Genomic DNA, 144,179 nt, shown 5'->3' with positions numbered 1-144,179 from the left:
GATTTAGAAAATTAACTTACCTTAAGAGACCACATACACAGCCTTACGTACAAATGAATACAGCAAATGTACTCGTTTACTTACGTACCTGATGTAGGCCTCCTCTTAAATATTTGCTTCTCGAAGATGGCTGTCTTCTGGGTTATAGTCTGGTGGAAGTTTACCAACATTTCATACGTCTCTGAAACCCAGAAGACAGCCATCCTCAAATCCTCCTTGCTTCTGAATCTCTTGCTTTCGCCCGCATTTAACTTCGACCACCCAAAAGAACTTTGGCCTTGCCCGTTTTGAAGTGACGTATTCACAGACCAAATGCAAATTGGCGAACCCGTTAAATCCAGGTTAGTTACACGACCATTTTTCACGAGATCCCGGCGTAAGGCGGTCTCCATGGTTACTATTTCCCTCCCGCGTCGCGTTTGCGCGAAGTTAAGGCCATCTCTCCCATTATTTCAAAAGAAAATTAAAAACAAAATTCAATTTTAATTTATTTTTGGTCAGTGAAGTTAAAAATTATCGTCTGAAACATTTAAAACTGACTTCGCCCACTCGCGCTCTCAGGCTACACGAATTTTAAATGTTTTGTTTAACTTTTAATTACAAATATAAAAATGAGGCTTACTGTTCCACTTTTTCGGGGGGGGGGGGGGGGGGGGGGCGCCGTTTAACGCTGATTGGATTGATTTGCAGGCAGATCCAGTCCCTGGTGCCTCCGCGAAGACAAACTTCTGTTTGTTCTGAAGTCGACGCTAGGGCGCAGGAATTTCTCCTCCTGAAGAGAGTTCAAACTTAGCAGAAACATTTTTGTAAACTTTCCCAAAGCTGATTTGCTGCTAGCTGAAAGTTGATTGGACCTTAAAATACTTGGGCTTACTATAGACGCGTGTAAACTGTTCATAGTCGTCCCCCCCCCCCCCCCCAATTCAATGTGTCGATGATTTATCTTCAGTTTGAGTTTTAATTTCTGTACAGTACTGTAGGATTTCAGGTTTTCACAGTGGCGAGTCTAAAGATGGACGTCTTCTGGGTTGCGCCGTGTAGTCTTGTAGAAGTTTGCCGATGTTTCGGAGGTCCTTGCTCCCTCCATCATCAGGGCGTCAGTGTTACTACCTTCTCAAAAATCCCCAAAACCCAGTCCGTACAAATGTTAAGGACGAGGAATATTGGCAACCTCGAGCCAAGGGTCTCAAACTTTTTATACGTGATTTTGTAATAGGCCGCGAAAGGAAAATGTTAAAAGCTGTAGGTAAAGCCTTTCATGTTCCAGAGTTGTGGCTCGAAGGTGTATTGTTCCGTTATGCAGACGTGATTAAGAATGTCAAATTTACTTTTTGTATTAATAATTGAAATGTTATAAAGTTTAACAATGGTGTTAAATCAGAAGTGTCTGAATGCTAACAAACGCCTATGCAATAAACGATGTTGTATTCAGCAATACATCTGTTATTTGTTTTCGTGTGATTATCGGCTTTATTATTCAAGTTATAAAAACACATTTTCACTCACTGTCCACAACAATGTTAGTGTTTTCTGTGCCTTCGGCAAAGACATTGGTAACCAATATGGTCTGCTGAAATGAAGAGGTTTTCGGATAAAATAATTAAAATGATTTGTTTCTGTTAAGATATTTATTTATTGGATCATGATGATGATAATAATTTAATTCAATTCATTCATATAAAAAGTAATTAATTTATTTCAATAATAATATAAGTAAAACAAAAAATGAAACTAAATATATAAATGTAACATATTCAATTCAATTCATTTATTAATAATAATTCAATTCAATTCATTCATATCAAAAGTAATTAATTTATTTCAATAATAATAAAAGTAAAACAAAAAATAAACTAAATACATAAATGTAACATATTAATAATAATAACAATTCGATTAATTTATTGAAACATATTTCACAAATAAATGGGTTATATACAATACCTAAGTAATATAATTCAATTTAGTAATTCTAAATAAAATAAATAATACCGAGTAACAACAATAATAGTTCAATTAAACAATAATAACAATAACAACGACAATAATCTCAAATATTAAACAGCCATCGCAAGGTTAATGTCGTAGCAAAATTCCCACTACCTTCGTGGATGATTCCGTAGACTCCACTACTTTTGTCATTAGGTTGTCAGTGTCCTCCAGCGTAACCATCGAGGCAGTCAACTAACATCGCCAAACGCTGATGTGCCGGTGGTCTCCTGGGCCAGGGATTAGTTCAGATGCGTACAGAAGGCAGACGAATCTCACGTGTCCCAGTGGTTGTAAACTGTAAAGTTAAGAAGCAGGGAAACCCGAGAGTAAAAGTAGCATTGAAAAGCATTTATGAGAAAAATACTTTTAACAAAATTACGGAGTATCTCAAAAAGATGTAAACACACATCAGCTGATTTAGTCCACGTGTTCAAAATGTTGAGCGGAGAGCAGCTGACTGATAAGGTTAATTAACACTCGTTCCATCTTTTAGGAACAGCTGTCAAGATAGCTCGAAGCTTTGATTTAGTGGGCGTAAGCCATGTCTATTTAACCAGCACTGAGCAGACACATTGTTTAACACGACGCGTCTAAAACTGACAACAATGGGAAATGTAAACACAAGCCACTTTTTTTATAATACCGAGCTGTTTCTTCTTTGTGAGATACTCATTGTCAACACAGCATATTTCACTTTCCAGCAAGATTTGATTTGAGCGTTCTAATTAATTTTACTTTAAAAACTGAATATCTCGGAACAGTTAACATCTACACGAACACAAAACTAAGCCGTTTGTTCTTTCCTAGCAAAGACAAGTGAAACAAAGCCTGCAGTTGATTTGTGCATGAATTGTCAAGAATCCATCGTTGCCATAATTGATTTCGAATCCCTTTCTTACCTGCACTCCAAAACTTACGTTTGTTATATTTCTGCGCTGTTTATGAAGTTGGTTAAATCGGTAAGGATGTCGAGTGGGAAACAAAGCTGTCGTAATTTTTTAAAAAATTGCTATTCAACATTTTCTTTTAACGGGTCATTTTAAACAGAATTTTACGAAATATAAGCCAAGCAAATTAAGTAATTTGTAATGGACGATGACCAGAGCTTCGTTCTAATTTAACCCTCGTTTTAAGGGACTTCCAATATTATCTGTAAATAACAAGTCTCACTCGATTGCCTGAAGGGAATTTTAGTTTCGTGGTTTTCCTCAGTCCGCCTTGGCAAATGCTAAGATGGTATCTTAAATTAAGCCACGACCACTTCCTTCGGTTGATTTGTAGGCAGTCTGTATTCTTAAGGTCCCGGAGCCAAAGTTACGAAGCTTTATTCCCACACCATGTGGCTGTTTAGATATTGTTCTTAAGATTTTATCTCGAGGTCGGAGTCTAAGTCGGTATATTTTTATCGACTCCGACTACAATAATAATAAAAAATAACTATTTCGTGGAACCAACAAGTCAAAACAGATAGAATCATTCCGAATAACAAACCAGATATTATATTCAGAAACAAAAATGGAACTTGTCACTTAATTGATATAACAATACCAACTGACAGGAACGTAATTAAGAGGAAAGCGGAGATCATATTGAAAGCCAGCGAATGTGGAATTTGAAAACCAAAAACAATTCCGATAATTATAGGAGCAATTGGAACTGTCTCCAAGACACTCATAAAATATTTGGCCAACATCCCGGGCGAACACGACATCAGGTAACTTCAGAAAACTCTCATTTTAGGATCTTCATACATATTTCGAAAGACGCTGTCGTAAAATATATATTCATCTCTCAGAATAAAACTATATAATACATGTAACATATTTTAAGAACAAAATGTATTTCGGAAATAGCTGCTGCACTATGTACCTCGGGGGCAAGGTTTGTCTCGGATACATAGAAGAAAATACCCTATAAAGTGGTGAATAGATGGAATAATAAGAATAAGAATTATGCGTGATGAGTACATTTAAAACGAGAGTGTCTGGGGACTGGGGCGAAGAGTCAAAAGGCATGAATCGGACAGTAATCGATTAGGGTGGTATGAGAAACGACGAAGCTGAACACTAGGGTTCCATAACTAGGAGGACATTTTAACAGCATCACCCTGTATCAGGGAGCTCAAGTAAATTAGGGAAACTAAATTCTCGCACGACCTGACTTCTGGACCAGAATTTATCACCGGTGATTTAGATATTTAGCTACCGTTTCCTTGTCTCGGGGGAACCTAACCTGCTAATCTCTGTACCTCACTGACTCTGCAGCGCCGTAAGTCCAGTCACAGAAACTAATGGGATCCATTTCTTGAATTTCAGAGCCGCGAAGGATGGAATCCTGGACATATTGAAGGAGGCGACACGCAGTGACTGCAACAGCAAGGATGAAGACGGCATGACCCCCACTCTGTGGGCAGCCTTCGAGGGCAACCTGGAAGCGCTGCGACTCTTGGTCGGACGGGGGTACGTGCGTGTTTGACCACTGAAACTGTTCGCAGCGCCAGAACTTCTGTGACATTTTTGGTGTTGTCTCTTCAGAGTTGGTTAGAATGAAACGTGTTTGTGTTTAATAGCAATTCTGTTTTGTGTTCTCCCCAGTCATAATATCTGCAAATCGCACTGAATGTACTAAAATTTGCACGACACTTTTATAAAGTAAATTAAATGTGAGAAGCGAGATTCCTCCCAAACGTACCAACTAAAATTCCACTTATATATGCAAAAAACTAAATATATTTTTGTCTTGTAGGCCTATTTGTGCGTGTGAATAGATGGAATAATAAGAATAAGAATTATGCGTGATGAGTACATTTAAAACGAGAGTGTCTGGGGACTGGGGCGAAGAGTCAAAAGGCATGAATCGGACAGTAATCGATTAGGGTGGTATGAGAAACGACGAAGCTGAACACTAGGGTTCCATAACTAGGAGGACATTTTAACAGCATCACCCTGTATCAGGGAGCTCAAGTAAATTAGGGAAACTAAATTCTCGCACGACCTGACTTCTGGACCAGAATTTATCACCGGTGATTTAGATATTTAGCTACCGTTTCCTTGTCTCGGGGGAACCTAACCTGCTAATCTCTGTACCTCACTGACTCTGCAGCGCCGTAAGTCCAGTCACAGAAACTAATGGGATCCATTTCTTGAATTTCAGAGCCGCGAAGGATGGAATCCTGGACATATTGAAGGAGGCGACACGCAGTGACTGCAACAGCAAGGATGAAGACGGCATGACCCCCACTCTGTGGGCAGCCTTCGAGGGCAACCTGGAAGCGCTGCGACTCTTGGTCGGACGGGGGTACGTGCGTGTTTGACCACTGAAACTGTTCGCAGCGCCAGAACTTCTGTGACATTTTTGGTGTTGTCTCTTCAGAGTTGGTTAGAATGAAACGTGTTTGTGTTTAATAGCAATTCTGTTTTGTGTTCTCCCCAGTCATAATATCTGCAAATCGCACTGAATGTACTAAAATTTGCACGACACTTTTATAAAGTAAATTAAATGTGAGAAGCGAGATTCCTCCCAAACGTACCAACTAAAATTCCACTTATATATGCAAAAAACTAAATATATTTTTGTCTTGTAGGCCTATTTGTGCGTGTGTAAGAATATTTGGTGTTGCGGAGAATGGCTGAACCAAAGATGAGTGAATTGGTTAGGAATCCGGGAAAAAATGCATAATAAATATCTCGATAATTTTTAATTTTCACCGAGTGTTATTAGGGTGAGTAGATAAACGATGAATATATAGGTCTACTTCGCGCAGTCATTTTGCACTTATTCTTAATACCACTGCGTTATTTCTCGAATCCGCCTCGTGAGTCATATTCTAAAATACTTTAGCAGTAACATCAATAAAACATTACATTTCAGTTCGCAACTTCCAGCAGAACAGGAAGCGAGGGTTTCACGGTTGGTTGTCCGTCACAACATCCCTACGCCACGTCCGGTTCCTGAGCTAGTCAGCTTGGGGTGAACGTTCCGTGCATCCACGCGTTCAGACCTTCGAGGGGCAAACCTAATTTGAACTTGCTGAACTTTCCTCCAGGAAGAAACAACGCATCTGATTTGTAAAGGCGACAAGTAGGAAAATCAAATTAAGCCCTTAAATCCACCCCGTGGGATAAAATATGCCCTCGTGGTATGCGAGTTACACAGTCTTCGTTTTCCAGCTGGTCTATTATTCAGTCTACCGTTACAGGAAACTTCTGCTGTCGTGCTGTCCGTCTGTTCTGTTCAAATTTCCGTCACTGGATCAAATCCAAAGCCATTTTGTTTCGGTCCACGTTCTCACATCTCATTTATTTGAGATCCATCTCATATTCCGCCTGGATATTTATTTCCTTCCAGATTTCTGGCCAGAAATTATGCATTTCAAATTTTGACATGCGTGCTACATGCTTTGTAAATTTTATCTTTATTCTTAGACTACGTAATTGCTTTAACGGGTATTGAAATTTCGTAATTTCCGATTGTGCTCTGTCCCCGTTGGTTCCTTCTTGTAACAGCGAATAATTCGGAAATGTGAAACAAGATAATTCTTCATTAAACCTGTTTAATTATAATCGCTCTCACAGAAATTCGTCGTAAAAGAAACAAATGCCACAGGCCTGCCATTTGACCTCAAAGAGAGTAGTGAAATTTTTGTTAAGTCAGATTTTATTTCATTTATTCGTAGTAGCCATCATCAAATTGCTTGATTGAAGGTCACGCCAAAATCTTACACCGTTGAAACACGAACAGCGGAGCTCGGAACTCGCAGCGTAGCAAACCTATAAACGTTGTACTGGTGACTTAGGGCCGCGTAGTAAGGGAGAGAAGACTGCGTGGCCTTGAAGATGTGCAGCTACTTAAGAAAACTTATAACTGAATCGGTCGTAATATAAACCACATGAGTCCACAGCCTCCCTTCCCAATTTCGAGAAAATTAAGGAAAATCTTGCTATAAAGACACTATTTATTTTACGTTTTATTTATTTTTCTGGGAGAATAGTTGGCACGCATCTAATTTTTTGGCAAAGTTCCTTCAGAATTATGTGCGTAATTGCAAAATTAAAGTCCAAAAGATAATTTTAGCTTATAACTGTAAGTACAAAAGATGTTAGAGTTATAAGCTAAAATTATCTTTTGGACTTTAATTTTGCAATTACGCACATAATTCTGAAGGAACTTTACCTGACTCATAGGTTTTGTGTCACTCTTCACTTTTTATTGACTCATCTAAGTCGCTCTGAATAAAATTGATTTATTTGTGGTGAGTCAGCGTTTCAGGCCGAATGATTTCCTGATACAAGTGACCTGTTACCAAACCCCATTTTCCTCGCATCTCACCAATGTTACTCGATACTTCCTGCATAATTTCTTTACATTAAAAACACAGCAGATATAAGGTAAAGTTCACCTTGCTTTGTAATTTTCTCAATTTTATCCTTGTTTAGTCCTCCCTCTTGGATCGAAATTTTCTCTCGTCAATTTTTAGTTAAAGACCCTGAACGCGTCTCTTCAGTCAACATACGATACCAGTTCTCACACCCATACAAAACAACAGGTAAAATTAAAGATTCTTAAAGGTTCTTAGACAAGGAACACTAATAGTCTGAACTAAACTGCAGCAAACATTTCACAACTTTGATTTACCTTTAATTTCTCCTCGATTGCAATTATTCTGATGATGAAGGCAATAATATCCTCCGAAACGTCGGTCAGTATCTATCAGACTACGTGGTGCGACATCCCAGAAGACAGCCAGATTCGAATCTACTTTCAATTTCTTTCCGACTCTAATTGTGATATTTTATCGTCACTCCCCAATGCTTGAATCTTTCGAGAGGATATTTTTATGTTAAAATTTTGTACTCCGTTCTGGTAACGACACGTGGACATATTCAATCTTTAATTTCCCCTGTGTCTAATTTTTAAAAAAACGTCCTCACACAGGGGAAAATAATTTTCGAGGATATCAGAAATATATTCCAATTAGACGTGTGGAAAGTGGAGTTCAGAAGACACGTGAACAGATCTTTGATGGCTAAAGAATGAAACATTTAACATGAAGAAGGTCTTACCGTCGTGTGCAGTGGAACTAGAGGACTTGGCCGTCCCTCGAGGTCGCCAGTACCACTGCACTGTCCAAGCGTTGTAAGGTAGACGACCAAGCAGGTCCTGTGACCCAGGTATGGTCAAATGACATTACTTTGCAGAGGTCGGCTCTTTACATAACATCAGATGACGTCATTAGTTTGGAAACGTAGCTTTTCACGTTCTGACAATCTGTGAAGTTTCACTGTTGTGAAATATTGGTGTGTTTTCAGCCCTTCGCGATGAGACCCCGAAGACGTTATCGACAAAGGAAATGTTGGCAGGATGAACAGTATTTGCTTGCACAAAGAATATAAACAAAATAACACTGATCTCCTTATTGATATGCAGAATATCGTAAACTCCAAGGAACAAATTATTAAATTTAGGTTCAGGAAACTAAAAGTATGTGGCTCTCCCATCTTTTGTATTACAGTAAACTTCCTATTATCTAGATTAATTGAAAAAAAAATCCCGCATAATCGAAACCCGGAATAATATTAAAAAAAATACCGTCTTCTCTTTTTAGCCAGAAATTTTTGTTTCCATGGTGTTGCTGTCTGTAAAAGCAGTTCATCACGATAAATTGATAGATCCAGAATGGAAGATACAAGAGTGGAGGATGAAATTGCAGTGGCGGATTGTTATTAAGGGAGACTTGAAGTTAAGAACATGCCTGCTGTTGAAATCGTGGACGGACATGACAATGATACCAACCTAGAAGACATAAACTGAAACACAGCGGAAATAGATAACAAATTTGCTGAAATTATTACATGCACAGACCATCATGATGATGTCTGTGGGTGTGAAAAACATAAGACTGCAGAAAACTTTAAGATTGTTTCCAAGAGAAGGTGAAATTCAGAACAATCATACCCGGATTTCAAGAATCAGCAGCAGCTAGACGTGTGTACTGTCGATGTAAATATTTTAATTTTAGTGATGAAGCTAGAGGTGGTTGTAATATCTACATCGAGTGAAAATAAAAGCATTTAAAATATTTTAATTTTGTTTTCAATATACGACGACGACATAGGCAATTCCACACCAAAACTGTGCATAAAACCTTCTTTACGTGGAGTGCGGCCGTTGCTATTACAAGGTCTACAAGTAAGTAAAAAATGTAAAAATTTTCAGTGTTAAATTCGTGCACTCGATAACAACGATCACACATTCACCTCAGATGGAATATATATATATATATATATATATATGGAACTACTGCGCACCACCTTCTGCGCATATGCCCCACTAACCTAACCTAACCTAACCCAACTTGAACGAGACCAGACATCGGTGGTCAATGGCGTCCTGCGCACGAATTGTTAAATTAAACACCCTAACCGCAGCTACGCAACTGAGTGTCGGAGCCATCTACCGGCTGCGCCCGGTGACCTCTGCGACCGATTTGTTCGGGCCGTTACGAGTGGGTAGGGGTGGTGTTCGATATATCTTGGTCAATTTAGATGTGTTTTCAAAATTTGTAAAATTGTATCCATTGCGTGCGGCTACCACGATGGCCTGTTTAAACAAAGTCACAGGGCATTATGTAACTCAAGTGATTCAGCCTAAGTGCATATTGAGTGATAATGGAACCCAATTTTTCAAGAACGACTTGGCGCAAGAAATTGGCAGAGCTAGGCATTGATGTCAAATTTTCCCCCGTACGGCACCCGCAGGCTAATCCTAGCGAGCGCTGTATGAAGGAAATAGGGAAGTTCTGTAGAATCTACTGTCATCAGAACCATAAAAGATGGCCGGAGCTTCTGGCTAAGATCGAGGAAGTGCTAAATGGCTCGGTATCAGACTCGACTGGTTACAGCCCTGTGGAACTGATGTACGATGAGCCGAGACCGGACTTGTTCAAGAAATTCATAACAAAGGACCAAATGCCGCCAACGGAGAGCCACCAGGAGAAAGCTTTGAAGGCTTACATAAAGATGAAGGAGAAAGCTACCAAAAGAAACAGAAGACGAAAAGTGGGCAAGACACAGAGGAACCCACAGGTCGGAGACCTTGTGCTTGTAAAACGCCAGACCGTTTCAGATACAGCTGCTGGGATAACTGGGAAATTCATGAGACCTTACCAGGGGCCCGTAAAGATTTCAAAGGTGATACCTCCAGCGATGTATGAGATTTCAGAAATGAACGGAAAGGTGCGGGGAGTTTTTAACAAGAATGCTCTTAAGCCTTACCTGCAGGCGGAGTGAATTGGTTAAGAGGGGTCAAGGAAGGAAGGAAGAATCTTATCAAATTACACCGTAATTTGTTGCAAAATTAAAGATGACATACATTGTTGTAAGAGAAACCATAAACGGGGGCTATGCTTACGAATGACAATTGAAGACGGTGACGAACTTAAGGTGATAGTACTCTTTCAGTTGAGTTATGTTTTTTTGGCAAAGTAAATAGTCGCCATCTCGCGGAACCATTTCCGCTATCCAGATTAATATGCGGTAAACTCTTTGTAAAACAAGGTCATATAGCATAGTACGTAAGTTGTAGAGATTGTGCGAATGGTTTTATCAATGGATGAGTCTGCACGAATTCGATGTTGTAATTGCCGAGGGTCTAGCATAAGACAGATAAGCAAGTTGAATGTTGAAGGAGGTCCGTCAAGTAGATAAACCCATATGAAGGACTGTTAGAAGGCGTTTTGTGAAGTGTGAGGGTGAGCCAATCCTACGAAAAGTGATAATGAGTGCACCCAGACAGAGAGATGAATAAGTGATCCTTATTATTTGACAAAGACAATATCTGAAATGAGTGCTCGTGTGCAAGGTGAACTTGGTGAACATAATAAAAGACCCCAAACATGGAGAGGTCGATTGAAGGTGACCATATTGGTGGTTGTCATAATATATCATGCGTATTCTTAGATGTTGTATACCTATAGTTAGTTTAACTACATCCCGACGCCAAACTTCTAGAATAACTATGGATGGTATGTACATTTAAAAGTGTATCAGAATTACGTCCATTATGTTTTTCTTTTAGTATCTATATTAGTGTTTAGCTATTTTGTGTTCAATGTACTCTGTGTCATTTATGTCAGGTCTGAGCTGCATAAATGTGGCATCAGGTGGCAGTGAACAGCTGATCGTACGGAGTGTTGTCTGTCTTCCGGTAGGAGGAGGATGGGAGTTGTATGATGTTATATGATGTAATGAAGTAACAGACTGTCACGGGCAGTTGAGATGAGGCTGGCTGTTTCTAAGTCGAAAGCGCACCTCATCTCAAGGGGGAGTGTTGTGCCAGTCCAGGTCCGTGGTTCAATTCCCGAACGGACTGAAATTTGAGATGAGGGGTAAACCAGGCTTTGGCATATTAATCTGGTTTATATGAACGAAGGAGGTGTGATTAGATGATACTTGGTACACCTCACTTCATCAAAATTTGAGTGATTTTATTAATTTTGGCATTGTCTAATGTATCACATTGGGAAAGAGAGTGAGAACGCAGAAATAATTCACTACGTAAGCATTTCGCAACAGGGAGATGAGGAGAAACAACTCCAATGATTCTCTATCTCAGTACTAGACGGTACGTTCTTCATCGTGCTACAGCTGCTTTTGACTCCCTAAACAGTCGCCGGTAACAAATGGACAGTACCTGAAAGGGTACCACAGCCCTTCTGCAGTGCTTTCGAGTTTCGTAATATCAAGGTCTCCATTTAAAGAGCGAAACAGGTTAGGCATGATGAAAATATATGGAAAGAGTTTTCACGCACATTTTCCCTTTACAGAGGAACATAAAATGCTAATGTGCATGTATATTTCAACCCATGGCCACAAATTGTCCTCGGCAAATTAAATACATGCAATTTACGTGTGTGAATATTAGCCATACGCAGTCTTCTGGTATACTATAGTACACATTCAAATGAGATTGCACAAAACTGGAGAAACACTTGTGACACCGCGATCGTTAGATTGACAAACGTGAACACACATTCCTTAACAGATAAAAGAAACAATGGCGATATATTATCTGAAGATCGCAAATTTTATACATAGCATAAAAGAAGGCTGAATGCGAAAGGAGTACTTCAATATGCAATCCATACATTAGAGTGAAACTGTTCATGTTTATTTCAAAAACAGTTCGGCCTAAAACATTAGGCTGTCAACACTAGTTCCTACTGTACGACCAGCAGTAACTACCTAGATGGCTTACGGAACCCGAAGGTTCATCACCGAATTAACCAAAGCCCTCCACCGGATCCTGTCCTGGGCCAACAAAATCCAGTCTCCTTCAACTCCTATTTCCCATAGATCCCGCCTGAGATTATCCTCCCATCTACGTCTAGGTCTCCCCAGAGGTCTCTTCCCCTCAGGCTTCTCAACCAATACCAGGTGCACACCTCTTGTCCCATCCATGCGCGCTACATGCATCGCCCATCTCATTCTTCTCGACTTAATCACCCTGACAATACTGGGGGAGGAGTACAGATTTTTAAGCTCGTCATTATGCAGTTTTCTCCACGCCCCATCGTCTTCTCTCCTAGACCCAAATATTCTCAACACCCTGTTCTTAAACACCTGCAATCTGTGTTCCTCCATCTGAGTGCATCCCATAAATTATTATATTTCATCTCTTCACCACTTTATGGGGTATGTACTCCCATGCACCCGAGACAGACCTTGTCCCTAAGGTACATAGGGCAGCAGCTATTTCCGGGATCCATATTGTTTTTAGCAAGTGCCAGCTAGTACAATACATGTGACACCAAACTACTTCCTTCATTTCTTCTCTTGTCCAAGCCACTCTTGTTTTTCTTGATTGATTTCCTTGTGAGTCTTGGGCTTGTTGGCTGTGCGTGTCCATGGTTGGCCTGCGTTGAGTTGCCTCGTTGACGTAACCAACCTCAGCCCTTGGAGTACCTAGGCGACCTGTACTCCAGATCTTTGCCTTTCCATTCTTCGGTAGTAGCTGCACGGTTGTTCACACTTTGAACTAAAGGATTATTTATCGAGGTTTACTCGTCTAGATCCGCCGTGTTCTGTTATACGACAGGGTCACCTCTAGTCGGATGTGGCTCTTCACCACGCACGGACGGTCTTGAGCAAGGAGAGGCTTTTGGATGCCTAGCATCTGTATTGCGCTTCACTTACTCCTGGCTGGGTGAGGACCAGTGTCCAGCATAGTCAGACTATGATGGTGAAAGGTACTACCTCTCCCCATTACCTTAACCCCTTATTATCATTACCATCTGTGAGAGTAGCAACGCAGTCTCGGGTATAATCCTTGATATCGCTCGACGCTGGGACCGTGGGTTCGAATTCCACTCTAGGCATGGATGTTAATGCGCGTTCTGCGTAGGTAGACGCCTTACTACGGACTCCTTACTCGTTCAAGAGCCCTACCATATATCTAATTAGATCTCCCTTGTGTGTGGAGGTCAAGGTCCTTGAAGGACTGTAGAGCCATGATAAGAGGAAAGCCAGGCACCATAAATCGTGTTTACAACCAGATTAAATAATGAAGTTCTATTTCATCATTGATAATGACCATACAGGCCAAAGCATGTCTGGTTTTTAATGTTTTAATAATTAATAATAACCAGTCTGTGGTAAAGGATGTTGGTTCTTATTCTTTGTTTACAGCTTTTGTCACAGTGCAGGGTAATTCATTTATGTGTTGCAATTATTCAAATCAAAAATATGTTAACACCAACAGAGAGTGATAATTAGTGCTTGTCGAGTAGTAAACAGAATCTGTGTTAATGAATTTTCCTTCGATCATGAAATATTGTTGTCACAGAACCTAAATAAAGAATTCTAATTTTTATGAAAGGAGAGTTTACAAATATGACAGCCCATTATTAAACAGATACCAAGATACGTCATATCGGAGATTCTGTCACAGGATTTGGGGGAGTGCCTCTGGTCCGTAAGAAGTTTGGCGCTAATAAATTCAAGTTATTCGCATTGAAGAAATTACAGAATCGATGTGATACGTTTGATATAGAGCGTTTGGTGTCTAAGAAAGTATCAGGATATCCATTTTTGGTCAGCCTTCATCGCTCTTTCAAGACGGAATCTCATGGGTACCTGGTGATAAATAAGTACATAAAACACTATACGTATGAATGGAAGAGGACCCTAACTCCATGTGCAAGGCCCTTCCTGACTGGGGAAGAGTCTGTTGCATGTTGGTAATCTATCTGTCAGTTTACAGTCTTCTGCAGTGCTTTACTTTGCAGCAACATTGTTGTAAAATTGAATGCATACAACACTAGTATTCAGTGACCGTTAATAGCATTAGCAAGGTCATGTTATTGTTGCAGATTACATGAAAGGCGGAGACCTGTCAAAACTCATAAAAAATCGAAATACCCTTACAGAGGATGAAGGTCGATTTTACCTTGCGCAAATTCTAAAAGATGGCTGCATAGTGACTCGGGGAAGACGCAATAGTTAAGGCAGTTCGTGGGGGATAACTAGAAAATGGAAGAGATGTCTGCGGTGTCTTCTGCGTGCACTCATCTTAATCTTTGTCGAATTCTGTCCTGTAACACAGATTGAGATCACAGCGATAAAGGAAATTACAGTACGTGATTGATGGGGTGACCTCTTAGCTCGCACGACTCTTGCTTGTGAACAGGCAACCAATTTCACTAAGGACGTATTGAAAATGTTAGTTTTAAAGTAATATAACAAACGTTTTGAAGCTGCGAAAAAATTGCTCAAGGCAATGGCATCGCTTGACCATGGGAGCCAACTATTGGGGTAATAAAGTCTAGAGAAGTTAATAATAAAAAGGAACCCCACCCTCTTCTCAAAAGTAAGAGACCTAAATGCCCACTGGCAATAAACGATTTAATCAAAAATAAAATGGAGGACAGTGTCACAAATTTCTTAATAATTCTTATATAAGATAAGTACTTGGTTTATTCTGAAATGTTTTTAACAGCACAAAACTATCTCGTCTACCACGCAATGCTTTTGCAAGCTATTCATAGCTGTTCTTTCCTATTGTTGACGTCAATATATATTAATACAACAATGCCGACGAAAACTATGACGCAATAAAGGAATTGTAGGGCATCCGACTTTGGTTTAGTTTTCTTAATTAATTTTGTAAATTTAATATTTACTCTTCATTAGGTTATGAGCCTTTTATATCATTTTATTAACATTTTTTATTTCACAATCATTCCTAAAGGATTTTAGCATATGTTTAGACCGGAAATGGACATCCGCTTCTAAGCATTCTCCATTTTACAAACACCAACATCACGTCCACCCCCGGACCTTGGAAGTTAAGCAGTGGACGGTTACAGAATGGAGTGCATTTCAGTTTATTGAGACAATTATTAATAAAAATAAAACGAATTCCTTGCAGCTCGCTCAAAAGCTCTGACAAAGTTCATGGATCAAGAAATCTAAATCGATAGAATTATCTTTCGTAACAGAGGCCCCATTTATTAAGCATTTGATGCCGAAGCTCAGACGTACCGCACAGAAAACACACTTCACCATTAATGCATTTAAAGGATATTATTACGCGTTACCCTGAGAATCAAACGAATCCGACAAATGCATGATGAAAAGCTACTGACTTTTAAAGCAGGCAAGTGGTATATATACTTACCACCAGGTTTTCAAGGGTCTAAACAGTTTCATCAAGAATTTCGGCTACTAATATGTCTTGTTGCTTTAGAAATTCGAATCCCACAATGTTTAACGGAATTATTTTATTATAAATGATGACGTAAACAAACAGAAGTCAATGGAATAAAAAATTGAATTTGTGTTAGAAAGAAGACGAGCCTAATTCTCTTCCAAGAGTTCACAAATGTAAATGAAAACCTGTAAATGTTATAAGCAATTATAATAAATAGGATGCACTTACCTCACTCTTTCTTCAATAGGAATTTCTTAGTAATTCACAGAAGATAAGTAAGTACTTTGGTTATGGTGAAAGACTTTTAATTTGACGTGAATAAATCAGGGGTTGACAATCAAGGTCGAGAAATACCGCCCCACGTTACAATATAATACATATTTAACTGTTAAACTAAGAACAATTTAACTTTTCACTAAAAACACTATTTAAATAAAACAATTTTACTAGGAACAATTTAACAAAACGTTCAGTGGAACCACGGTTCCGGAGAATTTGACGTAAATACGTTTATACGGAAAGAAAGTTTATATATTGGCTTTATTCTAAATATTTACTTTATACATGCTTTACAATTGAGATAAGTTTGTTTAAGACATTGCTTATTTAACTTGAATTAGTTACGCTTAAGATGGGTCTGTGATAGCTGAATGTAATGTAAGGTAAGGTAATGTAATGTTTTATAGGTAACAACAATGCCAAGTAAACAGATGACGTTTCCTAGGTAACAAAAATGCTTGAATGCTTAACATGAATTAGTTACGCTTAAGATGGGTCTGTGGTAATGTAAAGTAATGTATTTTAATGTAATGAAATGTAATGTAACGTTTCCTAGGTAACAACAATGCTAAGTAAACAGATGACGTTTCCTACGTAATAACCCAACAGGGGTAATCAGCGTCACCTGAACATGGCGACCTGCGCACGAATTCTTGAAATAGAACATGGATGGTCCGAAATTGCTGAAATTTTGTATGGACGCCGTGCCACAGGTACGTAATAAAAATTCATACCCTTTCGTGTCAAAAGACTTGTAATAAATTCACACGAAGACATCAAAGTCGCGAGGTGGAAGAAACTCGAAATCGGCCACGATCACCAATATCCGACTTTATCAACAAGGAATTATGCACAAAGACGTTCCTTTATATTTTCTAACTGGTGCCTATACGTGCACAGATACGTCATAAGACTAAGAAATGCATAAAATGTGTGCAGAAAGATTTTTATATCTAAGCGTGCTGTAGCTTCATACGTTAAGGATTAGCGCACAGAAATCACCATACGTAAATAAAGGTGTTACAATCGAATCCAAACACATTCAAGTGCCGGATATTAAGAAAAACAATTAAATATACAATATGAATTGCAAAGATCAAAATCGTTTTCGAAAATTACGTGGATATACACCATCACAATACCAAATATTCAAATCATTACATCAAAATGGAGTACCACAACTAAAAATAAAATGTCTTGGAAATAAAAAGTGTTACAGATGTTCAGTGTAGAATTCGTCTCTTTCACCCTTCAGCAATTATAATACCAGGATAGTTTGAAAGATGGGACTGTTAATGTCATTGATACTTTTGTGAATGGGGACACTATACCTCTGAGTAACTGCAGCTGCTATTAGGCGCGGAAGAAAGCAAACAAGTCAGTGTACTTACCGTGAACACATGTTCTAAACCTCACCACTAGGAGATGAGTTGTCAGTTTTACTCTCCGGCTCTTTCTCCTCTGAGGAAAAAATCCTCATTACACCATGAATGGAAAGCTAGATAAGATGACGAAAAATTAATGCCCTGGCTGGCAAGCCCACAGCTAGTCACTTTGCAGACAGAGCTATCCCACTTACTGAATACTTATTTTAAGTCTGAAAATATTATGAATGTTGATAAACAATTTACTGAATTTAGGAATAACATACAGAAGTGAATTTGAAAAAAAAATCTATATTCCTCAACTGAATGTGTCCGTGTGTGCTCGCATATGTGCAAGCACACACTTTGTTCTTATGGCAACAAAGGTTTAATCCTGTAATGATTTATTTTAAATAATAAAATTACATTATTAAACATTTTAAATATTATATTTGTTACAACTGTCCTGAAATAAAGTTCTGGTACTAATTATTTAACATTGTTATTTGCTGACTACTTCTGCAATTCAAGCCTATTTCTGTCAGATGCACTCGTTGATTTTGTCATCCAAGACATAAAAGTACCTAATGCAGCAACATTTCAAGTTCAAGGTTGTCACTGTCTCTTGCAACAAATATTGACCGCTATAAATAAAAGAATACAATTTTAATGAAAACTAGCTAACATTTATGGAAGATCAACCTAAAATTTAATTTTGCTTCTGTAGCTTAATAATAATAAGCTTAATCCCTATAAACACAGATCTACAGAATACAAAATATTAAAAAAAATTGACCTAAATGTTTTTTGTCAAAATGAAAAGTGCATGAATATACAATATAAGATTTATATATTCAGATAAGCATGAAGGTGGAACTGTAGAAGGCAAATATGCTTATAAAAATAATACAAATAAATTTTTATGACACCGGAATTACAAAGGCTTAAAATTACAGTGTTTATTTCCTTACACAACAGCAACCAAGAGATCTTTTAAAATATTGTTAAATTGGTTTCTTTGCTGTAGGAACTGAATTCACCTTCCAGACATTGTGGTCTTAGTATTTAATAATTCAGAAGATGGACAATGTGCAAAAGGGCAATTCTGCACATTACAATGCACCATCACCAGAATACTTCAGACTCTGATTAGATTTCGTGTTTTGTATTCAGAGTCCTGTAAAGCAGTGTGAATTCACAAGAAAAATGGTTCTTGTAGAGTTACATTAAATAATATGAAATTTAATACAGATGAAAGGAAACAATGTCCCAATTGAAAGTTAAACACACACGCCTGCCATCCTGGAAAGACGCTACAAAATGGATGCACTCATAATGTACTGGAAGATTACAGTATGTACAAAAAAGTAAAAGTAAAGCTGTCCCACTATACGCCATGTAGGCGCTTGGGGTGAGTGGAGGTATAGCTCCTCTCTTCCTTGACCTCGGCACTAGATGGGGGTAAGTGGTCAGCATCACGCCCCGACCGGCTTTACCCCCGGGAAAGGACCCCTGTACCCATTGTTCGTAGAGGAGGCTGGGTGGGCCCCAGAGCCGGTCTGGACGCAGAGGCTAGAGGAAAAATCCTCTGTCCCCGTCGGGGAACGAACCCCGGTCGTCCAGCCCGTAGCTAGTCACTATACTGACTGAGCTATCCCGGCTCATACAGTGTGTACAAAGTAACTTTAATATGGTGTATAGTTAATTATTTTGAATAACTACACTTGTAATTACAGATTGATGTGTTTAATTAGATGACTGTGAGTTAATGTTTTCATTTTCACTTATATTACTGCGAGTCCACAACTTATAGTATTCAATTTCTCATTCTAAACTTAATTTTAATTTTTGTAATACATAATTCTAGACAATGGGAAGTAACAAAAACTCTGCTTCAGAATAAGAAATGTATTCATGATGGACTTACGACAGTCTGGATTACTGAAACATGATGATTTAATGATACACATGATGATGATGAAGATATATTGTATGTGACAAAGTTTGTTCCTTTATACATAACAGCATCATAATAGAGTGCAAAACATGGATATTTGAGACTTTTCTGGTTCAAAACTCACACTTTTATTAATTCATTTACAAAAATGGAACAATATCCAATATCAGCAATGATACTTACACTTCCATATGCATACTAACTAGCATAAGCTCTAAATTTAGAAGTATATAAACACAAATTATTTTCCTTAAAAGAGAATAGTCCAGTTGGTCAGGTCATAACCTCACCTGAAACTTTCATCATTTACAGACCCCACCCCATCTAGTAATAACTGCACACAAAATATGAGCTGCCAAAACACTGTACAAGGATGCACAAAATGTGTCCAAAATTGGAATGTGCAGTTCAAATTTATACCAGCATACACACAGCATGTCTAGCAGCACTGTGTCAATTCCAATGAAGTCTGTGGACCAGGCTCTAGTAAGACTGTGAAAGACTTCAGAAACGTCTGATATACACACAGGCTCATATATATCAGATATCAAACAGAACTCACAAAATGCATTTTATAAAACTATCTACAAATCTATGCACTGCAACTGTCACAGAAGTGTGAAACATCAATACCAAGCTTGTCTCGTTATGTTGATCTCCATCTTATGCTTCTTAGTTCCTATATAGTATTAATTTTATACATTTATTTATTTATTGCATGAGTGATTTATTAAGTCTTTCAGAGGCTTATCAGTGCCCTTGGACTTGACTAACTGGACCATTCCCTTGTAAGACATTTAGAAGCGCAAGCGACTTGCTTTGATCTCTGGAGTATCAGAGTGCACACCCTAACCCTAATACCGTTTCAAGATTAAACTTCCTAATTCTGGGCATAACTGCACTGACTAATGTTTGTTTGTCATTAGTCTTTCGATTGGTTTGATGCAGTCCTCCATTTTCGCCTATCTTGCGCCAAACATGTTAAGTACATGGGTGTTAAAGATGATGTAAATGTTGTTTTAAATTTTAACATCACAATAATTATAATTGAAAGAGACATTTAATATTAGCTGAAAACATGTGAAATGTACTCAGTCTTATAATACGTAAAACCAAATATAAGGTATTCATATCCGACCATATCATCCGCATTAATGCAAATTAACATCAACATTAATGAAAGTATTTCAACAGTAAATTAAAGCACATTGTAGGCCTGTAACATACATTATAAATTTACGCAGTACGTAAAACGAACGTCACTCCTTTTTCATATTTAGTGTTTCCATTGCTTGCCTCATCACAAGTATTAATTTACATATTCTAACAAATAAGACTTGACCTCCATGCTTTCTTCATTTGTCAGTAACAGGGTCTTCACCTGGAGCATTATTATTTTTGTAATTTGAATATTGCACTTCCTCTAAAGCAGGGTCACCAAGGGCTATGCAGTGCAGCGTGTTTAATATTTTCATTATTTATTTCTGCATTTACATCATTCTTACTTAAGGGTTCTTCAGAACGCTCAGCCCCTACCTAGAGGGCACGAGAATACCATCTATTTAATTAATTTGGTTAATACCTTCCTGTCCTGGTGGTTTCCAGGTTTTATTTATTTATTTATTTAGTGTTCTGTCTGACGACAGGTCCATATGAACAGGATCCTTCCATCCTTTTCTCGGACTGGGACCTGTTCATATACGTTCTTGGCAGATGATCCAGAAGTGGTTTGCCATTGCCTTCTTCTGTGTGTGAATGGAGTAATTGTTGGGATGCCACGGAGAAACCGGGGAAGCCCCCGGAGGAAAACTCCATGTTGCCTAGACCACGGCCTTGCCCAACACAAGTTATAAATTCGGACACCGCCGGGAATCGAATCCGAGACCCCAGGATTACAAGGTCAGCGTTCTAACCGCTAGACCACCGTGGCATCTTTCCAGGTACCTTTGTAAATAATCTTAAGGCAAAACCAGGTACTCATAACCATTAAGTTATTCATTTAGGTAAACTGAACTAATGGATTGCCATTAACACTAGTTTCATTACATATAGTTTATTTACCCTTAACTTGTGATACAAAAATAATAATTCTCTGTTAATTTGGTGCTAAGTTTCACAAAAGTGCCATTTTTTTAAATACAGACAGAAGTATGTTGGCTGAATTTAATCGCTGACTCTGTTCTCTTTGTGTGTTCTAGCATACATACTGTGACAATGGAAGACTTAGATGCCTTTATCAACAGCATCCTGGATGACGAAGGTAAGACCTCTTTCCTCCCAAGAAAGTAAAGTTTCTGATGTGTTTCCTCTGCTGTCATTTTCAGATTTTAACTTTGCTGTCTTATAAACAGCAATTATTGAAAATGCTTTATTATTTGGGCTCATTTTTAGGACATTTACAATCCATTTTCATTATCCTCCTGTGCATGCTTGAGACTTCCACGAGGTCACTTTCCTTAAGGTTTTCCAACTAAAATTGCATGTATTTGTGCATTTCTCATCTCTACCATTGTCAGTACTATCAATTTTGAGACAGGATGAGGCAAAATACATTCAAAAAAATCTTGTTGGCCTAATTTAGACACAGGTATTACTACAGTAGGATAGTGTCTGAATTGTCATATCATCAATGCGTGCATCTACAGACCACCAGTGCCAGTCCTTGCCAGAGCTACGAGGCCAAATGAATGTGGCTCTTCTAGTCTATGAAACAATGCTACAAAGCACATGGGAGAAATATCAATATCGCTAGCATTGTGGTGCATAAACTAAAGACATAGAAGAACCTTGTAGTGTTTCTCATCTGGTTGTTGTAACTGATCTGTGGAATTAAATACAGTCAATTCTAATAATCTTAAACACCGAGTAAAAACATTGTGTGATCATTACAGTGACAGTACGTGAGGCAAGGCAGCCCAGGTCCGGTCAGTAACCCAGATCAGTCAGAAGGAAATGAAGCCGTAGTGCCTGAAGAAAATCACATTTCGGATATTTACTTTGATGAACTAGGTAGCGAATTGGACAACGTTACTGTGTATGTGATAAACGAGACCAATCTGAAAGGATACCCAAGAGTGATTTTAAGAGCTGAAAATAAGAGAGATAACCACGATATTAGATAGTGGAGCTGAGATTTCTGTTATTTCAGAAGAGATTTATAACAGTTTGATAGCGGGAGGCACACTGTTGCTTAGTTTACCTGCTATACAAGGAGTATTGATCCCTGCATGGGGTGCGAAGACAAAGAGAATTAGGAAGCAAGCATTAATACCATTTGATATTGGTGAAACTTACTATGAAAAGGTTTTTATGGTTGCTCCAAACCTAATGGCTGAAGAAATATTAGGCGCGAACTTCTTATCAGATTATGGAGTGATGATGGATTTCAAAGAAAGGAGCTTTACTACCAGGCAGCAAGGACAGGTTAGCAGGCATTGCTTCTCATTTGAAGGAATGGCTAAGGAAGAAGACAGGGGCGCACTGGCGACAAACTCTGGACTTACAGTCAAAGACTACACCAATTCTAAAGCAATACACCAAGACAGATCCATGACCTAAGAACACTACCAGGCCAACGACCCTGAGATATCGAATATAATGCAGGCTGTAAGTGGGTTTTACTATATGGATTCCACTTTCCTCTCAGAAAGTTTCAAGATCATACATTCAGACCAATTTACAGGGCAGCAGATGGACCAAGATAAGAGATGAGCAAGACACGCAGGACAGGCGCGGAAAATCACGCGCCCCACAAACGCCTTCCTGGTTTTTGCTAATGACTGGCGAAAGAAACTGGCTGCCCTTTATCCTGGGGAACCAAATACGCAAATTAGTGTGAGATATGTTTCTATACAAAATGTACTTCAGGACAATTACTCGTGAATGACAAATTGTCTGTAAGTCTTCAGTGATCTGCAGGGTCAAGTACATTGGAGACAGCTATTTTTTTTTAATACTGTTGACCATATTCTGATTCTTATGGGTTTTACTACAGTAAAACCCCTCTAGTTGGACACCCCTATATCCTGGACACTTTTAATTGGAACCGGCGAATATCCTATAATTTTACATGTCCACAACACCCTATAACTTGGACACCCCTTTATCCTGGAACTTGAACACCCCTTTTGTTGTAAGTTGGACAGGTTCATGCACTTAGCTTCAATGCTTTTATGGGAAACAATTGCAGTTAGTATTTTGTTATTTTGAATTTCTGACTGATGAATGCCTTCTACCTGAGGATTAGCTTATGGTTGAGGGTGTGAGACTTTGAACACATCATTGGAATGCAGTGAAAGTGTATAGTTATTCTTTTGTTGAACCCTTCACTGGACTACAGTAGGTATTGCTGGTACAGTTTTAACTTTGTCAGTACTGTGCTTGCAACTGAGTTAGCTTGCAACAGTGTTAACAGAATTGGATTTTTCTTTTTGCGATGGGGAAACCAAAATTGGTGGAATTAACTCTGGAAAAGAAGAAAGAAGTTTTGGATCTTCTGAAGATAGCAGAAAGTTGCAGGAAGCTGGCAGAGAAATACGGCATCTCAAAATCTACTGTTTCCAACATCAACAGCAACAGAGCCGCAATTACCGATGCGTGGGAAAAGAATTGTAATGCAGACAGAAAAAGACTACGAAAAACACCTCATGATGAACTAAATGACAAAGTGTTAAGAGTTTTTCCGGTGTTGTCGTGCAAAGAACATTCCCATTAGTGGCACACTTTTACAGGTGAAGGCTAGAGAACTTGCAACTAGACTCCACATCGAAGATTTCTCGGCGAGCAATGGCTGGTTGGATCGTTTCCGTAAACGAAATAACATAAGTCTGCACGTCCTTTCTGGCGAATCAGCTTCTGCTTCTCTTCAAGCTGCTGAAGATTGGAAACGCAAACTTCCAAGCCTTTTGTTGGGATACGCAGAAGAGGACATTTTCAACGCGGATGAAAGTGGATTATTCTACCGTCAACTTCTAACGCGATCCTTAATAGAAATGAGAGACACATGTAAAGGAGGGAAGAAATCTAAGGAACAGATTACTGTTTTGCTATGTTGCAATTCGCGAGGAGAGAAATTAAAGCCATTAGTTATTGGAAATGCTGCACGTCCTAGAGCTTTCAAAACGAACAATGTGAAATTGGACGACCTTCCCGTAATTTGGTGTTACAACAAGAAGGCTTGGATGACATCTAAAAAAATTTCTGAAGGGTTGAACGACATCAACCTTAAAATCAAGCGGGCTAATCGGAAGATATTATTGTTTGTCGACAACGCTATAAGCCACATCAGTTCAAATCTCTCAAACGTCAGTATACAATTTCTGCCGCCAAATCTGACCAGCGAAGTGCAGCCACTAGATAAGGGCATTATTCAATCTGTGAAACTGCTCTACAGGAAGCAACTAATGCATTCACTAATCAATGCTGCAGATAAGTGCAAAGACGTGACCGAATTTTCACGAAGCGTTACAGTCTTAGATGCAATTCGGTGGATTCCTGGTGCCTGGGCAGAAGTTTCTCCTCAAACCATTGCAAAGTGTTTCCGACATGCAGGATTTATGGCAGATTTCATTGAGGATGAAGGGGAAGGGATGGAAGAAGACAGTTTTCATGAAGAAATAAACTGTCTTCCTGAGGAGTATCGCAACCAAATTCCTGATGTCCAAGCAAGCTCTTTCAACGTTCGACAACATTCTAGAGGTTCACGACGATGTTGCTGGAACAATCGATAATGTGCTAGACAAAGTGATGACTTCAAGTGACGATGTGTGCAAAGAATCTTCAGAGGAAGAAGAGTTATCTATGTACGAAGAACCACCTACACTTCAGAGGGCTTTGCAATGCATGGAAGAATTAGAACGGTATGCTTTCGCTCATAATCAACCAGCAATGGTTGAAACTTTATTCGGATTGCGGCGAAAATTAGAAAGATAGGCAAATTCAAAGATAAAAGCAAAAAAGCAGTGTCTTGTGACAGACTTTTTTTACAAGAATTAAGCGATATCATATGTTGAGCTAATGCCGTAAGTACAATTAAAAAAATACATTCTGAACATTTAAAATTTCACTGAGGCTGGGGTGTAATGCAACCATGAGAGTGGGTTTCAAAAGATTATTATTATTGTCATTAATTCCTAATTCAAGCAAACCTACAGTAGCTAGATTATGTAAGTAAATAGATTACACTGTCAGTAAACGTAAAGTATTGGTGCCCTTCCCTTTGAGCTGATCCATGCAAGTTTAATTTAGTGAAAACAAAAGTTGTAAAAATTTAATTTACCCTTTTGATTTTTCTTATCAATAATTTCCTTTTTGGGAAGGGCTCCATAATACTTTACAATTACCACATTGTCATTACAACACAGTATGAAAGGATATTTTCCCCTTTCCCTCTATCCTGAACACCTCTGTAAGTTGGACAAATTTTCGTGGAACCGCAAGTGTCCAAGTTAGAGAGGTTTTACTGTATATGGATTCCACTTTTCTTTCATCAAACTACATAAGGTCATAGCAAAATCGTACTACTCTGCAACACGAACAGCAGAGCAAATGCGAGTGACGACAGCTCAGAATACACAGCGTAGCAAAACTAGTACCACTGTACTATTGATTAATAGCCATGCAGTTAGAAGTGTTTAAATCCTTCCGTGTCCTTGAGCGTTGATATATGAATAATCTAAATTATTATAGTTTTATTAGGCCGATAAATATTTAACAATTAAATATTCCTCTTGTCTTCCTTTATCATAAAGCTATGTTTTTTTTAATACTGTTGACCATATTCTGATTCTTGTGGGTTTTACTATATGCATTCCACTTTCCTCTCAGAAAGTTTCAAGATCATACATTCAGACCAATTTACAGGGCAGCAGACGGACCAAGATAAGAGATGAGCAAGACACGCAGGAGAGGCGCGGAAAATCACGCGCCCCACAAACGCCTTCCTGGTTTTTGCTAATGATTGGCGAAAGAAAACCAAATTAGTGTGAGTAAGTTTCTATATGCAGGACTAGCATCTGGGATGGCGGAGGAGGAACAAAGCTGATTAGCTTGTCAACGGCGGCGCCCATAGGTTCAGTTAGGTGACCTACTGCGAAAGGGGAAGAAGAACTCTTTAGCCGAGGTGAAGGCAACTTCCTAGGAGTAGGGCACCCCAAAATCAAGGCCCCCACCCATCCCGGTTGGTGGTTGAGCGTAGGACTAACAATTTTACCTTGGAAAAAAGAATTGTTCAGAAACGCAATAAGCAGCCTCGGAAAGCGGATAGTTCTTCCCCATCACGACCTGGCAATCACAATTGGAAAAGGAAGCAAAGGCAAAAATGTGACCTAAGTATTGCAACTTGCAATGTGATAACAATGCTTCACCCAGGGAAAATGGATGAAGTAGCTCAAGAAATAAAAAAAATTAATATAGACCTAGTGGCTTTATAAGAAATCCGATGGAAAGGGCAAGGCAGGATCGATACGAAAGATTTTGCTGTACTTTTTAGTGGTCCCTCAGAGAGGACAGGACAATTCAGAACCGATTTTATTATAAATAAGAAAATTAGAAAGAGCTTCTTCTAATTTATACCTATAAGTGATAGAATATGCAAGATTAGACTAAATGGATGTTTTAGAAATATTACTATGATATCTGCACATGCCCCAACCGAGGAGAAATATGAAGAAAAGGAGCAGTTTTATGATTTATTAACAGAAGTTAGTAATGAGACAACTAAATACGATACGCTTATAGTGATGGGCGATTTTAACCCCAAGATAGGGAAAGAAAATTTTATGAGATACGTAGCAGGAAAATTCACACTTCATGATGAAACCAGTGAAAATGGAAAATATCTTGGACTGTCAATGCTGTCTTCTGCCGTAGTTGCAGAAACTGATTGCCTAAATTTGTAAAGTGTAAGTAAAAGAAGTTCTATCGTGTTCAAACCTAGATAGCAAACAGCATTCACACACCAAGTGACGGCTTGCACGGACAACGTCTGATGCTCAGTCTGACCACCAAGGCAGGGGACGGGTAAGAAGAGCAACAGGACGTAACAGAAATGACCCCTGTGAATAGGTCTCCCAGAACAAGGTCCATAGCAGTCAGAAAACGGTAACCTCATTAGACACACTGTGATTTCTTTTCAGGTGACGCAGCAGCAACAACAACCAGACAATAAATCGATGAGCCCTGCAGAGAAGGAATATCGGCGCCTTCTATCAGAGAGTCTGTTTGGTGTGGACGTGGGTAACAAACCACAATGAAACAGAAAACTTACATCACTCTTTCCTGTTGCTCTTGAATGATAGAATCCTCGTTTTATTAACGTCCCCAAGTAGAGTTGATGTTTTAAGAAACATCAACTCTACCCTTGCCTTCCTCCGTATATTCCCTGGGAAGCGGAGTCACGTGCTTGTCGACCCAAACCCACGCCCATATCAAATTATCCAAAAATTTTCTTCCGCACTTACTAAAAGAGTCAAAGCTGCAACCATGTGAGCGCTTGGCACGTCTCTGGATTTGACCCAGGACAACAAAACAAACATCAGAGCGAGAGTGCGAAGGGACGGTTGCAGTGTATTTGGCGCGACAACGTGGGGCTGACGAAGGAAGAAAGACATGACAACTTGGGACATCGAAGACGAAACGCCACGACGAAGAAACGTGTGGGAGCAGACAACACGACAACGCAGGGCTTCGGAGAGTGAAGATCGGTGCAGGAAATCAGCGAAGGTCGACCACACACGAGAGGAACATTGGACGAGGCTTCAGTTGCAGACGTCGAGACGTGTGGAGCGCCACATCGGCCGACTACCTGGACGTCCGAACCGAGGGCTGCGACGAGGTTTGAGACCTACCATCTCTAGGTACTACTGCAGGTCAGTGACAAATATCTCAACAATGGCAAGTCGAGCACTTCGTAGCAAGAAACAACTAGACTGTGGGGGCTTGAGCGAAAGTGAAATTCAGGAACTCTCTGCCGCCCAACCATTATTTTCCGATAGCTCAACTGAAGATAGTTCAGGGGAGGAAATGAATATAGTTAGAGACGAAAGTTCAGAATTGCAACAAGTCGGTGAAGCTTCCGTAGAAAAGACGACGACGACGACGACACCGACACCGGGTGTTAGTACAGTCAGTGCTAAACCTAGTGGGGACCAAATAGCTAGAAAGCATCACCCGGCCGACTTGTCCGTTATTTGGCAGACCACCCAAGAAGATAGGGCAGAGAGGAAACGAGAAAAACAGGAAAGTGATAGAATCAGGTTAGAAGATGAGAACAATAGAAAGCAGGAAAGGAGGGAAATTGGAGAGACACTAGATAAATTACAAAATGACATTGCGCAAATTTCAGAAAAGTTATCCGAACAGTTTCTTGAAAGGATGGACAAGAAGTGTGGAAATCTATATGAATCCATAACAACCCTTCGGCAAGGTACCCAGCAACAAATTGATGGTGTGAATGAGAGGATTGACAATGTAACTGAGAATATGAATGAGAAAATTGTCCAGGTAATCGAAATTGTAAATGATAAGATTGACCTTTTGAATGAGTGTGTGGATGAGAAATTAGCAGTACACTTTTCGGAGGCTAAAAAGGACTAGGAAAGGTGACGTGTCATTAACATTGTTATTCCTTCTTCCCCCTCCTCCTCCTCCCAAGCAGTACCGGTTATCAATATCGACAAGTGAGTGATCCTTTACAGTGGACGACAGACCAACGCAATATGGCAGCACGAAAAGAAGAAACAAACAAGAAATCGCCAGGTTATAAAAAATATAAAGAAGAGGCCCGCAAGAAAAAGTTGCGACGCATCACCAGGGCGCAGACCAAGCAGAGCCCGTATCCTACCTGCCCATGAACATCAATGGGGAGGCATAACAGGCAGAGAACATGTCGCTTCGTCATTACACTTGCCTGACATCTGTTGCTTGCACGTGGAAAACAAACGAGTGAGGAATGTCAGAGGTGAAAAATGACTGCTGTAAACTCTGGATTATCGGGGTGAGTAGGAAAGTAAGTCTGCCCCTGTTTGTAAGAACGCATCGCAGTTCAATTTATTTAGCAGATTCCACTATTTAAGTCCCTAAAACTCTACCCTAAGTTTTAAACATTAACTGCGTTCTTTTAAAAAGAAACTGGCAATTGAAAGGAAAGACATGTTACAAGTAGTTTATATTTATATGGACATTAAATATACACAGGTCGCCATTTTTCTTGACCTACGAGAATTACATCATTTCCTACTTCAGCACTGAAATCACCTGTAATAAACATTTATTGCTGTTAAAGATTTCTGTTGGAGTTACATCAAAACCCTCTGTCACATTTTCATCACATCCCATTTGGGAAGAGTGCATCTGCATAATATTCATCACGTTCACTGCAATCAAGGCTGAGACTTTATCATTCTGGATATAAATGCGCATCTGATTCTTTATTGTCAGGGTCTTCTGACGTCGTACTATTATATCGAATGTCGTATCAATAATTTAAGTTGCAAGAATTTTGTTTAATTCGTTGCAGCCCACTAATCCACCAATTTATGTTGAACCATCATGCTCAGGAGTTATTAAAAGCTCACTGAGCTTAATTTGTGACATCGGCAGAGGGGCCGACGACACAAATGTTCCTGTGCCATCATTTGATGAAGACTTTAGTTTGGCAGAATTTGGCCCTTATTGCCGTGAAGGATTTTTGGGCGACACTGAGGAAGCTGAAATTCAACAGTTTATCGACGATGGTGCTCAGATGAATCTCTGGCCAAACACGAGCTGACCGCCATAGAAGGCAGACAAGATGCGAGAAGGTCGACTCGGATGGTACGGTCACACGCTCCGAGCCGAAGACAGAACAATCGCGAAGTGAAAGGAAAACGGCCGAAAGGGAGACCGAGGCAGCGATGGATGTACTTGAAACCCATGTTGTATTAATGGGAATGCAACCTTTTATTTTGTTTAGTATATTATTAAAGTAGTTAATGGAAATATTGTGACTTAAATATGGGACTATGAGTGAGGAGGTATTAGGTCCCTACAGGGAAACACCTGACTATTCTAACCCCTAGGTCATAACAGCAGATAAGGATCAATCCAACCGGGACGACTGGATTAAATATGCTGTATTCGCATGCAACACCACGCCACATAGCGCAACAAACTACACGCCGTTCGAATTCATGTTCGGGCGAGCTGACAATTTACCGGGTTATCTACAGAAACCCAAACTGCATTTGTCTGAAAAAATTTAATACAGACACCTCTCCCATATATTAATATCCACAGAGTGTGGTCTGTGTATCTTGTCTGTGGGCTTTATGGTCAGTATGCTAATTATGTTGCGGTACTGGGATTTTCTTGAGGATAATATTTTTCATGTGACTACAGAACTTTGTTTAGTTCCAGCTGTGAGACATCAATTTCCGTGCCGATAAGCCCAAAACAACTTCCATATCAAGTTGTATGAGTCTGCCAGGTTAGATTATACAATTACAAAAAAGTTACAACACAGTACATTTAGCATGTGGCTCCTTCATCTCGTGTTTCTTAAGACAAGAAATATTTTCCCATCTAAATACCCTTGCATCATATTCTCCATTTCCTGTAAGCAAAATGGGGTTATTGATGTAACTGCCTTATTTCCACGAAACACACAACGAACACATTGCCTTCGCAAGCTACACTTCTAAATTTACCACTTAGAAAAACAAAATCATAAAAGATGGAAGTGTTAGTTGAGGGAACGACAGAAGAAAACTATTAAATGGTGTTCAACTCCATGTACCACTGCATCTCAGCACGTGAAATTCAGTATGGTAATAAGTCGTGGCACAAGGCCTTAATTAACACTTTGAGTGCTGATACTTATATAGAAGCAGTTTTGGGACCTATCGTAATATTAATCTGAAACACCACCGTGTCCTTTTCAATTTACTACTAAAACTGCCATTGCCCATCAAAAGCGCATGATTTATCTTTATACATGCTGTATGTTCACATGCATTGGGCAAGGACGGTCAAAGCAGGAAGCTAAACAAGCTGCTGCAAAATCAATTGTGGATAAACTCTTTGTTGCTTAAGAAGAAAATTTAATAAATTAATTCAATTAAAAGTGGTCGTCTGACAAGATCCCACTCAACCCCATTGTGGTATTGAAGGAGATGTGCAAGTAAATACAGGCCTGCTCCTACTTTTAGAGTGGGACCTACCCAAGAACGTTCGTACACGTTTTCCTCAGTTCTCATTAAACAAGATAAAGAAGTCGTCTTCAAACGTCAAGAAACTGGCGAGTTTGAGTCATGTGACCCACATGTGGTCACAGAAATAAATGGCTATATTTTATTCCTTCTAAGGATCGCATCACTATCCTGTGACCTGATAAGGAACCAATAGATGCCATATTACAAGGCACGGGAAAACCAACAATTAGAGCGTCGTGATCACAAAAAAGTAAAACTCAAAGTCACAAACCAATCATGGCATCCAAGCAGAATCTCATTTCCGAAATGGACGCAGCTGAAGAAGCTAAACTTCAACAGTTAATTGACGATGAGGTTAGTGTCAAGTGTCCTTTTTATTACAACAATTATTTGGGCCCAACATAGATTTCTGAAAGTACGAGGTGCGTCCCAAAAGTAAGTTTCCCACTCGTCCCACAGCTAGCAAACCTTATATTGAGCGAAGCGACTGTGCGTACATGATAGAGCAATGACGTAGCATGGCGCATGCACTAACGGTACTTCCCGCGTTCTCACAGTAGCATCGTTGCAGCTGTTGAAGATGGAGGTTCTTATTCCAGCTCCCGCCGACTGTGAAGTGCGGTCAGTGATAAAGTTTTTGAATGCACAGAGCATAGCGCCGATCGAAATTCATCGTCAGCTGTGCCGGGTCTATGGGCCTAACGTCATGAGCAAGCAGATGGTGCGTCGCTGGTGCAGACAATTTTCAGCAGGTCGACAAAGTGTGCATGATGAGAAGCGCAGTGGGAGGCCATCCATCATTACAGACGACCTTGTGGAGCTTGTGCGGGAACGCATTATGGATAATCGTCGCTTCACAATTACGGAACTCAGCAGTCATTTCCCGCAGATTTCCCGCTCCTTGTTGCACAAAATTGTCACGGAGCACCTGCTGTTCAAGAAATTGTGCGCCAGGTGGGTGCCGAAGCAACTGACACCAGAACACAAAACAAAGCGCATGGAGTCAGCATTGACATTTCTGCAGCGGTACCATGATGGCGGCGACGAGTTTCTGGACCGGATCATCACAGGTGATGAAACGTGGATTGCACACATTACCCCAGAAACCAAGCAGCAGTCAATGCATTGGCGTCACAGTGGATCTCCCTGTAAGACGAAATTCAAACAGACGTTGTCGGCGCGGAAAGTGATGTTCACGGTGTTCTGGGACAGACGGGGCGTTCTCCACGTCGACTTCCTGACCAGAGGTGAGACGGTGAATGCTGAGCGTTACTGCGAAACACTGCAGAAATTGCGACGGCCCATTCAGAACAAGCGGCGCGGGATGCTTAGTGCCGGTATTGTCTTCCTGCACGATAACGCTAGGCTGCACACGGCTCGACGGACAGCAAGTCTCCTGCAGGAGTTCAGCTGGGAGGTGTTTAATCATCCACCCTACAGCCCGGACCTCGCTCCCAGTGATTTCCATCTTTTCCTACACCTCAAGAAATTCCTGTCCGGTCAGCGTCAGCGTTTTGAGAATGACAGAGAGGCGGAGATGGTTGTCACACAGTGGTTCCAATCCCAGGCGGCAGACTTCTACGACACAGGTATTCAAAAGTTGGTCCCACGGTATGACAAATGTCTCAATTCCGGTGGCAAATATGTTGAAAAATAGCTGGACACTTGCTGTATCTGTTGCAATAAATATTTCCATGAAATTGTTTTTTGTTTCTGTAAACGGCCCCAGGGAAACTTACTTTAAGGACGAGCCTCGTACTAATCGATGTAAATGGCGTAGTAAAATGTTCTTAAGAGAAAAATCAAAATGGCAATTTAACAAAAATGCCTGACAAACGGCAGCATAGTGTGGACAGCTAGGGGCATGCCTTTGACGCATTCAACAAAGGCATGCCCTAAACGAAAGCGCACGAGTCACACAAATTATAATGTATCTATTGAGATCCTGATGTTCAGTGAACAAATAATTTGTTCAATTTGTAGTATTTTACATTTATATTTCTATTTATTTATTTCCTATGTCAATTCCATACTCATTTTCATGATAATAATTAAACATTAATTCCACAGAAAATAAACGTCTGACTACAAACAACTCATCATGAAAATAGAAAATCTACAAACAAGCCACAAATCAATATAATACATTGCATAAAAATATCTAATAATTTTAAAATATTATAAAATTGATATAAACCTGAAGATGAGGTCTTATCCATCGAAACATGCCGTTTAATAAATAAAAAAGCGCTAAATATGTAATATCGTATTTACGATAAAAAGCACCAAAATATAATATTTTATACTACATAATGTTTTAATATTATATAATTTTAACAACATCATTTAATTACAACGTTTGTGTATAGACTGTGAAAATAAATATATAAATAATTTGTTGTTATTGTAAATTGTCAAGTAACCTATATAAACGTTCAATATCCATACTTATGTGTTGTTTTATACAGGACTGCTTGTGATATGTACATAGGTTTTATTAGCCATATATTTGGCTTCAATGTTATTTATTTATTAAGTGGTTTAAATTATTACAACAGTATTTTTTTTATTTATGGCATTCAGTTTTCACCCACCTGTTCACAGTGGTCACTTTTATGACTGTATTAATACAATCTTATTCGTGGAAAATTGTATTAGTAATATTCGTAATTTATATGGTGACCTTCAGAGACTGTAAAATCATTACATCTCTGTTAGGAAAGGCAGTTTCCACTTTCCTGGAGGACAATAATCAGAGAAGTTTGTTATTCATTTTGGTAATTCAAATTAATTGTATATGCATTTGTTGTGCTATCACTGCACATGTTGCAAATGAATATAAAATGAGAATTTAACTAACAACAAAACATAATCTGTCTGTATAACGACAGCCATCATCTGAAGACAAGTGTAAAGCCAACCCCTGAAATGTGTATACCACATACATATCGACAATGGACAATGACAATATTGGTATAATCAAAATGGCAATTTAACTATACAGTTAAGAAATATCTGAACATTCGAGCACATGATGATTTTGTACATGTATTTTTAATTATGTGTAACTGTTAATAGGAATGGCTTTAAAATGGTCCTCTTGAGCTTCATTTCAATATGTACTTTCACTCTCAATGTCCCTGTTGAAAACAAAAACTACAAATTGAAGAACTGAGATTTTCAATTGTTTGGTGGCAATCTCAAAGGATGCAAGGAACATTTATCCAGCGGAATTATTTGAAATGTAAGATAACTATCCCTGAACAATTAGTAAAGTAAAACGCAGAAGAAAATATAAGGGCAATGCCACCACACATTTTTGAGCAGATTCAAGAACCTGTTTTATTTCAAACATAAATTAGTCAAATTAAACTCAAATATCAAACAAATAATTGAAGAGAGAAGAAAAACACATTTCTAGCAATCAAAAAAGAAGAGGATAAAACAGAATACTGTCGAAAACGAGCAATAGCCAAAAGAGAAGTCCGAAAGATCCACAGAAAGGATTGGGAAAGTTTTGTGTCATATTTAGAATATGACATAACAAGACACAACCCAAAACCTTCAAAATTCTAAAACAACTGGGTAAAGAAACAAAAGAAGCAGTTCGAATTAACTGCATCTCACATCAAACATGGTTAAATTATTTTCAGGAACTATGGACACAAGACACAGATGATCTTCAAATACAATATTCTAATAATAATGAAACAGAGGATATCACAATGGATGAACTATTGTCAGTAATTCAAAATCTGAAAAGCAATAAAGCACCAGGAGAGGATTCTATAAACCAGGAGTTGTTTAAATTCGTTACGCCATTGTTCCTTCAACGATTTCTTAAATTTCTCAACAAAATTTGGAACTGGGAAGAAGCACCTGAAGATGGTCGAAATCCATTGTAATCCCAATTTACAAGAAAGGAAACCATAAAGACCGTGAAAACTACAAATGCATAAGTCTATTAACCCCTCGCTGAGGAAAGTCGTCTTAAGACGTGCTGGCATTTAAATTTAGGTCTTCGGAACCACGTTCAATGACGTGCGGCTGTAAGCCTAATTTCAAATGCCCATAAGTATGGAAATAATAACGACTGATATATGATGTTTGTAGTTGATTTGTCGTGGAAAAAATGCTCTTTCTGTTCATGTTGTGGCAACGTCGCATTTTTGGATCTGTGATGGCAAAGTCCGTGTATGAATGCGTGACCTAAGAGTTTACGGAATCTTCACTGTGGTGATTGTTTGTGAAGGGAAGAAACGTGCCTGTTATCCCAAAAAGGTTTATTTTACAATCTTACCTAATGCTGTGAAGGACAGAGGGGAAAAAAAGTATCTGAAACGGTCAGGGACCCCATAATTTTTCTATAATATATGCCGTTTTCATGTTTCGGTGTGGCAGAATAACAACATTTTAGCACCCCTATATTTACAATGGTATGGAAAGAAGCCTTCCTAGAAAGAGACAGGTTATAACTGTTATGTATGATGCATATATTTGGCCTTCAGTTCGGGGTCAGATGGTGGGGTGAGGCTCCCACATTTCCTTCCGCTTATTCCTGACACAGGCCTCATTGCGTGTTATGCAGGAAACGCCAGAAAAGGATAGAATCTGTTTGTTTGTGTAGTGTTTTGTTTTGGTGAAGTTTCAAGAACCACCATACAAAACTCAACTTCTTCCACTATCTGACGATGTTGCAATCCTGTTGCATTCTCTGCAGCAAAGTGCTGGAACGAAAACGAGGAACAAAGTGGTACATGACATTGTTCAAAAGATTACTGAATGTATCAATACATAACGCAATGGTCATGTATCGGTCTGTTCCAAGTAACAGGAAAATAGACACCCTGAAATTCAGGATTCTTCTCGTCCAAGGTCTCGTAGAGAAACACGGTCCTGCTGTACCACGTCCTGTAACCGGCCGTCCATCACTTGAGCCCCCCACCTAAGAGACTCTCAGAACGACATTTCCCGGAATGTATTCCACCCACTGGAAAGAAGGCTAGACCTCAAAGGAGATGTGTGGTGTGTACGAAACACGGGATGAGGAAAGACTAAAAATATTGGTGTAGTGAATGTGGGGCAGGGTTGTGTATAGATGGATGTTTCAAGAACTATCACATGAAATTGAAATTCTAAACCACCTGCTTCTATTCCTCACACACAGAGTGCTCATCTTATAAGGTAAGATTATAAAACCATCTTTTAAAAGGATTTCAGTGAAATTTCATTATTATGTCTCATATAGTTTAAAAGTTATGATAAAAAAAGTGTTTTACAGCAAAATTTAAATGGACATCGAAAAAAAACCCACTGTACGAGCTCGACTGCGGCATTTAAACCCCCCAGCTGACGGGTTAAATACAGGTTATAAAATATATGCCAATCTTATCAAGAATAAACTTAGTAAACAGTATTCTGACAAAATTTGGGAAGAGCAGAATGGTTTCCGAAAGGGACGATCCTGTTGTGATAGTTATTTCACATTAAAAATTCTAATAGAGAAACAGAGGGAATTTAATATGGAAACCCACATTGCCTTCCTTGATTTCAAAAAGGCATTAGATAAAGTTAATAGATCTCAATTATTATAGATTCTAGCACAAGATAATATCCCACAGCAAATCATTTCTAATAAACAAATCCACCAAAATATCAATCGAAATTGAAGATACTTTAACAAACTGGAGACCAATCAATACTGGCATTCGACAAGGTTGTGGCTTATCACCTCTGCTTATTATAATATATAAGAATGCACTCATCAAGGAATGGAAACAAACACCTCATGGCAGTATACCAATAAATAGAAATCTGCAAATCGATGTTTTACTTTTTGTGGATGATCTGGCATTATTGGCGCCTTCAGAAGATGACTTACAACGCTCAGTTTATAATCTCCATAAAATTAATAGACAATATAATATAGAAATTTCATCTGAAAAAACAAAAATCATGGCATTCTGCGGTAAAGAACCCATCCGAAGCAAAATATGTCTAGACAACAAAATTCTGGAAAGGGTGAATGAATTTAATTATTTGGGATATAATTTAGCCTTTAAAGACGAAAGGGACATTTCACAAAAAATTAATAAATACACAAAAACAATGGGTATTATCAATAATGTCTCAAGCCCTCACATGTTCAGAAACATACCCGCTTATGCCTCTACAACATTCTCGCGAGACCTGTCCTCTCATATGAAAGTGAAGCTTGGACTTTAAAAATTCAGGATATTAGCAGAATAACAGCTTGCGAAATGAGATTCATGACAAGAACTGTGGGTTACTCCAAACTTGACCGCATGAGAAATGAGGACCTTATGACTGAACTTCAGATAGAACCTGTAATGAACTGCATTTGGCAATATCAACAAAATTTGAACAAATCATGTAGATAGAATGACCAACAGTAGATTCCCAAAGGCAATCTTGAAATACCGCCCTGCTGGAAAAAGATTCCTCGGCCGACCTCAGAAGAGATGGATGGAAAATACAAGACCGTAACAGGCCTCGTGGCCGAACACGGGAAAGGATGATGATGATGACAATTATAAACATGGCAATGGTGCGCACCTGTAAAATTATTTGTGAGAAATTGTTTGTGTTCAGAATGCGCACTAAGAAATTTGTTCTTCTCAAAGGGAGGGGGGGAAAAGCCCATATATATTCGTTATAGCTAAGGGACACAGAAACCGACCAGTCGTTAGCATACATGTAATGCTGTTCCGTGGTATTAGAAATTTTTATTCGCATTGTCATTTGCAACACAAAACTGTATGTCTGTTATTCAGAATTCACATGTTTTCCGTTATACTGATGTTACTGAAACCTCAACCCTTCTACACACAACCATTTTCAGATATGTCAACACAGCGTACTTTATTACTTAAGCATCGTATGTCTGTAACTTTTTGGTGTTTATTGTTGGCAAAACTGTAACCTTAGCTTCTGTTTGGTGTTTAATGTTGGTGAACTGTATTCTTGGCCTTCTTCCACTTTGTGCTTTCATCGAGGAAAGGTGGCTGGAAGTTCTGTACGAGTTTGAAGTTTTTTTAATAAAGTAATAGTCCACTGTATTGGGATATATTCCCATTCAAGGAACATTTTGGTCCTCTGGGCCGGACATAACACGTAAGTTTTGGTTTTAACAAGCATATTTCTACAGCTTACAAGTAACAGACATTGGAAGTTGCATTCCAAGCATGATCAAATCCGTTACAGCAGCAACATCACGGGTCCAGGTAATACGTACAAGATGTGGCATTTTGGATATAACAGACATCGAGCGTATCTCACGCAAGAAGCACCAGCATCTAAGGAGGTAAATCATGTCTCAAGATTCTACATTAGCAACATTATTAACCCTTCAGCGTGGAGTGCCGAACATCGCTAGTCATGACGTAATCATCCCATGGTGTGGAGTGCCGAGCACTGCTCGCATAATGCACGCTAAGACTTCTCCTTCTTCGTAGCGACTGACCTTGTATTTTATGTATTCTGGATCCAGTAGCCGTGTAGAGAAAAAAGCTGGCTATCGTTTTATATATAACATGACTCTTGACAGATCGATTTTACCAGTGTTTTTCGACTTTGAAATATAGATCGATTTTTGAACTCAACTGCATTCAGCCTCTGCTTTGTGGCTCTCTCTAGGGAAGATGAATGGAGTAATATAGTTAAGGTTACGACAGCTGTGTAGGACACATTGCAAGCTTTCCAACGGTATATGATGTCAACAACCTTAGTCAATGAATTCTCTGTTCTTACCCTTGGTCTATAGTACATATCTGCCGTCAGTCAGCCGTGATTATGACTTCGAGTAGCAGGCGTTTTTTGTCTCTTCAAGACATTGCTAGAAGTGTAGACGAACCTCTCACTGATTCCGAAAGTAGCGTGTTCGATTCAGATGATGAATCAAGTGTAATCAATGATTTACCTGTGCGTGAATTTCTTACATGTGACGAATCTGAAAATGAATACAATGACGGTGAACAAAGTGGGAGCAGTTTACCGAGTGTGGCACGTCCTACTGCTTTTACATGGGAGAACATGGACAACTATGTAGGGCAAAGAGAACAATTTGTCGGCAATTGTGGGCCTCAAAATGAAGGGAAAAGTGTGATTGAATCTGTGAATGTGTTCAAACTCTTTTTCACTCACGAGCTGATATCTCTAATCGTGCGTGAAACAAATCGCTATGCAGAGCAATGCATAAATTCTAGGAGCCTTCCTATACCATTTCGATCAAGGATGAGAGAATGGAAACCTCTATCTGATGATGAAATGTATGTTGTTTTGGCACTTTTCATGTTGATGGGAATAGTCCAGAAGCCTACACTGAGGTCTTATTTTTCAAAAAATTCCCTTTTGGCAACACCTATCTTTGGCTCTGTTATTTCTATGGACAGATTTGAATCTGTCTGCAAATTTATTCACTTTAGTAACAATGACAGCAAAGACACATACCAGGGCCCTCCAAAGCTTTTCAAAATATATCCTGTTATTTCCTATCTGAACAAAAAATTTCAAAATTTGTACATACCAGGTCAGAATATTTCAATAGATGAGTCACTGACTCTATGGTAAGGAAGACTGTCATTCAAGCAGTACATTCCACTAAAATCGTCAAAATTTGGGATCAAGACGTATGAGCTTTGCGAGTCCAATTCAGGATATTTGTGGTCTTTCATCATTTACACAGGAAAGGACACAGTTTTCACGTCATCATTGATATCAGAGGACATAAACAAAACATCAGCCATTGTGTTATCTCTAGCAGAGCCATTACTGGGTAGGGGACATACATTGTGGATGGACAACTTCTACAATGCACCAGCACTAGCTCGGATACTGAAATCATTGAAGACTGACTGTGTTGGTACTCTCCGAATAAATAGGAAAGATGTTCCTCTAGCTGTCAAAGACAAGAAACTAAAGAAGGGGGAGCTAATAGCTCAACATTCCGGCCCTGTATCTGTCCTAAAGTGGAGCGACAAGAAGAATGTTGCCATGATTTCAACATACCATGGTGATGATACACAAAAAGTGAAGACCAAGGGTGGGCCGAAAAGGGAAAAGCCTGCGTCAGTCCTGGACTATAACAAAAACATGATAGGGGTTGATCTAAAAGATCAGCTCCTACACAATTACCTTTTGGAAAGAAAGAAAATGACCAATTGGTACATCAAAATGTTTATGAGGTTGCTAAATGCCACAATTATAAATTCAATGATAATCTGTAGGGCAAATTCACCGGGAATAAAACTTGACCACTTGAAATACAGAGTGGATCTAGTGCAGGCTCTCCTAGTTGAACATGGTGGTGGGGTAGAAAGGAATGTGCCAGGGAGACACTCCACAGGCAAGAATGTGCCCCGACTAATTGAAAGACATTTTCCGGAGAGAATTCCTCCAACAGAGAAGAAGTCACGGCCTACAAAGTGTTGTGTGGTGTGCTACAAGCAGGGCAAGAGAAAGGAGACAGTGTTTTGGTGTCCTGATTGTGAGGCTGGTCTCTGTGTTGATGGCTGTTTCAAGATATTCCACACAAAACTCAAATTTTATGGTAAATTTTTTACCTTTCTATAAATCATAGTGTAGTGTGAACATTTTGTTCAAAGTTTCACTAAAATTCATCAATTATTAGGGAAGTTGTGCCCATATAAGTAAAATGATGCACTTTCAGCTCAAAATTAAATCCCCAAGCAGAAACTCCTCCCACAGCACAGTATAGACTTTGGATTTAAATGCTCCCACGCTGAAGGGTTAAAGAAACGGGGCTTAGTCAAGGCACAATTTCTTAAGCACATTCAGTGCTGAGATTGGTCCAGCAACTCAAGTTACGGCAGTCAAAGGCTGAGGAGTGTTACACAGAGTATGATGCAATTCAAACAGAAATAGAAATGAATGATGATAGCAAAGTACATGCAAATGACTGGCAACAATTTAAGGATGCATATTTTGAAGCTATGGCGGAAGCACAGTCATTGATTCAAACATACGAGGTCACAGACGTCATTAACAATTCATCGATAAATCAAAATCGGTGTAAGAAATTAAACTGTCAAAGACTGAATTGCCATCCTTCAGTGGGGGCTACAATGAATTTTTGCCATTCAAGGACATATTCACATCTTTAATTCATAATAACAAATCTTTATCAGACATTCAGAAATTTCATTACTTAAAATCAACTCTGAAGGGACAGTCAGAAAGGGTAATTCACTCACTACAAGTAACAACTTTAAATTATCCCATTGCCTGGTAAGTGTTAATTGAGAGGTTTGAAAACAAGAGAGTTAATGCGCAGACTCGTGTCAGAAGTCTTTTTGAGTTAACAAGAGTGGAAACGGAATCTGCTGCTGCCCTTAAGAAACCGCTAGATGACACTTTAAAGCACTCAAGAGCACTCAAGGCACTTGGACAACCTACAGAGCATTGGGATACACTCATTGTGCATTTATTAACATCAAAGTTGGATCAATTTACCTTATGCCATTGGGAAATAACAAGTCAGAAAGATGTGATGCCAACAATAAAGGACATTACAACTTTTCTACAACAGAGGAGTCAAATCCTGGAGGCCGTGGAAGGCAATTATAAACACCAAACAAGGAGTTTCAATGTCAAGGCCACAATGAAATCACCTGTGAAGCAAAATCAGGCAATGTCATGCTTCATCTCACGTCAAAACACATGCAGCATGTGCAATGAAGACCACCAGATAATTAAATGCCTCAAGTTTCTGCAATTGAATCACGAGGAGAGACGTGAGAAGTTAAAGAAATTAAGACTGTTTTTCAACTCTTTAAGGTCAGATCACCTAAGCAAGCAGTGCACATCAGGTCACTGTAAACCCAGAGTCACTATATGGCAGAGTCATTAAGTCGTAGGTTGGGTCTACCTGACAGGAAGACTTCAATACCTGTAATAGGCATCAATGGAACCTCAACATCAGTAAATCGTTGTGTCACGACTAATTTCAAGTCACAATGTACAGACTTTGAGCAATCAGCAGAGTTCTTACTCGTTCCAAGGATCATTGACAGGATGCCTTCCAGTTCAATAAAGTATGCGAGATACAAATACCTTCAGCTATCAAAATGGCTGACCCAAATTGCCACATTCCAAGTAAGGTGGAAGTTCTCCTAAGAGCAGACATATTCTGGGAAATAACTGGTTTGATTGTGCCTCAGCTGACAACTGAAGCGATATTGGGAACAAACTTCTTGAACGAATAAAATGTTGTCGTTGTTTTCCCGTACAGATGTTTCAGGACAAAACGGGGTTCTTTTGAGAGCAGTCACGCTTTCTTCTACAATGTGATCGCAGAGGGAGCATCAGGAGAGAAACAGGCATCAAACTCAGACAGTTTGTCAGGTCACTCATGTGCCATAGATCGGACAGACCAGACCAGAGCAGAGCAGACCAACAAGCTAATGTTTGTAACACTATATTAAATAAACCGGAAAGCCATGACAGTCAAGCAGACCCAGATATTAATGTTGAAATGGACGACATTGTAGGTATTGGTACAGGGGAGGAGTGCCCTGCCCTTGTGAATGAAATTGTTTGTGCATGCAGTATGTTATCAGACTTCCCTACCTTCAATGGCCTCGACTGACTCAGGATAACTTCGGAGAACATGTATTCCTATTCGAAAGTTGTTCTCTTTGAGTCTCTCTATACGCTCCTTGAGTTTGGCCCTAACCTTTTGAATCACCCTGTATATACGTGATTCAAGCTCATGTTTTGTCTTTAGGTAACTCCATTTCTTCTCCCTAAATGTTCTACTGTTTACACATCTTAGATATTGCACACTGTCTCCACTGATTTGCCTTGGGTTTTGCAACCACTGTAATTTAGCCTGCTTCTGTTTCTCTACTATTTTGAGCACTCATCATCAAACTACGGTGTACCCTGCTTTAGTTTGTGATGATCCATCTCCAGCCCTAAGTTCATCTGAGCTTAAAGAATAACTTCTTTGGAGAACAAGCAGTGTACAATGTTAAAGGTTTCAGTAAACACTGGATATGTACATACCTAAGACTCATTTGCAATGCCCTCCCCCTGACCACAGGTCAAGTCCCTAGGTCTTTTGAGGTAGATATACGAAGTTATCACAAAGCAAAAAAATTGTAACACAGCTGTGCTATTTAAGATGACAAAGGACCAGAAAGTAATGGCAAATTGTAGGAAATGCCTGTGACTTAATGGTATTTTCAGCCCTTCAATCCTGCGATTTCCAGTAACAGGATAACAGTAAAATAGGCCATGACTTCTGATTAGAGGTAAATTTAGGGAGATTAGTTGTAAATATTAAGATATGAGACTCGGACAGAAGAAGTTTATACACAGGACAATGAAGCCGGTACATGGGTAAAAGAGGGCACTGCATAAGGGAAGTCTGCACAGATTTGTTGGCCAAACAGAGTAATATGTTAGCTTAGTTCCTATACCGGTACGAACAGAGCTAATACTGTGAAAGCCAAATTGCATTGCCATGGTTTGTAATTTTTGAAATAATTAAATTGAGATGAGATGCAGCACTGACCATAATTCCCACAGTAAGTAATCCTGAAACACTGGAAGAAGTTAAAAGAAACAGTTCAACCTAGAAATCAGAAATACTATAATCATGAGGGGAGTGGGAACTTGGCACACACTTGTGCATAACAATTAGCACAGATCAACAGATAAATGACATAAAGCTATCAGTGCACCTGGCCATATTGGATAGCTCGTTGCCCCTCAGTTATTCTAATCAAGTCCCCAGTGCCAAGTCAAGAAGAAGCTTTAGAATTTTTCAAAACACATTCACCCTGATGATAGCAACACAAGCGTTTGCTAAAACTTTGGAAAACCTTCAACATTCTACACCGCTTATTCCTGTAACCCAAAGTTACACATTGTAAAGTAAAGTTGTACGTTACTCTGATGAAGAATCCATGGACCAGCTGTGAGTTCCTGCAAGCACTTTCAGAAGAGGCCTTGAAGATGATTCTTCTTCACCACTCTGATGTCTTCATCCGTTCAGAAAACTGACCTCTTGTGTTAATTCAGTGGACCTCTGTAGTCTTCTGAACTGATGACATGTCTCCTCTTTCATGAAGCCCCGTCTTCCTGTCAACTTGAGGTGCTGTCATTCCTACCGGATTTTCCACTCCTGCCACTGTGTTGAACGCCACCAGCATCCTCAGGATGATCTTCAGACATTTCAAGGAGTGGACAAAGGCAGTATATGCAGAGGCTGCTAATGACAAATTCAGAATCACATTCTTTGTTAGGGCAACAGACACTATTTATTATTATTTTAACACATAAGAATTTTGTATAAATTAAGCTAGAAGTGTGTGATGCGGTCGTAAATACCTGAAGAACCTATGGCTCTAGTGATGGAAGACAGCACCACATACTTCATTCACAGTTTTATAGATGAGAATACTCAAAACTCGCATTAAGAAATTCAGTGTGGACAAAATATCTGAACGTAAGTCTTTACAGTGGAAAGTAATAGATTTCTCATTATTTTAATAAATAAACTACATTTATGCAAAACTGTACCTTAATTCACAAAACTTGATCTTAATTATGCAACCTGAAACAAGAAATTCTGTGAACACAAACCAATTCTGTGAACACAAACCAATTCTGTAAGTAAAATTTCTAGAGCAAAACCTGAGATGCTGAGAAAACATTGAGTGCCAAAATGACGAAGTAAAATTGATTACCTTTATGGGGGAATTAATGAATTCATGAGTGCAGGTACTCAATTCAGACATCTGTGCCTTTCACGTCATTGTAACATTGTATGGAAGGTTAATATTAAGATCTCATTTCAACTAAATGTGTCTGAATACTACATTGAAGAAACCTCAGTTCAGACAACAGCTATACTCATTCTGATACTTCCTGGATTTCCTCAGTTATTCATTGAAAATATTGGATATTATCTTAAGTGATGCAAAATGTTCTTCCTTGCACTCCATTCACAGTGAATCTTTCATTGATCAGCTTAGTACAGTACGCCATATATTCTGAGTTAGGCTAGAGACCCACTGGCGCGACTAGCCGTGTGCGGTTTATTAACTCGCAACTTTCACAAGGCAAGCATTTATCAGTATCTAAATGGAGGTTGAAGAGATAGCAGCCCTACTGTTCTATCATATCCGTCGTCGGAAAAAGCAAAATCGAAGATACTGGATACACCCCCATGTTCTTGGAACGTTCCACAAAATGTGCATTCCATCTGCTGTACAATGATTTACGCAAACACGACAAGAATTTTTCCTTCATCCTTCATACCGCTGTTCCGCAGTGCTGCTCGTTGTTCAATTTCCATAATGAACAACTCTGTGTCAAAAGATTTCTCGGACATCGCCATATTGAATACACGCAACTCACATACAGCTCCGGCTCCCGCGTGAGACCTGCAGCGTCACTGAGTTCGCTGCGGTTGAAGTTCGTTACTTTTATAGCTGCGCGCGACAGCTCTGCTGCCTGTGTGCCGCGTTCCTAAACTTAACCGTGCAAGACTCGGCAGCCGCGTCAGTGGGTTTCGCATCTAAAAAGCAATACAAATAACAGCCACACGTGACAAAACTCGACACACCGCACGCTTCTAGTCGTGCCAGTAGGTCCCTAGCCTTATTGATAATGTTGAAAATAAGCCATCACACTGAATGGGGCAAACCAAGATATTATGCACACATAACACAAAATAACAATGCTGGGTAAAAACTCAGAGCACTGAGAAATAAATAGCCCACTCTTTCCGGTTATTCCAGCGCATGTCACACGACTGTACGGACATTGTGTTTTGAGTCACTACATTCACCAATCGATACTAAGAAGAGAACAAAAATGTGATTTAAGACTGCTGAAACCATAAGCATTGCGTGTTAGCATAACTGTAAATAGTTATACAAGCAGTTGAAATTAACAGAAAATGGAAAATTTAAAAAAAAGATGGTTTCAACAGAATAAAACTAATGAAAAGCCATAGAAATTTTTAAGAAAACTGGAAATGAAACAAATGAGAGGCCACTAAAACAGCCAAGATGTAAGGACATCTGACACAGTGAGGAAGAGACTGGAATAATGTTTCATATTTCTAAATCTGGGATTACAGACTGCAATGCACTTTTATGCAACAATGCAAAGGCGCATTAGTTTGAAATGATGTACAGAAATTAGAGCAAGCATGTTAAACTCAAAGGCTAACATGGGCCAAATAAACAAGGTTTTAAGTTTATGTGGGCCGCCAAAAAAAAAAAAAAAAAAATATATATATATATATATATATATATATATATATATATATATATATATATATATATATTCAATTTTCATAGGAACGTAGGTTTATTTCGAAAAGTATAGTATAAAAAAAAAGAACAAGAACAACGATAAAATTACTGTTTTCTTCCTGACACTTGGCATCTCTTCTCTGCTACTATCTTTCCTACTTCGGGGGAAATCTTGTTCGCAGTAATTACTTTCAAAACTGACCCAAGGTGAATGTCAGTAATTCTGGATCTGACAGGAGACTTATTTCCTTTCATAATTGTAAATAACTGCTCACACCGATAAGTACTTCCAAACATGGAAATAATTTCATATGCGAATTTTCGTGTATTTTCAAACCTGGCAGGTAAATATTTGTAAAATCCAGGCACGCCAATTTCACTGATTTTTGCCTTCAAATCTGAATCGCAATGGATCTCAATTACCTCCATTTGCATTTGATTAGGTACTGATTCTATATTTATTAAAAAATTCGAAGAAAACAAAGAAAACTTGTCTTCCAAAAATTTAAAATCTGCAAACCTTGTTTCAAATTCAGTTCTAAGGCTTAAAATTTGTTCTGCGTATTTTTGATTTGATGCAGTTTCACTTAAACTTGATTTGTTCATGTTGCATGTCGGAAAGTGCGTTAAATCTTCATTTTTCAACTGCTTTTCCCAAAGAACTAGCTTACATTTGAATGCTTTAACTTGGCCACACATGTTCGTGATGATCTGATCTTTTCCTTGCAGTTTTAAATTTAAATCATGTAAGTGTTTTGTTATATCAACCATGAAGGATAAATCTTGCAACCATACTGTGACAAAAAACAGGCTTGTGTCTTGATTTTTAGTTATTAAGAACTGACATATTTCTTCTTTCAAGTCCCATAATTGTTTAAGAACCTTGGAGCAGGATAGCCAATGTACCTCGGTATAGTAGGACAAACCGGAATATTCGCTGTCTAATTCAGCAGAGAACTGTCGCTGATTTAAGCTTCGAGATCTTATGAAATTGATGATTTTTTTGATAGATGTCAACACATTTTCCATGTTTATTTCCTTCACGCATAATACTTCTTGATGTATAATGCAATGTGTATGATGAATCTTGGATCCGACATAAATTTCACTCTTTTCTCCTCTCTCTCTCTCTCTTTTTTTTTTTTTTCTTTTCAGTAATGCCACGAAACCATTGTTTTTTCCGGTCATCGAAGGAGCTCCATCTGTAGCTACAGAAGTTAATTTTGACAGAGGTAGATTGTATTTTTGCAGAAGTTCAAAAACACAGTTAAATATATCCTGTCCTGTACTAGTGTTATGCATCGGTACTAGTTCCAATAATTCTTCAAAAATGTTGAAATTCGTGTCGCAAGCACAAAGAAACACAGCTAATTGAGCTACGCCCCCAATGTCCGTACTCTCGTCACAGGCAATGGAAAAAACTTCGAAACTAGATGATTTTGCTTTGATCTGAATACTTAAATCGTCGGCCAAATAAGTAACTCTTTCCGCAACTGTATTTCGAGACAAAGAGATTGCTTGAAAAGCCTTCACATTTCCAGGACAAACAATTTCTGCAGCTTTAATTAGACATTCCTTGATGAAATCACCTTCAGTAAAAGGTTTCGAGTGTTTAGCTATCAACTCCGACAAGATGTAGCTTGCATGCACCGCCGCTTCACTTTCTTGTGATACTTTAGTAAACATGAACTGTTGTTTTTTCAGTCCCAACTTGAGCTCATTCAACTTTTCTTGTCTCATTAATCCCTCGTAATTATCATATTTTGATTTATGTTGTTCATAGTGACGATTAATGTTGTATAACTTTGGTACACTAATAGCATTATTACATATCAAGCAGATTATTTTATTTTTTACTTCACAGCAAAAATACTCCAATTCCCACTTTTCTTGGAAATTTCGATGTTCGTCAGCAATTTTTCGTTTATTTTTACTACCACTTGGTTTCGATAGAGACATGCTGAATACAAACGGCTGAAATAAATGAGTAATCGTTAACATAAAATAATTGAACATTTTAATAAAAATTAATATTTTTTCGTGAACATTAACTTACCAGACACTGAATAACTGCACAAATTAATAAGCGTAACGTAAATAAACCTATTTTCCTTGTTCTCCGAAAGCGAAATATTTCCTGTTACGCACACCAAACAAGTCAGTACAAGACTAATGACGTGGCACTGGCACGTGGTAGTAGGTATATAATCGGCTGCTAGTATTAGTGGGGGGAAATGGTGCGCCTGCGCGTAAGGGAAATGGATGCAACACGATTATAGTAATCAGTCTTTGGCGAACGTTGTAGTTCGTTATTAATAATTATGTATAACAGGATATTGTAAAAATTAAGTTACGAAATTTTTATTAAAACGTTTCTTACATACCGTTATATTGGCTGGGCTGCAAAAATATTCGTTGTGGGCCGCATGCGGCCCGCGAGTTTGACATGCTTGAATTAGAGGAACAGAGTTAAATTATGTGAAATTTGAGGTTCTCACAGCATTTTGAACTAAGTACATGTTAGTATCTTGTCAGCAGAATCATCTTAGGGTGGCTAATAAATCCTTTGAAAGTGTGACAAAGTTCAAATACTTGTGAACAACAATAACAAATCAAAATGATGTTAAAGGAAGTTAAGAGGAGACTAAATTCTGGAAATAATTGCTACTTTTCAGTTCAAAGTATTTTGCCTTCCTGTCTGATTTCTAAGAATGTGAAGATTAAAGTATACAAAATAATAATTTTGCCTGTTGTTTTGTATGGCTGCAAAACATGGTCTCTCACTCTCAGGGAGGAGCATAGATTACAGGTGTTTGAGAATAGGGTGTTGAGGAGGATATTTGGGCCTACGAGTGAAGACGATGGGGTCTGGAGAGAACTACGTAATGACAAACTTAAAAATTTATACCCCTCCCCCAGTATTGCGAGAAGAATGAGATGGGCGGGGCATGTAGTGTGCATGGATGGGACAAGAGGTGTGCACCAGGTATTGGTTGGGAAGCCTGAGGGGAAGAGACTGCTGGGGAGACCTAGACACAGAGGGGAGGATAATGTCAGGTGGGATCTAAGGGAGATAGGAGTTGAATGAGACAGGATTTTTTTGGCCCAGGACTAGGTCTGGTGGATGGCTTCGGTTAATTCGGTGATGAAACTTCGGGTTCGGTAAGCCATCTAGTTAGTTAGTTAAGGTAGAACACGAGTCAGGAAACCAGGAACTGGCCCATTATCACAGAATACCACTGTAGTTAACAAAGAACTAGAACATTGGTACACCACTGATGATCACAACACACACTGGGCCAGTGGAACAACTTTATACAAGCAAACACTAAACATAAATTACGATAATAAATGGTCACCCCATAATAATAAATGTTTAACGCTCCATGTAAAGTTGGTCCCAAGTTTTCATTTAGCATTGATAAAGGAAAAAAATCAGAGCTACATCACACATGGCAACAATAGATTTTATACAATCCACAGACCACTCTATATTTTAAATTATTGATTTTAATTTGTAATGTTTTGATTTTAACATTGCAACATTCTGCATTACTGTTATCCTCCTGAAGGGAGGCAAATGCCTCTCTGGAAATGTGTCTGATAGAAACCTGATATTACAGCCCACAAATAACAATCTAGTGTCTGTGTGAACCAAAGATATCTGAGATGAGTGTGTCCCAGAGTCATTTTACCCAACATACATGGACTGCCTTGGGTTTCAACCTGGACTTCCACATTGAGAACTTGGCAACTAACCACATGAGCTGTGGACTTTGTCTATGGTCAGTTGATGAATACAGCCTGCCATGATGGAATTATTCTTTTGGGAATAAATTCAAGGTTGCGAATATGACCTAAGTGTGTCTTTAATCTTAATCTGTAAACGTAATATTTAACATCACATAATTTTGTTCACTAATGTATATTACTGTAACAGGCAGGTGAAATTACACTTGCCAACATATAATCCATTCCATAATACAGTGAAACCTCTATCCATCGTTCCCGGAACTATCGTTTTCCCGGATGCATCGTCCGTTTTGTTCGGTCCCGAATACATCCCATATAAAATAATGTTACATTTTCCCGCTTCTATCGTTCCTCGAACTATCGTTTTATCGCATCGATCGTTCAAAAATCTTAGTCCCGCCCCACAATTTTCCCGCAATGATCGTTTCTGAGAATTTAAAATGCTGGGTTTTGAGATAAATTAATACCGAAAGACGCACAATGTTTTTGGAATACACAGTAGCGATAACCTGTTATGTCGCCCAACCAGCACATTCTTTTGGAATGAGGGTCAGCGGTGCAGGGGTGATAGATGGAGTGAATGGCGGTGCTCATTGTCAGAAATTTTACGATTTTAATTAGGGTGCACTCATATTTCGTTCCAGCGATGCCAGATGGCATGTGCAGTGTGAATTTCTTCACAAATGCTTTTATTACAAGTACAAAGGAAAGGCTGGCGGCACTTTTCATTCTTCTGGTTCATCTTGTTTCCAGGGGTTCAGGGTCTTCTACAGCTACATTTCGTTGAGTTCGGCAGTAATAGTATTTCCATTCTTCCTGTTATTGTCCGCAAAGGGGGTTGGAGTGGTGAGGAAGACGAAGACGACGAATGCGAGCCCGAAGCTTTGCCGAGTTTTGCCGAAGCACACGCTGCATTAGCGAAAGTGAAGTCGTTCTTTTATGCGCTTAATATTAGTGAACGTGACGAGGAAAACATTTTGAACGTGGAAAGTGCTCTGTTTGGTCTAAAACGTAAAGTTTCGACAAACCAGTTGTCCATTAAAGACTTTTTTGGTAAAAAGAAGTAACTTTGAAAGAGAAACATTGTTTTTTTTAAAAATTTTAATGCTTTCCCGCATCTATCGTTTTCCCGCATTCATCGTTTTTATTTCACACCCCCGCCGAAAACGATGCATCGAGGTTTCACTGTAGTAATTTTTGGTAGAGAATAAAACTGGTTAAATATGGTCAAAGCCTGTAGCCATTTATCTCATAAGTAGCTTTCTTGTCTATTTTTCAAACTTAAGTAATAATTATCACTGATTATGTGAGGCAAAAATAAAAAGCTCCATTCCCTAACTTTATAATTTGCACTGCATATATCAGATACAAGCTTAAAAACTAATGGAAGTTGTTATCACTGTGGTTGGGCGCTGCTTGTGGATTTTGTCCGGAGGTGATGAAACAAATAAGAAACTGCAATACATATTACAGAAGTCACATGCAGGCAGGCAAATTAATATGTACCGAAATGTCCTTACTGCAGTGTTTATAAGACAAGACAAATTTTATGTCTCTGAAAACATGATGAAACAATTGTATCTTCACTGTAAAACAAAGACTAAGCTCATGAAAATTAAACAACTCTCTGTGTTGTGTTTGACTCTGAATGTTCAATACAGCCTATCTCAGCGTCCATTATCAGACCTCATTCACCTCAGCATAATCCACATTATCAACATTAATTTATAAGTAAAATTTCAAGTCCTCATGGCAATGAATAAGAAGATGTGTTTCTTGTGGGTTGTAATGCCATCATGTGGTGGAATTTTACCTACATTTCAGAAGTGCTTGCTGCCTCAATCATAATCTCCCTGATGATGGAGGTAGCATTCACCTCTGAAACGTCTGTAATCTTCTACCATATGACAGCATTACAACCCACAAGACAGCTAGATTCTTAAAAGGTATGTTTAAACATTTTCAGCACGTTAAGTGAATCCCATGCCACCATGGCATGGCCTGTTTCCTGTGGAATGAGAGGACATCCAGATATATTGGAGGGCAGGTAGGGTGCTAGAAGCACCTCATTGGAAAAGTTCTAGTATGTTACAGAATGTTAGATATGGCTAATGTCTGGACTAGCTGAGTAAATTCTCGGCTTGTAGAAAACAATGTACTTCAAGATGTTGACAACCCATTATGTTACTGATATCAGACAACAGTTCACAGTCATGACCATTGTTCTGCTAGTACCTGCCATTTATATGCATGAACCAAGTTAATATATAAGGCAGTGTGAATGGTGAATCTTACTTTGTGCACCATACCAGAGTTACAGTGAACAAATATCAGCCAAGGCCTAATCAGAACAGCAACATTTACATTATTATGTAACTTGAAGGCAACATGGCCCTCAGGTAGAGCACCTTTTCTAACAGTAACAGAATGACCAGAAATAAATCTTATTCTCATGCAACAAATATTAAAATGTTGCAGATTCTTGTTCTGACCTTGAAAGTGTCATCAGTCTTGCGAGACTGAGTGCTCGGAGCATCAACACCAAACTAGTCTTCATCATCACCAACAATGTTGTCATCGAGAAGCGGGAAGTACGGCAGAAGTACCGACTTTGCCCTGATATCATCCCATGCGGTGTCCTGCAGTACAAATCACAAGCTTTAATGGTATGGAACAGAGTGCTTAGTGCAGACTGAAGCCTGGCAAACCAGGCAATAGAGCACCTCAGTTTAAAAGACCTTCCAGTCATCAAGAGAGTATGTACAAGGATCATGAAATGAAGTCTTCTGTGTGAATATAAATTTTGGTGCTCTCTGTAAGTGTTTTGCAATGTCACATTTACTGAGAGGGAAGTTTCAAGTTGTGTGGTCATGTACTGACAAGTTTCTTATGAAATTCTGATCTCTCTGCAAGTTTTGCAGTATCTTCCTAAGCCTGTTAATTTAATTCTACTATGTACCTACTGCCAGTGTTTCCAGATCCACTGCACACGAGATGTTTCATTAGGAGGAGCCATTCCCAGAGGTATACAGTGCCTGGGTAAAGCACTCTATGTGGGTCCATTCCATAAGATCGGTATCTGCAAGTTTTACTGTACTTTACTTACACTGTACATATACTCTTGTCTCTATCCTATGATTACAATTAAACTAATATGCTTTGTGTTTATTTTCTATCTATTTGTCACTCAGCATGAAACATATAATGCTTCATAATGTCAAAAAGTGGGATCCTAAACACTCACCCCATCCTACAGATAGCCCAGCCAGCTGTTGGGAATGTAAACCACACTTTTTGTTTACTGAAATTTAAAAAAATCTACAAACACTACAGAATGCCTTAAAACTATGCACTGGGTTTTCTTATTAATACAGTAGGGCCCCAATTACTTGACCTTCGGTTATCTAACATTCTGTTTTAACAAGCATCCTCCCCTCCGAATGCTTCATTTTATCAGCTGTCAACTCATTATGTAGCAGAATGAATCACACTTCCTGACCAAGCCCCTTCTACATTTTGTTAAATCAGTTTCTTCAGAGTGCCTTCATTATTGGTTTTGGAAAGAATATGGCATTATCAGTGCTACCCTCATCTTTTTCTTCAGTCTTCTGGATTATTTTAAAATTTAAATTATCTGATCATCCTTCTGTCCTGCTTAGATTTATATTTTATGATAACAGATGTGTGAAAAAACTTACAGTGTTGAATGGATGCTTCTTTAATTTCTTCGGCACTTGTTCTTCCATCACCTGAATGTATTTTGGTGTCACTCACTATGAGATTTGCCACTCATGGTAGGAAGTGTTCGAGCATAACCACATCTGTTTTCAGAATTAGACTGCAAAAGAAGATTTAATTCATTTCTCTCCCATTGGAAAGATACATCTCAAATTAAACTCCAAAGAGTGTTTCTCATTTTTGTCACTTTCATGATAAATGGCTAATTTAATTTAGGTCTCCAAAGAAGCTAATATTGTTCTTAAGTGTGCTTTGCTTTGGGAACCGTTTCCTTCCCTGTCCCTTAAATTGTTTATTCCCTATATAAACATAATTACTTATTTCCTGTTGGCCATCAGGTAGTTTTCTGCCTGCAATTTGTTTTCTTCTTAAAGTTAACTATCCACATGTAAATGCACCTACTTCACTGGCATTAAAACAGACAACATACATTAAATGGGTCTTTGTTAGGGCCAAACTAATTTGTTTAGAACTTGTTTAAAAAACTTGCTGTTCCCAGGGAACATAAATATCCAATCTGTTTCCAAACACTGAGACTCACTCAAATATCATCTGCTGGTTGCTTTCTCCTTCTGCTTCAAAAGGCTTAGCTCTTGACAGCATTTCGTGCGTCAAAACCGCACAGCTCCACCAATCAGGTGCCTGCAACAATCCAAATTGGGACAACAGCTGCAATCAGCCATTTTAATTTCTTTACACCTTCCCCCACAGACTCTCAAACGGCCTCCAGAAACAGAAAAATTAAGGATATGAACAAACAGAGTTGTTTATTTCTTGCATCCAATTTCAGGTGGAACATTTCTAAGAACATACAGTTGCTTTCTTCATAAATCAAGGTGACATAGTAATTGTAGCCAGACATAAACTATGCTCAGTTTTCTACAGTTTTCCTTGTATATTTCTTATTTGTAAGTTAAAAGTTGCTTTCTTAACTTTACTTTTCATTTAATATTACAAAATCATTCTGTATTTACATTTGACATTGATGCCCTCAGCAAATGAGTCTGCATTATTAACAAATACAATGAAAATTTGATCCTGGGATCTTCAGTGTGGATGGACAGACAACCAACTAACACAAACAAACAAGCCAACTGGTATTTTTTAAAATTTCAGTTGTTGACATGCTTATGATTGATGACTCCGGTATGAACTTATTTCACTGCTGCAAGCTTAATTACATTTCTTATCAAAAGAAGTTGTAGCAAATTTTGTTCTGTGTGAATGTCACACTATATTTAACATTTAAATTTCAGTTTGAGTCTCAGATGATATTATCTTCCTCTATATTTTGAAGAGTAATGGAGCCAACATAAAGAATTACAGCTAATTTTTCTTGCAACAGCAGACGAACAGACGAAGAATTAAGAAGGGTTAATGGGTACTGCTGTGTATCACCAGTGCTTGTGTTTTAAATTCCACTTTCTTACAAATATGCATTAGCCAATCAACCAGATACCAGGCAGACTGCATCAGATTCAGAAACAACTGGTGGTTCAATTAAATTAAACTGTATCATTACTTTTACATCCTCATGGAATGGATATAATTACCATGCTGTGCCCTGTCCCCTCATTGCTTCAGGGGGCAAGAACTGTAGTGTACCACAGCAGGACTACATTAGTTTATCCTGCTGACAAAACAACATTTTACGTAAGTTCCGTGTGACAGGACTTATGAAAGAGATGATACTCACTAGCTGTGGTACTAGAAGCAGAACACTGAGGATTGCTAACACTTAAGATTGCCACTGGAAGCAGCTCAGACCCAGTTCAGTTCATCACAACCCTTTTTCTCTAACATCCAGCTTAATGTGTATTCCTGTCTCCTTCTTGGTCTTAGTGATTATGTCCTTGAAAACATTCATGAAGATGAAGAATGACATCGAGGATCTGTACTGGATCTACGCCCCTGTATTGAATCATGAATCTTTCATAACGATTCGCAAAGGATTAGGGGTAAAATATGAAGGTAATGATTAAGCATTGGTAACACTTTGCTTTTGCTAGACCATTGTTCTGAAAAGGCATTCAAGAACACGGTGAACCATCACAGACAGATCAATACTGTTGGAAAAAACATTTTTGATTGCCTTAGTTCAGGGATAACAAAATCTGTACCTTTTATAATCTTCTTCAACCATTTGTTATGAATTCTTCAAAAAAAGAAAAGATCGACAATAATTCTGTTACAAGAATCTTATGTAACATCAATGAAGACTTGGCTGAATTTATGAATTTTACAGTTAGATATCAGCTGTTCATAACTGTAAAAGTTTGTACACAGTTAAGAATAAGACAAAGAAAGTGATAGTGAACTTGTGTTGAGCTGATATCATCTTGCTTCAGTAACAGTCACTGCTTAATGGCTCAGAAATCAGGTCTGTTTTATAAGCAGAGAAATGCTAATTGTACTTACCACCTGCATGCAGAAGGTTAGTCAAAGTGGGGGCATCACATCACCTTAAGGAAAATTAAATTTTCTTGCTTTATGAACATTGTTTCTCCACCTAGGGAGTACAGGACCTTAACATGGGTGATGGAGTTTGCGTATCCCCATGACCCGGAGAGCTATGCCGGTGGTAGCGTTGCTACTGGTAGGGCCTCCCTTGCCAGACAGGTCAAAGGGTAGGGATCAGACTAAAAAGTACTCCAAGTGATAGGGCAGCGGGGGCTCATAGGTGTGGTGAAACCCCAAAATCAAAACTAGAAGGCTGGCGGCTAATCACCTCAACTCTGAAATAAACTGATTCAGAAACCTAAATGTGATGGCAGGACGGATTCTGTAAGACGACATTGGCAAAAGAAAATGGGCACAATAACCTATTTTGCTACATGGAATGTACGTAGTCTGTACACGCCTGGTGCAGTGAAACAATTAATGAATGAGCTCAACAAATATAAGATAAAAATTGCTGCAATTCAAGAGATTAGATGGAAAGGGGGAGGGATAAATGACCTAGGAGAATACACAATCTGCTGCACTGGAAGCAATAAAATGAACGAATTCGGTACTGGTTTTCTTGTTCGTAAGAGCCTAAAATCTTCAATCTTGTGTTTTGAACCTGTTAATGAAAGGATATGTATGTTACGAATTAAGAGAAGGTTCTGTAACACATCATTAATATGTAGTCATGCACCGACAGAGGAAAAAATGGTGATATCAAGGATGAATTTTATGATAAACTAACCAGAACCTTCCAAAAGTTATGTAAATATGACAGAACGATCATTGTTGAAGATTTTAATGCTAAGTTAGGGAAAGATACATCCCTAAAACCAAATATAGGACAATATAGTTTATATGCAAAAGAAAATGAAAATAGATTAAGTTATTTTGCAATAACTAACAGTTTAGCTATCAGTAGCACGTTATTTCCACATAGAAATATCCATAAAGTAACATGGCAATCCCCTAATGGAGAAACGAAAAATCAAATCGATCATGTCTTGTTTGATGCCAGACATGTAAAGGATATAATTGATGTTAAAGGCTGCAGAGGAGCAGATTGTGATAGTGATCACTTTACGGTTAAAATAAAATTCAGACCCAGAATTACTACAACATGGAGGAGCCCAGGACAGAAAATACAAAAGTCTGATGTTGGAAAACTCAGCACTTTAGGTACATCACTTAGATTTCGAGAGGAGATAAGGAAACAAATTGAAGATGGACCATCAAAATCAGTTAATATAGAGGAGGAATGGGGGCGGATTAAGGGTCGCATACAAACAACAGCTATGGAGGTAATTGGATAAAGAACTATAATAGCACATAAAGATTGGTTTGATCAAGAATGTGAAGAAGCTATAGATGAACGAAATGAAGGTAAAAAGAAAATGTTAAATAGAAAAACAAGAATAGCAACAGAGAAATATAAAAAAGCTTGCAGAGATGCAAATAAAACCTGTAGAAAGAAAGAGAAGGAATATGAAGAGGAGAAATTAGAGGAAATGCAAACTTTTAAAGTGAGAAGTGAAAGTAGACAATTTTATCAAAAGGTTCGTAGATTCAAAGTGGGGTATCAACCATGAACCATGATACGTAAACATAGGGGAGGAAATTTGATAGGTGGAGAAGAGAAAGTGATGAACAGATGGTCTCAGTATTTTAAAGAACTTTTAAATAAACCAAGTTATACTGCTGATGATGAAAATGTTATTGAATTTTATGGCCCAGAAAATAATGTCCAGAAACCGTCGAGAGAACCATGGTTTAGGAGATTATCGAAAGGCTTAAGATGAATAAGGCTCCTGGAAAGGATGGCATAGTGGCCAAACTCTTAAGACATGGAGGCAGGATACTTTGGGACAAAATTTATAAACTAATTGTAATGATATGGGAAAAAGAGGAAATGCCAGTTGATTGGCAAACTGCCATTATCTGCCCTATTTATAAAAAGGGAGATAAACTGCAATGTGAGAACTACAGAGGAATTGCCTTACTAAATGTGACCTACAAAATTAGCCAGATATTTAGGAAGTTACACAGAAGAAATTTCAGGTGATTACCAAAGCTAACTAACCAACTAGATGGCTTACCGAACCCGAAGGTTCATCACTGAATTAACCAAAGCCCTCCACCGGACCCTGTCCTGGGCCAACAGAATCCAGTCTCCTTCGACTCCTATCTCCCATAGATTCCGCCTGAGATTATCCTCCCATCTACGTCTAGGTCTTCCCAGCAGTCTCTTCCCCTCAGGATTCCCAACCAGTACCCAGTGCACACCTCTTGTCCCATCCATGCGCGCTACATGCCCCACCCATCTCATTCTTCTCGACTTAATCACCCTCACAATACTGGGGGAGCAGTACAGATTTTTAAGCTCATCATTATGCAGTTTTCTCCACGCCCCATCATCTTCCCTCTTAGGCCCAAATATCCTCCTCAACACTCTATTCTCAAACACCTGCAATCTGTGTTCCTCCCTCTGAGTGAGAGACCATGTTTCGCACCCATACAAAACAACAGGCAAGATTATTGTTTTGTACACTTTAATTTTCAGGTTCTTAGAAATCAGACGGGAAGACAAAATATTTTGAACTGAGAAGTAGCAAGCATTTCCAGAATTTAATCTCCTCCTAACAGGAAAATCTCTGTTGACTCTGAAGAATACAGAGAATGTAATGAATTTAGGTTCAATAGTTACATAGGATAATGATTGTAGTAAATACATAAGAGCCAGAAGCTTTATCTAAAGTGATAAAAACAAGATATCTATCAAAGTAAACTAAATTGCAGCTTTATAATACAATAATTAAACCAATAGTGATGTATGGTTGTGAAGTATGGGCCATGACTGAGCAAATGTAGCAAAAATTAAAACGATGGGAAAGGAAAATCATGAGGAAGATTTATGACGCTATTAAAGATCAAAATGGATGGAGAATCCGCAGTCATTTGAAAATTGAGAAATTGTACAACAAACCAAATATTGTAACTTTAATAAAAGTCAGAAGACTTGAATGGGCAGGTCACTCAATTAGAATGGAGAACACCAAGACTGAGAAGAAAATTTTTTATGGGAAAACCAGGTGGGAGAAGAGATAGAGGGCGGCCCAGGCTGAGATGGTTGGATTGTGTCGAGAAGGATTTGGAGGAGTTAGGAGTTAGGAGTACGGAGATGGAGGAAGATAGCTGAAGATAGGGCTGAATGGGCTATCACATTGAAGGAGGCATTGGCTAAACTTTAAGAGCTGTATGCCCAAGAAGAATAAGATGAACATTGTTTACAACATCAAAACGCTGAATATTAGAGAGTAATTCATCATGAAGACAACACAATAGAGAATTTTGTAATAATTTCTGCTCTAAAAAGTAAACGTAAATCAGTCCCACTATGCGCCATGATGACCTTGGCACTAGATGGGGTTAAGTGGTCAGCATTTGACAGCACCATTTCTGCTCTACGTTTGATTATTTGACAAAATTTTGCAAAAACACATTTGACGGAATTCCCCCGTCATAAAGAGAAATTCTGCCACGTGCCTGGGGTAACACTACCTTAAACAAAACCCAAGACAAAGCTGACGCTTTTACTTAACAGGTGCATATATTTATTCACCGTATTTTGTATGGTAATTCTAAGTATTTTAATGTGTAAGTACAAAACATAACCACAAAATACACGTGACTAGGAACTTGCATTTATTTCGTACAGAGAAAAAAATATGGCTGCTCTGATAATATGGAGAACTCACAGCATGTTTCCCAGACAAAATCACCTACAGAAACTGTTAATTTATCATAACAGGGGCTGAAAGGAGACTTCATACCGTCACAATGCCTGGTACCTGGCCAATGCAACACCAGAAAATGCACATCAGCCGTGGTTAACATAAAGCATTATTTGTTCCCGCCTGAACCCAGAATGTAACAAGACTGCAGTTTCAGAAGAATAGACATATATATTTGTACTTTCAAATGTTATCAGTTGCATTAAGAATAACGAACGCTCAGTTACACTTACCGTGCAATCTGCTAACTTCAAAACATAATAGATATGCGCCTACAACGAAGTTTTACTTCACAATAAACGAACAACGCCCAACACACCCGCCATAACAGCTCTGGACTGTTTGTTTGCTCTCACCACAGATGTCAGAAGTAACAGAGCGCGCTCAATTCAAATCGTTTGAAAGACAATTACAATGACGCCATTGCCTCAAGCGGCGAGATTCCTACCACTTCCTCTAACACTTCAGAAATCTTCCACGGAGAAACGACGAGGCCCTGTAAGAGGCATGTCCGAATGTACCTTTCATACACAGGCATATTTACAAGAAATCATATAATTCGCACAATAAACACAGTGTTTATTATAATCAAGGAAGCGCCCCCACCTCAAATGGCTTTCTCCTTGGCCAATTGCCAAATTCCTGACCGTAGGACTCAAAAGCAATGTGTTTAAATATTTCCATATATAGGCTAATGTGTATACACTGTTTAATTATATTATAGAAATTTACAAGTTGCTGTAAAGATCGGCCAGTTCACACGCTGCGAAGTCGCAACGGTATCCAGTTCAGGGCCGACTGGATCCCTTGTAGACTCTGGCGCAAACCTGGAGGAATACGTTGACGTAACACGGCTAACACTTTTAGCGTTATTCTCCTTTAACGCCATATTTTCAGCGACCCTTTTGGCCCAATTAGTCTTGGATTAGTATTACTTTTTAAGAAGGATGCGGCTTCAAGGATGGGCAAAAAAAAGCTAAGGTGACGTGTGTAAGAGAAAGGAAACAAACACTGGGCAAAACAACGACGGGGCTGAAAGTACTAAGAGCTACTACAGGGATCATGATACGAAAGGCATTCCCACCCTAAATTTTAACGAGATGTTTACAATAGGAGAAAATACATAATTAAGAGATAGATGTGTGCAGATGACTTCAGAGTTAGCCGCCAGCATCCTTCAGCCGAAGTAACTTCAACGGCAAAAAGTACCGAAGATATTCAGATCGAAACAAGAGGTAAATTTTTGTTACCTACGGATCTCAGAGTCTTGCGTAAGATGTCAAAAACTGGAAGCTCCTAAGATGAAAATCAAAAATCTTCCAGGAGTGGACACTTTAACACACAATGTACTACAAATGAACCAGTACCTACGTAGACACGCTCGATATGAACTGCTAAGTAAGAAGATACAAGTTAGAAGCCAGCTACTGAAACAGGTGGCCAGCACAGATACCAGTACTCAGGAGAACTGGGTGTATAAGAAATATCTGCACCTAATGGACTGTATTGGAAAGAAATTACCTGTATGTAAATTCAGAAAATATGGTAGGAGCACAAAACTTTTGTAAAGAAGGAAAGAGCATCATAACAATGAACTGTAGAATTAAGATTTATTTTGTTGTAAATAACGAAAAAAATGGAGTAAAATTGTAGAAAATTTAATTGTCAAGGAAAGTGAGGACACTTTCCATTTTAAAAATGGGGAAATTGTAGTGAATTAATTTTAGTTAATATATTGTAAATTAGGAATGTAGAGAATTGAATGCAGAAGTAAGCTTTGCATGTAGGAATGTGTTAATTCATTTCCTGGCATAGAGTAAAGCAGCAAGGCTAGTTCACCTTATTCTCAGGGAATAGTAAAAAACATTAAACGGAAATGGAGACGTAGCCATTAGGCAGTCAGCGGAAATATGGAAAAAACGCCAACGGAAAGGTGGTAAACGGAAGTTGAAGAGAGGTCGGAGACAGAAGGGCCGAAACTTCAAAGATAGCAGGAGGTTATGAGAGTCATTATGAGCAAGGTGCAGCTGATCGGGCTACTTGAAACAGGTAAGCGCTGAGGAGATGAACCCAAGTATAGTACGGGTGGATTAATAAATATTCAAAATTACATAACTAGAGTGAATTAAGAAGGTAATGTTTTAAATCAAATGTGAAATTTATGTAGAACTTAGTGTTAGAAATAAATGTGATAGTCTTATGAAACAAGTTGTAGACTCATGGACGTATTCAATTCAATTCAATTAATTTATTTACATGTTTGCCAACAGCAAGAAGCCAATAACAGGCAAACACAGATAATACATACAATAATAATGAAATAATAATGGATAATAGTAAACAAATGGATTAACTAAACTTATACATGTACAGTATTAAATGTAACTGCCAAGTACAGGCAAACCCAAAATAGAAACAATATTAACACAGAGCAAAAAATGAAGAAATATAAATAAAAACAAATAATCCACCTAGGGAACACTAATATAATTGTAAAACTTTAAAGAATATAAAAAAACAGATAACGAAGCTAGTTCATCTACAAGACAACCTATTTAGATCATTTCCCTTGTTGAGAACGTTCACTCAAGGGAGACAATGTTTATGCTAAATACGTCCAAAAATTTACATACGTCATTTGCAGCGATGACGCACCTGGCTGAAGGACTATGTCTTAGCGCACTGCTCACACTAAAAGTAGAAAATTCTCTTATTTGCCTCGCCGGCACACGTAAACCAACAGTGTCCATAATGGAATGGCAATTTATTTTGCCCTTAAATACATTAATAAGAAATAACGCATCGAGATGTCGTCGTCTGGAATAAAGTGTTCTAAAATTTAAAGTAGATATGATCAGTTCATATTTGCGGGGGATATTAAACTGGAAAAATCGGTAATTACACAAACTGGCAAATTTTCTTTGAATATTTTCTAATTTATTAGAATCTGTCTGTGTAAGATTATTCCAAACGACCGAGGCATACTCAAGCTTTGACCTAATTAAAGCATTATATAAAACAACAAGGCTGTCTAAAGAGGAAAAATTATAAGTAATAAAACGAATAAGCCCTAAGGTCCTTAGTGCCTGGGAATGAACACAATTTACATGACAGTGAAAATACAGTTTACTGTCTAACAAAACACCGAGATCATTTACACAATTAGTACGCAAGATTAAAAAGTCACTAACAATGTAATTAAAATGGATACTGTTGGTTTTACGTGTGAACGATATAATTTTGGTTTTATCAATGTTAAGTTCCATATTGTTATCACACCACTCATGTACGGAATGGATATCTGCTTGGAGAGCTCTGCAGTCATCCACAGATTTAATATCACAATAGAGTTTCAAATCATCAGCAAATAAGAGAAATTTTGAATACTTAATTTTGTCGCAAAGGTCGTTAATATAAATATTAAATAAGAGAGGTCCCAAGGTAGAGCCTTGTGGAACTCCAGATAACACCGCGTAGAAAGAAGAAGACTGTCCTAAAATGCGAACAAAGGCAGATCTGGATGATAAATAACTTTGGAACCACTTGACATAAGGAGAAGATAGTCCAAATTTATTTAGCTTTTTCAAAAGAATAGAATGTGGGACTGAATCAAAGGCCTGCCTAAGATCAAAATACACAGAGTCGATCTGTCCCTGTGAACAAACCGACGGCTGAACATCATTTAGGTACGTAACTAAATTAGTTACCGTAGATTTTGATTTACAAAAACCATGCTGACTGGGGTGTAATTTGAATTTGAAATAAAAGGAAAGGTGATCATGAACAATACTTTCAAAAATTATCTATCATATTAACTGAGCATGTTTAAGCTGACACCAGCATCCTTGGGAACTTGCCTCGCTGCATGCCAAGCCACACTACCACATTAGTAACACTAAACCCAAACGAATCTATCCAAAGTAGAACGTTACAATACTAATGTTACAAATAAATGATGCAATAACAGACCTGATGATGGTTATGTAATAGCCGAAATACGTAGCCCCTAAGAAGGCATACATTGAAAGGGTAGCAAAAAGTGCGCTTAATGACGCTGCATCAAATAAAGTGACAGCACGGAAGGATTCTGTCCTACAGAACTCGATCCTCTTTCCCACGTTTTAAACAGCAACCGCAAAACACGCAACGAAGCAACTGAGATGGGCCCTAATTGTCTTCTGCTCAAATATAGCATCTATAATCTCAGAATAAAATAGATTTATATAATAGATGGCCCAAGGCATAAATTTTCTGTTCTTGCGAAGACATTTGAGGAACTGAGGGTACAAACCCGAAAACTGTCCAATGTAAGTCCCACAGAAGATCCCCAGTCCTCTTCCTGACGCGTATCGAATTATCTGACCTATGAAGTGTTTTCGGGCGATGAACATTGTCAAATATTGTTATAACTTGTCGAGGCCGACACTCGGATAGTTTTACATAGGTTTGAAACTGGGGGTTTGTTCGCAAACAGTCTGAGGATAAATATGACGATTTGCCCCTAATCTGGCAGGTGATTATTCTCTGAAGCCAGTGAGAAAATATGCGAAGGTCGGAACAACGGGGAAAGTGGCCGGATATCGATTTCTGGTAGGGGCGGTTCCTTTAGCTCTGAAACTAAACAGAATAGAAGAACGGCGCCAAGGTCAAAGTTGTTTGCCTTGAAGAGGAGATTACAGAACGAAAGGCCACAACACCGACAAACCATCTGTGGTTTGATACCTGACAGGGCTGATCTCTCTAGCTTGGAACACAAGGAAGATGAGTGCAAATGTGAAACTTGAGCATGCGGTTTGGAATGCGGACAGATCCCAACTTGGATTAATTGATGTGTCATCTGTGAGTAGGTATGACCACACCAGACAGGGATTGCACCTGAATTCAAGGGGTATTGCTTGTGCAACTCATTGCCAATGAGATTAGGTACAAACCAAATACTGGTAAGATTCCTGTAATCACTGGTATAAGACCTAAGTCTTTTTTAGGTTAAGGCCAAAATGTATCGCTAAATTCCTGAAATATATCTAAGTCACTGTAGATAAGCCAGTTCTAAATTTAGGTCACAATCAAAATAAAAATTGAAGAATTGATAATTTCTCTTAAAAATGCTCAATCATCACATATTCTTTGTCTAACTGAACATCATTTGAAAGCACCAGATATCTTACAGGTAAATTTAGACAATTACTCACTAGCGAGTAACTTTTGCAGGACAAATTTAGCTGGAGGAGGAGCGAGTATATTTGTTAAAAATAATCTAAAATTTAGCCAGATAGAGCTAGTGCAATTTTGCAAGGAGCAGGACATAGAATGCTGTACTGTACAATTTGATACAATTTTTTCTAAATTATAGTTTTAGCAATATACTGAGCACCAACAGGTGACGGAAATTTTAGTACCGACTCCACAGCCCTGGCTGTGACGAAGGAAATTTTTCAGTGTACCAGTGCCACAGAGCTCAGTTACACCTTCAAAGTAACAGACAACATTTTCAGAAACCTGTTAAGGTATTTTTAAGAACAAAATTGAATGTGCTTCTAATAAGATGTTTTACTTGTCTCATTTGATTTACTGATGCTTCCAGTTCTCACTAATGAAGAGGTTGCAACCATATGTTTATAGTAACTTTCTTGCTTTGTTTTAGGAATAGAACACAATCATGTTTGATGCATACAATTATGAAGTACCTACTATGTGGCTATTTCTAATTGTGTGCATATATTATGCAAAACCCTGATCTAGAAAACATCCTATTGTTATATTTCAGAAGAATTACGTAATTGCTTTCTGTTACAATTACTTTTTCCTACATTCGTATATTTTTATAACAATGCCTCCAGGGGGGTTGGTTGTGTTTTAAAATCTTGTGTAAGAAACTAAACTAACCCCCCCTAAAACACTTGCTTGTCAATGCAAATGGTAATAAAAACTTTCTTAAGAACATCATAACAGGAGATGAGACGTGGGGTTATGGCTATGATGTTGAAACCAAGATGCAATCGTTGCAGTGGGTGGGAAACGGGTCTCATCGACCAGAAAAAGCAGGGATGAGTCGGTCAAATGTCAAGGTGATGTTGGTTGTGTTTTTTGATTGGAAAGGCATTGTCCATCATGAATTTGTACCACATGGTCAGATGGTAAACAAGTTCTATCAGGAAATTTTAGCGTGTTTGAGGGATGCCGTGCGCAGGAAGAGGCATGAATTGTGGGAAAACCAGACTTGGATATTGCACCACGCCAATGCGCCGGCTCACGGGTCGCTCCTCATCCGCAGTTATCTGGTAAAACATCAGACAACAGTTGTGCCCCATCCACCCTATTCTCTGGACTTAGCCCCAGCAGACTTTTTCCTGTTTCCCAAACTTAAAAGCACTTTGAAATGATGTCGTTTCCAAACCACAGACGAGATTCAGGAAAATGCGATAAGAGAATTGCGCGCCATCACTGAAAGTGTGTTCCAGGAAGCATTCCAACAATGGAACAAACGTTGGGAACGGTGTATCGCCAGTAGAGGGGACTACTTTGAAGGGGACAGAGCTTAAAATGTTGTAAAATTAGCAATAAAGTCTTTATAGCAAAATTTTTGGGTTTTTTTAACACACCTCATATACAAATTCAGCCTCTACAGTCCAAAATCACATCTTCATTACAAAATTAATTGGGTATTAATAATGTTACGGAAATAAACACTGTTTACTATGAGAATCATACAAAACATAAATACAGTGTGGGAGTAAAATGCAGTCACTTAATATGGTTTCCACTAGCTGTTAAAGGGTTAATGAGCCCTAAAATTGTCATGTACAATTTTTTTTGTGGTGAAACATTTTTAGATCATTTATAAAATTCTGTTTGAACTTCATGCAAAGTTGGGATTATATTAGATGAACAGAAACCCAAATTGCATTTGTCTGAAAAAATTTAATATCGACCTCTCTCCCATATATTAATATCCATAGAGTATTTCACCAATGAAATGTGGATGATCAGATAGCTGTTTCCTCATATTAACAGTAATATCATTAATAGTTCTGTAGTCACATGAAAAATATTATCCTCAAGAAAATCCCAGTACCGCAACATAATAAGCATACTGACCATAAGGCCCACAGACAAGATACACAGACCACAAAGAACTGTGTTTAGTTCCAGCTGTGAGACCAAACAACTTCCATATCAAGTTGTATGAGTCTGCCAGGTTAGATTATACAATTACAAAAAAGTTACAACACAGTACATTTAGCATGTGGCTCCTTCATCTTGTGTTTCTTAAGACAAGAAATTTTTTCCCATCTAAATCCCCTTGCATCATATTTTCCCTTCCCTGTAAGTAAAATGGGGTTATTGATGTAGCATTCAAGTGTGTCTATTCCTGTCTTTCTTCTTTCAACCAACTGCCTTATTTCCATTAAACATACAACGAACACATTGCCTTTGCAAGTTACACTTCAAAATGTACCAGCACAGCAGTCATGAACACTATGGAAATGCATAAATGAGGATTTAGCCTGTACGAAAATAATATAAATTATACCATCATAGTCTATGCGAAGAATTTTGGGAAATATGAATATAAATTTTTATGCAAATGGGAAAACAATATCATAAAAGATGGAAGTGTTAGTTCAGGGTACAAGAGAAGAATGATAGATGCTCATAGAACTATTAAATGGTGTTCAACTCCATGTACCACTGCATCTCAGCACGTGAAATTCAGTATGGTAATAAGTCGTGGCAGAAGGCCTTAATTAACACTTTGAGTGCTGATACTTACATAGAAGCATACTTATTTGCATGCTACCAGAGCACAGTGGGATAGATTGCGATTCTAGCTGGAAAAAAATCGAAATATGATTTTTTTTAATCTGAATATTGAAAACGAAAATTCTGACAGCAAAAAGTGTGATACATTAGTTTATAATAAACATTAAGTAGTTTTATGTGTAAAAATGGAGAAATATGTCTCTAAATATGGGAAAATAATGCATGCAAGTTAAGTTAGTAGAAACAAATATCACTACACTACAAATATACAAACAGTATAAATGCTAGTCTGCTTTCGAATACACAACATATAAATATTTAACTCAGAGCATTATCATGTTAGTATTCTTCATCGAAAGAGACATCCGAAGCATTCGAAGAGCTGTATCCTTCCTCGTCCTCATGTTGTTGCTTATCAGTATCAATATCCGGTTCCTTCAATAATCTGAATACTTCAAAAGGTAAATGTGGCTTCCTTGCTATCGAGGGCTGTTTAATCTGCAATATTAAAGGATCATAAGAAACTAGTAACATGTGCAGGACATCTACATTTCCTGGCATGATCGCGTCTGTATCTTCGCACATCTTTGTGCGTGGCCTCCTGGGCATCTTCAGATAATCCGATTGGCAGAATGGCAGATTCTATAATTTTTCCACCGTGAATCAGTATCTTGTGGACAATTGCAGGCATGTAGTACCATGGATATAAATTAACATATAAATTTGCTGTTTCTATGGCATATTTATCAAATGCCTCAACATTTACTGTGTATCCACAGGACAAGGCGCATAAAATTATAGAAAATCAGCAAATAATATCTTCATTAATTCCAGTAATATTCGCCGATACTTCAGGATTTTCAAAGAATCATCATTCGAAGTTCCAGAACCTCCCGATCTCGCTTGATCTACTAAAAGACCTAGTTGTGATCTGATTTCGAATGTTTCTTTATCTTTTGCCCTAACTTGGTATTTTTTTATTGGTAGCCTGTATGCAATGTGCAAAAGACATTCAAAAAATCGTATATAGGCGTGGAGAGTTGACAACCCAAACCGGTAGGAGGGGTCCAAACAAACAGTGGAAAGATTTAAATAGTTCATGTCCTTCAGAACAGCTCCACATACATAGCACTTCTGTGATGAATGTTCTGTTAATGAACTGCATACCTTTCAGTCAACCACATAAAATAACATAACATAATAAAATATGCTGCAATTATTTCCTCATACAATTCTCTTAGTTTATACATTGTATATTTCACTTGTTATTACATAACCTCATTCTTGTGAAGTTTCCATTTCTGTAGGTTCCCTATTCTCATACTCCACAGCTGTCCATAACTCCAGCTAACTTCCTTCAAATACCTTCTGTCCTTGCTTTAAACAACATTATTCATACCTGCATAAAAGATGAGTCCAAGAAACATGCCAAAGGCTCTAATGACTGTAATGCCATCCATACTTGATGCTGCTATAACTAAAGTTGCAATTCCTTTGTCTTCACCATAACCCTTTCATTGAAGTGCAAGCAGTGAGGGTATCACCACAGCAGGGGACGATGCCACCAGTACACACCTAGAAACATATTTTATATACATAATTATGGTACAACATTTCATTACACATCCAAGGAGTTAAGATCTAGATTTGTGTTTTCATAATAAACAAATGTATCTGCGCTTTCAGATATGTAACATATGGTTTTCTTTAATAAATATGCAGAAATAGAACAGAATTTATTTACATTCCACAGATCGAGACTTTTTGGGCGACATAAATTCTTCTACTGAGTAGGAGTGAGATAGGAGATACTCTTTTAACACTGGCTTAAACTTTTTTATATGGTGGTTTAAACTCTTTATAGTAGGTGGAAGATTATTGAATAACTTGACTATTATAAATACAAGTAACAATGGTGATGGTTTCTCATCATAATTATTTTGCTGTAATACTTTAGTTCCAAAAACCTGTCAATAGCTGTTATAACTATGTATTTATATTTGTACAATAAACAAGTATTGTATATGTGCTATGACCTCTTCTACATTCTTGTCTTGGGCCTATAAAGGATCTACTTCCTCGATTATTTTATCATCATACCCTATATTTAGATTCGCACAAGTTCTGTTTTTGTTAGTACGAAAATTTCATGAAATTTGTTTTGTCAAAATTTGATGGGTTCTATAGGCTTTAATCCATTTGTTCAATCTAGCAACGACATCATTTATGCAATTCTGAAAATAACTAGAGGAACTGCTTAATAGATCATAATCAGGGGGCTAAAAGAAGACTTTATGCCGTCACACTTCCTGGTATCTGGCCAATGCACCAGAAAATGCCGTGGTTAAAATAACGCATTATTTATTCTCGCCTGAACCCAGTATGTTATAAGACTGCAGATTCAGAAAGATAGATAAGACATATTTGTACTTTCACATGTTATCATTTGTATTAAGTATAAAGAACACCAAGTTACACTTACCGTGCAATCTGTTAACTTTAAAACTTAGAAGAGACATGCACACAAACAACAACAAATTAGGCGGCCATAACAGCTCTAGACTATTTCTATGGCGTCACCAGAGATGTCGGTTCGAACAGAGCGCGCTCAATTCAAATCGTTTGGAAAATAATTAATGTGGCTGCATTATCTCAGGCGGCGCGATTCCCCCCACTTCCTCTAATGCACCTGAAATCTTCTACGGGGAAACTACGAGACCCTGTAACAGGCATGTCCGAATGTACCTTTAATACACAGTGTTTGTTACACTCAAGGAGGTGCCTACACCTCAAATGGCTTTCTCCTTGGCGATAGATTTCCAAAAGTTCTCTTAAATATATGTACTGCAAGTTACAATATTATTGGGCATTGCTTTTATTTTCGTCTTGCACATTAAATGGTGTTTTATTAGTCAGTCCTCAAACATACACAAGAAGATCAACTTAATTATTTAATACACAGAAACATATTTTGGTTATTATTGCCATTTTCAGGCTATACAAAAATATTATTATGAAACATTGTTGCAACTGCATGTGTCATCACTGGCCAATAAAGCCCAGGGCTTCCCCTTAAGAAGCCGGTGACTGACAGCCTGTATTCTGGCACAGTTGCCAGCTATAACACACTATGAACAGCCTACAAGATATGCAGCATATTTTAAAAGCTGGATGCTCTGTAACTAATTAAGTACATCATTTTCAGGTTGATCTTCTGACAGATCGAAAGCATGACCATACTTTGTAACAGGACCTGTACTCACCAAACCATTAACAACATGGATTCATGTGTAAGGACAACAGCTGCAAAGGCAAACAGTGGAAACTGATTGTATCATCCACTATGAACTGTGAAGAGTTGTTTCATAAACATTATTATTAGCATTAACAAGGTCATGTTATTGTTGCAGATTACATGAAATTCGGAGACCTGTCGAAACTCTTAAAAAAGCGAAAGACCCTTACAGAGGATGAAGGTCGATTTTACCTTGTGGAAATTCTTCTGGCCATCGAGAGTCTGCATGAGGTAAGCTCTGTCAGAGTGAACCCCTTGGATAAATTGCATGATAAAGCGGTATAAACCTAGTTATTTTCTTGATTAATTGAATGGCTACAGAATTTGTTAGTTTCTTTCAATACTTTATTTCTTCACTACACATCAGATTACATTTTAATTCCTGCAGGAATTGTCAGAAGTGAAAAAGGGTAATTATATGAGATTATGCAGGAGTGTCATCTGTCAACACAACAGCTTCGCCTCATGTCTTGTAATCTTTTCACCTGTGACTCCATGTTTCAGGTTATAAACCTGTCTTCAGGTCATCATGTACTTTTCCATATTGTTACACTGTTGTTAAGCACTGTGTTTCTAATTGTCTAAAATGGATAACGAGAAGTCTTTTAAAGTATATGTTATGCCTCTTCACTTTGGTTGAATGTAAAAACACGATACAAAATTAGAATTAGTGGCTAAAAATCAGCATTAAATTGGATAAAAGAGTTGTAATAAGTCTCTTCTGGGTGGTGTCCAACTTTAAGTTGTATGAGAGCTTCCATTTCTACATCACACTGGAAATGGCAGGTAACAGGAAGTGAACTTAGATGATTGTGTTCCTTAAATACAATTTTTTATTCTTTATTTTTTGTTTTGTCATAGTTGCCTGCTTAATGGTTAAAATTCTAATTAATGTAATCAATAGCATTCATAGGACAGCTTATAGTTATATGAAACACAAAACCAAATTAGTGGATGTGTATCTCACTGCCACAGTAAGATGGAAAAACAACAAACATGTCTCATCTTTCTTGACCACAGTGCAAGGAATTTATTTTGTTTCTTTCAGGAGGGAATCGCGCATCGTGACATAAAGTTGCTCGATTCTGATGGCCATATTGCACTTGCAGACTATGGGTTATGTAAGCAGTTCCAACCACATGAAGAGGTAAGTTTAATATCCATATTATCTGTTGTTGAATTTATCTGCAGGATCTTGTAGACTGGAAATGTAGGAGCTGTGTGGCCCACTGTCTGTTGTAGTGCACATTATTTCAAGGATGTCAAAGTCCCAGAACCATAAAAATATTAGGAAGATTTTAGGTGCCTGAAATTGGATCACACATGTTGAGACTTTTTGTTTTGTACCAGCATTTAACTGCAAAACTGTATTACCTATAAGTACTTCTTCTTCTTCTTATAGCGTTATAACCCTGTGTGGGTCTTAGCTTGTTCGATGAATTTTTTCCATTCTGTCCTATCATTCACAATTCTTCTCCATCCCCTTACTCCCATCGTCCTCACATCCTCCTCCACGTCGTCTATCCATCGTTTCCGTGGTCTCCCTCTCATCCTTCTTCCCATCGGTCTCCATTCCATCACTCTTCTAGTTACCCTGTTTCCTTTCATTCTTGCAACATGGCCAAGCCAGGCTAACCTTTTGCTTTTGATCAGCCTCACAATATCTGCTCCCTGTATGATACAATCTAGTTCATGATTCATCCTAATTCTCCAGGAGCCATCACTATTCTGTATTGGACCATAAATTTTCCGTAATATTTTACGTTCAAATATTTTAAGTTGTTGCTCATCAAAGCTAGTTAATGTTCAGGCTTCACATCCATATGTGACTACTGGTCATATCAGAATTTTATAGATTCTCAGTTTAAGTTCCCTCCCCAGTATTTTAGACTTCATTAAATTCTGATAGGCATAATAACATCTATTACCATTCACAATACGTGCTTTAATTTCATTAGTTACTGAATTTATAGTATTAATCTGTAATTAAAATTCTGCACATGTTCAAAATTATAATGTCCTATTCTCAATTTATTTGTGACATTTCTTGCTGCTCTTGTAACTTTCATATATTTTGTTTTCGATTCATTTATTTTTAGCCCCCTTAATTCTGTTTCTTCTATCAATTTTAATACTGTTTCTTCCAGTGCAGCTTTATTCCTGCTAATAATAGCTATATCATCTGCATATGCACTCACGTGTATTTATTTGATGCCTATATGTCCTGAGATCTCAAGTTTCCGAATAGATGCTTCCAGCGTCAGGTTAAAGAGCATTGTCGAGAGAGCATCTCCTTGTCTAACTCCCATATTGACATTAAATGGTTTAGTTAGCTCACCATCTACTCTTACTACAGCCTTGGAGTCTTTCAACGTCGCTCTGATGAGCCTGACGTATTTAGATGGGTGACCAGACAAAACCGTACACGAAAATTGCGCACAGAAAGAAGCTCACTGTCATGAATGCTCACACGAAAATTACTCACACGGACAAATGCTCACACGGACAAATGCTCACACTGACAAATGCACACACTGATAAATGCTCACACTGACAAATGCTCACACGTACGAATGCTCATATGGACGAATGCCTATATTCACAATACTATAAGTAATCGGAAGCGTTAACTGGTTACCGTAGTAAACCGACGTTTCGGAATCAAATTCAATAAAATATTCTCGGGCAATCAGCCGCGTTAAGTTTTTACCGTAGTACAGATTCCGTAGTAAACAGACGTTTAGGGAAAATGTTCAATAAAATCTTCTCGGGCAATCAGCCGCGTTAACTTTTTACCGTAGTACAGATTCCGTAGTAAACAGACGTTTCGGGAAAATGTTCAATACAATCTTCTCGGGCAATCAGCCGCGTTAACGTTTTACCGTAGTACACATTCCGTAGTAACCGACGTTTCGGGAAAATGTTCAATACAATCTTCTCGGACAATCAGCTGCGTTAACTGGTTACCGTAAGTAAAGTAAAGTTTGTCCCACTATACACCATGTAGGCGTTTGGGGTGAGTGGAAGTATAGCTCCTCTCTTCCTTGACCTCGGCACTAGATGGGGGTGAGTTGTCAGCATCACGCCCCGGCCGGCTTTACCCCCGGGAAAGGACCCCGGTACCCATTGTAGAGGAGGCTGGGTGGGGTTACCGTAGTAAACCGAAGTTTCGGGAACAAACTGTCCCCATCTTCAGTGTTTGTTCCGGTCCAAATTACATCTTCTGCTGAGGCAATTTCATCATACTATTTCGTTTTCTTATTAGTTTATTAAGCTGGACGTCTTTTAAGGTTTCGTTTCAAAATTTTAACTTCTTGTACTGTTTGGAGTGTGATACTGTGATGGACACTTCCATTTCATGGCATCTACCTAACTGTTTAAGACAAAGAATCAGAAACGTTAACTGGTTACCGTAGTAAACCGACGTTTCGGGAACAAACCCTGAAGATGGGGACAGAGTTTGTTCCTGAAACGTCGGTTTACTACGATAGCAATCAGCTGCGTTAACTGGTTACCATAGTACACCGACGTTTCGGGAACAAATTCAATAAAATATTCTCGGTCAACAACCGCGTTAACCTTTATCTTACTAGCGGTCCTTATCTGGGAAGTAAGTTGTGTAGTCAGCCCTACGAACATTCCCGGTACGGATCTCAAAACTTGCAACATTGTAAGAAGACTTGGCTACGTCTTTTGGCCTATTTTAGGGGCTGCAAATATTGAAACACTTTCTCTAGCATTTTGGCAAGGTCAGCCTGAGCTGTCAACCCATAAACAGCAATAAACATTGTTATTGTCAAGTGGGTTTTGGCTTCGTTTTCAGGCCCCTAATCAAAGCTTCTCACATTCCTCGGCATGATTGGTGAGAATAATGTGTATCCACTGAAGTAGGGGAGACAAATTCTTCTGTGTGGTCATTAGTTCACAACCATGGCTTCTATCATGTCGAATGAGCTTCAAAAGAACAAAGTAAAGTTACTAAGGCCTATTTAGGCAAGATATTAACTGCATTTTTTAAAAAGAACTCTATGTATTCTCTGTTCTATTCGAATAAATATTACTTTTATTTCGTCAATTTATCATGTTTACTTTAGATAATATTACAGTTTTCCGTAGAGCGTGCACAAAAGTTTACAAACCAGCCAAAAACTACCACTTTGCCATTTAAATTCCCATCGTGTAAAGGTTAACTGGTTACCGTAGTAAACCGACGTTTCGGGAAGATATTCAATAAAATTTTCTCGGGCAATCAGTCGCGTTAACTGGTTACCGTATTAAAGCGGTTAACGCGGTTGTTTGCCGGTGATTTTATTGAATATCTCCCCGAAACATCTATTTACTACGGGAACCAGTTATCGCGGCTTATTGTTATCGTAGTAAACCGACGTTTCAGGAACAAACTCTGTCCCCATCTTCAGGGTTTGTTCCCGAAACGTCGGTTTACTACGGTAACCAGTTAACGTTTCTGATTCTTTGTCTTAAACAGTTTGGTAGATGCCATGAAATGGAAGTGTCCATCACAGTATCACACTCCAAACAGTACAAGAAGTTAAAATTTTGAAACGAAACCTTAAAAGACGTCCAGCTTAATAAAATAATAAGAAAACGAAATAGTATGATGAAATTACCTCAGCAGAAGATGTAATTTGGACCGGAACAAACACTGAAGATGGGGACAGTTTGTTCCCGAAACTTCGGTTTACTACGGTAACCCCACCCAGCCTCCTCTACAATGGGTACCGGGGTCCTTTCCCGGGGGTAAAGCCGGCCGGGGCGTGATGCTGACCACTCACCCCCATCTAGTGCCGAGGTCAAGGAAGAGAGGAGCTATACCTCCACTCACCCCAAACGCCTACATGGTGTATAGTGGGACAAACTTTACTTTACTTACGGTAACCAGTTAACGCGGCTGATTGTCCGAGAAGACTGTATTGAACATTTTCCCGAAACGTCGCTTTACTACGGAATGTGTACTACGGTAAAACGTTAACGCGGCTGATTGCCTGAGAAGATTGTATTGAACATTTTCCCGAAACGTCGGTTACTACGGAATGTGTACTACGGTAAAACGTTAACGCGGCTGATTGCCCGAGAAGATTGTATTGAACATTTTCCCCAAAAGGTCTGTTTACTACGGAATCTGTACTACGGTAAAAACTTAACGCGGCTTATTGCCCGAGAAGATTTTATTGAATTTGTTCCCGAAACGTCGGTGTACTACGGTAAAAAATTAACGCGGCTGATTGCCCGAGAATATTTTATTGAATTTGATTCCGAAACGTCGGTTTACTACGGTAACCAGTTAACGCTTCCGATTACTTATAGTATTGTGAATATAGGCATTCGTCCATGTGAGCATTCGTACGTGTGAGCATTTGTCAGTGTGAGCATTTATCAGTGTGTGCATTTGTCAGTGTGAGCATTTGTCCGTGTGAGCATTTGTCCGTGTGAGTAATTTTCGTGTGAGCATTCATGACAGTGAGCTTCTTTCTGTGCGCAATTTTCGTGTACGGTTTTGTCGTGTACGGTTTTGTCTGGTCACCGATGAAATTACCTCAGCAGAAGCTGTAATTTGGACCGGAACAAACACTGAAGATGGGGACAGTTTGTTCCCGAAACTTCGGTTTACTACGGTAACCAGTTAACGCGGCTGATTGTCCGAGAAAATTGTATTGAACATTTTCCCGAAACGTCGCTTTACTACGGAATGTGTACTACGGTAAAACGTTAACGCGGCTGATTGCCCGAGAAGATTGTATTGAACATTTTCCCGAAACGTCGGTTACTACGGAATGTGTACTACGGTAAAAAGTTAACGCGGCTGATTGCCCGAGAAGATTGTATTGAACATTTGCCGAAACGTCTGTTTACTACGGAATCTGTACTACGGTAAAAAGTTAACGCGGCTGATTGCCCGAGAATATTTTATTGAATTTGATTCCGAAACGTCGGTTTACTACGGTAACCAGCTAACGCTTCCGATTACTTATAGTATTGTGAATATAGGCATTCGTCCATGTGAGCATTCGTACGTGTGAGAATTTGTCAGTGTGAGCATTTATCAGTGTGTGCATTTGTCAGTGTGAGCATTTGTCCGTGTGAGCATTTGTCCGTGTGAGTAATTTTCGTGTGAGCATTCATGACAGTGAGCTTCTTTCTGTGCGCAATTTTCGTGTACGGTTTTGTCTTGTACGGTTTTGTCATGGAACCATTTAGATGGTATCCCTAATAGGAGAATATCATTTAACATTTGGTCCCTATTGAGACTATCAAATGCTTGTCTGAAGTCCACATATAAATGATTTAAGTCAATGTTATATTCATAGGCTTTCTCTTGAATCTGTCTCAATACAAATATCTGGTCTATCGTTGATCTATCTGCTCTAAAGCCACACTGATACTCTCCTAACATCTCTTCTACATATACAACCAATCTATTATATAGAGTACTTGACAAGATTTTATATATTACATTCAGAAGTGTAATTCCTCTATAATTGGTACACTCCATTTTATCTCCTTTTTTATGTATAGGTTGTATTACTCCTAGGGTCCATTCCTCTGGAATCTTTTCTTCTTTCCAGATCAACAATATCAGATAATGTATTCTCTCCCATAACTTGACTCCCCCTTTTTTTAGTAGTTCAGCAGTAACCCCATCACTTCCGGGTGCTTTACCATTTTTCAGACATTTGATTACTTTTTGCACTTCTTCAAACGTAGGATCTTCAATGTAATTATCCACAGTATAATATGTTGGCTGCCCTGTCTCAATTATATTTCCGTTCAGGATACCACTAAAATACTCTTTCCATCTATTAACAATATCACGGTTCTCTGTCAATAGATTTCCTTGACTATCTTTACATGCTACAACTTTCGGTCTGTATTCTTGTGTTACTTCTTTAAGCTCCTTATGAAATTTTCTACTTTCATTTCTACGATGGTGTTCTATCATATTGTCGATCTTTCTTCCTAACATTTCTCTTTTGTTCTTTCTACATATTCTGGTGGCCAATATCCGTTTTTCATTATAAAGATTTCTATTAGCTCTCGTATTTCGCTGTAAACATTTCATTCTAGCTTGCTTCTTCTGTTCCACGACCGATCTACATTCATCATCATACCAATCTTCATTTCTTGATCTTCTTGTCTCTCCAACAGTTATATGTGCTGTATTTAAAATGGCATTCTTTATGCAGTTCCATTCATCTTCAATATCAGGCCCTTTTTCTATCTTTTGTAATTCTAAGTTTAAATTACATTGATACTCCTGTACTGTACCCCTATCTTCTAATTTGTCTACATTCCACCTTTTAATTCTTTCCATTTTCCCTTTCATAACCATACATATTTTTTGCTTCATTCTAAACCCAACTAAATAATGGTCCGAGTCAGAATTTGCCCCTCGGAATGTGCGCACATTTTCTACATCTGTCGCCCATCTCCTAGATACCAATATATGATCTATTTGATTAAAATTATTTGTTCCAGGAATTTTCCAAGTACCCTTATGAATATCTTTCCTTGGGAAGTATGTGCTCATGACCCTTAAATTATTTGCAGCTGCAAATTGTGCTACCCTTAGGCCATTATTATTGGTTTCTTCATGTAGACTATTCCTTCCAAATAGTTTGACATAGACTTCTTCTTTCCCAAGCTTTGCATTATAATCACCAAGTACTATTATCATGTCATGTTTCGAAATTTTATCACATACAGACTGCAATTCATCATAGAAACCATCTACTGCCACCTCTTCTGTCCCCTCGGTTGGTGCATAGACATTAACAAGTGTTATATTATGGAGTTTCCCTTTTACTCTAAGTGTACATATTCTTTCACTTACTGGCGTAAAGGCCAGCACAGCCTTACGCATTTGTCTGGTAACAATAAACCCTACTCCACATTCTCCTTGCCTATCGTCTTTCCCAGAATAATATATGGAGAAGTTTGCCTTATTTATTACTCCCTTATTTTTCCATCTAATTTCTTGTATAGTGACAATTTCCATTCTATATTTTATAATTTCATCAGCTATACCATTCATCGCTCCTACTTGTAGCAGAGTGCGCACATTCCATGTTCCAATATGTAGTACCAAATTTTTATCCTTGTTCCTAGCTAATGTTCGTCTTCGTGAGGACAGTCCGGCTTCATTCATCAAATTATTCTCAACTTTATTCTTTTTTACGATGCAAGGTTGTTAGCCTTGCGACCAACCCCCAACCTGGAGGACCAGGGTACCCGTCTTAGTCTGACCTCTCCCCCTCGACCAATCTGGCTAGGGAGGCCCTACCAGTAGCAATGCTACCGCCAGCATAGCTCTTGGGGTCACTGAGGTACTCAAGCCCCACCACCACGACAAGGTGCAGGTACCATTAAGTGGGGACCTATAAGTACTGCCATATGTAATTTTCTCTTTTGGAGTTTCATACGAAGTTACTGTTATTCAGATCAAAACCATTAGCATCGTATGTAGTATACAGAACATTAAGTATGTAAGATAAATAAACTTGTGTCGTACTGTGAGGAAAGACACAAATTACAAGTGTTTGAAAAAAGGATGATACTGGAAACAGACAGAAGAAGTAGGGACCGATCTATGAGTTGTGTAACAAGAAACTTTGTGGTTCATACAGCTCACTGAGTATTGTTACTGTAGTTTAATTAAGGACAGTAAAATGGGCTGGTCATGTCGGGAGAGAATAAATTCTAAAAAAAATTGGTGGGAAAACCTCCGGCAAAGTTTGAATTTGGAACATCAAGAAGAAGAGGGGAAGACAGAATTAAGAGGGATCCTGAAGACGTATGTTGTTAGGGCTGGAGATGAATGCAGTCGGCACAGGACAGTGTCCCATGGTGGTCTTTGGTATTAGTCAAGCTCGAAGTTCTGTTTCTACTACCAGAGACTTAATAACTGAGTTATGACTCAATTTAAAATTTTCTTTCCATCAACAGGACAAACGTACAAACTCATTTTGTGGAACTTCAACATATATGGCACCTGAAGTGATCTGGCCACGGCATATTATGAATGTTCCTACAAATCTCTTGAAATACTATTTGTAAATCAACAGTTACAGACATGGTGACAATATAAAACTTTGAGGTTATGTTTGACAAATTTGACATAGAGTGTGAATATAAAAGTTCTCTGCTCCCTAAAAACTAATAACTTTTTCTGACATATTTACAGTTTCAGGTTTTAATAAAAGCATATGACCTGAGTTGGATTTGATCATGTGACCATCTGTGCATGAGACAAGAGCACCAATTTACGAGTTACATTTCATTATAGGAGATGGTGCACAAGCATAATGATTGCAGCTGAGTATAACTAACAGTTGCACCTGTATTTGGTTGGATTCACTATGTGCACTTAATTCAATAATTAACCCTTTGGGTTTTAAGTTCATCTAATTAATAATAAACAATTCAGTTGCCACTGTAAAGAAAACAACTCATCACTAAAGATTGTTTTTGATTCTGTTTAAGGAAATAATTGCTTTGTAATTTTAGAATTATACAAAACCCAGAAAATATATTCTGTGGGTAAAATTCAGAGTTACAGATGATTAAAGGTAGTGGAACATGCAAATACCACTCAGCCTTAAAAGTGAAATATTAATTTTGGAATGTTGTTATCAGAGCAATTATTGCAAGACTAAATTGTCAATTGACTTAACTGGAATGCTGTCTCAAAATAGTCAGTATAGCATTAGAATTACATTTAATATGTATTTATATTCCTTTTGTATATGGTTAATTGAGACTCATACATGAGAGATCTGTTGATGAAGTTGCATAATTCTAAATGTATTTCTGTTTGCTGAACTGGAGTGCCTCTTCACTGGTTTCTGTGGGTTGTAGCACTAGAAGGTGGTGCATCATTTACAAATGTTGTCTCCCCTAATTTGAACAGCAGCAGGGCTCAGAGGTCTCAACATGGAAGATTTGAAAGATCTCTGATCCCCAGTAAGTACCAAACAGACATCTGTCAAGGCAGTCTTCAAAAAAATATTCTTTAGGTTCTGGTTTTGAATTGATTCCCATTTTTAGAATTATATTAAGAAATGGTTTGATCTCTGTCAGGGTCAGATGTTTCTTAGATTCTTATTTTTAAACGATGATTTCTAATTTTATCTTTCTAAAATAGTTTGGTCCATTAATAATTCATGATTAAAAATACTCTGACAAGAACTCCATAAAGATTATGATGGGGAAGAATGTGACTTGGCCACTGGAGGCTTGAAATTCTTTGCTAATACACATGATTTGAAAAGTTTGGGTAGGAATTGTCATTCATCTTTCGGATACCATCAGCTCTTCCACTCTCATTTTCATGAACGCTGGCTTTATTCACATCACTACTTAAAAAATAAAGCGGTCCCAATACACGCCATGGGGCAAGTGGAACAGAGGGGGTATAACTGCAGCCTTGATACAGCCTTGACATTAACAGAAGATGGGGGTGAGTGGTCAACATCATCACACCCCAGCAGTGCTTTACCCTTAAAGAAGGGACTTACGGTACCCATTGTGCAGGGGTCCTAGAGATGTTCTGCACTCAGAGGCCAAAAGAAAAATCCTTAGCCCCTGCTGGGGATTGAAGCCCAGTCAAAAGTCAGACAGAACCCTGACTGACCTACCCTGCTTCTTCCTCACTGTCATTATCAGTTTTTTATTTATGTTAATTTTATGAAGCAGATTTAGATCAAAACTCTTCACCTCATTAATCATCAGTTCTTACTTTATTTTTTGTTTCTGTTACTATTCTTATAACCTTGTTGAGTTGGCATTAGTTCTTACTTAATTTAGCTTTGCACATAGTAGAGAGATTATTCAGAAGGCTGTGATTCTGATACAGTGATTCTCAACCTTTTGGTTCGTACATGGCATACTCTCTTTTTTTATTGTGGTACAGTACAATCAAAACTGAGAACTAAAATTTACAAATAATATAAAATTATCAAAAACCAAAGAAAATGAATTTTAACTTATTACAAATATACAGAATGAGTCAAAAGTATGTTTACAAACTTTGTGTGCATTTTCCAGGATCAAAAATAAGAAAAAAATTTTGAACATGTGGTTGCAAATGTTTCATTTTCGAAATAACAGTTTCAGTGAATTACTTTATGACAAAGTGAATCCAGCTTGCAGCAAAAATTTTCAATTAACGTTTCGGCAGGAATTTGTTGGTGACATTCTCATTGGTCCACGCACATGCTTCCATCATGTCTAGGAGGACTTTCATATAGGCGATTCATAAGAAGACACTTGCCATGTCTCCTTGAAGATGTACCACTGAATACAAGAAGACAGATGTGGTTTATGGACGACTGAACCCAGAACACTTCTCCAGTCGTGTCAGAGATCATCTCAATGAACAGTACCCTCAGCGATGGATTGGACGCGGTGGCCCAGTAGCATGGCCACTGAGGTCACCGGACCTGACTCCATTGGACTTTTATCTGTGGGGTCACTTGAAGTCCGTCGTTTATGTAACACCCATAAACAATGATGACGACCTATGGGAATGTGTGCAGAATGCATGCCAGATGATATGAGGAAACCCTGGTGTGGACGAACGAATTGGTCAGTCTTGTGTACGTCGTGCTCGTGCATGTGTGGAGATTGGAGGAACAACCTTTGAGCATCTGTTATAAAGAAAAATCCCTGTCCTTATACTTGGCAATAAAGGCATACATTGAAAATTATTTTTGGCTATTATTTTTAAAAACTTGCATTTGCGAACACATGTTCATAGGAATATTTTTTCTTATTTCTGATCCAGGAACATGCACACAAAGTTTGTAAACATACTGCATACTCAATTACAGATAACAATGTGCAAACAGTTATTTCATTTTTTTAACTTGCATATTTAGTAATTTTGTACAACCTTTCATGTATTCAGATGATTGCAGCTCAGTTGGTAAAATCTCATGGCACTGTATTTCAGAACCACTGATCTGATACATGAAGTTCACTGAAAAGACACAGGTGAAACACCTGACATCAGATGCAGCCTTCATAGGAAAAGTAGTTAATTCATACACAATTCCTCTCTCCTACAAGTTGCTGTGACACAGTGACAACTTTTCCCCTGTGCTCAGACCACATTGTCACAGATCTGTGTCTTTCCTTAATATTAGTTTGTGTTCCATGATTGTGTATAAGATATTAATGTTTGTAGGCACATTTGCAACACTGCACACTGTAGAAGATACACACAAATGCATGTTCCGTAAAGTGTTTGTTATTGCTGTCAGGTTTTATCCAAAATTCTAGTTTAACTTCTAAAGTCAAATTTCATGATACTGTGTTTAGAGTTCTGGAGTTACTACGTGCAGAAGATAGACATCATGAAGCTTGGCTCTGTTGAGGGTACTGCCAGTTTTCTAACTCAACCTAATATCAGTGTGTTGGTCCATAATGCTGCAGCAAAAGTGTACTGGTGGAGAAGCCCATTCTTCGTCATCTTTAGCCAATTTTTCGTGTGGTTTGTTCCGCACTGCCTTCTCCCTTGCATAGCTTCAACCCTGTATGCAGATGAATGAGGCCTTTCTCCGTCTTTTGATTTGCATTTAAGGAGATTGGTTTTGGCTGCTTCTGTAACTTTCTACGGACGTACTTTGTCCAGGTGGCTGCCATCGTACTGAAGACAACATGATCAGATATCACAGTGTAGACAAATGGACCAAAGAATAATAATGAAATCATCTGATGCCTGATGACAGAGGCAGTATGACCTCTAAAACGTTGGTTAACATCGACCAGACTACACAACGCAACAACCCAGAAGACAGAAATCTTCATACTCACCGCCCTGATGATGGAGGCAGTATGACCTCAGAAATGTTGGTTAACATCGACCAGACTACACAGCGCAACAACCCAGAAGACAGAAATCTTCATACTCATAGCCCTGATGATGGAGGCAGTATGACCTCTAAAACGTTGGTAAACATCGACCAGACTACACAACGCAACAACCCAGAAGACAGAAATCTTCATACTCATCGCCCTGATGATGGACACAGTATGACCTCTGAAACGTTGGTAAACATCGACCAGACTACACAGTGCAACAACCCAGAAGACATAAATCTTCATACTCATCGCCCTGATGATGGAGGCAGTATGACCTCCGAAACGTTGGTTAAGGACATAACAGCTGTTTATTGATAAATACATCTGTGGCAAAATGAATGTAGCATTTTCAGTGCACATACCTTGAAGTCAAAGTGTCCTGGGCCCAATATGTTATTTTATTAATATTCATTTCATGGCCTAACCTACTGTACATAAACTCAAGCGCTTCATTGTCTGATATGTATGTGGTATACACATTTCAGGAGTTGGCTTTACGCTTGTCTTCAGAAGATGGCTGTCATTATACAGACAGATTATGTATTGCTGTTAGTTATATTCTCATTTTATATTCATTCGCAACATGTGCAGTGATAGCACAACAAATGCATATACAATTAATTTGAATTACCAAAATGAATAACAAACTTCTCTGATTATTGTCCTCCAGGAAAGTGATATCTGCCTTTCCTAACAGAGATGTAATGATTTTACAGTCTCTGAAGGTCACCATATAAATTACGAATATTACTAATACAATTTTCCACGAATAAGGTTGTATTAATACATTCATAAAAGTGACCACTGTGAACAGATGGGTGAAAACTGAATGCCATAAATAAAAAAATACTGTCGTAATAATTAAACCACTTAATAAATAAATAACATTGAAGCCAAATATATGCCTAATACAACCTATGTACATATCACAAGCAGTCCTGTATAAAACTACACATAAGTATGGATATTGAACGTTCATATAGGTTACTAGACAATTAACAATCTCAATAGATACATTATAATTTGTGTGACCATATTTCATCACTATTAATGTTAGAATAATTTAAACTACACCGCCACGGTGGTCTAGCGGTTACAACGCTGGCCTTGTAATCCTGGGGTCTCAGGTTCGATTCCCAGTGGTGCCCGAATTTATAACTTGTGTTGGGTAAGGCCGTGGTCTAGGCAACACGGAGTTTTCCTCCAGGGCATCCCAACAATTACTCCATTCACATACACAGAAGAAGGCAATGGAAAACCACTTCTGGAGCATCTGCCAAGAACGTATATGAACAGGTCCCAGTCCGAGAAAAGGATGGAAGGATCCTGTTCATATGGACCTGTCGTCAGACAGAACACTAAATAAATAAATAAATAATTTAAACTATTTAATAAGTAAATAACATTGAAGCTAATAAAACCTATGTATATATCACAAGCAGTCCTGTATAAAACTACATATAAGTATGGATACTGAACGTTCATATAGGTAACTAGACAATTAACAATCTCAATAGATACATTATAATTTGTGTGGCCATATTTCATCACTATTACGGTTAGAATAATTTAAACTATTTAACAAATAAATAACATTGAGCCAAATTTATGGCTAATAAAAACTATGTACACATCACCAAAACCACAGGCAGTGCTGTATAACACTCCGCATAAGTATGGATATTGAATGTTCATATAGGTAACTAGACAATTAACAATCTCAATAGATACGAGGTGCGATCGGAAGGTTTCCAGACTGCGCGTATAAAAACCCGTACACTTATCTCAGGTATTTAATTCATCCATCACCCTCGAAGTAGTTCCCCTGGGAGTGAACACAACGATCCCAGCGCCGCTGCCAAGCCTGGAAGCATCCCTGGAAATCTTTCTTTGTCAGCCTGTCAAGCACCATCTGCGATTCTGCCTGAATCTCTTGCCAAAGACTCGCCACAACGGCTACGGAAACCTATGAAATGCTAAAGCAAGCATTTGGGGAGTCCGCAATGGGTCGTGCACAAACTTTTGTGTGGCATTCACGTTTTAAAAATGGCAGAACCTCTGTCGATGATGACGAGCGTTCTGGACGACCACCTTCAAGCACAACGCCCGAAAATGTTACGAAGATTCGGCAGGCCATTCACGAAGATCGACGTTGTACCATCAACGACTTGTGCGACAATGTTGGGATAGGCTATGGGACCTGTCAGCTGATTCTAAAGGACGGAAGCGGCCGTCAAAGTGGCGCAACCACAACTGGCTGCTGCATCATGACAACGCGCCAGCGCACACCGCCCTCAAAGTTCGGCAGTTTTTGGCCTCAAACACCATGGCCGTCATCCCGCACCCTCCTTAGCTCAGTGTGACTTCTTCCTCTTCCCAAAGATGAAAATTCAGCTAAAGGGAAGGAGATTTGAGACGACAGAAGAGATTCAGGCAGAATCGCAGATGGTGCTTGACAGGTTGACAAAGAAAGATTTCCAGGGATGCTTCCAGGCTTGGCAGCGGCGCTGGGATCGTTGTGTTCACTCCCAGGGGAACTACTTCGAGGGTGATGGATGAATTTAATACCTGAGATAAGTGTACGGGTTTTTATACGCGCAGTCTGGAAACTTTCCGATTGCACCTCGTATATTATAATTTGTGTGACCATATTTCATCACTATTACTGTTAGAATAATTTAAACTATTTAACAAATAATAACATTGAGCCAAATTTATGGCTAATAAAAACTATGTAGACATCACCAAAACCACAGGCAGTGCTGTATAGCACTCCACATAAGTATGCTTCTTGAAAATTTATGTAAGTTACTAGACAGTTCAAAACGGTGACAAATTCCATTATCTAATCCCTCTAAACATGCTGGGAGCAGCAGTGTCTCTGTCTTTCTTCTTCTTGGCAGGATCAGGAGGAAAACATTTCCACAGTCTTAAGGTTTCATCTGCACCAGCAGACAACACTGTGCTTCCGTCTGGACACAGAGCCAGTTGCAAGACCCGCTTTTTTTGGCCAGTTAATTCAGCAACCTGGAATTAATTTAAGACTTGATTTATTTAACTTAATCAATGCTCTAATTTTATTGGTAAAATTATGCAAGGACTAGTTCTCCTGTTTTGGGGTTTGGAATGGGGCCAATAAACTCTCGCAGTAAAAGTACACACTGACTCTGGCTGCAGAAGTGGTATGGTATTCGTATTGCGTTAGTATGGTGTTTGGACGACAAGATACAGTCTGACATTTAGATGAAAAATAATTTTTGGAAATACTTTATAAATTTGTACAGGGACCTCAGAAGTTATTAACGTCTGTGGTCTCTGTACAAATTTAAAATATTCACCCAGTGCAATGATGAAAATAAAAGAGTTTCAATCCAAATCAATAGGCATTTAAGGATCATGATTCTTATGTTAAATAGTAAAATCCTGAACTACTAGACTAATGGCAGCAGAGATGTGATTTTTAAGAAGCATAGACTGAAAAACTAAAAGAGATTGGATAAAAAATAAATAAAAGAGAATCTAAGTTAAATGTCATGGAAAAGAAACTAACAAAGAACAGAATTAGATGGTATGGGCAATGGTTTATTAAGAATGAATAATAGACAAATCCCAAAGAAGGCTTTGAACATGAAAGTGAAAGGAAAATGTTCACAATGGAGGCTGTGATAAAGATGGGAATGACAGGTTAAGAAACACAACAGAGAGAGAAGGAAGGTCAAGAGCAAGAAACATAGGAGTTGTAGGAAGGCAGACACTGATGGTTGGACATGGTCATCAGACTTTAGAGCAGAAATATCTTGTGAGGAAAAAATGCCTTTCAACCCTAAAACAAAATGGAGACAAATTGAGAGGCCAGGAAAACCACCCCATTTTCTTCTTTCATTCCCTCAAGCATGGCAGAGTAAAGGTGGTGGGAACAATATCAAAATAAATATAAGTTACAAAGTTTGCCACGACAGTATTGGATAAACATTTTCTGAGATTTCAGGTTCTCATGGGATGGGTTGTTGGTGCCATGTACTGCGGCATAAGTACGTATACTGACTCATGATTTATGATGAAGTAAATAGAGAGTGGGGTAGGAAGACTTTTGGTTACAAAATGTTTGCTAGTGGGTGCCTATCTGGGCATCAGAAACATCATGTTTGTGGTCAGACAGGAAGATAATAATGGTATTAAAACTGCCTGTTTTCACAAGCATGTTCTACAAGAATTAAATGTCAGCCACAGGATGTTCAAAATTAAGTGTGAAATAAATCTATCTTCTGACTAACCAATTATACCGGGTCTACAATTTATGCTGTAACGGCCTTGCTTGCATTGCGTGCTCGGCCGAGTGCACTGTTGGTGTGGGATAGAGATAGCGTGTTCTTCCCGTGAGTCACAGGCGAATCAGTTTCAGTGCCGCTAGTAACAGCGAACTACGAATATTTCTCGTCACTAACACATGTTATTACATTAATTTTCTTACCTTAAATCACAAAAGATGTTCAAAGTGACTTCCTTGTGCTTGCAGGCAAGCTTCACATCTCGTTAACATGTTTCGAAATACTTGACGAAGCTCTTCTTGGGAAATTGCCGAAATGAATTGTGGTTTCCTGTTCTTCTTTTTATCCAAAACTGATCCCGCACTACAAAATTTTTTTATTAATCTCTCTATCGTGGGCCTGCTAGGAACACTTTCACCGGGAAAATGTCTGCGATATTTACGGCGGCATCTTCCGTAGGATGAATATTTGGCATATGTTTCGACTAAGAACACACGTTGCTTAATACTGTACACCATATTATCAACGTCAATCCGCGACGAGAGACGCAATGAAACTGATTCGCCTGTGACTCACGGGAATAACACGCTATCTCTATCCCACACCAACAGTGCACTCGGCCGAGCACGCAATGCAAGCAAGGCCGTTACAGCATAAATTGTAGACCCGGTATATGTATAATTTTAAAATACATGACATATCCTGAGTGAACTTTCGTAGACATCTCCCAATACAAACTGTACAGAAATAACCAATTCATTTTCAATCACTTCTCCATTAACATTTCATCTCACTGAAATTATGATCATTTACCTTTGTCATTGATGGATATTTCCAGATAATTAGTTGATTATTTGGAGAACCATGACCTGAGATGAGTTCTCTGTATGTAGTTGACCACTGAAGACCACAAACCTGCAAGACATTTTTTTACAGTGTAAATATTTGCAAGGGATTCAAGGAAGTAACAAAATACATGTAGTACTCTTCCACTAAATAACCCAGTCCAAGATGACAAATGACTGACAGATTTAAAAATCAAGACAATTATGAACTAAGAGGATGAAAAATTGTTTAACACACATATGGAGACTTTTCATTCATAAACCTTTCCTTAGTGGTATTAATGTCCAACAAACAGAAGACAGTAGTTGAATATGAAGGTAATGGCCATTTTATTTAAGCTTCAACAAGACAATCATGCAGTAGTTAGGCAACAGTCCATACACATTTGAGATGTGGGTAAATTGAGATGCCTAGATTTTTAAATAAAATTATAATTATTCAACTAATAACTATAGATGTGCTACTGCACCTATCAAATTTAACAGTGCATCAGCCTAAGCAGTTATGAATTTTCTATAGTCATGGCAGTCAAGGGGTCTTAAATACAGTAAATATCCAGGTCTTACCTGAGACTTAGTGTCGATGGTGCTGAGACAACAACCAGTATTGCAGTTCCAAAAGCGAATGCATCTGTCACCTGTTCCAGCACCACTTGCCAATATGCTATGCTGCCATGGGCACCATGCCAGTGCCTTCACAGCTGCTTCATGTGCACTACAACACAGCACGAAAATAAGCATCTCAATGTTGGAATAGAATGTCACAATTTTTGGAGTGCAATTCTATTAAACTGAAAACGTGTCTGTCATTCCCTTGTGAAAATCATTTTTGTGTCTAGAGCAATGATCATGGAGATGGTCCCTGAAACACTGGTGATTTTTAACCAACTGATATGACTGACAGCCCAAGAATGTTTGACTAAAATACAATCAAGTCTGCAATATCAGAACAGTTTCAAGATCCAATATATGTCTACAATAGCATTTTATTATTTTCACGGAATTAATATGATAGAGTACGACATCCACTCATCTCACAAATAGGAAACTACATCATCAAGTATCCACTTACCTGAGAGAGTATAATGGCTGGGGTTGTGAGAAAGTCTGTCCTGCCACAACTGGCCATATGTAAAGCATATTGTCATTCCCACCACTGGCTAGATACCTGCCATCTGGCGACCACTTTAGTCCACAAACCTGAAAACAGTGATGTTACCAATAACACATCTAATATAAATGATGTTATGACCGTGGGAGTTTTCTCAAGAGACTGCATGCATGTAAATATTTTAATCTAAAACCAGAGGTTAAAGTGGGATGGGAGGTGGGAAATGCACAGTAACACTTATCTCAAACAATGCCTTTTTATAGTGGTCTCAAATCAGGGGATGCTTTACCACTTTAACTGCAAGGAATGAGGAAGGAAGATGGACAGTCTGGGCTGATAGGAAACAAGGAGCTAGAGAGATTATAAGTGGCCCTTTTTGGGCTCTTTTCAATAGGCCTGGACCATTTCCATCTCCCTTCTTCATTCCTGGTCTCTAGCTGGACAATCACCATGGCCCGGTCATTTTCCTAACCCTATATAAACCAACCACTTCTCACTTCAGCCTTTGGGTTGGAGACAGTATGTTTCTCCGAAACACTGTCACAGCCCAGAAGACCACCATGATTAGATATGTGCAGGTGGTATGAGATTTATCATACAAAGCTTACTAATTTCTTGAGATGAAGTATAGTGCAAGGTTTCTTGCAGCGACTCCAAGTGAATAAAGTACCTTCATCTTGTGTTACTGTAACAACGAACTTTTGATTTGTGGAAGGCGTGTCGAGATTTGTAGCATCAGAGTTCCTTCCCAATACTATAACCTTTTCCTGCCGTGAATATATCACTACCCTGAACACAAACTCAGGTCCCCGCAGTTAACTGCGTAAGTTATGGCATGACCTTTGGTAGGGAGATGAAGCAGATGGTGTGGTAAGGAGGGACAGCAGACCAGGGTACTGTTAAAACTGGCCTACATAATGTTTGTAGTTTGTCAGCAGAGGTGATTAAATGGTGGGTAGTAGAACTTCATTTAGTGTTGTGGGAATGAATCTGTCTGTAAACATGCCAATGGATTATGCATAGTTAGCACAAACTATTGGCTCCATCCTCCGGGATTTCTCTATGCACGGTTTCTCACCTCTTGTGTATGAGAAGACAACACAGCCACAATGTGGTCTCTCCATCTAACATCATGATGGATGATCCGACCACTAGCAGAACCACTGCTCAGAATGTAGGAATTCCATGACAGAGAGCTAACACGTGCTGAGTGACCGCCCATGATACGTAGTCGCCTCATCTCGCTGCAATCCCACAACTTTAAAAGCAAAACAATTCGATTAATCATTTTGAGTATTCTAAAATTACAAAACAATGAGAACTCAAAAACATTTATTAAAATGTCATGAAATGAAAGCAGAAAATAAAAGTTTTTTGAATGGGGCAACAGATAAAGGATAGCATAGTGCACTAAACATTTGCAATTCCTGTACTACTATGACTACCACTATCATTATTATTTATTATTTTCAAACCACATGACCACAAACCAGGCTCAAATCTCATCATCTTGTTGTTTTCTAATTACTACTGATCTCACACAGTCCACGAAGTACGAACTTATTGTTTACTACAGTAATACCGTTCACATAAATAGTTAAGAAAAAGAAAAGTACTTTCAAGAATAAATATCCATACAAACTACTAGCAAATGTTTTCTTCACACTGTGACTGTGTTCGATGAGGAGCTGCTACATGACATTTTGTAATTGTCACCTTTGAACCATGTTATTTAAAACACATTTTACCATCTGATTGTTCCTTCCACCAATAACATCATATTTATATGGATATAAGGTATATGGGAAGTAAAAGCAAGGATAGCCATGGCCAAGGCAGCTTTCGTCAAGAAGAGGATACTTCTCACTAGCAAGTTGGGCTTGGAGATGAAGAAGAAACTAGTGAAGTGTTACGTATGGAGTGTCGCGCTGTATGGAGCAGAGACTTGGACATTCAGGAAGAAGGAACAGAAATACCTGGAGAGTTTTGAAATGTGGTGTTGGAGAAGAATAAAAAAGATCAGGTGGACGGATCGAGTGACCAACGAAGAAGTATTGAGGAGAGTCAACGAGCAAAGAAACATTCTGCAGGCGATTACACAAAGGAAAGCTAACTGGCTGGGACATATTATGAGAAGGAATGGGTTACTGAGTGATATCTTCGAAGGCCAGGTTGAAGGAAAGCGAGGACTGGGAAGAAGACTGATACAGCTAACCGACGATCTGAAACAAGGAAAGAAGATGAAGTTCCAGGAATTAAAACGAGAAGCTGAGAATAGGGAAAACTGGAGAGCTCTTTTTGGGCAGAGCAATGGACCTGTCGTAAGACAGAACATTGAATAATAATAATAATAATAAGCTATGTGAATACCTAAGTCACACCTGACTTTCAATAAGAAAATAAATAAGATATAATTTGCAAGCTGCATCAAAACTTTTAAATTAATTTTCCCCTCAGGTACCAGTGATTTTTTTCTTTTCAGAAAAAGAGAGGGTGTCAGTTTCTCCAAGAACCTAGAAGAATACAGGTGTTTCATCCACACCTCCCACTTAACTTGAAGGTAACATCTTTCAAGAGCTGACAATTTACATGCTGCTAATTCTGATTTTGGGTAACATAACAAACCTGTATAACTCCCATACTTGTTCCCACAGCAAGACAATCTCCTTCTTGTATCCAACTCAGAGAACATACAAAATCACTCCCTTCCAGACTGAGCAATTTCTCAATAGCACCAGTACCAGCATTCCACAGATACACACTGGTGTTAAGAGCAACTGCCAGAATGTTGTTGGGACTCCAATCAATCAGGTTCAGATCTGAAATAATAAGGACAATTACAATAAAATTTATGACTCAAATTAGAACAAAATTTTTAAAGAGGCACAGTATATTATGCATAACCAAAAACTGATTACAGTTGCGGACTATACATATATTCTGACTGCAAAAACATGTAAGGTGAACCAGATTCAACACATTGTTTGAGGGGTGTCCATTATACTTTAAGTCATTTACACAGGGTTTGTGCATACAATATAATGAAAACTGCATTGCACAAATGTTCATTATGTGGAGAAAATCACTAGATTATTGCCTAGGATTTCTTGAAATAAACTGTACTGAAATGCTGATTTATTATGGTAATATTATAAATAAATATATCCACTAAAAAGCACCATAAGTGGAAGCTCTTCACCAAGGGTTTCCTTCAAATAAGTTGCATGAAATAATGAAACTCCTTCAATCTTGTGTAAATGCCCTTAATTGACACATAAGGATTAATCAGTGACTTCCAAAATACAGTGAAACCTCGATGCATCGTTTTCGGCGGGGGTGGGAAATAAAAACGACGAATACGGGAAAACGATAGTTGCGGGAAAGCATTAAAAATTTAAAAAAAACAATGTTTCTCTTTCAAAGTTACTTCTTTTTACCAAAAAAGTCTTTAATGGACAACTGGTTTGTCGAAACTTTACGTTTTAGGCCAAACAGAGCCCTTTCCACGTTCAAAATGTTTTCCTCGTCACGTTCACTAATATTATGCGCATAAAAGAACGACTTCACTTTTGGCAATGCTTCGGCAAAACTCGGCACAGCTTCGGGCTCGCATTCGTCGTCTTCCACTTCCTCACCACTCCAACCCCCTTCGCGGACAATAACAGGAAGAATGGAAATACTATTACTGCCGAACTCAACGAAACGTAGCTGTAGAAGACACGAGATGAACCATGTACCTGTAATAAAAGCATTTGTGAAGAAATTCACTCTGCACATGCCATCTGGCATCGCTGGAACGAAATATGAGTGCACCCTAATTAAACTCGTAAAATTTCTGACAATGAGCACAGCCATTCGCTCCAACTATCACCCCTCATTCCAAAAGAATCTGTGCTGGTTGGGCGACATAACAGGTTACCACTACTGTGTATTCCAAAAATATTGTGCGTCTTTCGGTATTAATTTATCTCAAAACCCAGCATTTTAAATTCTAAAAACATCACGTAAATTTAGTTATAATTTCTCAGAAACGATCATTGTGGGAAAATTGTGGGCCGGGACTAAGATTTTTGAACGATCGATGCGATAAAACGATAGTTCGAGGAACGATAGAAGCGGGAAAATGTAACATTATTTTATGTGGGATGTATTTGGGACCGAACAAAACGGACGATGCATCCGGGAAAACGATAGTTCTGGGAACGATGGATAGAGGTTTCACTGTATTCTCTTCAACCAGAAATAAAAGGCCTTGAATTATAACCTAATATCAATGGAATAAAATAATCATCATAACTGCAGTATATAATGTCACCTTTCAGAAAAAGACTGCCGAAAGGCTGGAACACCTTCAACATTCGATGTGATTTATTCCCAAAAACCAAAATCATGCTATTACTCAGAATAAAATAATGTTCATTCATAGATAAGGCTTTGGTCTCGTTTCCATCATATTTATGAACCAATTACAAGCATTAGCTGTCTGCTTTATTACTACATAGGTAATTGAGATGAGCAAAGAAAAATTTACCAGCTCTAAGTCAATTGTTTTTAAACTTCTGTTTGAGGCAACCATTAAGTGTCATGAAAGAGGCCTGTGTTCCACTCTAATCCTAAAGTTTGAGTCTTGATTGTTGGGCTTTCAGACATTGTAAATTGACCCATTTAGAGGCTTAATCATTACAAACATCTGCTGATAAAATATTTGAATTTGATTTCTTACAAGATACATAAATACCAACACCAACTTACAATAGTCATCCACAATCTCAGGAGCATCAAGAATTCGGTCTGGATTTTTTGGAATGTATCTAGTTGAACTCTTTGTTGATGCTGGTGCCTTGGAATACATATTAATCAAAGAATCCGCAAATCCCTGCAATTGAATAAACATAAATGAGTTTATAGAACAATCCCATGAAAAAATTGCCAAACAGAACCCAATATTAGAACTATTTATAAGCTTAAGAAATTAATTACAAAAAATAGATAAAGAATATTCAAACAGTTGTGCGCGCTCCAAAATGTAAAATGGGCACAGCATAAATCATTATTATTTTGGTCACACATGTTAACAGCATATCAAGGCAAATTGACTTTTTGCAAAAACTACAGCTAATAACATATTTAGAAAAATTTTAAGATCAGATTATAAATTGTAGTTATAGCAGAACTTCTCAAGTGATTTACAAGATGCCTATTAATTTTCAGAATACATTCTTCAAATAACAGCTACTTTTAAAACACGGTAGCTGAACATTTATATTACAGAAGCCAAATTATACTTTTGGTTTACTCCCTACATGCAGCTCTAAAATATTTCAATTTGAAGACATTATTAGATCAACTTGTTTAATTCTAACTTGTAAGTGCTAAATTCCTGTTAATGAATGCAGAAATTCTCTGGCTAACAAAAAACTGATCTAAAAATAAATACATGAGCAATCTAGCCCTATAATACAAGCAACAAATCACCTGAAAATAATTCAGAATTGAAGTATCTTTAAACAACACACAGATAAGAGATTCCTAACATAAATAAGAAAATGTTATGTGTCATTTGCGGTGTCCAACATTCTACTTTGGGTTTTACTGAATGTGTTGACCTTCCATATTGTAACACTAGTTCTCTTAGTTGGCAAGCAGTAAGATTAACAATCGTTGTGGTGAGACAATCACCTACGAAATACCTGTTGTACCACAATGAAACAGAAAACTAGAAAACTTACAACAGGCCTTCCTGGTGCTTTGTTTTTGAAGGACAGAATCTTCATTTTATTAATTTCCCCACCAAAAAGACACTCTGATAAAAGGCGCCTGTATTCTTTCTGTGCAGGGCTTGTCGATTTATCTGCTTCTTGTTCCCTTGTCACCTGAAAGGAAATCACACCAACTCCATATAAATTCAATTTAGTTAAAGTTACATTATAAATATAAAATAACAGTTAACTCTCCACAGGCAAATTTGGACCCACCCCACCTCCCAAGTTCGAACCCAATTTTTATTTGTTATTCTGACACACACACAGACATGAATAATGAAAGTAACTTTTCTAGGTAGTTACCAACTCCTCAATACAATGCATCATGACACATTCCTCAAAATTGCTTGTAACCACATACGAGATAACATTTTAAACAGTGCCTATATACTACAGAAATACCAGCAAACATCACGCGTTTAGTAACTCAACACAGTTCTCAAACATTTCCCATATCACGATGTAATCTCTCAAGGTCCACAACCATTACAACCTGCATGGTACATAAACACCAATAAATTCTTTACCTTATAATGTGCAACTTCATAATTTGTTGTGCTTCTGACCGGAATGAATTGATCACCACCGATCGGAGTCTTGTGTGAAGCACCACCTGTTAAAATACACAAAATGGTTAAAATACTATTTAACAATAATGTACACATAAACTACAGACTCCCAAATAAAATATGAAAATACATGATGCATAAATTTCACTGACACATTTAATATTTATTTTAATTTGTCATCTATTATGAATCATACAGGAATCACCTTTTGTTAAACCCACAGCCAATAAACTGGCTTGCCAATTTGTAGACTTAATGATTGTAAAATCCTGACTGAGAATCAAACCTGAGTTGCCTGCACCATAGCCAAACTGAGTTATGGCAAGCAATGCAGCGATGCCTTCTAAAATAACAGTAAAGCAAGAGAAAAATAGAACTGTTTCCTTTTAAAGAAATTGTAAAGTATCAACAAATATGTTGGCCAAGAAGTCACAGGAGCGGCCACAGCAATACCGAAAAACGGGCCAAAAGTGGTGAGAATCAACTGACCAGATTCCCTTGTAACTTGACTAGAAGGAGTGCATACGGAGATTATTTTGATAACAATTAGAAACTTCTGAAAACCTTAATTTCACATTATACAAAACTCATGGCCTCTCTCTCAGTAATGCAGAGAACGAAGAAAAATTACTATTGCTAAGGAAAAAGCAGATTTGGACAAAGAAGTAAATGAGTTTCTGGTCCTAATTAAACATATATATTACAAGTAATGAACATATTTTATATATATACTTTACCTTGCCATTTCTTGGGTCTTTTCTTTATACCAATGGACTTAGTCTTCGACAAGGTTGGAGTGGAAGCTGTTTTCTTGGATACATTGCTAATTAAAAGAAAATTAGTGTCATAATCAAAGTTTAATAAACTGAAATTACTTACCCTCTTAAGAATTACATGAACAAATTATAAAGATTAAATCAGTTTTGCACTATAGTCAGATTTGTTAAAACAAAGGATTCACACAATATGAAATAAAGCTTAGAATATCTTCATACTGCATGGCACTGAAAAAAACAGCATTAATTTTTAAAAGTTCCATTTAAGCTATAAAACATACTCCAATTTAACATACTGAATCATCTCCACAGACCACAAGAAACATTGCTTTCAGCCCTGTCACAAAAAGAAGTAAACAAAACTTCTATCAGCACTGCACACTCGCACCATATTCTATGTGTAACTGAACACCATATGAAATTACCAGCCATCTGATAGGTTAATCTTAACAATTCCCATTCTGAGAGATCAGATTCAATTTTTATTGCAATGAGGTTCTTTTTATAAACGTTATAACTTGCTGCATTAAGTTGGCTGGGTATGTTACATGCCTTTAAAATTTCCATTAGCTTGTTCCTGTTAACTGTGTCAGCAGGAAAGCTTGATTCAAAAATTACTGAGATGTTTAAAAATGTGTCAAACTTTAAATCAACATGATATATTGATCCTCACTTTTCACTTCACAGAACAATTTTACATTAATTTATTAGTTTTGGTTGGCTTAATATAACCTCAACTTCATATGACAACTGTTCAGCAATTATTAAATTCAGGATGCCTTCATAAGAAACAGTTCAAATGTGAAATTTCTGAAACCGTCAACTATACACATTCGTTTAAACTATCTTAAATACCACAAAGAGCAAACCTTAAATCGGAGGCCTCCCGACACTTCTTCAGCCACAGGGTAATCGGACATTCGCTTATTTCTTGGTCCATTCTAACACACTTCTTTAAACGTTGAACTGTCAAAGACTAATTTGAAATCTGATACTATTATGTAGATTTCCGTTATACAGTGTGACCAACTTATAAGAAATAAATTTTGTTACCTGTGCTGGTATCGTACGTGTTTGGCAAGCATGACCACTAATAACATAGGAAAAGCGCACAGGTGTGCATAAGAAAGTTTTCCTGTATCTAGTTTGTCATAATCCTTGATATATTAAATGATGGATTTGGTTCTGTTTTTACATTTTGTTATGTGGTATCTGTCGCATCGTTGATCACATTCGCATTCGGGTCCTTGTTGGTGGTAGAGTTTCGTTTTATAAATCTTGTGATGGTAGCCGTGAACTGCCAAGCTTGTTATTGCGTGAAGCATGGTTGGTAAGCCTGTCCATGCACGATCGGTCATCGTGCTTGTGGTGTACACAACCTGCCATCTATTCTTCCTTTCTTCAAGTAGTCGCGACGAGTTCTCCGTAGATGGCAGCAGTAGTCTGTAACGTAGATCTTCCATCAAGGACGTTTCCTTTGCTAGCTCGTAGGCGTCTTGATGGCGCGTATTTTGAAATTCCAAGAGTAATGACAACATATGTATCAAAAATTATATTCTTTGAATGCAATGACTGGGAAAATTTGTGACTATTCTTGTAAAAGTTATGATGAAATATATTACAATATACTGTATTCCAGAAGGAATATTATAATATATAGTATTTCCCCTTAATTTTTAATGGGTGTTACTCTAGTAGCTGAAATAAAATGCTGCTGTCCATCAACAAATGCAAGTATAATTTTTGTATTTAATGAATCATCCTACATACTCATATAGTTTTGTAATATATACTAATATGTATTCTTTAAACCATACATTATACAGTGATCAAATAATATATATATATCATTGGAATGCCTCAATGGAAATAAGAAAGACTATAAATTATTGATTTTGAAAATTATTTACTGACGATACATTCATTAGGAGCTTAAAAGATACTAAACTAAGTCCCGGAGAGAGAGAAAGAAAAAAATAGACGTGTACAGTCTACATAATAAAATTCTGTTGAGGAATGTTTCTCTATACGACACACTTTAAATCAGATTTCTATTAAAACGGCACATAGAATATAAAAAAATATGGGGATAGAATAACACAATAATAACACTCACACACATGAACACATGTGCACAGATATATAACGTATGAGTAAGCTGTTTCAAAATCCAACATATTTAATAGCAGTATCATTGCAATATCTTCATGAGATAGACAATTCCACTTGCATCCACTGTAGTAAATGCAGCAAAGTTGTTGGAAGCTGAAACTTTCTTAACTTCTGGTCCTAAAAGCTTCACACAACCTAGCAAAAATGTCCCTTCTTTTCCTCCTTTTCCTAACCAATCATCTGCCAAGTATCCAGTTCTTGCACACCCATTAAAACTATCATCAACAGGCCTGAGTGGTAACTTTGGAGAATCACCACTCTGTTTCCTCCTTCGCTGACCACTACTTATCTTTCGTCGCTGTCCACAGGATACCATGGTCAACCGGCCAACATCCCACCATCCAATTTGATCACCTACGCTCAGTAATATTACAGGTGGAAGTGATACAAGACTAGACCCTGTAGCTGAGGCAGGAGGTAAAAACAGCAAATTTTGAACCCCAGTCTTGTGAAGTTTCAAAGTAGCCAGAATTACTTTAGTTAGGACTTCCCATATCTAGAACCATAAAACATACAACTAAAATCAACACAGTCACATGTGAATATAATTGAAAACCAACTTGTAAGAAATCAGTTGCCAATATTCTTGTTAGAAATATGGCAATATAACAATAAGCAGAAATTTTTTCTCATTGTTGCTACCCAATAAGCTGATAAATTTTAATATTAAATGGCCAAAGATACTATGCTTTTTGCATTTGATTTCTTCCACACCTAATTTTTCTTAATCCATTCCTGTGTCTGCTAAAAACTAGTATTATTTGCTAATGACGATCTTTGTTAAAATATACTTTTACATTTCCTTGCTGAACTGTTCTGATAGTCAATGTTAATAAGATTTTGGACACAAACAATGTGCATGGAAAATTTATCTTAGATTATAGTTTCATCAGAACTGTAGAATGGATTACATCTAATGTTAAGAAAGTTTAATCAGATTTCAAGCTGAATATGACTTCATAACTATGTGCTTCATTGCATAGTACACTATGGCCCTTCTCCCCTAAAACGTAGATACAAATTAAGAACACACCAACCACCTAAGTCTATACTGTTATATTGAAACAGCCTGGTTCTCGCTGTGGTGTCCATTTCATTTGCTTTTCTGTCTGCCTCCTTTTCCTGAGGTTTCAAAGTACAATTTGAGCTCCTAAATTCTGTTACTGCCCTGACACTACATAGTCCAATAGCAAGATACCAGCTAGAACTCCTGAATTAACATCACTGACAACCACTGCATGATTTTCTTTCTGTTCTGTCTAGCACAGGTCTTGAACAAAAATGGTTTAACCTGTTTAAATAATAACAAACAGAGGCTACTATTTCATGTTATAAAAGTATGAATAAAAAACTAGATGAACATACAAACAATATTTCCAGTAGTTTGTAACTTTTACCTATTTGTTGCCTTCTTAACTACAAACAAACAATACTTTCTTCAGCCAGTATTAAGTACATGTAAGTATACTTACAACAATGTTGCCAGTATCTTGACCCAAGGCTAGTAAACATGCATCATGTGACAATTTACAGGTACGTAGAGAGTCAAGAAGTTGGTAATTATAATTGCCTTGGACTTTCACATATGGTTCATCTGGCAACACTGTAAAATGTATCGAAAGAAAACTTCCACTGGCACCACAGAGAAGGAGCAAGTCCTCATTTCATAACAAATCTGCCATGGTGACATAAACATCAGTATAGTGCCCCACAAGGACATCGATTAGAGGTCCTGTCAGAATGTCCCATATCTAAAATTAAACACAGGGACATTATGGCTATGTTATATTTCCCATAAGTAATTTCATGTGTTCAGTGAATAGTAGCTGTATATATTCTACAACATTTAAATGTGAACCAAATACAGGTGAATCCTGGTATAGAAAGTGAGATCATGAAGAATTCAGACGACATGATATGGCAACAGTATTAGAACTGCATTCTCTCATTTTTCTCGTTGAGCAACATGGATTAAGCAAATTTTGGGGACAAGCCTGTATGTATATATCATGCAACATATACAGTTTATAACAAGCAAGGAATATTTGCATTGTTGTCTTCTTTTCCTCATTAGGCATTAAATTATGGGACTATTTTGCAAAGCAACTGATGAACGTTGGACCATGAACTATTTGATATAGCAGCTTAGTGTCAGTCACTGGAATTCAGTTTGTTTTGTGACTGCTGGCAGTTGCCTCCACAGAATGTGTCCAAACACCTAACCTGCCTGCAGAGAGAGATAAAGAAAGACATATTACTGTATAAAGAATGTCTTAATGTTGGTAACAGGGAGTTCCATAAGAATAATTCTTCCAAAACAAAAACAAAAAAACTCAGAAACTGGACATCTACCCACACAAAAAACTAGACTAGTTTTAAAAATATGTTCCAAGTTAATGTAAATTTTATTGTAAACAAGGTCATACTCATGTCAACTTGAGGTCATGGTTAGGTGAAGGTCATGTCAAGGTTAAGACAATATCAACCCAAGCATTTGATAAATAGAGGCCTTCAAAATTTTCAGGGTCAATTTAAGGTCACTTTATGCTTATATATGCTGAGCTCTAGATCTTTGAATGGACACACTCATGTGAAGTTGTGGTCATGGTTTGCCGAGTAGAGGTCTTTAAAATTTTTAAGGTCATTTTTTGTCATGCTTATTTCTGCTGAACTGTAGGTCACTAAATGGCCATTTTTTACCTTATGACAATTAGCATTCTGAAAAACCATTATTCAATAACAAATCTAATATTAACTCAATTCTGTAATGTAGCTTCCTGTTGGTGTTTAATTTAATTCTGTTCTATGTTCAGTTACTTTTCACACAATTTCTAGCAACTACTGCACTATATTACTGAAGTAGCTACTGGTGTCACCTTTGAACACGTTTTGATTGTCAATTAATGTCATGTTCAGACCTACATTAACTTGCACATGCAACCACTTTCCAATGGAAATATATTACCTGTTGATTTTATATGGCAATACCAAAAATTGAAAAAGAAGAAAAAGATAAAATGATACAACACTGACACACTGAAAACTGTCTAAAATATTCATGAAACTACTGTAAAAGCTAGATGGGTAGATTGGTACTGCTTTTATGTCCTGTGATTGTGATGTGCTGCTGATGCTGTCCTTGAGCCAGGTCTGAGGCTAGCTCAACCTGGGGGCCCAAGAGATAGACTTTCTGTCCCGTCTCCTCCTTTTATCTGATGAAAGCAGAATCTAGCTACTAAAATGTAATTTTATTAGTTTATAATTGAGAAGATAAACAAATTCAAAAAGAACAATTATACAGATTATGTGAATAAAATTAATCATGGCCATGCTCAGAGATGGGCTTTAGTATCAATGGCGTTGAATCATACAGTTATGCTACAACAATATTTAAAGTATGGGAAGATAACTCACCCATTATGATTCTGATAGTCCTTTACCAGTGTGCCTTAATCAACACTCCAGATATTGATGCTGCAATCAGAAGCTCCCACAATTATGAACTGAAGGTCCTTTCAAACTAAAGGCTTTGTAATAATCCCTCGACTTGGACTTCAAGGTAAAAAAAACATGGAACTAATACACGCTATTTGCCGCTGCTGATCAGACTTCACACGACCGCATTCCCTATTAATTGCTGTGTATGTAAGAACGCTGGCCTTGTAATCCTGGGGTCTCGGGTTCGATTCCCGGCCGTGCCCGAATTTATAACTTGTGTTGGGCAAGGCCGTGGTCTAGGCAACACGGAGTTTTCCTCCGGGGGCTTCCCCGGTTTCTCCGTGGCATCCCAACAATTACCCCATTCACACACAGAAGAAGGCAATGGCAAACCACTTCTGGATCATCTGCCAAGAACGTATATGAACAGGTCCCAGTCCGAGAAAAGGATGGAAGGATCCTGTTTATATGGACCTGTCGTCAGACAGAACACTACAAAATGTAAGACACATGACCATTCACAGATCCCCACAGGGTTCTGAATAGGTGGGAACATTCTTTCGACAGCTCTTAAATGTTCATGAGACTGGTGATATTAGACAGATTAAAATGCATACAGCTGAACTGTTAGTGTCAGAACCTAGTTTAGATGAAGTTGAACTAGCCATTGGGAAGTTGAAAAGTTATAAATCTCCACGAATTGATCAGATTCCAGCCGAATTAATTAAAGCAGGTGGCAAAGGGTTGCATATGAGGATCCATAAGCTTATTCAGTTAATTTGGGATAAGGAAGAGATGCCACAACAATGGAAGAAATCCATAATTATTCCTATTCATAAGAAGGGGGACAAGACTGAGTGTGGTAATTACCGAGGAATTTCTCAGCTATCGACCTCATACAAAATTCTATCCAACATTCTTTTGGCAATTACTGAAAGTATGTATCCAATTAATATCCTTGTAAAAAGTTTAAATTAGGCATGAAAGTGAAGCCCAGAATATAATATTATTTTTAAAATGACGGAATCGAATTTTTGAGTGTTTAATAATTTACAATTGACCATAACGAACTCAAGATGCCCTCACAAACCCACGTCATATGACTGCACTGCGCAACAACGTCTTCGCAGGTGCTCCACTAACCTAACCTAACTCAAACCAACCAAAACGGGGTTATCTGGATCACTGCAAGATGGCTTCCTGCGCACGAATTTTGGAAAAAGCTAATGGATGCTCAGATATTATTGGAATTTTGTATGGACGTCATGCCACAGATAATTTAATGATATTCATACTCTATCATGTCTTAACGCTTTTTATAAATTCGCACGAAGGCATCAAAGTCGTGAGGTGGAGGATGCACAAAGTCGGCCACGACCACTTACCAATAACGATATTACGCGCTCACACAATCCTCATATAACACAAATAGTGCTAGGTTGCGTGTAATACATCATAACACGTCTAAAACTAAATAATATTTCCACAAGAATTGTTTCTTGCAAAATTGATGCAGTGCAGATGTTGACGCAAATACGTAGCAGATTCATGCGTAACGATGACCCAATCTAACTCACTATAAATAAGTATCATGTAACGAAAGAATCGGAATAATCATATGTGAATGATAGTACGTCATTTATTAATATAACTCGCCTCACAAAAAAAACTGAATATAAATCTCTGGTACATTATTTGCAATGCTTGGTGGGCGCGGAATTCGGGGCGCACGTCATACTTGTGGTAACATATTGGTGTCCTATGTCAAATGTCAACATAATATATCAAAAATATTGCCTCACATTTACTCGAGGTCACGGCGTACAAACACAAAGACGCAGTCTACCGGAAAAATACGGAACCAAAGAAAAGATGTGCCATCTGTGATGACCTCAATGGAAAAAAAATCAATACTTTCGAATGGCAACGAGGACCAATCAGAAGTCAGTCAGTACTGAGTCTGTCTTGGAACAGTCGGCTGGTCCAGGTTGGATAGTCGCCATTAAACTACGGTTGGAATTATTTGATTTCGTTCGGTCAGTATCAACGTAACTTTGTGCTCTAGAAATAGAGTTCTTCGGGACCATTAACAAGATTAATTGCCACCGTTCAATCAGATATTAACGGGTGCTTCCTACAGTGAATTTCAGTGTAATGATGTCTTCTCGGTGACGTGTGAGAATAGAAACAAGTGAAATACCAATCCTACATAACATGCAAGAATATGTGCGGTTCGTTACATTGAGACACACGACTTCATTGAAAGGACATTTGCATGCGATGTGTGCTCAGTAAAGACGTTTGTACGAGTTAGTAACACGTAAATCATGTACAGGTATCGCTTATCTGCAGAAGCTGGACCTATGAAATTTGAGAACCTTTATTCTTTATAACGATGACCCATATACGTAGCAGATTCATGCGTAACGATTACCCAATCTAATTCGCAATAAATAAGTACCATGTATCGAAAGAATCGAAATAATCATACGTGAATGATAGTACGTCATTTATTAATATAAAGTGCCTCAGAAAGAAACTGAATATAAATCTCTGGTACATTATTTTGAATGCTTCGTGGGCGCGGAACTCGGATCAAATTCGTGAGGTGGAGGGTGCGCAAAATCGGTCACGATTGCAAGAACCTTTATATCACGTCTACAATGCCAGCATATCAATGTCGAGGGGATGCACGTCATTGTCTACCAGTATTGATTTTATCACGGAGATGAGCGGTTTCCAGTTCGTGAAAGAACGGTTTCTACTGATATTGATTTCGCAGGACCGTGTTAAAGAGACTTGAGGTGCTCAAAGAACACAGATATTTGGAAACGTTAATATGCTGCGTTACAGCGGAAACTACAGTGTGCATCCAACAGTGCTTTTGAGTGTAGTAGGACGTTTCCAGTGACGTAAGCAACATGGAGTCGTATGTTTCCATTAGTGACACGTAAATCTCATTAATCTAGTCTTCCTTGAAACACGGCAACTATGAACGTGTAAACCTAAAAGAATATAAATAAATTAATGGTGTTTTCTGAGTCGTCAACGGAAGACTCCATACCAACCAACATCTCTGCGTTTAAAGTGACAGGGTCGCTCACGACGTCAACAGGTAGCCAGTGCAAATTACGTACTTATGTCCTATAAAAAGTACAATTTCATGTGAAGTTTTAACCACATTAATTTCCAAGTTTGAAGGATTCAGATAAAAGAGTATATTAAATGTACGCAAAAAATAACCAGGATCACATGTGAAAAAACTGGGACACCTTCCGTGACGCCACTGCTCAGCTTCTTCTGCGCATATACCCACTAACCTAACCTAAACTAACCTAACCTAACACAACTCAACCCTATAGTGGTAATCTGCGACAGTTGAACATGACGAACTGCCCACGAACTTTCGAAACAGACCGTGGATGGTCGGAAATTGCTGAAATTTTGTATGGACGTCGTGCCAGAGGTAAGTAATAAAATTTAATACTCTTTTGTGTCACAAAACGTGTAATAATTTTACACGAAGGCATCAAAGCCCCGAGGTGGAAGATACACGAAATCGGCCACGAACACCAACATCCGACTTTATCAACAAGGAATTACGCACAAAAACGTTTCTTTATGTTTTATAACTGGTGCCTATACGTGCACAGATACGTCATAAGACTAAAAAATGCACAAAGTGAGTGTAGAATATTTTTATGGCTAAGAAACTGATAGTGACTAAGATTATGTAAGCGCGTTTTAGCTTCATACGTAAGCATTCGCGCACAGAAATCACCATACGTAAATAATGGGGTTACAATTGAATCCAAACACAATGAAGTGACGGAAATTAAGAAAAACAACGAATAAATATGAAATGCAAAGATCAAAAACCATTTCGAAAATTATGCAATTGTTCGTACGCATTGAAAGTAGCGTAGAGATGGCAGCTTGTGTAAAAAGACTTTCCGAATTAGACCGATGATGGCGTGCTGATGCAGTCAGGTAAATCAATAACTTGTCTACGTAGCGATTGGCCCACATCAGAGTACACAAACTCATGAACTCTAACGGAGACAACTTGATACAGAAAATTGCGTGGTTCGATTCGATTGGAGAGACTTGTACGAGGTGCGATCGGAAAGTTTCAAGACTGCGCCTATAAAAACCCGTACACTTATCTCAGGTATTAAATTCATCCATCACCTTCGAAGTAGTTCCCCTGGGAGTGAACACAACGATCCCAGCGCCGCTGCCAAGCCTGGAAGCATCCCTGGAAATCTTTCTTTGTCAGCCTGTCAAGCACCATCTGCGATTCTGCCTGAATCTCTTCTATCGTCTCAAATCTCCTTCCCTTTAGCTGAATTTTCATCTTTGGGAAGAGGAAGAAGTTACACGGCGAATAAGGAGGGTGCGGGATGACGGCCATGGTGTTTGAGGCCAAAAACTGCCGAACTTTGAGGGCGGTGTGCGCTGGCGCGTTGTCATGATGCGTCGCATGTGGAGTTCTTCCTTTAGAATCAGCTTACAGGTCCCATAGCCTATCCCAACAATGTCGCACAAGTCGGTGATGGTACGACGTCGATCTTCGTGAATGGCCTGCCGAATCTTCGTAACATTTTCGGGCGTTGTGCTCGAAGATGGTCGTCCAGAACGCTCGTCATCATCGACAGAGGTTCTGCCATTTTTAAAACGTGAATGCCACACAAAAGTTTGTGCACGACCCATTGCGGACTCCCCAAATGCTTGCTTTAGCATTTCATAGGTTTCCGTAGCCGTTTTGGCGAGTCTTTGGCAAAATTTGATTTGTTCATGAAAATCCGCCATTCCGAAATCGCAGGAGGGTCGGTGTAATGCACTACCAAAACGCCCGTAACTAAGAAACAAATGCTAATTCGATGATGCCGGCTGGCACACTGATTCACTATGAATGTAGGCCGCACCCACTAGCGGCAGAAGCTCGTACTACATCCGGTTCGCCCTCTATTGACACAGTCTTGAAACTTTCCGATCGCACCTCGTACATCGGCTTTCAAATACGTGAGATTGATGTCAACCCCGGAAGCGAAAGTCAGTCGTTATTGATTTTCGTCGAGAGGCAGTGCAGTCTCCGTGATTCAATGTTTGCCTTGGGATTTAGCTAAGAGATATTCACCTTCTTAAATTCAAGCTTTCGGAAGTTGGTACTCAAACAAATATGTTCATCGGGATAATTAGCAACACTTATTTCCTGCGATACATATTAAACTACTGTGTGCTTCGTACAGAGAAGACGAGAGGACGTTCTCCTTCCAGTGTCGTATGCAAGATGGAGTCAAGCAAAAAATTACACTTACGGCCTGATGTCCGTGTACGTGTGAATTGCCGAGATGTGTCATTAGACTCCGTGAATTAACTTTCGACATAACACTTGTGCACAAAAGAGGCGAGAGTTTCTTATGGTCACAGCCAAATAAGTTCCAGATGTACCTGATTTATTGAAGTTGGACGTGTCTAAATGTGACGTGTGTCAGCATGTGTATACATATATATTTCTGACAAGCCGGATCTTTGTAATGTCTTGATACATTTTAAAATAAAAATATGGTATGTACATTAATGATTCTTAAGCGTAAGCAGACTACAAATGCAATTTAAGAACTACGATTGCGTAAAAACATGCACAAGTGACTTGAGCCAATAGTCTTTCGAGGTCAACAATAAGGTAACCAAAGTAAAATATTTGAAGTGTAAAGCTATGGTAGTAACTCAAACAACAAGATTGTTCTATAATGTGAGAACATTGAAATATTTGATTGTTTAATATCCAGCAATCGATATTAGAACTCAAACGATGCCATAACGTAGACAACTTGCACTCGACACTGCGCGTCACCTTCTGCGCAGATGCCCCATTAACCTAACCTAACCTAACCTAACTTAACTCAACCCTATAGCGGTAATCTGCGTCAGCTAAACATGACGACCAGCCCACGAATTTTCGAAACAAACCATGGATGGTCGGAAATTGCTGAAATTTTGTATGGACTTCGTGCCAGAGGTATGTAATAAAATTTCATACTCTTTCGTGTCACAACACCTGTAACTAACTCACACGAAGGCATCAAATTTCCGAGGTGGAAGATACGCGAAATCGGCCACGATCACCAACATCCGACTTTATCAACAAGGAATTACGCACAAAAACCTTTCTTTGTGTTTTCTAACTGGTGCCTATACGTGCACAGATACGTCATAAGACTAAAAAATGCACAACATGAGAGTTGAAATATTTTTATGGCTAAGAAACTGATAGTGACTAAGGTTATGTAAGCGCGTTGTAGCTTCATACGTAAGGATTAGCGCACAGAAATCACCATACGGATATAAATTGGTTACAATTAAATCCAAACACATTCAAGTGACGGAAATTTAGAAAAACAACAATTAAGTATGCAATATGAATTGCAAAGATCAAAAACGTTTTCCAAAGTTATGCAAATGTTCGTACGCATTCAATGCTGTGTACAGACAGCAGTATGTATAAAATTACTTTCCGAATTACACTGCTGATTGCGTGCTGTTGCAGTCAATAACCTTTCTACGTAGAGATTAGCCGACTGCAGAGCTCACAAACTCACGAACTCTAACGAAGAGAACATTAAACCGAAAATTACATGGTTCGATTCGATTGGACAGACCTGTACAACGGCTTTCAAATACGTGAGTTCGATGTCATCCCCGAAAGTGAAATTCAGCCTTTATTGATTTTTGTCGAGAGGCAGTGCCCTCTCCGTGATTCAATGTTTGCCTTGGAATTTAGCCAAGAGTTATTCAACTTCTTAAGTTCAAGCTTTCGTATGTCGGTACTCAAACATACATATAAGTTTTTCAGGATATTTAGCAACATTAAATTCCTGCGATATATATTAAACTGCTGTGTGCTTCGTACAGAGAAGACGAGAGGACGTTCTCCTTCTAGTGACGTATGCAAGATGCAGTCAAGTAGAATATTACACTTACGTTCTGTTGTACGTGTACCTGTGAATTGCCGAGATGTGTCATTAAACTCGGTGAATTAACTTTCGACATTACACATGTGCACAAAAGAGGCGAGAGTCTGTTATGGTGACAGCCAAATAAATTCCAGATTTACAGAAGTTGGCCGTATCTAGATGTGACGTGTGTGTGCATTTGTATACATATATATTTCTGACAAGCCGTATCTTTGTAATATCTCGATACATTTTAAAATAAAGTTTTGAAATGTGTGCTAATTATTCTTGAGCGTAAGCAGACCACAAATGCAATTCAACAACAATTGTTAAAATACATACATAAGTGGCGTGGGCCAATTGTCTTTCGAGTTCATCAAGAAGGTAAACAACGTATGTTCTTTGAAGTGTGAATCTACGGTCGTGAATCAAACACAAGATTGTTCTATAATGTGAGAACATTGAAATATTTGTATATTTAATATCCCGCAATCGATAATAGAACCCATACGAAGCTTATCATATTCAATTTGCAACACGTCACTGAGCATCACCTTCCGCGCAGATGCCCCATTAACCTAACCTAACTGACTCAACTCAACCCAACAGGGGTATTCTGGGTCAGCTGAACATGGCGACCTGCGCACGAATTTTCGAAATAGGCCATGGGTGGTCGGAAATTGCTGAACTTTTCTATGGACGTCCTGCCACAGGGAGTCAATAACAATTCATAATCTTTCATGTCACAACACTTATAATAAATTCACACGATGGCATCAAATTCGCGAGGTGGAAGAAACGCGTAATCGGCTACCATCACCAATATCCGACTATATCAACAAGGTGTTATGAACTCGATATATTTTAAAATAAAATTTTAACATGTGTATTAATGATACTTAAACATAAGCAGACCACACATGCAGTTCAACAACTACAATTGCGTAAAATCATGCATAAGTGACGTGAGCCATTTGTGTTTCGATGTCTACAAGTAGGTAACCAATGTATAATCTTTGAAGTATAAAGCTATGGTAAGTAAAGTAAAGTAAAATAAAGTAAAGCTGTCCACCTATACGCTATGTAGGCGCTTTTGGAGGAGAGGAAATATAGCTCCTACTCATTCTTGACCTCCGCACTTTTTCTTCTTACCTCTCCTAATTATTTTTAAATTTATTTACTTCTTATAGGAAAATCTAATATTAATATAACACATTAGTGTATTAATTTACACATAATTAATGCATAGCGTTCACACGCTTCTAAGTAATGCAATTATCACACAAGTAATACGAGACTGTGGCCTGAAGCACTACCATAATATACATTTTGGCCCACACATACTTTCAAGTTGCGAGACTTGCCGTAAGCAATGGATTTTTAAATATTATTTAGATTAGCCTCAGCTTCAAAGGATTAACAGTGAGAAATTATTCACGAAGAGCAGCTCGTACAGCTGTGAGTTACGGAGTGGTGAACGTCGGCCTATTCTTACAATTGTGACGAAAACAAATTTATCATGTAACCTAGGTAACTCATTCATTTCATTCAAGTAAAAGAAACACAGTTGGCGTTTGAAGAAATGGGGATGTTGAAGCGACATTTTAAAACCTAGATAGGTACAGAAACAACCAGTCTCTCGCTTCGAGAAACTGTGTGTCAGATTGTTCTATGCGACAGGGATCTACAAAGTACTTCATCTTTAAATGGAGCGCTGTATAAAACACTTCAATAAATATGTCTCGTATTATTAAATATGATTTTAAATTTCCCTCGGTTTCTAGGTACTAAACCACAACAAATTCTCAGAAAGCACCTATAGGCCTAATCATTTAGTAAGAGAATTGTTTGTTGTTACTTCGGCCAGTAAAAATTTAATTTTTATTCTCCTAGATCTTTCACAACTCCTGTAGAAAAAGTCCCGTTTTCGTTATTTCACAACTATTCCATGTGCACTCCACATTCAACATAAGTTGTTAAGCCCAGCTGACGCGAAAAAATCATCTCTCTTCAAAGTTTCCCATTAGTGCAACGTGCCCATGAAAGAAGAATGAATCACAATTTTCTGACATGTTTGTTCTAAATTACAAGTGTTTTTCTTAAACAGTTGGATTTCCGTTAATCCTACAACAGCCCTACTAACTGATGTGGGGCATGGGCTGGCATAAACATTGCACGGTTACTTACTGACTAGCTACGGACTGGGCGATCAGGGTTGGATCCCCGACGGGGGTAGAGGATTTATCCTCTGGCCTCCTGTCCAATGGGTACCGGGGTCCTTTCCCGGGGGTAAAGCGTGGCCGGGGCGTGATGCTGACCACTCACTTCCATCTGGTGCCGAGGTCAAGAAAGAGTAGGAGCTATACCTCCGCTCCCCACAGGTGCCTGCATAGGCATGTAGCGGAACGCTAAGAGAAGGGGAAAAAAAGGTTACTTCCTACTTATGGCTGCTGAAGTTTACGGGTACATGAACAAAAGGCGACAGATCGAAATTCGATTAATGATGACATTTTACAAGAAATTATGTAACTACGTAGAACGAATGAGATGGCATTGGTCAGGGTGCAAATTATTTTAAGAACATTTAAACATTCCAGCAATTTTTTTAAAAAAAATAAATAACGGAGGGTGGAGTCCTGCGCAAACGCAAGACATCGTCCCTTGCTAGGTAACACCATTCCTGCGTTCGAAACTCATTGTTGGAAATTCAAACTAGTGTCTGTTGCTGTTGAGAGGTTATCCCGTCAGGCAACTTGCCCTTCGTGCAAAGGAATTTGCTTGGATTGTTCTCTGGGATTTTAACCCAGAGGGGTTGGGATCGCTTTGGCTAAAGGCCTCTACAACTTGGGGGTGGGGGTGGGGTCACTTCAGCTAAAGGCTTCCGTGATTGGGGATGGCGGGCCGTGAACCTTTTGAATTAAACCCTGGTATTTGCCTTACAGCTGTGAAAAAGCACGGATAACCTCGGTCAGGGTAGCCGAATGGTCCTCTTGCAGCAATGCCTCCAGATATATTGTTCTTGTAATTTCGGGACGAACAATAGTGGCATCTAGCGTCAAGAGCTGAACACTCTTTGCTTCGAATCTGTGTTCTAGGTTCAAAGAAGAGCAGACCGCAGCGACCACCACCGATGCTGAAGAGGACAGCAAGTCTCTTGTTGGTGTGAAAGTCATGTCCCATTACCTCCTTGGTGTCAACTGTTACCTCACCCTCCCACGCAGAAAACAACACGACAGAAGCAAACAGATGCATCTAGTTACATAGGTAGGTACACGGTTGCAGTAAAAAAACGGTACTGGGAAGAAGAAATATGTAGTGTCTCCCTTGCTCTTGCTGCCTACTGCGGTTTACTTGTGGTTCCTTTTTCACTTTGAGGTGGCCTGCTTATTAACGTAAGTCACTTTTCCATCTATGTTATTAATCAGTTCTAATTACAGTACACTTTGTGTGTATGATAAAATGTAAAGATTCCATATATGTAACAATTCCTACCATTAGCGCATATTTGGCGGTTGCATTAAAGTAGGCCACAACACAGATTCTATCACATCAGACTCAGTTATCCGCAATGTCGTAACCGTGTTTATCGTTCCCTGTCATTCACTGGAATTTTTATTTTATTGCCCCTTATTTCATTATCTGCCGTTATGTCTAATGTGCTGAAGTTGGAAATATTCATCCGAAAGTTGGAAGATAACGCCACAGTTTGCTTTGTAGTAATTTAATTAGTTTTAGTGATCACTCAATAGTTTTCTATAAACCTGTGTATAAATTTATGTTCACCTAATTATTTTAATTTAGTAGCATAATTTTAAATATGCATCTTCGTACAATAGCATTCTCCTGCATATATCAAGCATAGATCTGTCATTTTATAACTACTCGAGGGAATCTATGGTCTGATCGTACGTAAATCAACACCAAAATTTTAGAATCTACTAAAGAGTGGTTCACGAGTTAAAATGAATTTAAAAGGGACGCTTTCAGAGTGAAGAAAGACGGCTTCCAATTAATTTACGTATTCAAATCGAAGGAAAAATGGCAAAGTTAAAGCAAACAGTTTACAAGATAATTCTGTTAATATCGATCTCATTGACTTGGATATCCGTGTAAACACACTCTCTCATGCGTCACACGGGTGAGCGGGGGTGGGGGACGGCGACTAAAACCGAAGAATTTGCGTAAATCTGTTGATCCACTCTCCCCTTTTCAACAACAGTCGAAAGGGGGAGGAGGTGTTCAGTTCTATATGTCGTAGGTTCACTTAGCCCACACCCCTGAAAAGAGTGTACTCAAAACACAGCCAAATAAAATTGAAAATAAAACCATTTACTGTCTTAAAACAAATTGTAATACATGCACATTACACGGGGTTATATATTGCCCTACTACAAACAAAGAAACTCACAAACAAACATACAAAAACAAACCAAAAGCCTCACGACTCGGCAAACCTCAAATTCGTCTCCCCGGCCTTGACTACCCCGAGGGACCAAGAATAACCGAAACCAACACGGTAGTTGCCCCGTCCACCAATACAACAAAATCAATACCTTCTGGACGGGCAACTACAACGTGAAAACAAAGGTTCCATGACAAAACCGTACACGAAAATTGCGCACAGAAAGAAGCTCACTGTCATGAATGCTCACACGAAAATTACTCACACGGACAAATGCTCACACTGACAAATGCTCACACGTACGAATGCTCACATGGACGAATGCCTATATTCACAATACTATAACCGTAGTAAACCGACGTTTCGGAATCAAATTCAATAAAATATTCTCGGGCAATCAGCCGCGTTAATTTTTTACCGTAGTACACCGACGTTTCGGGAACAAATTCAATAAAATCTTCTCGGGCAATCAGCCGCGTTAACTTTTTACCGTAGTAAACCGAAGTTTCGGGAACAAACTGTCCCCATCTTCAGTGTTTGAATGTGCGCAATTTTCGTGTACGGTTTTGTCTGGTCACCCGAAAAAATATATTTAGGCTTCCCAGTCGCTTAAAAGTATATGCGCGCTCACACCCACCTACATTTTTAAATGAGTAATGTAGCCTACGGTTTGTTTTACTACGTAGGCCTACCTATCTCTCCAGCTAGCGATCCAGTCACCGATATCTCCATGAAGCAACTTCTTATACAGAAGAACAGTCTCAGTGATATAAAGACAAACGAATGGTATACGTGTAGAGAGATGCAAAATTAATGTACGAGGCGCGTCCCAAAAGTAAGTTTCCCACTCGTCCCACAGCTAGCAAACCTTATATTGAGCGAAGCGACTGTGCGTACGTGATAGAGCAATGACGTAGCATGGCGCATGCACTAAAGGCACTTCCCGCGTTCTCACAGTAGCATTGTTGTAGCTGTTGAAGATTGAGGTTCTTATTCCAGCTCCCGCCGACTGTGAAGTGCGGTCAGTGATAACGCTAGGCCGCACACGGCTCGACGGACAGCAAGTCTCCTGCAGGAGTTCAGCTGGGAGGTGTTTAATCATTCACCCTACAGCCCGGACCTCGCTCCCAGTGATTTCCATCTTTTCCTACACCTCAAGAAATTCCTGTCCGGTCAGCGTCAGCGTTTTGAGAATGACAGAGAGGCGGAGATGGCTGTCACACAGTGGTTCCAATCCCAGGCGGCAGACTTCTACGACACAGGTATTAAAAGTTGGTCCCACGGTATGACAAATGTCTCAATTCCGGTGGCGAATATGTTGAAAAATAGCTGGACACTTGCTGTATCTGTTGCAATAAATATTTCCATGAAATTGTGTTTTGTTTCTGTAAACGGCCCCAGGGAAACTTACTTTAAGGACGAGCCTCGTATAACAGCACACCAAATAGGATAATAAGGTCTCAAAAATGACAACCTTGTTATCATATACTATCATTTACACGACCTATAGCTGTCCCACTATACGCCATGCAGGCGCTTGAGGAGAGAGGTTATATAGCTCCTACTCATTCTTGACCTCGAGACTAGATCGGGGTGAGTGGTCAACACATGACCCGGCATCGCTTTACCCCAGGGAAAGAAACACTAATATAAATGTAAAACGATAAGAAGTATAACACTTCTCTCTTCACAGAGTCATAGGCTTTTTTGAAATCTGTAAATAATTGATGTACGGTCCCACCGAACTCCCATTTTTTCTCTAGTATCTGACGAATGCAAAAGATCTGATCAATCGTTGAGCTGTTTCGTCTGAACCCACATTAATGATCCCCAATAATTTCATTCGCATAAGGGTTTAATCTTGCCAAAAGTGTGTTGGATAGAATTTTGTATGAAGTTGATAGCAGCGAAATTCCTCAGTAATTAATTGTCCCCCTTCTTATGAATAGGAATAATTATGGATTCATTCCATTGTTGATGATGCAGAGTTACTTCACATGGGTAATAATTCTAGTCCTCCCCCCCCTTTTTTTACATGGCGAGAGAAGACATTTTTATTTGTTGGTATATCCACTTTTGTTTTGGAACCAGTCTACAGGGCTACAAATTCTCTCACTTGTGAGTATGTAAGACAGTAAAGTTAATTCTATTATACGAGGGGCGTATACAAATGATTTAGACTAACTTGAATTATGTGATCCTTGATGGTGGTGGCTCCCAGGTTACACTTCTTCCTGTTCCACATATTCTCCCTGGAGTTTGATGCACCATTGCCATCTCTGGCAATTTCCGTATTGCCTCACGAAGCCATTGTTTGGGGGTGTCTCGTACCCACTCCCTGACAGCATCATGTAAAGCGTCACTATCGGGGAATCGGTGACCACGCAGGGGATTCTTCATCTCATGGAAGAGGGCATAGTCACTTGGTGCCAGGTAGGGGGAATAGGGCGGGTGTGGAAGCACGGTGAACCCCAGTTACTGCACGTGCAACTGTGTTCAATTGGGTGACAGGCTTCGCATGTGACAACGAAACAGTGAAAAAGGGATCCAGCAGTTGTCGTCCCAGAACATGAAGAACTCCGCAAATTATTCAAAGACTGTCGGAACTGATCCCCTGCGTGGTCACCGATTCCCCTATAGTGACGCCTTACATGATGCTGTCAAGAATGGGTACGGGACACCCCCAAACAATGGTGCTACATCACAGTAGCGCAGAGTATCATGTTAAATTTAGTTCAGCCGCACATTCTCTAATAGATTTGTTGTTACAAAGTACCAGGAAACATGAAGTTATACTTTCCCACTGTGAATGTAGGAACTTCGTAATCTGGCAGTAACACACCATTTTGTTGTTCACAGGGACCTAGGTTTGTGTCCTGTTTGCAGATATTTTACTCTGCAGTGAAATTTCAGAATGTGCTGAATTTGAGGTTGTCGCTGTGGTTTGCAGCCTGTGTGAGATTGCAGAAGCCCTGTGCCAGTGTAATGTTTGTCATTCTGCACTTTGAGAGTGTGCATTCTGTCTCATAAATGAAATTCTTGGCCACATGAGGTAAAGTTGAAAAGTTGATAATTTACTCATTAGTTCTTGTTTTGTATGAAAATTAATTGAAATAACAGTTTAGTTCTTGCAGTCATTATAATTTAATTTGCTAGATTTAATATTCTTCTGCTGTTGTGAGTTAATGAGTTGACAGGAGAATTAATTTTCTATCTTAGAGTAAGCTGTCATAATTAGAATGTTGGCCTTTTTGTTACCCGTTATAAAACCCTTTGAATGTTTTATGCTGCAGATCAGTAATTCCAAATTTGGGAATGGTTTAGAGGGGGTGGGATATAGATCACTTAGTTATGTGTTTTAGACAAGAGGCAGCATGAATTCATAGAGGACTTCATAGTCAGTGTTCCCTTAGGATAGTCACATTTGAGATGCTTGATTCCTTTTACCACATTCTGAATACACAGAGAATTTTGTGAAGGAAACATTATGGAAAATAGAGATGAAGATGAGCAAAAACTTTGTACTGCTGCTCCAGCAGTCTCTTTGAGAGGCTGACAGCATGCAGGAGCTTTAGCATTTGGTCAAATTCAAAGCAGATCTTATCATCTCCTTTGTAGTAACACAATTCAAATGATTTCCTCTTCTGTGCCTGTTTACCTGTTCTTAAGTTGTTCATGCGTACAGAGTGTATTTATAAAGGCTCTCCACGGGATTGTGAGTGCACTTAAGAAGCTTATCACTCTACTCTACTGTAGAATGTTTCATGGTCAGTCTGTCTTGTTTGTCTTTGGGGTGCACAGCTAAGAATTGTGTGTGTTTGGACGTGGTTCATGTGAGTTCTCCATTTGTGTTACCCAGGTTCAGCAAATGTCCTTCAAGATTTTGAAACCACAGATGGAAGGAACAAGGTGCACGTGGCTGGTTGCAGAGGTACGGAAGGATTCTGAAGAAAATGAGCAAATACGAATTACAAAGAGGACAGGGAAGTGTTTATCATGGTTAGTACCCACTTCACTCTGTTGCCATGTGTGGTTGCCAGTTTGATTGTTGCACTGACATTCAGTTGTCTGTTGGGTAAGTAGATATTTCAGTGAGAATTTCAAACAGAACAAAATATAATGTGCCATGTAACTTTGAAATGCTCCTCCATTTCTCTACAATTGAGTACACATATTTTACCTGACACAGAGGATGATGATACTCTACAGTGAAGGCATGCATTCAGTATATTAAGGTCTAACAGATCTGTTGAATGCCATTTCATGCACTTCTGAAATTTTCCGCATAATACGTAGTAGAATGTATGAACAGTAGTTTATTATGACTGTTGGCTACCATGTGCCACCTTAAAAATGAAGAAGGATGTTGAATGTAGTCCTCAGCTGGCAGATGGTACCATCGGTTTCAAAGCTGGAGATGCGTTAGTCTGCTATAAAAAAGATAAAAGAAGATGAATAACAATGGATTAACTAGAATCCAGGATTTTGATTGGTTGCATGTGCTGTAATGAAATTCCCATTTTATTGTGTCAGAAACGCACACCAGAGATTCCAAAATTTGACCTCCTTCAGAACAGTTTTCAGGAACATACATACCTAGTAATTTTGAAGACAGTACTCAAATTCATGTTTGCCGTAGAAATGTCTGTAAATAACTGCGTACTCTTATAGACATTTATAACCGGAGATTTTGCTTGACAAGAGATTTGTATTAGCCTCATGTAGTTGTAAATTAGGGAACTGATGTGGATGTTCCTCATTGAGCGTACAAAATATTTTTAGAAGCTAAATTTATTCTTGGTATGCAGGAAAAGGTAAATGTGAGGATGGAATGGATTTTGCTATTCACAATAATAGCTAGAAGCTGCACTCACAAAGTCACTACATTGGCTTCAATTGTTGTAGGAAATAAATGGTGAAAGTGAAGTTGCTGGTGCTTATAGTAAGCAACGTTGCATGTAGACATATTGGAGGGGTTTGGAGGTAAAGCTCCATGCATTCTTAACCTTGGCAATAGAAGGAGGCGAGTGGTCTGGGGAAGCTGCCAGTTTACTGAATTAGTTAGGATGTTCCCTGGCCTTTGTAGAACCCAAAGAATTCATTACCATGTTTGCAAGAGCATATCAACAGTCTGTATTCTAAGGCAGATGAAACTAATTCACACTCACAAAATATTATTTGGTGCAGTTTTGTAGAGCTTCCTGCTTCATTCTTTTCCATTGTAATACATTTTCCTGATTCAGTGTTAATACTGTTAGTTTCAAGGTTTTAATGAAGAAAAGAATGTAAATAATACACGGGCAGCTTTTGTATATGCTGTTCAGGAAAGATAGCCTTAAAGTTATGTATGTAAAATTTCTCACTTATGTAGTAGCAGAAAAATTCATGTTTCTGTACTTCAGAAACAAGCTGATGGATGACTGATTTGGTTATCAATAATTTTGTAGAGACGTTTTCTGTACTTCTCTTCTGCAGAATTTCCTGTGTCAGGTTTTGCCTTCTTGATTTCCCTGGTTTTTGTAAGAGAATTAAGAACAGTGTGTCATGTTCATTTTGCATGTGACTTTGAATTTCTCTTATTTTGTGAATAAAATCTATATCCAGACCTCCTGTCTGTAATATATGAACCAAAATGTAAGAATTTGTGAACACAGAAATGAAGGATTTGAGCAGTAATACCTGTTACTGTCATGAATATACCTCACTACTAAATGAAAGTCAGAAGTTCCATCCAATATTAGGTGGTTCTTGAATTTGTCTTGAAATGTCACCCAGTAACACTTCATGGAGGGCTTTTAACAAATCATTTTGAATGGCCAGTGAAGTGCCTTTGAAATCAGTGGTGATTCAGCAGAGGATCATAATGTTCTAGCAGTTTGAAAGATTCTGTACAATTACTTCTGTCAAGGGGCAACTCAGATTATTCATGACCTCTAAATGGTAGTTCTTGATCTGGCAGCAGGCAAGTCGTGTCACCCATTTCAATATTTCTCAATTTTTACAAACTCTTTTATTATATTCTGAACTACTAAATGTAAGTTGGATCTCCAGAAGCTCATAATTTCTTTGGAGCCTTAAATAAAGAATGACCAGCGTGTAATGTAAATGGTTTGCGGAAGATTCGTGTTTTTTTATATTTTCATTTCTTTTCATGAAGCACATAAGTCATAAGTTTGTTAAAGGCCCCTGAAATTCAAAACATTTCAACTTTTTTGAAAAATCAAGCATTGCCAGCAAATCAGTTTTTCTCAGATTGTTGCAAGCTGTTAACCATGGGTAAAAATGATATTGCAAAACAATAGTTCCCAGTGTACATTTTGTTTTCGTTATATTCACTCTTAGGGTTGTATATAGGTTGGCAGTGTCTCCCATATTTTAATATTTTTAGGATGCCAAAAATAATATTCTTAAAACAAAGGGACTAATTTTCTCTCTTTATAAGAATCTTTCATGAAAGGAAAAGTACTTGCACAGTACACAGCTAAACTGATCTTGGTGAGGACCACACAGTCTACCCATGTTTAAAGGGCAAATTCTCGCTGTTTCCTTCGCTGTGAAGCACGCATGAATGAAAAGACTGGAAACTCTGGTCCAGTGATGAAACTACTTGCTCGTCTGTTGCCTGCGAACCTGATCAAATGTTGTAGCAGGTAAGCTGCATAACTGATGAGGCCACCTCCAGGCAAAAAGTAATGCTTGTGTGGAATAGAGAAGAGAAAACCATATATTCCTCCAATTTTAGTGGACTGGTGGAACACTACTAGCTAGACCGCTGAGTACAATACCCCTATCCATTTCACATTCCTGCAATTATCGTGAAATAAGAAAATGGTGTATGTTAATGTCTTGCTGCTCAAACACTCCTTAAGAAGTATACTTACAATTACTGTTCTCCACTACTGCCATCATCAGCTGATTTGACATGGTCAGGATTGCTGTCACATGAGTGGTCATCCTCTGTGCCATCAACTTCTTAAAACTCTTTTTTCAAGTTAATACAGGCAGCATGAATGCCCGTGCACTTTTTATCAACATGCAAAACTGTTAAGTGTTGAGTCACTTGATTTTCATTGTTGGTGTGAATGAATGCTTTCAAAAATTCAACCATCACTTGTTCCGTCTTTCATTGCAGCTTCAAATGGCTTATGTATAGATGCAGCATGCATGTCCATTTCTCCATGGATGACAACTTGATTTATATTTCTGATTCTTCCGTCATATGCGAAAAGTACCTGTGTACACTGAAGTTGTGCTTGGCTTGGCTTGGCTTGTGGGTATGTGGAAGTTTAAGATGGCACTGTTAATGAATTCTGTTACCAAATTTCGTACAAATAAACCTTATATCCAAAGTTTGGTTTTATTTTCCCATTCTTGGAAGGAAATGCATGGGGTATTTGAGAAAATGTGGTAACGTTAGGAGACAGATTACATACACAGATTGTGGTCTTCTGGTTTATGACACTATGCAATCACGTTGCCATTGTTTTCTAGGAATGTGAATATGGAGGCAGTATGTACCTTTGAAATGGTGGTAACCACCTATAAGACTACACGTTGTTGTAGTCCAGAAGACCACCACCAGATCTCTCATTGATGTGAAGACCTCGGATATCACGTAGCTGATGTGTAAATCACCAAAAGGACTGAGGAACCAAAACTTTTGAAATGTAATGGAAAATTAAAGTACTGAAATACAAATATATTGTCTATATGTCACAGGATGGCTTACCACAGGCCCTGTCATTGTCATCTTGTCCATCATGACTCATGCATTCGGTGTTGTGTTAGCAGTTGAAGCAGACATGTGCTCTGGGTGTGTAGGTGTGTCACAGGCCAGACAGGGCAATTGGCTGTGGCTAAACTGATGAGTGACAGAGGTATGTATCATTCATTCAGGACAGTCTTTTCTTTCACCTGCATTAAATTTCATATCTTGTTAATTTAAGTTACAAGAACCATTTTTCTTGTGAATCCACGTGGCTATCCAATGGTTAGAATGCAAAACATAAAATCTAATAAGAGTCTGAAGGTTGTTGGTGATGCTGCACTTTGTCTATTATCTGATTCATAAAATAATAAAACTACAATATTTTGGAAGCTGAATTTTGCTTCCATCTTCGTGTAAAGAAGGAGAAGAGGATAGACCAGGTCTGAGGCTAGCTCAACTAGGGGCCAACAGATAGGATTTCTGGCCTCTTCCCCTTTCATATCTGAAGACAGAAGCAGAATCCAGACTTCAAAATGTTGTAGTTTTTTTACTTTTTAATTTGATGATGGACAAAGTGCAAAATAATAATTTTACATATATTACATCATCATCAGAAACCTACAGAGTCCGATTACATTTTGTTTTGTATTTAGACGTTTGTGTAGGAGTGTGGATTCAAAGGAAATGGTTCTTGTAGGGCTACACTAACAGAAAAATTGATGACACAGTTTTCATCATGCAATTGAATGGCATGGTATAATAAATTTTCTCAGGCTACCAGCCATGTTAGGTGGCTTAATGAAAAAAAAACCCAGCGGTTCGAGAACGTTCCTTGTCTTCACCCTCAGGGTACCCTGATTCTCCAAACATTGGTGCTTTATTCATTAAACCAACTTACACTGCTGATAGCCCAAGAGTTCATTATTGTTCTTCTTAAAGTGCCTATCCATTCCGGATGTTGGCGGTCAGCATAGCAATTTGAGATTTATTGGCTGCTACTTGAAACAGCCCTCCAGTTTACATCGAGAACCAAGTTTTTAGGTTCTGAATCCAGGAGATTCTTGGTCTGCCAGGTCCCCTCTTTCTGAATACTTTTCCCTGGATTATCAGCTGAAGCAGCCCATATCTATCACAATTTCTCATGACCGAAATATTCCAACTTTCTCTTTTATCTTGTTAACAACCTTGACGTCTTTGCGGAGTTTCTTGAGAACTTTTTTGTTGGTTACACGCTCAATCCAGGAAATTCTGAGAATACGTCGGTACAATCACATTTCGAAGGCCTCCAACTTTTTTGAAGAATCGTTGGTCAACGTCCATGATTCAGCGCCGTATAAAAGCACAGAGAGAATATAACATCTGAGTAGTCTTAACTTGGTGTTTAAGTTTAAATCTCTACTCCTGAACATTGATCCCATTTTGCTGAAAGTGGCTCTGGCTTTTTCGATACGGCACTTTATTTCCAAGGAGTGATCCCACTGGTCATTAATTGTGCTGCCCAAGTATGTATATTTCAATACTCTTTCCATTTTTTTATTATTAACTACCAGCTGACCGGGTAATACAGCATTTTTACTGATGATCATGAGCTTCATTTTTTGGATGTTAAGATCTAAGCCATGGTTGATACTAGCATCCATCAATTCTTGGATACCTTAAAGAGAGTCTGCGAACACTACAGTATCGTCCACGTACCGAATGTTATTTAATCGCTCTCCATTCACAATGACTCCAACGTTTATATTTTCCAATGCCTCTTCGATTATGTGTTCCGAAAAGAGATTGAATAGAATTGGAGATACATTGCATCCCTGCCGAACACCATGCCTTATTCTTATGTCTTGTGAACTGACACCTTCCACCTTGATGTTAGCGGTTTGGTTCCAACAGAGGTTAACAATAACACGCAAATCTTTTCCATCAGAATCAGTCCTTTTCAGGACTTCCACCATCCTATCGTGCCGAATTCTATCGAAGGCTTTCTGGTAGTCATCTACATCACAGTTGACATCCCTGCAGTTCTGAAATAATACTTGGATCAAAAATAGTGCCTCCCTTGTTCCCAGTGCATTTCGAAATCCAAACTGGGTGCGAGTAATCTTTTCTTCGCATAGCCTGTATTTTTAACAAGAGGCTAACGAGGCTAATTGTTCTATAATCCTCACATTTGTTTGCACTGCAATTTTTGGGGGTAGGTATAAATGTTGATTTCAGCCATTCATAAGGAATGCATCACAAATCCAATTGTACACCTTCGTCAACCACTTAATCCCATCATCATCTAACAGTTTCAGGAACTCGGCTTGAAAGTCGTCAGGTCCCGGAGTCTTTCCGTCTATCTTTTGTGCATTAACATAACACAGTGATATGTGGTCCAGAGACAGCACTAATTTATGGAATATTGTTATTTCTCTTATCTTGGAATAGAAAAGCGATGTAATTCTTCCAAGTGTCGATTCTCTGATCCTTATGGATAGTGATGTTATTGTGCTCTTCTAATAGGCGTCCAACCGTCCGTGATCGATGTAATCCACTGATCTCCGTGACCTTACGATGCATATTAAAGTTATCATGTTTTTGTTCAAGTGCTTCCAATTTGGCACAATTTTCATTGGTCCACTTTTCTTTCGCTCATCTGATTTCCCCTCGAATATTTTTCTGTAGACCATTGTACCTTACCGAATCTGTGTTGTTATATTTTTGTTGTTCTTCCATCATTACTAAGATTTTGCTGGTCATCCATATTTTCTTTTTCTTGATTTTATCAGTTTTAAGAATATCATTTTTTAATTTGAGAAGTTCACACTCCATTTCCCCACCCACTTCGTTCTCTTTGAGTTTGCTGGATAAGTTCTGCTTTAGTTGTTCCCTTACTCTTTGGTCTTTTAATTTTGTTGTGTCATATCTATGCATGCACTTCCTTCTCTTAACTCTCTTCAGCCTTAGTCTAACTGAACCAACTAACAGAATATGGTCTGACTGTATATCAGCACCACTGTGAAGATGTTTCGAAATCGTTTGTTAACCAAAATATAATCTATTTGGTTCCTTACTACATGTCCCAGTCTATCAGCAGGGGATTTCCAAGTATACAGTCTACGTGGTGGTAGCTTCTAAAATGTGTTAAGAACACCCAATTCCTCTTCTGTCGCAAATATGTTTAGTCGATCCCCTCTCCTGTTTCATTCACCAAGGCCACATGGTCCAACATTCTCATTCAGTTTTTTCTTACATAATTTAGCGTTAAAATCCCCCATGACGATTGTGATGTCCCTTTTACGCAATTTCTTGAGTGTTTGACGGAAGGTACTATAAAAGTTTTCCACTTCATCTCCAAATTTATCCAGCATTGGAGCATATACCTGCACGATGTTTACATTAATTAGAGCTGCATTTAGTTGAATTATTAGCATTCTCTCTGAGATAGGAAAAAGTTGTGAACATATCTGGAAAGTCTGGTGCCAAGAATCGTCACAATCAAGCTACATCACCGGGCGACATTAATTTGTTCCTAACGCTACACACATCCATCTTTATAAATGAATTGGTATGCCTCCGGTCCTTACAGAAACAATGTTTATGGTCGGATTTGGGCTTATTTTCAATATGTACTCTTGTACGGTTTAGTTTAACAAAGTTGTCAGTTCATAACTGCAAATTCCATTGTTATTCTTTTCAGATCCTGAAAGCACGAATCCGGAATTTCGATAATATGTTGCCAGCGACTTCATAGGTGGCCGGGGTTTGTTTCTGTCTGTTTCGATGTGGGTGAAAGCATCAACCAAGTTGCTATTTGATTACATGGTTTGGCTGAGATGGTTGTGTGAAGATGTCATGTCATGTATAACTCATATATGCGGAACATCGTTACAGCGCATTTTTAGTACCGTTTTACATCTCGTAGTCAGTCCATTCACGATTAGTGTGCCTTTCTCAAACCCATTTGTTGTAAACTTTTTGGACACCCGAAGGCAGGTACGAGCTCCAAAGGGTTTTATACAAAGGCACTGTGACTGGCCATTTCGACACAGGTTTTCCTTCGTCTTTAAACAAATGCTCAGACGGTTCCCAAGCTCATGGTTGCTACTGCATGAATCACATGCAGCCCTCCCGAGTTATATAATCAAATTTACCCCCTTACTATGAAGGTCACTAAATTACCACAAATTATAATCACAACATTCATAAATAAATGAATAAAATATTCTACTGTCTTTGTTACCAAACTTTCACTACTTACCTCCTAACATCTTCACTTTTATTCTATCCTTAGCTGGAAGGTAAGTGGGCATTTCCTGAGAACCTTCTGGCAAAAGGATACTTTCGAGCACCAGAAACAAAGTCATTTCAAGTATGTTACACCACTTCAAGTTGGTTCTTTTCAAGTAATATGACTGTGTGTATACTTTTACATTCAGCCAAAGTGAAGTGGTAAAACATTCTTCAAATTACTTCTGATATCCGTTGTAGACAATCAGAAACCCAATCTCTAACAACAGTTCAGTAATAACATGAAGATGGTTTCATAACCAAAAACATGTTACCACAAGTGGATTGAATACAAGATGTAAATTGAAACTGCATTGTTGATGGATAAAAATATTTTTGTTAAAATTAAACATGCTTAAAATAATGTAGTTGCACTAAGACTTCTTGAGCATAAAATAACATCATAAACCATCAGCTTTTTCAGATTGTCTATAGACGCAGGATGAAAGAATTTCTGACACATTATTATTTATCCTTTCCCCATTTTGTAAAATAATTTTACACAAGTAGTGCCATACAAAAACATTCTTGAGTTTTATAGACTAGACCAGGGGTCGGCAAACATTTTTTCTAAAGGGCCAAATAGTAAATATTTTAGGCTCTGCAGGCCAAGAGGCAAACTTGAGGATATTTATATAGGTAAGCCTACTTAAAAAATTAAATCCATGGCGCAACAGCTCCAGAGAGCCAAAGCCGACTAGCTTGACTGCTGGTCTCACGTTCACATGCCTAAGCAGAGGTGAACGATCATCCAACCAGATATAGGATGACATGTGGTCAGCACGACGAACCCCCAGCCATTGCTGGCTTTCCTGACCGGATTACGCTACTCATTGTAGCTCCCCAATTTCCTCACAATGGTGGGTTGGCACCGGTCCCATACACTGGTCGAAAACTCATGAGAAAATTTCTTCTCCCCCGAGACTCGAACCAGCGCACATTCCGTATCACCGGTCCGAAGCATGATGCCTCAGACCGCGCAGCTTCGGCGCGGGACGGTAAGCCTACTTATGTAACAAGAAAAAACCAAGTTTTAACAGATTTATTGAAAATGTAACGTAATAATAATAAGTAGACTACAATTGTTTGAAATACCGCTCTACTAATGAGAAGAATGGAATTGCCTGTTATGAGTTTTAAATTCAGTAGTCCCTATTATCAAAATTGATTGTAAATGATCATCCGTTAATGCTGACCTGTATTGAGATTTTACATATTTCATCTTTGAAAATGTCTTTTCACACAAAATACAGATATAAATCCCCGAGCATATGACCTTAATTGACCGTATTCATCACTTGGAAGACATAGAATTCTGTTAGATTCTCCACTTGAGATTTGCTTTTTAGCATGTGCAGATTAATCACTTCCAATTGAAGGTTAGGTGGAAGCTTCTCAATTGTACAGTCAAATGGATTTTGAAATATGGAAATGTCTTCTGCACTTGCATCAAGATCCAAAAAACTCTGCTGGAACTGTAGTTTGAGTTCAGAAAATATATCCGCTGCAAATTTGTGCAGGAATGGAGATTTCACTTTTTCTTTCAATTTTTGACAGCATGGGAAATGCACAAAGCAGTTTGAAATTTCAAAGAATTTAAATATGTAAAATCCGTTCTTAGCTTGCGGGCCGTACAAAAAGAGGCGGCAGGCCGGATTTGGCCCGTGGGCCGTAGTTTGCCGACCCCTGGACTAGACAACACCTAATACCACTGCCAAAAGAATACATCATTTAAAGAAGATTTTGTAAAAACAACTTACATTCTGTGACCCCATGCAATTAGCACTGAGAATACCACATCCCTATATTTTGAAACCACCAAATAATGTCGCTGAAACAGAATGTAATATTCCATGTTACTCCAAAATTCCACCCTCTTCCCCCGAAAAACACTATAATGAGTAACGTAGCAAAACTGAAAATGGGTGTACTGAGGTACTGCACCGTGCATTGTGGTAAAAACTGACTTGTTTCAAAGGGGGTTACTGTCTCAATGATCAGGGTGATGCCAATATCCCACAATATCTTCATACTTGCAGACATGAGAACCTGAAATCTCACTTTTCAAACCTGGTACCGAGTACTGCAGAAGAAACTACTCCAATTTTAAAAAAAGAAGCTATATCAACTGGTTTAACCAGTGTCACATCACCCATCAATGATACAAAATTCTCAGCACTTCCTTCAAAAGTACAAACACTCATTTAAATCAATCAATCAAGTAGTCCAACATTTCCTTAATGAAATGTACTGAGCCATTTTACAATTTAACTGTATTATAGGATAGAAGTATTCAGATCATGTGGTATTTGAGTTAATGCACAGCCACACTTTCCGAAGCTCAGATTTCATATTATATTTCTGAAGAGATGCTGTAAACATGCATGTTTAGCTAAAACGTGAAGCAGTAATTTAGAGAAGAAACCGACTGCCACAGAAGTTTCAATCAACTAGTCTACAATTTTGTTTCAGAATTGGATCTGTTGCAGCCTGGGCCCTTGATGCTGACTGGGGAAACAGTACTAGAGTGCGACATGGAAGTGATAGTGTTTAAATTTCAATAATATAATGCAATATGGAATAACCACAGTCCTCATAATGTAAGACTGTGTAACGATGCAGTTGTGCTCCACCAGCTTGGCCCCATGCAGAATTTTGGAGCCAGGTGGTTAGCACTCTTGCTTGGTACCTGGAAGAACCTGGAGACCGGCTATGCCAAGTTTCTTTGTTGCAGTTTTTTGTCAGTAGCTTTAGGTAGGTAATTATGTGCTCAGAAACTGAAGATTTTAAAAATAGCATTTATTTACATTTTATAGCTTATTCACAGTACAAGTATGTCATAGTATGAAAATGAACACATCGGACAGTGATTATGAAAACACTTGTGCTTACTTATTACAGCAATCTGCATTAATATTTACAATATGTATAAATTTTCAGTTGAACTAAATTGTACAGAATAGGTGCAATGGGAAGATATGATGAATATTCATTGCTGGCTGAAAAACTTTCATATCATAACTTAAACTTGTAATGCTGTATGGAAAAGTACTTACGGATTTTAACCCTGCATAGTACCGTCCTGACAACTGAGCACAGTATTAAGCTGATGGAGATCATGCTTATGCCTGTGTATATGGTGTGTACATCATAATTTATTTGGAACTTCTCCATGTTGTCCACAACAAAGGACAGCAGTGAGAGTAGGAATTTATTTGCATAGGGAGTACATAAAATTTGTTAAATTTTTCTTTGCTTGAAGATGACTGTCTTCTGGGTTGTTGCACGGTGTAGTCTGGTAGAAGTTTACTGATGTTTCAGAAGTTCTTGATGCCTCCATCACCAGGGCCCTGATGATGGTTGCTGCGCCATGTTATCTCGTAGCATTTCATAGGTCCTCTATGCCTCCATTATCAGGGCCTCTGAAACGTCGGTAAACTTCTACCACGCTACACAGCACAACAACACAGAAGACAGCCATCGTCAGAATCATTGCCGTGAAAACCTGAAATCCTACATGTTTCAGCTTCCTTTAATGTCTAGGCTTCCTCATTTTTCTCTTCTTGGATTTGCTCTTGTTCTTCTTCAAGAGTTTGTCAACTTTCCTAATAAACAGAGATAAAATAATTTAATAAAACATTCACTGAAAGTTTGATAATGAAATTTATATACAAAGTTTCTTTTAATAATACTGTATAAAAATTGATGTAAAACATCAGAACAAAGTGATAAGTAAACTGTACCACTTAACATTTTGCACGTTGTAACCAAACAGTCAGTTCATGCCAACTCAACAAATGTGTTTTCTACTTTAATGAAACTTGGTTTGATTAGAGGCTGCTATGAGCCAGTAAAATAGGAAAATACTGTGCCCAGTAACACAAATAGTTTGAGGACACAGGCTGTTCCTCACTTGGATACTTGTATCTCCAAGACTAATAAGCATATGTCTATGAAGTTTGGTTCATATGTAATGCGTAAAAGAACACACTTAATTGTGTAATTAAATGTCTCATTTTCCAAATATATTAAAAAGCACACTTTGCAAATCTGTATTAAGAATACATACAACTTCCAGTCATGTAACAAATGTTGAGCAAACAATAACTCCATTAAAATGTGAAGTGGTAACAGTCACTGTTTCCTCACATACAGTAGGGTACCGCATATACGGCAGGTTAGGGACCAGACCTCCGCCGAAAAGCGAAAATCGGATCTTTGCCTTTTTTCAATTGCAAATACATATCAAAGCCTAATAAGATGTTTACACTATCATATAGTAAGTGCACAATAGCGCTAGACCTAAGAAAACGATATGAAAGTAAAATGAATATCAGTAGTAGCTGTAAACAGACTGAATCAGCGATGAGAAAATGGCGCTGGACGCACTTCTCTGACTCAGCTGTTGAGCATGTGGGGCATATGCACACAATTGAAAAGCGCCGTATTAGCGGATCGCCAAAAAGCTGGGCCCTACTCTACTGTGTAAATTTCAGTATCATGCCAGGAAAGTTTCAGATGACAGGACAACAAAAGGAAATTTCTTCCCCATGGTCAATTACACTAGCTGTGCTCATCATTGTCTCCCTGCATGAACAGTGCATGGCCCAATTTGGAAGCTTTTACATCATGAAGATGTTGCGTTGTTAGTGATGAGTAAATGCCTGTTGTCATAGTAAGAAGGACTTTCAACATAACAAGCACATTTTATACTCTTCAGAAGATTCAGTATGTCAAAACGCTGGATAGAAAAATGAGAAAGATATTGAACTTGAATCATGGAGCTGCATCACAGTACAAGAAAAATAAAAATGTTACCAATTGTGTAAATCATAACAATGTTGAAATTGCTGCAGAGCAGTAATTCTTTGCTGTCAATCATGGCAAAAATCAGTGTGATGCTGTACGTGGCATAACAAAATGGTAGGCAGCCAGAGAAAGTCCTCAGTGTCCTAATGACAAGCAAACACTGACAGCCAACGACTTTTATCAATTTACACAAGAAAACACTTCAGTAGATGTCACAGTAAAAGGGCTAAAGGAACGTTTCAGTAATTGCACATTCAAACAGCCTCTACGGAAAGATACAGAAGACCATAACTGAAGAAACTGATGGTCAATGGATGATTAAAATCTAGCACATTTATGCAACTATTAAGAAAATTCTATATAAGCCGTTATATGCTTACCTAAGTAGCCTTTGTTTCTGCTTCATTGATAATGACTTCAAGAGTTCTATTTCAGACTTTTTTGATTCCTCATCTTCATTTTCACTTGGAATAAGGTCCTCAAAACAAACAGTACATGCACTTGTTACATCTTTATTTTAGTCACAGACCATAATAGAAAGTCATGTCAACACAATCATAATCTGGATGCATCAGGATTATTTATTACACATGAACTGACGCTCTCATCCCGGAATGAGCGTCTGTCACGATCATCTCGGCTTACATTCCTCCAGTGTATTTTATAGCACCGAGATGTTGAGTTTCTGAAGCTAATGAGTTTGGGTTTCATACTGCACTCTAATTCCAAATGTGCCAAACATTTACAAAACTTGACAGAAGCTATAAACAAAACATTTTAATTACGTATCTTACCTGATCTCTAGAGAATCTCATCTGCTGTGGAATACTAAGAGCACTCCTCTTCATAGCAAGACCGTCCTCTCTCATTTGTTGGACAAGAATCAATGGATCCAATGAATCACCTGCCTGGTCAGAACTTGATGCCTGATTATACATTGGGCATTCCTTATCTGCAAACAGAAACATTCTTACTTATACCAACAATTGCAAAGTTTCTGCCAAGACTTCAGAAAAACTGCAGTAATTTTTCTCACTCATATCTACTGGTATGACAGGTGACTGTACCTGTCTCAGTATTCCAATATGGAACAAACTGTTTCATAGATGGCTCTTCCACAGAGTTACAGATGTCTTAGCCCGGCAGACACAATCCTAAAAGCTTTGGGAGGACATTGAATGAATACTCTCATTATCAGTGAAATGTAGAAATTTATTAACCCTTCAGCGTGGAGTGCCGAACATCGCTCGTCATGACGTAGTCATCCCATGGCGTGGAGTGCCGAGCACTGCTCGCATAATGCGCGCTAAGACTTCTCCTTCTTCGTAGCGACTGACCTTGTATTTTATGTATTCTGGATCCAGTAGCCATGTTGAGAAAAATGCTGGCTATCGATAGATATATAACGTGACTCTGACAGATCGATTTTACCAGTGTTTTTCGACTTTGAAATATAGATCGATTTTTGAACTCAACTGCATTCAGCCTCTGCTTTGTGGCTCTCTCTAGGGAAGACAAATGGAGTAATATATTTAAGGTTTCGACGGCTGTGTAGGACACATTCCAACCTTTCTAACGGTATATGATGTCAACGACCTTAGTCAATGCATTCTCTGTTCTCCCCTTGGTAAGAACAGAATTCTATAGTACATATCTGCCGTCAGTCAGCCGTGAATATGGCTTCGAGTAGCAGGCCTTTTTTGTCTCCTCAAGACATTGCTAGAAATGTAGACGAACCTCTCACTGATTCCGAAAGTAGCGTGTTCAATTCAGATGATGAATCAAGTGTAATCGATGATTTACCTGTTCGTGAATTTCTTACATGTGACGAATCTGAAAATGAATACAATGACGGTGAACAAAGTGGGAGCAGTTTACCGAGTGTGGCACGTCCTACTGCTTTTACATGGGAGAACATGAACCTCTCACTTTTAAGGTAAATTTTTTACCTTTCTATAAAGCATAGTGTGTTGTGAACATTTTGTTCAAAGTTTCACTAAAATTCATCAATTATTAGGGAAGTTGTGCCCATATAAGTAAAATGATGCACTTTCAGCTCAAAATTAAATCCCCAAGCAGAAACTCCTCCCACAGCACGGTATAGACTTGGGATTTAAATGCTCCCACGCTGAAGGGTTAATCGACTCCAGACACCATCTTATAAAGACACTGCCATAGCACATCACTGATAACCCAGTATAACACACAGGTCCTCCTCTATCAATACTTTGATGATCTAACAACTGATCTACATAAAAGTAGGTGTCCCATGCAATGATGTCTTCTCACATGATCAGCCACGTGAGTTGTGATCACAACTCCATTCTCATGAGCAAGACTTCGCTGCAATAAGTTGCAATGAGAACTTCAGATCTTATACAGGTAACACACTAATCCTAAAACTATTCAACACAATGACTGGCTTATATTACAGTCATTACAGCAAAGTCCACAAAGATCGGTCTGAAAATCACTGCTATATCCATTACATCAGAATTCTGAAATCCTCCAGTCCATTACCCAAAAAATGTGACAAGACAGCGAGTCACGTATGGACAGACCCATATTGTTCCTTCCTCATGACAGAACCCAAGAACATCAAAAAAACAGCCATTATAGAGGACCCAAAAGTGATGTGGTGGTGACACCCCACATGATCAGATGGTACTCAGGATGGATGAGTGGCTCAAGCTATAGAGTTTGTGCAGCTGTTACTGGCCCTCTGTGGTATCCTGTGTTCCTGAAGTATTTGGTTTGAAGATGCTAGGCTTATAAAGTAGCTTCCTACCATTGTGTAGTCAAACTGTATCTGGTAGCCCTGTATGACCAAACAACAAAGCACAGCAGAGCCATAGGTCTTCTGCTAATCCTTTCATCATTCTTCTATTACGTGACTAATCTCACCTATGAACAAAGCCCCATACTCACAAGTAACCTCCAGTAGCTTTAAGACCAAGGCTGTCATGATAAGATGGATGTAGTATCACACCAGTATTTTGCCATTGTGGCTGGACAGATTCTGCACAAATGATAAAATGCAGTGCTGAAGGGTTTGTTTGGATGCTATTTCATTGAGCCAGTCCCTGTTGTGGCAGAATATTATGCAGAGAACCTGCTTTCCTTGGAAGTTCTTCTCTGGTAAGCTAGCTCAGTAAGAAGGTTTATGTTGCTTGACCTAAGTATCAAGGTTCAGATGATGCCAAAGTTCTGGGGCAGATGGTGATGCAACACAGCAGCCATTCAAGTACTTCCTGTAGTTTGTGCCCAAGAACCGACTCTGACTCTGTAAATGTCAACGTCCAGCCAGGAATGGCGGATGACCTCCTTCTTCCCACTCTATTGTAAACTGAATCTTTGTAGGAATTCTGTTTAGGTGCACGAGAAAGTTATGGAGCTCCACTGCATCATGCAGTCAGACAACAAAGGCATTGCCCACAAACCTTAACTAACCCCACCTGTGCCTCAGAATGTGTTATACAGTTGTTGGCTATGAAGTTTGATAGTTGAAGACTCCATGCCCATTCCATCTTCCTGTTCACAGAACCAACCATCAAACAGAAAGTATATCAAAATGATCACTAGGTGGCTCATAACATCTTTGCTAAAGTGTTGGTCCAATATTTCCTTCAGAGAAACCTGGGCGAAGAGTGATACAGTACCGCTTCAAAGCTGAACACTGGTGAACTGACAGTCTTCAATGAGGTGAAGTGCCTGAAGGTTCTGCATGGTGTCAACACCCAAGAGGACAATCAATAATATCAAGAAATCACCATGAATGCCAATCATCAGCTAAACTCTCATAAGAAACACATATTCTGACATCACAGAGTGCCTAAACATTAAGCCTGCCTCCATACCTGTATTAATGTGACCCCATTTGTGACACTTGATGCACCGTACATTGCGAACTTGGATGCCAAATGGTTGATCCCTGATTTCTGAATCACCTTTGCAGTAACTGAAACATGGAGAATATTTACATTTAACATACTACCAAATACATCTCAGAGCCGGGATAGCTCAGTCAGTATAGTGACTAGCTACGGTCTGGACGACTGGGGTTCGATCCCCGACGGGGGCAGAGGATTTTTCCTCTAGCCTCTGCGTCCAGACCGGCTCTGGGGCCCACCCAGCCTCCTCTACAATGGGTACCGGGATCCTTTCCCGGGGGTAAAGCCGGCCGGGGCGCGATGCTGACCACTCACCCCCATCTAGTGCCGAGGTCAGGAAAAAGTAGGAGCTATACCTCCACTCCCCCAATGCGCCTACATGGCGTGTAGTGGGACAAACTTACCAAATACATCTCTCCACAGATTAATTTTCCAAATACAGAAGTACCTGTCAAGCTTCTTCTTCAGAGCATGGGCAACCCAGCTCTTTGATCTATGATCTACAGTTAAGGGAATTATGTACTTAATTTGGGTTGCAAACATGTTAGTCTTACACTTCTTACCTCCCCTCTCAAGCTGCTGGTGTATTTCAGCAGTCTGAAGTGCACAGTAAAATATTATGATCATAACAGACAAGCGGGGGGAGGACATCAACACATTTCATAAAAAATGGCCAAGAAGGAAAATTAAAACAGAAAACATGATTTTGACTAGTGTGTAATTCGAAGATTGATTAAAAAACCTCACGCTACAAAAGGTGAGTGTCCTGCTTTATAATCGTTAACTGCACACATGAAAATGATTAATTTCAGTGGTGGAAAGTGGAATCTTTGCAATATAATTAAATATTTAGGCCTCTGGTGGAAAAATATCAGAAAAGAAATGTTCCAATCAAAATTGACGTAATTCATGCAGCAAGACCGGCACATTTGAGAAACAAGCTGTTGCAGAATTCAGGGGCACCATATCCATACACTCCTGCCTGGAGTGATGGTAAGAATGCAGGTCTACATGCATCCGTCTAAATTTTAATATCTGTGAAATATGTCTAAAAATGAAGTAAATTCAAACCTTCTGCCAAATTCGGTAATATTAGTGGACAATGCAGCTTATCATAAAGTACAAATGAATCTGGCTCCAACTCCTTCATCTTGAAAAGCTAAGATCAACTGGCTTTCAGATCATGGCATTCCTTTCAGTGTTTGATTGTGTCAGCCTGAATTATATTATTTAATTAAATTACATAAGCCACAATTCAAGAAGCTCAAAATTGACACTCCACTTGCCAAACAAGGCTAATCTTAATCTGACTGAATTGATATGAGTGTCAGTTAAATCATGTGTAGCCAGAAAGGATGTCGGTTTACATCTAGATCATGCTACGAAACTACCTGAGGAAAAGTTCAACATCATCACGAAGGAAGAACACAGCTCGAGGTGCAACAATTCACATCAGTTGAACAGAATTACTTGCAGCTGGAACCTATTTTCTGACATTTCAGAACAAATTGTACTTGATTTACAAAACAACAGTGATAACTGCAATTGCAGCAATAGTCAGGAAGTAGCAGAAAACATGGTGAATTAAATGGAATAACAAGTTTGAGTAAAATTTTCACCAGCCATTAATGGTATTTCAATCCATACTTATATTTTTGTGCATAGCATTAGATAGCAAACCTTCCCCTATGTGCACCACTACCACTAATAAACAGCATTGTTACCCTTCCTCTTGAGCATCTTACTGCTCGTGTCCTAACAAACATGTTATACATCACACCATGTAGCTGTATGGAGGAGTGGAGGTATAAATCCATGCATTAACATTGGTGAAGCTTCTCTCCACACACTTCACGTCGTACTCCTGAGAAAGGTTGCCAGGTACCCAATGGGTAGAAATATGAGTGGGCCCCATTATCAGCCTGGATGTCATAGCAAGGAGAAATATCTCAGACCATACATGAAATTTAATCCATTGCCTAGACCAAAGTCTAGTCAATTTCTAGAAATTTCAATTGCATGCATTTTGTTCTCCATCAGACTTCACCAGGCAAAAATCATAACGCATGCACTATATTCACAATTCTGAATATCCTCCAGGTGATACAGACAACTGTTATAAAGAAAGAGACATGAATGCACAAAGATACCTACAACGAACAAGTAAAATAATTAAGGTCCGGTGAACTTCCAAATCTCTTAACTTCTATGTTAGGAATAAGCTTAAGAAATATACATACTCCTCTCTTGGTGCATTAAATTTTCGCTGCCATTCAAATTTATATTCTGGTTCATCATCTTCTCTTTCTCGTTCCTTCTTCGTACCAGGTGGTGGCTCATACATGAAATTTACACTCAGCTTATCCTTACTTTCTTTACTCAGTATTGCCCTAGAAAAGAATTACACTGATTAGTCTCTGCAACTGCTGCATATTTACTTCTTCCTGCTGTGAACCATGTTTGTTACTGTCTATCAAAAAATTCTTAATTTTTAAATATAAATTCAGCAATAGCTTCCCTACACAGTGATAAAATGCATTAAGTACAGAAAACGGTTTTTGAACAGCCTTACTGATTGGTGGGAACATAAACCTGCAGCTGAATGAAGGCTGTGTTTACAGGTAAGCTATTAGCCCTACAAACCATTCAATTTACCAAATGAATTGTGTTAGGAACGTATGCCACAAACCCCAAATTTAATGACTTGTTAGAAAAGAATGTTAATGTTGCAATAACCCAGACCGTTATTTTGGACACTGTCCGTCGTGTTCATTACTTCTTTGCTTTTTTAACAAATATCAAAAAAATGGACACAGACTAAAATAACAGTTCAGCTTATTGCAGGACACAGTCATCAAAAGCCTTTAGCATACATGTACAGTGGCAAATGATGAGTGTTGTCACAAATAATTCAAATATGCATTTTTGAAGAAAGTGTGTACAATGACCTTGAGCACTGAGCCGTAGAGATGTGGGATGGCATTGGGTTATGTTGACTTTCTACGCACCTTAAATTGTGAACAATAGCGCTACATTGTTTACCATTTCAGTCTCCATACTGGATGTGTCAAGACTGACAAAACATGTCAAAACAAAAAGCAACATTTTTTAGTTCATACCAAGAAATATTGTTTGTGAAGGGCAAGCAAGACCTCCTTTGTGGAATTATGAGCATCCTGATCTTAATCCAAAACTGCAAAAATTTGCTTGTTGCAAATGTATATCAACCATGAACAAAATTTCAAACACAGCATGGAGAAGCATCATAGTTGTTACCATTACCAGTTACTTTGGTACTGTTCTTTTAAAAACTAAACTGGATGCATAACAGATATGTATAGGAAAACAATCAGGAGCATGTGATGAAACCACTCAATCCTACACTGTGTTCTTATACCAGTACTATATGCAACAACCTGCAAACTGTTGCAGCCAATGCCATTTCAAGGACAATATTCACTACAATACTGACATCACTCATCACTACCGCTCACTACACAATGCTCAACACTCACTGCATCCTTGAACTTACCTGTTAATGTATGTATTAACTAAATCATAACCTTAGATACTATTTTCATGCCACTTCAACTTTAAACAAAGACAACACTCAAACTGACAATTACCTCACAATTTAATTTCTACCACATAGAAACTGTATTTACATATGTGCCAAACTTACGAATGATGAAGAATCACACAATGTCTTTGCATATTACATAAATATTTGAGTTATCTGGCTATTAAATACAATCTCATTAGGAAATAATAGGGAAAAAATTATAAAGTCCCTTAATTTTGACTCAATTAAACCTCTTATTTCGTTCATTACTGAAAATATCCCCTCTGGTAGCTTCCTGTCATGTACAACACGTGTCCTATGAATTCATACATCGGAACTATATTTACCACAGACCATGCAATTACAATCTATAACTTTCAGAGTGTGGAAAGTGCATTAAGAACATACTTATTTGTGTACAAATCTTGTTCCTTTTCATATTGAACTCTCAATTCTTCTTGCTTCTTTTTATAAGACTCTGCCTTCTGCTCTGCCATCCAGACCTATAAACAAAGCGTATGCAATAGTATCATTTGAATAAGACGATATTGTATGGTACTTCAACTTATTTCTATGAAGCTGAATGATCAACTCTGACAAGATATCCAAACACATCATTAATATTTTAAACCATTACCCTTTTTAAATTGTCTCTAGACGCAGGATGAAAGAATTTCTTGCACATATAATTATTGAAGCCTTTCCCCATTTTATAAAATTACTTTAGACCACAAGTTCTACCACTAACAATCACAAACGACCTATCGCCATCTTGAATTATATCGACCTTAAAATATCGAAAACCAAAGTAAATAATTACGAAAAAATAGTCACGGAGTATTTGATTAAGACTTACAAAACGTTCAGTGACCCATTCAGTTGGCACTGCGAATACCACATGCCACCTATTGTGAAACCACTAAACGATATGGCGGTAGCAGTAGGTACTAATTATCAGTCATTGCCAAAAACACAGCCGGTAACAACGTTAACTCAAGATAATTTTTATCACATTTCGCGGACACAGTTACAGATAATATGTAGCTCTACGTGAGATGATGTAACTCATGAAGAAATTCGTCTTCTACCAAAAATAATGTACTTAAATCATAAAAAAATGTTCTATTAAGTTTTTGAAATGTCCACCGCGTTCAGCGATGGATGCATTCACACTTTTCCTGTTTTCGTATTTGATGCAACCCAGTAAATATTTCCTGCGTCAAGGAAACGGTTCGCGAGACGAGACACGGTCGATTTGTTTGGCGTACAAGAATCGGGAATTGTACTCCTAAACTCATTGTTACGAGTTAAGTAAGAACGAGATGCAAGGTTATGTACGAGAATAAACACTCGTAGTTGTGAGAAAGACATCCTTGCACTTCGACTGTTGAAAGACAACTGACAGACTGGCTGGAGCAGGTTACAACACGACGCGACCTGCGTGTGCTCTTGAATAGTCACAGCGATATTGTGTGTTTTTTTATCCAATCGAATTGTAGCGAATTGCAACCATAAATAAATATTTTAACATGGTTTGTTGCAAAAATCAACTGATTAATGTTGTTTTGGTAAATACTCGTTCATTCCGAAAATCACACGAAATGCAGCATGTTGGTTAAATGCAGAGTTTCTGAATGATAAAATCAGACAGTACAATGAATATAACCACCACTGTTCTTATTATTTTGTACATTATACACCAACCAAGAAAATTTATCACGATCACATTAATGCCTGACGGAAAGGTTGCACTGCAGAACCTATAGAGTGTAAAGATGATTTAAAACATTTCCAACAAAACTTTAAGTCGCATCTGATACAAACCTATCCTTCCAGTGCCGCCAAGGTATCAGACGCCATTGCAGACTGGACTGAACACGCTTGAAATAAACAAAATGTCAACAGTTTGTTTTTAGGTTAGAACACTTGAACAAGATTTTGCTGTCCTAGTGTTCTGCATACCTGGTTTGAAAAATATCCTTCAAGTCTTCATGAAACATGTAGTTAGCACTCTACAGTATATAATAACAGCTCACACAGACCTACAGACACTTACATAATAGCAACAACATACGACAATGAACACTATTTGCCTACCGCGACCTACGCCACTTTTGGTTCAGTGGTTGCTACAAGTTGACGCTCTGAATTCTGTAAAGATACCCAGAAACGTAACCCAAACAAACGGGATACCATCTGTATTAACGTGAACAGATTTAAAGACGTAAACATTGTGTGTAACACATCTGAGGCAACTGTGTGGAAAAACGATGTGTATAGTTTGCACAATAGTTTTTGGCCGGTGGACAAGCTAGCGGAGCTGGCGGAAGGCCTAGTCTGTGTACCTGAGGTGGCACGGTCAGCGTATTTCTTTTGTTTGGGCGTTCAGTCCGAGACTCACTCCTAGCCTTCCCCTTGAAAATTCCACCGGCCAAAAACAACCGACGAAGTCTTCTTATACATTAAACACGAAGGGGTACCTGTATAAAAATGAAGGCCTCACCTTATTTTTGAAACACCTTTGTGCATCTAACAACGTAAATCAGCGAGCTGCTTCAGGTAGAGGAAAACACCTGGCTTTTATTCCGTAAGAACCGAGTTGGAATAGTACACGTGACACCATATTTCCTGACTGATATTTATCTTGGATTTCCTCAGTCATCCCAAGCGAATACCGGATCAGTATTATTAAAAATGATAAAACTGCATCCTGCTTAGCTGTATCAAATTGATTGTGCATAATAAAATTCGTAATTCATACACACAGTTAATTCAGCGTTTTGAATAAATTAAAAAATAAACGTCTCCTAGTGTGATAGTATTAATAAAACATCATAAACTTTCCACAAGTTATACGCTGGATATGAGGTACCTATTAAACCAGGGGTCTCCAAATTTGTACACAAACGAGCTATTGGTCAGTAAACTACGCTGGGTGGCCGGACTATGAATGTCAATTGTTCCTTTATCTAGGGGTTCAACACAAGCTACAGATGTAGGTTATTTTCGTGTCTAAAAGTAATATTATGAATTGGGTAAATTACGATTTTGCGGAAACTTACACAATATTTCCCATCTAACTTTTATTTTTACTGGATATGATGCGTAATCAGTCATAAATGGGACACAACTGCAATGAATATCAAGCACATTTACGGGTACTTCATTTGTCCCACTTTAATTCCTGTAAAACTTGACTGTTACGATTAGTAAGGAAAATTCTGTATACAAAGTTTTAAGACTTACTGCAAGCTCGCGGGCCGGATTAAATTACTCCATGGGATGTACTTTTGAGATCCGGGGTACAAGCAGTAACAGTATGTAACAAGGAATATGAACTGTTAAGGGGGGTTCACACGGAGTCGTGGACCAGGCGAGAACACTACTCTATTTGAGTGAGTCACACGACCTGCATAATCGACCTGCTTAATAACGCCCGTCTCCAGTTCCCACTTGACTTCGCAAATGCTTCTTCTCGCCTTCAGAGTCACGGTGTTTGAAAATGGCACACGACTGACTTGGTCGTGATCACTCCAACATGCCGGAGTGGTTACGACCATTGTCTTCAAGGTCGTATACTACCAACTGTGCAACGACCACTAGTTTCCACTCGGTAGTGAGCACGACCTCCGGTCCTCTTGGTCGTGTTCTCGCCCGGTCCACGACTCCGTGTGAACCCCCCTTTAGTCTTTCCTAACAATCTCGCTCTCACACACATTTGACGCTTAAATTGGCCAATGAAGGAGGTCACGCGGAGTCATCACCGAGGCAGGCGTGGGTTCCAATTGAACTCGGAGTCAGCGGCCTTCAAACCCTTCTTTCCAAACGAATGGGGATCTCATAAAAGCGCAGTTGAATATCTGATTCTCCTGTTCAGAGAATGGTAATTACCCCCCGCATCAGATAAGAAATTTTGAATATACCATTATTCCAGATTGCTAACTCAAATTTGATCGCGGGTCCATTTAAAATATATGACAAAAATCATATAATCTCGCAACATGAGATTTGAGATTATCACTAAAAATGTTTACCTAGGTTTTCTGGGTTGTAATAACTGAAAGATGAAACATGCAAATCCACACGGCGTCGCTACCCGAAAGACCAACATCAACATATAGCCCCGCGTTCAGCTCCTTCAAAAACTTGTGTAACTACACAGTTGTTAAAACTTTGGGTATTTAATATCAATTTATAAAAGCGTAACTGTAAACAGTTTAATACACAGCCCTACAGTTGTTTCCACTAAGATCGCGAAGTATAATGTAAACAAATAACACTAAAACAATACAGTCGAAATAATTATTTTCGTTGTCAGATCCTTTATTTGTAACGTCCTACAAAAAAATCATGTTTATGACCCGATAAAAAAATTATTACTGCTAATTTCTGTCCATCGGCTCGTGAAACGAATTCTACTTCTAAGTCATACAATATATGGACATATAATAATATTAACATACGTAACCTCGATTCAAAACGAGTCTAAGGTAGAAAGATTGTCCAGTGTGTTGTGTCGAATGCTGACTACCTCTTTCGACACTTGTCCTTGAAAGGTGTAGTAAAAATATCAATGAGGGGCGAAGATCGACCTTGTAAACCCTATTGTAGGCAGTAGGTACCTGGCTGATCGTTGGAATTGCCCGCGAAGAGTACGCAGAGGTCCGTCTCGAAGTTGATGGCATGGCAGGAGACGTTCTGGCGACACTGCTCCAAGCAGTCCTTGAGGAGCAAAACGCCGGCACTGGTGGCCATGATCTCGCTGGGCGCGCTGTATACGAAACCGGTCATCATCTCGAAATGCACGTCTTCAGGTCGACAGGAACGCGCTGCAGCGGCGAAACTCCCGGACAGCAGCAACAGCAACATCGCGAGGAACACTATGCTCACCGTACGACGGCACACCAGTCTGAGCTGCTCCTAGCGTCACGCAGCCAGGCGTGACCACCTCGACCTGCGACGACGTCACGGATTAATTCGTTTACGACGCAGCTCGAAGCGTACCAAATCCTTGACATTTCTTTTTCGGGTTTCAAGGTCGGCTATCATGGCCGATTTTAGTGTTTCCTTCAGGCACTCCACGGATATACGCAAATTCAAGAAACCGTTGTAATAAGGTTATAAATTTAATCGCCCCGACCAAACTTACTCCTTCTGACATCTTGAGAATCTAATA

The 144,179-nt window shown here is 38.6% G+C and overlaps 5 protein-coding genes and 3 long non-coding RNA genes across 33 annotated transcripts; 5 read left to right on the top strand and 3 right to left on the bottom strand.

The window, feature by feature from the left end:
• Positions 1–17,729: 17,729 nt before the first annotated feature.
• Positions 17,730–70,847, bottom strand: LOC110839791 (uncharacterized). Of its 8 annotated transcripts, none has more exons than XR_015532683.1 (9): positions 70,772–70,847; positions 69,689–69,864; positions 60,759–68,787; positions 55,986–56,200; positions 54,831–54,931; positions 54,250–54,389; positions 53,511–53,630; positions 53,044–53,190; positions 17,730–44,742 (listed from the first exon to the last, which is right to left on the bottom strand). XR_015532683.1 is itself a non-coding variant. In XM_087340805.1 (8 exons), the coding sequence occupies exons 6-8, from the start codon at positions 53,612–53,614 to the stop codon at positions 44,616–44,618; spliced, it is 378 nt and encodes a 125-aa protein (XP_087196931.1). In that variant the 5' UTR covers positions 53,615–53,630; positions 54,250–54,389; positions 54,831–54,931; positions 60,759–68,787; positions 69,689–69,864; positions 70,772–70,847; the 3' UTR covers positions 17,730–44,615. The 8 variants fall into 8 exon arrangements, 3 of the variants coding, with proteins under 3 accessions (XP_087196931.1, XP_087196932.1, XP_087196933.1); XR_015532682.1 differs by lacking the exon at positions 55,986–56,200 and adding an exon at positions 45,894–46,053; XR_015532684.1 differs by lacking the exon at positions 55,986–56,200 and adding an exon at positions 45,894–46,053 and having other exon boundaries at positions 17,730–44,739.
• On the top strand, positions 24,955–26,238 carry LOC110839010 (uncharacterized). Its single transcript, XR_002546302.2, has 2 exons — positions 24,955–25,157; positions 26,161–26,238. It is a non-coding gene; the product is annotated as an uncharacterized LOC110839010 (long non-coding RNA).
• LOC147871178 (uncharacterized) lies at positions 29,154–30,067 on the top strand. The gene is made up of 2 exons (XR_015532687.1): positions 29,154–29,293; positions 29,816–30,067. It is a non-coding gene; the product is annotated as an uncharacterized LOC147871178 (long non-coding RNA).
• On the top strand, positions 32,068–33,619 carry LOC147871177 (histone-lysine N-methyltransferase SETMAR-like). Its single transcript, XM_087340804.1, has 2 exons — positions 32,068–33,076; positions 33,558–33,619. The coding sequence occupies exons 1-2, from the start codon at positions 32,068–32,070 to the stop codon at positions 33,590–33,592; spliced, it is 1,044 nt and encodes a 347-aa protein (XP_087196930.1). The 3' UTR covers positions 33,593–33,619.
• Positions 70,848–78,586: 7,739 nt separating the features above from the next.
• LOC147871176 (uncharacterized) lies at positions 78,587–85,355 on the top strand. The gene is made up of 2 exons (XR_015532583.1): positions 78,587–81,562; positions 84,234–85,355. It is a non-coding gene; the product is annotated as an uncharacterized LOC147871176 (long non-coding RNA).
• A 1,681-nt stretch (positions 85,356–87,036) lies between these two features.
• Positions 87,037–99,387, bottom strand: LOC110839783 (cell division cycle 20 protein fzy). The gene is made up of 11 exons (XM_087340396.1): positions 98,664–99,387; positions 97,756–97,841; positions 96,977–97,062; positions 96,417–96,560; positions 95,440–95,563; positions 93,313–93,506; positions 91,766–91,945; positions 90,649–90,776; positions 90,144–90,291; positions 89,545–89,646; positions 87,037–87,490 (listed from the first exon to the last, which is right to left on the bottom strand). Exons 1-11 carry the CDS (start codon positions 98,732–98,734, stop codon positions 87,305–87,307), a joined length of 1,449 nt encoding a protein of 482 aa, XP_087196522.1. The 5' UTR covers positions 98,735–99,387; the 3' UTR covers positions 87,037–87,304.
• Positions 99,388–105,313: 5,926 nt separating this feature from the next.
• On the top strand, positions 105,314–129,992 carry LOC110840601 (uncharacterized). 16 transcript variants are annotated; one of them, XM_087340430.1, is made up of 7 exons: positions 105,315–106,870; positions 113,459–113,627; positions 115,765–117,817; positions 118,625–122,039; positions 122,485–122,642; positions 126,153–126,237; positions 129,215–129,992. In XM_087340430.1, the coding sequence occupies exons 4-5, from the start codon at positions 121,985–121,987 to the stop codon at positions 122,628–122,630; spliced, it is 201 nt and encodes a 66-aa protein (XP_087196556.1). In that variant the 5' UTR covers positions 105,315–106,870; positions 113,459–113,627; positions 115,765–117,817; positions 118,625–121,984; the 3' UTR covers positions 122,631–122,642; positions 126,153–126,237; positions 129,215–129,992. The 16 variants fall into 16 exon arrangements, 6 of the variants coding, with proteins under 6 accessions (XP_087196556.1, XP_087196555.1, XP_087196552.1 ...); XM_087340429.1 differs by having other exon boundaries at positions 105,317–106,870; positions 118,625–118,840; positions 121,898–122,039; positions 126,153–129,992; XM_087340426.1 differs by lacking the exon at positions 126,153–126,237 and having other exon boundaries at positions 105,322–106,870; positions 118,625–118,764; positions 121,898–122,039.
• On the bottom strand, positions 129,521–143,800 carry LOC110839686 (corepressor of RBPJ and splicing regulator-like). 4 transcript variants are annotated; one of them, XM_087340402.1, is made up of 8 exons: positions 140,966–141,261; positions 140,828–140,883; positions 139,412–139,506; positions 137,682–137,831; positions 135,409–135,509; positions 132,346–132,503; positions 131,932–132,029; positions 129,521–130,347 (listed from the first exon to the last, which is right to left on the bottom strand). In XM_087340402.1, exons 3-8 carry the CDS (start codon positions 139,498–139,500, stop codon positions 130,275–130,277), a joined length of 669 nt encoding a protein of 222 aa, XP_087196528.1. In that variant the 5' UTR covers positions 139,501–139,506; positions 140,828–140,883; positions 140,966–141,261; the 3' UTR covers positions 129,521–130,274. The 4 variants fall into 4 exon arrangements, with proteins under 4 accessions (XP_087196528.1, XP_087196526.1, XP_087196527.1 ...); XM_087340400.1 differs by lacking the exons at positions 140,828–140,883; positions 140,966–141,261 and adding an exon at positions 143,626–143,800; XM_087340401.1 differs by lacking the exon at positions 140,828–140,883.
• Positions 143,801–144,179: the final 379 nt, after the last annotated feature.

The sequence above is a fragment of the Zootermopsis nevadensis genome, unplaced genomic scaffold, assembly GCF_977971745.1.
Source record: "Zootermopsis nevadensis isolate Lab colony 2312 unplaced genomic scaffold, Znev_1.0 Znev_ptg000061l, whole genome shotgun sequence".
Taxonomy (NCBI): Eukaryota; Metazoa; Arthropoda; class Insecta; order Blattodea; family Termopsidae; genus Zootermopsis; species Zootermopsis nevadensis.
The sequence above is the reverse complement of the archived record's forward strand: the minus strand, read 5'-3'. Positions and strand labels throughout refer to the sequence as shown.

Coding starts and splice junctions, on each gene's coding strand:
- LOC110839686 (XM_087340399.1), bottom strand. CDS start 139,712: ATGGGGAAAGGCTTCAATAATTATATGTGCAAGAAATTCTTTCATCCT. Junction 137,832..139,411: donor CAAGATTTGTACACAAATAA/GTATGTTCTTAA, acceptor ATTCTTTTCTAG/GGCAATACTGAGTAAAGAAA. Junction 132,504..135,408: donor ATGGGGTCACATTAATACAG/GTATGGAGGCAG, acceptor TTCTGTTTGCAG/ATAAGGAATGCCCAATGTAT.
- LOC147871177 (XM_087340804.1), top strand. CDS start 32,068: ATGGAGGTTCTTATTCCAGCTCCCGCCGACTGTGAAGTGCGGTCAGTG. Junction 33,077..33,557: donor GGCAGACTTCTACGACACAG/GTATTCAAAAGT, acceptor TTAATTCCACAG/AAAATAAACGTCTGACTACA.
- LOC110840601 (XM_087340425.1), top strand. CDS start 118,634: ATGTCCTTCAAGATTTTGAAACCACAGATGGAAGGAACAAGGTGCACG. Junction 118,765..121,897: donor ACAGGGAAGTGTTTATCATG/GTTAGTACCCAC, acceptor CTTTCATTGCAG/CTTCAAATGGCTTATGTATA. Junction 122,040..122,484: donor TGGCTTGGCTTGGCTTGTGG/GTATGTGGAAGT, acceptor TATATGTCACAG/GATGGCTTACCACAGGCCCT.
- LOC110839783 (XM_087340396.1), bottom strand. CDS start 98,734: ATGGACCAAGAAATAAGCGAATGTCCGATTACCCTGTGGCTGAAGAAG. Junction 97,063..97,755: donor AAGACCCAAGAAATGGCAAG/GTAAAGTATATA, acceptor GTATTTTAACAG/GTGGTGCTTCACACAAGACT. Junction 95,564..96,416: donor AAGCACCAGGAAGGCCTGTT/GTAAGTTTTCTA, acceptor ATTCAATTGCAG/GGATTTGCGGATTCTTTGAT.
- LOC110839791 (XM_087340805.1), bottom strand. CDS start 53,614: ATGGACCCACATAGAGTGCTTTACCCAGGCACTGTATACCTCTGGGAA. Junction 53,191..53,510: donor TCTGGAAACACTGGCAGTAG/GTACATAGTAGA, acceptor TTTGTACTGCAG/GACACCGCATGGGATGATAT. Junction 44,743..53,043: donor AGACTGATGACACTTTCAAG/GTCAGAACAAGA, acceptor ATTTGTCATTAG/CAGCCTCTGCATATACTGCC.